Source organism: Crotalus tigris, unplaced genomic scaffold (genome assembly GCF_016545835.1).
Source record: "Crotalus tigris isolate CLP2741 ecotype Arizona unplaced genomic scaffold, ASM1654583v1 scf7180000024303.721469, whole genome shotgun sequence".
NCBI lineage: Eukaryota > Metazoa > Chordata > Lepidosauria > Squamata > Viperidae > Crotalus > Crotalus tigris.
This window is the reverse complement of record NW_024100475.1, coordinates 275916-397452: the sequence shown is the minus strand read 5'-3', so window position 1 is coordinate 397452 and position 121537 is coordinate 275916. Positions and strand designations below refer to the sequence as shown.

Here is a 121537-nt window from a genome sequence, read left to right as displayed (position 1 = left end):
GAAGGCCGAGAGAATGGGTGGGATCTAGTGGTGGGATTCAGCCAGTTCGCACCAGTTTGGCAGAACCGGTAGCTATTTTTTTGTTGCCCAGGTCCAGAATGGACTTCCGGAAGCGGCATCCACACCGAGAACTGGTTGTTCACATATATGAATCCCACCGCTGGTGGGATCTCCTCACAAGAAGCGTCCATGGTGGGTGTGATGGGTCACCATCTACCCATTGGTCCCTAAGTGAGATTGCTTTCTCCTTGTGCCCTCCTGCCACACACACCCCCAAGTTGCTTCCTCTCATTCCAGGCTCATCTTTCTAGTGAAAAGGCTTCCCCCAAAAGCCCGGGCAAGACCCCTCCCCACTGTTTTTATTTTCTGCCAACCTTGATGGAGTCGAAGTGGAACTCAAACGCATTCTTACCATTGAGGCCGTCACTAAACGGTGCTTTGCTGCTGTAATACAGGCCGTCCTCCATTTACAACCATTTGTTTAATGATGGTTGGAAGTTAACAACGGCCCTGGAAAAAGTGACTTACATAACTCGGTAAAAGGTTAAGACTGTTGTACCATCACATGAACAAAACCTGGGGCACTTGGCAACCGGCAGCATCCTGCAGTCACATGATCACAATTTGCAACCTTCCCAACAAGCAAAATCAACGGCAGCAGCCAAATTCACGTAATGACCACAGAGATGAAGATGATGGTTACTCATCCCATTAGAGGCCAGACAGCAAAGTGATGCCTACTCAGCAATCTGCCATCTTGCCTGTGGAGATTCTCAGGCATCCAGGTCATGGTTGCCCCATAGGCGCTTTTTCAAAAGGCAATTGGACATGTTGGTTTTTCCTTGAAGACGTTTCGCTTCTCCTCAAAGTGGCATTGTAACTTTGGTTGCTAAATGAACTGTTGTAAGTCAAGGACCTCCTGCAGGCTCCACACTGCAGCCCCAGAGATTTTACAGCTCCACCTCTCTGCTCCTGATACTTTTGAGTTTGGGGGGCCCATTTCCGCAACTGGAAAGAAAGCAGGGACAATCCTACTATTTCTACTTGATGGTAGGGACGACTCCACCGTGGAAATGCCATCTCAGATCTGTTGATACTTCTAATCCTGTTGTTTTTTTTTCTAACAGGGCTGATTCAGAATAAGAGCAGATCAGTCGCTGGATGGGCTCAGTCTGGCAATTGATCTGTCTCCAGCAATGGCAGGAACAACGATCACTTCAAAGTCTATAACTCAGACAAGTCTCCAGCTGACCTCTCTTGCTAGTCCGTATCCAATAACTGACGTTCAGCCTGGATGGCTGGGTGTCTGTCAAGCTGTCTCCAGCCATTCCACTTGGGTGTCTGTCAAGCTGTCTCCAGCCATTCCACTTGGGTTCTCCTGTTTCTACGGGATGCCATTGTTGATCTTAAGTACTCTGCCTCAGTTTCCCAATCTCTTTTTTTAAAACAAGCCAGTTCCCTGGTAACTAGAATCCGTTTCCCCATTACTCTTGGTTCATTCGCTGTTTCAGACATATTGTCTTATTTATTTATTCCTATAGAAAGAATATATCGCTTCGGTCTGAAGACATCAAGTTGGGGAAATCTGTTTAGAACAGCGGTTCTCAACCTATGGGTGCAACCCCATTTGGGGTCGATCGACCATTTCACGGGGGTCGCCAAGCAAGGCTGTCTGCCATTTTTTTCCCCTTTTCCAGCGGGTGCCTTACCTCCCTTGGGCTGGGCCAGCTGGTGGCCCAGCCGGTGGTCGGCCTGCTCCGTCTCTGCCGCTTGCCAGCTATGCCTCAGCCGGCGCAGGGGGCGGCACCATGCATGTGCAGTGCTCTCGGGCAGGGAAAGTCCTCGACTTATGACCAGTTGGGTTTCCTCGACTTACGACTGGTTTAGTCCTCGACTTACGACCGATTTAATCCTCAACTTACGACCGGTTGGGGTCGCGACATTAAAAAGATTGAGAACCACTGGTTTAGAATAATGGCTCAATTGTTGTTGCTGTTTCAGATCTTCAGGCTACCACACAGTAGTTGACTATTGGCACGCAATCCTGAAATTACAGACACCCATACCTAACAGAATAACCAAGTTGGAAGGGACCTTGGAGGTTTTCTAGTCCAACCCCTTGCTCAAGCAGGAGATGCTGTGCCACATCAGAGTTGTCCAATGGGTTGTCCAATCTCTTCTTAAAAACCTTCAGTGATGGAGCACCCATAACTTCTGGAGGCCAGTTGTCCCACTGGCTAATTATCCTGTCAGGAAATTGCTCCTTAGTTCCAGGTTGCTTTTCTCCTTGATTAGTTCCCATCCGTTGCTTCTTGTCCTGCCTTCAGGGGCTTTGGAGAATAGCTTGACTCCCTCTTCTTTGGGGCAGCCCCCTTAGATATTGGCTGTAATGGTTTACTCAACAGAAGGCTGGTCTCTTCGCCACAATTTGCTTCTATCATTGAAGTTCAAGCAAAGCTACGGGAGTATAGGGGATCAAAGGTAAGAAAGGGCTGGACATTACTCATTTAGGGCTAAGGACACACTTCATGCCCACAATCCAGTACAGAAATGCATTCATTAGTTCTGGTACAGGTAACAGTAACAGCCCTTAGACTTATGCACTGCGTCACAGGGCTTTACAGCCCTCCCTAAGCGGTTTACAGAGTCAGCCTGTTGCCCCCAACAATCTGGGTCCTCATTTTTACCCGCCTCGGGAGGATGGAACTTATGAATATAATTGGGACTAAAAAGTCATTGTTAAATGGCATGATTGTTAAGGGAGGCATCCAATGTCCGCACCAAGTTTTATGATCTTTTTGATCACAGTTTTTAAAAGACTCGCCAATCATTGAGACATCATGGGATTTTGATTTGCAACCTTCCCTGCTGGCTTCCCCAGTGACTTTGCATAGGGGAAGCCAGCTGGGAAGGTTGAAAATGAGGGTCACGTGATCCCAAGACGCTGCAACCGCCATAAACGTGCAACAGTTGCCAAGCACCAGAGAGCACAGTCCTGTGGCTGTGGGGACGGCCGTTGGTGCAAGGCGGATCTTAAGTCGCTTTTTTCAGTGCTGTCCTAACTTCAAACGGTCACTAAACAAACAGTCGTAAATTGAGGACTACCTGTAGTTTCCATGTGCTCAAACCAGATTAACTCCTCAGTGAATTTCATTCATTCAATGTATGAACAACAAAACTGCAGATCGTTTGTAACATTTATGAGGTCATCTGTAATGATAAACAAGTCGTTCATTTCAAGTGTTTGGATGGCTACAGATAAACTATGGATTAGTCCTCAGAAATAATCCGTTGTGAAATAAGGAAAAGAAAATAATGGTGTTTTTTTTCTCTTCTACCCTTAAAAAGTTGTGCTGGTTGTTGGTATGGGGGAAGAGGGAGGGAGGGAGGAACAATAGGGAGGGAAGGAAGGAAGGAAGGAAGGAAGGAAGGAAGGAAGGAAGGAAGGAAGGGAGGGAGGGAGGGAGAATAGGGAAGGGAGGGAGGGAGGAAGAATACGGAAGGAAGGGAGGGAGAGAGAATAGGGAAGGAAAGAAGGGAGGGAGGAAGGAAGGGAGGAAGAATATGGAAGGGAGGGAGAATAGGGGAGGGAGGGAGGAAGAGGGAGGAAGAAAGGAGGGAGGGAGAATAGGGAAGGAAGGAAGGAGAGGGAGGGAGGGAAGGAAGGAAGGAAGGAGAAGGAAGGACGGACGTTTTTCTCTTCTACTCTTAAAAAGTTGTGCTGGTTGTTGATATGGTGAAAGAGGAAGTCAGAAGTTTCTTCTGCAGCAGGAGCTGATTGTCCAATGGAGAGACCACCAACCATCTCTCCTCTTATCTGGCCAGTTCCATAACCATGATTAGACATTTACATGGGTGGTTATTTTTTTCCTTTAAGGGCCATACATGAACATACATTTGGCACCTGAACATTAGAGAAGACAGTTGTCTGACATATGGGGAAAGAACCAAGATGATGACTGAAGCCAAATTGGAGGGGACAGATACAGGTATTCATTCACCTGTTTGTCCGGTACAGGTGAAGAAGCTGAAATTAATCCTGAGAATGAAGGCACCCCGTTTCTTTTGGCCCTCTCGGTCATCATCTAGTGCAGGAGTCTCCAAACCTGGCAACTTTAAGATTTGTGGACTTCAACTCCCAGAATTCCATGCTGGCTGGGGAATTCTGAGAGTTGACGTCCACAAGTCTCAAAGTTGCCAAGTTTGGAGACCCCTGGTCTAGTGAAAGGGCTTAAATCCCCAAATCCCCAGCCATCCCAGTCTCATTTCTGGAAAGGGATTCTTTCACCACCACCCCAAAACAGCTGGCAAGCTGACCGTCAACCGGCCCACATCGCTTTTCTCGGCCTGCTGTGGCCCAGCCCAAACGGTCACTCCGAAATCCCTCAGAGCATGGTGGCAGTTTTGCCTTTCGAAGATAAGGCTTGCTTCAGCCTCCTTTTCAGTTCTTGCATGTTGGGGGATTTGGGCCGGACGAGATGGAGGCCCCTCCGTTTCTCCCCGTTGCAATTCCCAATGATCCGACTCAGCTCCTGGCACAGCTGCTGAAAGGCCTCGTGGACCCCTTCGCAGTTCTCCCGCGCGGAGACCTCCGAGTATGGGCAGCCCAGCTCGTTGGCCAGTTGGTGGCCTTCCTTTGTGGACACCTGCCTGGCTCGGAGCAGGTCGCCTTTGTTGGCCATCAGCAGCAAAGGGATGTTGGCGTTGGGGTGAATCTTCCGGATGTGCTGGTGCAACGGGCGGATGACGCGGTAGCTTTCATAGTCCGTGATGGAGTAGACGAAGACGAAGCCGTCAGCCCAATAAATGGACCGGTTTATCTGCTCCTGGCAACAGATGGTGTCGTTCTCATCCTGTCATCGAAAACCAGGAGCAAAGAGTTAAGTTCTGCTTGGCAAAAGATCAAAACCAGATACACACACTGGGCTAGGCCAGAGGTTGTTAAGGAAACCAATTGCTGGGTTAGTGCAGATAGTCGTCGACGTACAACAGTCCATTTTGTGACCGTTCAAAGTTACCACGGCCCTGAAAAAGGTGACTTATGACCGTTTTTCACCCTTACGATCATTCCAGCATCCCCGGGATCACCCAATCAAAATTCAGATGCTTGGCCAACTGGCTCCTCTTTATGATGGGATCCCAGGATCACGTGGGCCCCTTTTGCGACCTTCTGACAAGTCAAGGGGGAAGTCAGATTCACTTAACAACCGGGTTACTACCTTATCAAATGCAGTGATTCACTTAACAACTGTGAGAAGAAAGATCGCAAAATGGGTCAAAACTCCCTTGACCAATGTCTCACTTAACCAGAGGAAATTTGGACTCAATTGTGTAATCCGCACACCATGGTTGACAACCACACCTCACAGAACAAACTTAAGCCAGAGGAAACAAATCACAGCGTAGAGCAGAGGTCTTCAAACTTGGGCCTTTTATGACTTGTGGACTTCAACTCCCAGAATTCCTCCGCCAGACACTGCTGGCTGAGGAATTCTGGGAGTTGAAGTCCACAAGTCATAAAAGGGCCAAGGTTTCCCACCCCTGACCTAGCTGAAATATCTTTCCTCTGACAGCTGTGAGAATCTATGTGCTGAGAGTTTATGGTGTTCCCACAAAGTTCAGATTCTGCTTTTGACCACATTTGACTTGATTTATTTTTTAAAATTTCTGAGCTTTATATTTTTAACCCTATAGTCAACGGTAGGCCCTAAGACAGTGTTTCTCAACCTTGGCGACCGTTGCAATCCTTTGAAACTCAGATGCTGAATCAATATCTACAACAGGGGTCTTCAAACTTGGCCCTTTTATGACTTCAACTCCCAGAATTCCTCAGCCAGCGTGCCTGAAGACCCCTGGGCTAGACATACCTGGGTCCCTTAACTGTTCATTATACAGTTTAGCCTCCCCCCCCAATCATCTATGTTGCTCTACAAGTGGTCCTCAACTTACGACCACAGCTGAGCCCAAAACTTCTGTTACTAAGTGAGATATTTGTCCATTCTTCCTCTTTGACAATGTTGGTATTCTCCTACCATAATAATAATAATAATAATAATAATAATAATAATAATAATAATAATAATAATAATAATAATAATAATAATAATAAAGTTGGAAGGGACCTTGGAGGTCATCTAGTCAAACTCCCTGCTCAGGCAGGAAACCCTATACCTCAGAAAAATGGCTGTCCAATCTCTTCTTAAAAACTTCCAGTGATGGAGCATTCACAACTTTCTGGAGGCAGGTTGTTCCACTGGTTAATTGTTCTAACTGTCAGGAAGTTTCTCCTTAGTTTTAGGTCGCTTCTCTCCTTGATTAGTTTCCATCCATTGCTTCTTGTCCTGCCTTCAGGAACTTTGGAGAACATCTTGACTCCCTCTTCTTTGGGGCAGCCCCTGAGATATTGGAAGACTGCTATCATGTCCCCCCTCGTCCTTCTCTTCATTAAACTGAACATAACCAATTCCAGCAACCGTTCCTTATATATTTTAGCCTCCAGTCCCCTGATCATCTTTGCTGCTGTTCTCTGTACTCTTTCTAGAGTCTCAGCATCTTTTTTACATCGTGGTGACCAAAACTGGATGCCGTATGCCAAGTGTGGCCTTACCAAGGCATTGTAAAGTGGTATTAACCTTTCAAACGATCTTGATTCTATCGCTCTGTTAATGCAGCCTAGCACTATCTTTGTGTTTTGTTCTTTTTCTTTTATTATTTTAAAAAAATGTTTTAAAAAGTGGTGGGAGAGAGCTGCTTCTAAGCAGGCACTGATCTCTCTATTTCTTCCCAGCAAACTAGGGCTGAAACTGTGTTTCTCTCAGACATGCAACTACCTGCTTGCAAAACCCTTGGCTGGAAATTATTGTTTTCAACAGAGCTGAAAACAGCCTGACAGGTGAGGCTCAGCTTACCTGCCGGGGTCTCCTTTGCAAAAGGACAAGATGCCCATTTGCTTAATCCATAAATCACGGCTCTAAAGCTTCAATATCAAGAAAGATGCACAAGGTAAGAGGCTCACAAGCCCTTCCCACCACGGTCTACCTCTTTTTTCCCCCTCTGAAATCAGCAATTATGCCATTATCCCTGCTACTGAAAATTAATCTTGGGACAGAGCCAGTTATGATGTTGGAATTGGGTGGCCTAGAAATTTGGAATGCAAATCAACAAATAAATAAATCTTTCACTGCATGGGTACAAGCCAAGTTCACATCTAGCATCATGCCCTAACAAGGATCCTCCCTTCTTTCCCTCTCCCCCTCTTTCCTTCCTTCTTTCCTCTTTTGCAATGTTTCCCCAACTGGGATGTATTGTCCAGATTTCAGGGATGTCCATAGGATTATAATAATACAATACAATACAATACAATACAATACAACAGAGCTGGAAGGGACCTTGGAGGTCTTCTAGTCCAGGAGAACCTACACCATCTAAGACAGGTGAATGTCTAGTCTCTTCTTAAAGATCTCCAGAGATGGGGTGCCCACGATTTCTGGGGGTAAGCTGTTCCACTGGTTGATTGTCCTCACTGTCAGGAAGTTTCTCCTTAAATCCAGGTTGCTTCCAACCATTGTTTCTCATCCTTCCCTCTGGTGAACAACCTGCCCCCCTCTGCCTTGTGGCAGTCCCTCAGATACTGGAACACTGCTATCATGTCTCCCCTATTTCTTCTTTTCTCTAGACTAGCCAAACCCAAGTCCCACAGCCGTTCTTCATATGTTTTGGTCTCCAGGCGTTTGATCATCTTAGTTGCTCTTCTCTGATTTTTTTCCAAACTCTCAACCTCTTTTTTGTGATATAGTAATAATAATATAATAATAATAAAGTTGGAAAGGACCTTGGAGGTCATCGAGTCCAACCCCCTGCTCAGGCAGGAAACCCTACACCATTTTGGACAAATAGCTGTCCAGTCTCTTCTTAAAAACTTCCAGTGTTGGAGCATTCACAGCTTCTGGAGGCTGTCAGGAAGTTTCTCCTTAGTTCTAGGTTGCTTCTCTCCTTGATTAATTTCCATCCGTTGCTTCTTGTCCTGCCCTCAGGCGCTTTGGAGAATAGCTTGACTCCTTCTTCTTTGGGGCAGCCCCTGAGATATTGGAACACTGCTATCATGTCCCCCCTCGTCCTTCTCTTCATTAAACTAGACATACCCAATTCCAGCAGCCTTTCCTTATATGCTTTAGCCTCCAGTCGCCTAATCATCTTTGTTGCTCTTCTCTGCACTCTTTCTAGAGTCTCAACATCTTTTTTACATCATGGTGACAAAAACTGGATGCAGTATTCCAAGTGTGGCCTTACCAAGGCATTGTAAAGTAGTATTAATATTTCACGTAATCTTGATTCTATCCCTCTGTTAATGCAGCCCAGCACTGTGTTGGCTTTTTTAGCATCTGCAGCACACTGCTGGCTCATATTTAGGTGATTGTCTACTAGGACTCCAAGGTCCCTCTCACAGTTACTACTATTGAGCATGGTGCCACCTATGCTGTACTTGTGCATTTGGTTTTTCTTGCCTAAATGTAGAACCTTTCTTTTTTCACCATTGAATTTCATTTTGTTAGATAGCGCCCAGTGTTCAAATATCCTAAGCCTGTCTTCTGGAGTGTTGGCTATTCCAGCCAGCTTGGTGTCGTCTGCCAATTCGATGATTTCCCATCTATCCCCTCGTCCAAATCTGTTGATGAAGATGTTGAAGAGCACTGGACCCAGAACAGAGCCCTGGGGCACCCCACTACACACTTCCCTCCATGTAAATGCGGTTCCATTGAGGACCACACGCTGAGTACGGCTGGTCAGCCTGCTACGGATCCATCTGGTGGTGATGCTGTCTAACCCGCATTTTTCCATCTTATCAAGTAGTAGGTTGTGATCTACTTTATCAAATGCCTTACTGAAGTCCCAATAAGTTATATTTGGTCAGAAAAATCAAGATGGTGGTCACGATGCTGGAGACGCAGCTATGCCCATATTCAGGTATGTTATAGAGTTTTCACTGCACCTTTGTGGCCACTACAGGTAAGTCCCCGAATTACGAGCACAACTGAGCTCAGAATTTATGTTGCTAAGTGAGAAATTTGTTAAGTGAGTACTGCCCCTTTTTACTACTTTTCTTGCCACACTTCAATCACTGCAGTTGTTAATTTAGTAACACAGTTGTTAAGTGAATCTGGTTTCCCCATTGATTTTGCTTGTCAGAAGGTTGCAAAAGGGGATTACGTGACTCCGGGACACTGCGACCGTCGTAAAGATGAACCGTCTATCAAGCATCCAAACGTAAATCACATGACCCTGGGGATGCTGAAATAGTCATATGTGCAAAACCCAGTCATAACTCATATTTTTCAGCACTGTTGTAACTTTGGTCACTAAATGAGCTGTCCTTAAGTCGAGGACACCCTGTATTTCGATCACATCCTATGGATACCTTGGCTGCATTTCTTAAAAGATCAAATTTTATTTGGAATAACGCTTTATACCTCCAGAGAAACAAATGGGGTGTCCTGGACTTGCAAGGAAATCTGTTCTCCATCAATGGTGAATTTTCTGGAGTATAAAGCACCTAAAGAAAGAAAGAAAAAAAGAAAAGCAAGAAGATAATTAATAGATCAGAGATAGCGTGTATTTATTTGACTCTCCGCCAGTTTTGCCCCAAAGAGTCCCCTCACTCTTATAAGTAATGATGCATAGTATTTTAAAGGATTTCACTTTGCTTGCTTCTAATGCAAGAACGTTCTGAGTTGGGAAGCCCATAAGTTTAATACATTATTATTCATTATTATTGTATAATTACTAAAGTATTATTATTAATCCATTATTATTAATACAGGTAGGCCTCAACTTATGATCACAATTGAGCCCAAAATTACCGTTGCCTAAGCAAGACAGTTGAGTTTTGCCCCATTTTATGACCTTTCTTGCCAGAGTTGTTGAGCGAATCACTGCAATTGTTAAGGGAATCTCGCGTCCCCATTGACTTTGATTGTCAGAAGAACTCAATGGGGGATCACGTGACCTTGGGACACGGCGACCGTCATAAGAATGAGTCAGTTGCCGAGCGCCCAAATTTTGATCATGTGACCCTGGGGATGCTGCCACGGTCATAAGTCTGGAAAATGGTCATAAGTCACTTTTTTCTGCCCCAGTGTAACTTGGGTCACTAAATGAATGGTTGTAAGTAACGGTTATAGCTACTAGTGGTAGTAATTTTCCCTTTCCTTTCCCTTCCCGATATTTTCTCCTAAATCCAATCTGAATCTCCTTCCAGGGAATTCAGATAAGATAACCTTTATTGTCATTTTTTTTACTGTGGGCACAATGGCACACATCAAAAATGAAATTTAGTTGCCTGCTCTCAAAGTGAAACACATACATGACGCAAACCTAAACATACTATGAACAACATATGTATAGACCCACACCCCTAAGAGGCAAGTAGGGAAGAGAAGAAAGGGAGAAAGAAGGTAGAAAAGGAGTGTGGATACAGTGAAAGGGGAAATGGGCGAGCAACACCAAAAGCCATGTGTATGTATTTATTTCATTTTATTAAAAGTATCTTATATATGAATGTAAAAAGAATGAATGTTAACATCTGATAAATATCACAGTATATGTATGGGGGAGAGTTTGGAAAAATAAAAAATTATTTTAAAAAAAAGGATGCAGCTGATCCGGAACCGTTGACGTCAACGGACCCAAACTTTAGCCCACCGTCTGTCCTCCTGAACCACATCCAATTTCACAGAGTGAATTAAATGACCTGGTCAGGGATTTGGAATTTGGCTCCATATTACAACAGTGGAACCTTGTCATTTAATCTGAGCTTGTTAGAGCTTGTCAGTTTTTCATGCAAAAAGCATGAAAATGTTACATGAAAAACCAATAAATGAATGTAAAGTTATGTTATTGGTATCAACAAAAAGATAAATTTATATAAAAAAAACCCACACCTCTACATATATGTAGCAAATAAATATCAAATACTGTCCATCTTGAATATATAACGGAAGGAGGAAGCTTGAGAGTTCACAAGGTTAATGCTGTATGGAATGAAACTCTGGCTGAATCTGGATGTTCTGCTATGGGTACCACGAAGTCCCCCCCCCCAGAAGGTAACAGGGAATACAGGTCGTGAAGAGGATGTGTCGTGTCCCAGATAATCTTGCGGACCCTGCTCAAGCAACGCTTATGTGCCATGTCCTGGATGGGAGGGAGGGAGCTGCCAATGATCTTTTTGGCCGTCCTCACCACTCTCTGCACCGTAATTCAGTAAGTCCATAATTCAGCTCCTGCCTCGGGGGTGAAGAGCACAACCTAATCCCAGCCACTCTATCTTTTAAACTTCTTTTTAATTTTTTTCCTTTTCACACGGGACCAATTATCATTTTTAACTTACACTTAGTCCTGCCGCACTAATCACAGCCTGACTATCTTTGGTCCAGGAGAGTCAAAGATATTTTTTTCCTAGCAAAATCAACCAACAGTCTGATTTGGGCTGCTTAACTAATTTATCATCACGAAACTTTTTATGGATGACTGTGCAAATGTTTTAACTCCAGTCAGTCTACTGTTGCTAACAATAAAATACTCAAAAGCAGAGGGGGGGGGGAGTATTTGAATAATTACATTTCATAAAATGAAACTAGGTAAAAGGTTTTTAGAGATGCTGTTATGGAATATTAAATAAGCCAGAGTGTAGACTTTTACCCAACTGAGTTAAAAGTCAGTTTCCAGGGATCTTCCTGCAGGAATATGACAAATTGTGCATTATCCTTTGGACTTTGCTCCTTCACCAGTCAACATTGATGACCTTCAGATGTGTGGCTGGCTGGGGAATTCTGGGAGATGAGGCCCAACATGGCTGGCTGGAGAATTCTGGGAGTTGAGATCCACAAATCTGAAAGTCACCAAAGCTGAGAAACATTGATCTAAACTCATCTTTAAAAACTACCTGAAGTCTTTGCAAAACTGGGTTGTGCAAACTGCCTCTATTGTGGTTTGTTGAAAAATCTCTGCTCAACTGGGTGGCCAGGAATGGGAACAAATGCACCGAAATGTTTACAGGGAGCCAACTCTCTGGAGCCGAGTTTCCATTGTGTCACAAGGCCATGCCAAAAATACTCATGATAAAGAGCATCGCACAAGAGCCTCTGTGTGTAGAACGCACCACCCTGCAGCTCAGCTAACTAACTTTGAAAGGTCACATTCAGTGGTTCTGAGATCACACCTGCCAGCTCCTTTTCAACCCTGGGAAGTAATCCATCTGGTCCTGGTGATCTGAACTTATTTAGAATGGATGTGGGAAGTCCTCAGCTTACAGCCATTCATTTAGTGACTGTTCAAAGTTATAAAGGCATCAAAAAAGTGGCTTACGACCGTTGCAGCAAGTCCCACGGTCACGCGATCAAAATTCAGATATTTGGCAACTGGTGCATATTTATGACGGTCGCAGTATCCCGGGGTCATGTGATCCCCTTTTGCCACCTCCTGCAAGCAAAGCCAATGGGGAAGTCGGATTCACTGAACAGCCACGTTGCTCACTTATGAACTGCAGTGACTCACTTAACAACTGTGGCAAGAAAGGTCGTAAAATGGGACAAGACTCACTTAACAACGGTCTTGCTGAGCAGGAGAAATTTAGAAAGGTCGTAAAATGGGACAAGACTCACTTAACAACTGTCTTGCTGAGCAGCAGAAATGTTGGGCTTGTTGTGGTCATAACCTGAGGATTACTGAAGGTCCATTCTATGCTGGCTGGGGAATTCTGGGAGTTGAAGTCCACACCTCTTGAAGTTACCAGGGTTGAGAAACTAGGACAGACCTGGGCACTTTATGGCCCCCAGGCCACATCCAGCCCTTGGGCTGTCCCTGTTCAGCTTGTGTGAGGTCACTCATAAAGATAAGATAAGATAAGATAAGATAAGATAAGATAAGATAAGATAAGATAAGATAAGATAAGATAACCTTTATTGTCATTTTTCTACTGTGGGCACAACGGCACACATCAAAAATGAAACTTAGTTGCCCGCGCTCAAAGTGAAACACATATATGACACACAGCTAAACATACTATGAACAACATATGTATATAGACCCACACCCCTACATATACGTAGCAAATAAATATCAAATACTGTCCATCTTGAATATATAACGGAAGGAGGAAGCTTGAGAGTTCACAAGGTTAATGCTGTATGGAATGAAACTATAGCTCAGTGGTTCTCAACCGGTGGGTTGGGACCCCATTTGGGGTCGAACGACCATTTCACGGGGGTCGCCAAACAAGGCTGTCCGCCATTTTTCCCCCTTTTCTTTGGCCACGCCCCTGGCACCCGGTGATGTATAAGTGGTTGGGGGTCACCACAACATGGGGAACTGTATTATGGGGTCGCGGCATTAGAAAGGTTGAGAACCATTGCTATAGCTGAATCTGGATGTTCTGCTATGGATACCACAAAGTCCCCTCCCCCCAGAAGGTAACAAGGAAAACAGGTCGTGGAGAGGATGTGTCGTGTCCCAGATAATCTTACGGACCTTGCTCAAGCAACGCTTCTGTGCCATGTCCTGGATGGGAGGGAGGGAACGGCCAATGATCTTTCCTGCCGTCCTCACCACTCTGCACCGCCTTCAGAAATCAACGGTAAATACGCGTCCGCCGTGCACACAATACGACTGTATTGTTTTTATTTTGAAAATGACTGCTTTTTTTTTTTTTAATCTACTGCCTGCATTCCTGCCCACTTTCGCCTCTTCGCAGTTATATTGGTTCACCCACCACGACACTCTCAGTTTCTCATCTGGCTCCTTCATTGCCCATCACTGTTTTAGGGTGAGAAAAAATCTTTTTATGACACTGTTGTTGGTTCTATAGCAGCCAGAATCATCTGATGGGAAAGTACAGGTAGTCCTCAATCTACGGCCACGACTGAGCCGAACATTTTTGTTGCTAAGTGAGCCAGGGGTTAAGTGAGTTTTGCCTGATTTTGCAAACTTTCTTGTCACAGTCGTTAAGCGAATCACTGCAGCTGGTAAGTTGGTTGTGAAGTGAATCCGGCCTCCCCCTGGACTTTAGTTGTCAGAAGGTCGCAAAAGGGGATCGGGTGACTCCCGGGGGACAACGGCGACCATCATAAGTAGGAGTCAGTTGTGCCAGCATCTGAATTTTGATCATGTGACTCTGGGGACACTGCAACAGTTGCAAGTCTGAAAAATGGTTGTTAAGTCACATTTTCCAGTACCGTCGTAACTTTGAACGGCCACTAAACAAACTGTTGTAATTCAGGGACCATCTGCAGTCGCTTTTCCCAGCAGTTTTTTTGTAACCAGTGGAACAGCTTGCCACCAGAAATCGTGGGCGCCCCATCACTGGAGATTTTAAAGAAGAGGTAGCCAGACAGTCACTTGTCTGAGATGGTATGGGTTCTCCTGCTCAAGCACGGGGCTGGACTAGAAGACCTCCCAAGGTCCCTTCCAGCTTCTATTCTATTCTATTCTATTCTATTCTATTCTATTCTATTCTATTCTATATAAACATTCTACCCTATCCTATCCTACCCTATCCTATCCTATTCCTTCAGAAATCGTGGGTGCTCCATCACTGGAGATTTTTAAGAAGAGGCTAGGCAGTTACTTGTCTGAGATGGCATAGGTTCTCCTGCTTGATCAGGGGGCTGGACTAGAAGACCTCCAAGATCCCTTCCAGCTCTATTCTATTCTATTCATCCTTTGTTTTACATTATGAACATATTACTTCCTAGGGTAATATTGGCGTAGAGGTAAGTCCTCGATTTACAAACACCATGGGGACCAAAATTTCTGTTGCTAAGCAAAGTGGTTGTTAATAGCGTTGTACCTGATTTGATGACGTCCAAATTTGGATCCTGGGGAAGGCTGCAAGGATCGTTAAGGGTGAAAAATGGCCAGAAGTCAGTTTTTTTCAATGCTGTTGTAACTTCAAACGGCCACTAAGCGAACTGTTGAAGCCAAGGACTACCTGCGTAGAAATGCTGTTCCTAACCTTACGTTAATCAAGTGTAACTCCAAAGCCAAGATCTCTTGGGCTGCACTGGCCTTTGTAAAGCAGAGACCCTCCTATCCTATCAGCTGGAGGCCCCCAGCAATGCCAATTCGTAACAGCATTTATTATTTTGCATTCAGCCAGTCCCTTTTTCTCCTAGTGCAGGGGTCTGCAACCTTGACAACTTTAAGACTTGTGGACTTCAGTTCCCAGAATTCCTCAGCCAGCTATGCTGGCTGAAGAATTCTGGGAGCTGAAGTCCACAAGTCTTAAAGTTGTCAAGGTTGCAGACCCCTGAGCTAGTGTAAACATCTGTCAGCCCTTGGAAACAGATGAAAAGCAGAGCAGGACTTCTGCACCCTTAATAGTTGCTAAGAGTGGAAACTTCAACAGACACAAGGATGTTAGGCAGCCCTAAAATAAATAGGTTCTGGGGCAGCATGGTTAAAAAAACACCCACAGTCTGGTATTCTTCTGCATCAAAGTAATTTAAACGATCACAATTAGCAGCAGAATTTCTGTTGCTAAGCAAGGCTGATCTTAAGGAAGCCGGGCTCAATTTCACAATCTTTTTTTTTTTTCTGCCCAGGATGCTACACAAATCACAGCAGTTGTAAAGGGAATCACACAGTTAAGCAAATGTAGCTTGCCGCATGCATCCTCCCCTTGTTGGAAGCCAGCTGAGAGGGACACAAACAGTGGTCACAGGACCCTAGGAGGCTACTGTAAATACACGCCTGAATTTTGATCCTGTGGCCCCAGGGATGGTTGTGAGGACCAGTTCCAAGTCACACTTTTCTCTGTGCCTCTGTAACATCAAGCGGTCTAAAACAAATGGCTATAAGTGGAGGACTACATACATTTTGATGGGAGTTCCTATGTCAACTTCCTATGTCAGTTTCAACCAGCTGGTTCGCACCACTTCGGCAGAACCAGTAGCTAATTTTTTGTTGCCCAGGCCCAGAATGGACTTCTGGAAGCGGCATCCACACAGAGAACTGATTGTTCACATATCTGAATACTACCACTGGTTTCAATCCATAGGCCCCAGGAATGCTGCGGATCCCCACCTACTGGAAGTGAAACCATGGGATCAGTGGTGGGTTTCAAATAGATGAACAACCGGTTCTCTGTGTGGATGCCGCTTCCGGAAGTCCATTCTGGGCCTGGGCAACAAAAAAGTAGTTACCGGTTCTGCCGAACTGGTGAGAACCGACTGAATCCCACCACTGCATGGGATGAACAGTTAAGGCAGGGGTCTTCAAACTTGGCCCTTTTATGACTTGTGGACTTCAACTTCCAGAATTCCTCAGCCAGTGTGCCACAAGTCCACAAGTCATAAAAGGGCCAAGTTTGAAGACCTCTGAGTTAAGGGAACTAGTTATTTCTAGCCTAAAAAGGGGAAAGGTTAGGAGCGATGTGATATCTGTCTTCCAGTACTTAAGGGGCTGTAATAGAGAAGAGGGGGTCCACCTGAGAGCAGGACGAGAAGTAATGGGTGGAAGACCATTAAAAAGATACCCAACCTAGAAGTAAGGAGAAAGTTCCTAACAGCGAGGACAATTAACCAGTGGAACAGCTTTGCCTTCAGAAATTGTGGGTGCTCCATCACTGGAAATTTTTAAAGAAGAGACTAGATCAGGGGTAGGCAACCTTGGCGCTTTTATGACTTGTGGACTTCAATACCCAGAATTCCTGAATCAACCATGCTGACTCAGGAATTCTGGGAGTTGAAGGTCCACAAGTCATAAAAGAGCCAAGGTTGCCTACCCCTGGACTAGACAGTCTCTTCTCTGAAACGGTAGGTTCTCCTGCTTGAGCAGGGGGCTGGACTAGAAGACCTCCATGGTCCCTTCCAGCTCTATTCTATTCCTGACAGTGAGAACAATTAATCAATGGAATGGTTTGCCTCTGAAAGTTGTGGGTGCTGTTCTATCACTGGAGGTTTTCGAGAAGAGATTGAACAACCACTTGATCGGGATGGTATAAATTCTCCTGCTTTGACGTTGTTGGGCTAGAAGACCTCCTTATGATTCTATGAGATGAGAAGAGACCCTAAAGTTGGTGTTCTGAGGGGGTCTCCCTTCTTCTAAAACAGATGGCACTCAAGGCAAGGGGAAGGTCTCTTGGAGACTCATAAGAACCTTATTGTTCCAAAGGGCCTTGAGGTTTTGAATACAATTGAGCTCCTGAGTGCCAGGAATATTATTTTCATTGCAATGTTGGAACTCTAAGGATATGTTGTTGTTCTTTCATTATCTATTAGGGCCCTTGTTCCTTTTTTGCCTGCTAAGTGGGTTAGGACAGGAGTGGGGAAACCTTGGCTCTTTTAGGACTTGTGGACTTCAGCTGCTGGCTCAGGAATTCTGGGCCACAAGTCATAAAAGAGCCAAGGTTTCCCCACCTGTGGGTTAGGGCTAACTTTAAGGTTAGGGTCATCAGCTGTTGGTTGACCACTACAAATTTATGTTCCCACACCATCATCATTACAAGGGTATCCAACCAAGGCATGACACTGAGAACAGGCAAAAGCTTTTTGGATATGAAATTTCAACACTGGCAGCAGGCAAAAAAACAAAGAAAAAAAGGAACAAGATTGTATTGAAGTTTTATTGATGTTATTGCATGAGCTGCAGCTGTTGCTTCTATAAACGGCTGAGAGTTCCTTTGTCTGCAGCCGTTAATAAATTCATTTAAACCAATAAGCAGTTTCCCCAATTTGCAGACCTATCCATTTCATTGCTTCCTTATTTCCAGAGAGCTGATTTGTCAAATTTGCATTTTAGTAGCCATTTTTCTTACTCCACATAGTCTTCTCAAACCACTGTAAGGCAGTCCCCAATTTACGATCACAACTGGGCCCAAAATGTCTGTTAAGTGAGACATTTGTTGGCATGAAATGTGTGCATGCATTGTGAGGTGCACAGATGAGTCATGTATGTGCTATGTGGACCCGAGTTACAACAGGTAGCCAGTTGGGGAATGCGTGGTGTAGGGTAGTTTCTAAGAGTTTAGTTAAAGTGAGTAGGTTCATACTATTCCCACATTTTTAATGAAATTTCATATTACATTTTTCTGCACAGAAGGGGCCCAGAAAAGTAAAATAAGATGCCATACAGGTAGTCCTCAACTTATGACCACAACTGAGCTCGCTTGTCAGAAGGTTGCAAAAGGGGATCATGTGACCCCGACACACTGTGGCCATCGTAAACATGAGCCAGTTGCCAAACATCTGAATTTTTATCACATGGGGATGCTGCAAAGCTCGTAACTGTGAAAAAGGGCCGTGAGTCACTTCTTCAGTGCCATTGTAACTTTGAACGGTCACAAAAGGAACTTTTATAAATCAAGGACGACCTAATTGGTTTTTTTTTTCCCTCTACATTATTATCATGAAGGAATGCAAAGGCCCTCTGTATTTGGACTGCAAAAATCTTGACAATCATTCAATAAATGTTTCTCAATGCTGGTCACTTTAAGGCGTCTGGACCAAGTCCCAGAATATAAAAGGGCAATTTAAACCACTGCATAACTAACATTCCCCTTTACTGTAGAATAGTGTTTCTCAATCTCAGCAACTTTAAGATGGGTGGACTTCCAACTCCCAGAATTCCCCAGCCAGCTGTGCTGGCTAGGGAATTCTGGGAGTTAAAGTCCACCCATCTTAAAGTTGCTGAGATTGAGAAACATTGCCTGGCTTAACGTAATGGTGAAAGCAGTTACCTTTTTTTTTCCAGGTTTACACTGAAGACAGAAGGCCTCTTCCAGCTGGGTTTGTGTGAGCTGCAAAACACTTCTCCCCAATCCTCTCTGAGTGGTGCATTTTCCTAAAGTATTTTCCAACTGCAAACAGTTTTACAGATCTTCGTTCTTAATGTTGAATTTACAAGCGTTCCCAAGCGTACTTTACTCTTAGGAAAGCTGGAATTTCTATTGCAAAGAGGATCAAGCTGTTGCTTACTGCCCAGCGAGACACACAGATTGGATTTGGGGCAATTCAGGTGACAAAAGCCCCCTCCCTTAAAACTCAGAGCCCACCCCCCTTCTCCCTTTTTCATACCACTAGAAGCAAACAGAAGCCTCTCTTTTGAAGCTGCTCTTTTGAACAGGCTTTCAGTCCCGTTCTTCGTGGAACAGAGATGGCCTCTGTTTGTTCAGTGGCTGCATGGCAGGATCCTTTGATCTTTTGTTTTTCTAATTAAAACTGGGTCTGGGGAAAGTCATCTCTCAGCTCCCTCCCAATGGAGGCAATGCTGCCTTAAAAAAACAGGTCCCTCCTCTATGGAGGGAACAGGCTGAAAATCACAGAGCTTTGATTTACGACTATCGTTGCTCGTGATGATGATGATCGGAAAGCAGAATAATTTGAAAATGGGACATTTCTGAATCCCTAGAAACAGACCCCCCCACCCTCCTCTGGACTGGCTCCGTTCTCTTCCCAGATGCTGGGAGTTGCCACCCACTCGCCCTTCCAATCTCTGGATCCAGACAGACACAGGCACCACTGGTTGCCATCAAAACCCACAAGGCAGCAGCTGGACGTACCCGTGTTGGCTTCGTAGTCTCCGATGAACCTCTTGGTGAGAAACCGCACAACAAGGGCTGCAAAACAAGAGAAAAGACCGGCGTGTTTAATGAGCCCAGAAATGGCCACGCAGGAAAAAAAGAGGGGCCATTAAATGTGCCTGTTCTGTCTCATTATCCCATGAATTTCATTGTGTGTGTGTGTGTGTGTGTGTGTGTGTGTTGGAAACTCCTCTGGCTGGCTGATTCAGTAGATTGTCCCACCGTGTTGCAAATGCAAACATTAAGATGCCTGTTCTTAAACCATCCATGGCATATTTAAAAAGAAAAACTTAATTAGGATTATTTAGGACTCTTATATGGATCAGGAACCAGCCTTGCAGGGAAAGCAAGGCAAAAAAAGTCAAGATGGTGGAATTGAAGCCCCACCCATTATTATGTGTACAGTAGTCCTCGACTTACAGCCACAGTTCAGCCCAAAATTCCTCTTGCTAAGTGAAACAGTTAAGTGAGTTTTGCCCAAGTTTACGACCTTTCTTGCCACAGCTGTTAAGTGAATCCCTGCAGTCATTAAGTTAGCAATACGGTCGCAAGGCTTCCCCCTTGACTTTGCTTGTCAGAAGATCGCAAAAGGTGATCACAGGATCCCGGGACACTGTGACCGTCATAAATATGAGTCAGTTGCCAAGTGTCTGAATTGTCATCATGAGTCCATGGGGATGCTGCAATGGTCGTAAGTGTGAAAAACAGTCCTAAGTCACTTTTTTCAGCGCTGTTGTAACTTCGAACAGACTACCTTGAACAGGCTTAGACTCCACCCTGACAAGACCGAGTGGCTCTGGGTCTTGCCCCCCAAGGGTCATCCTGATGGGCCATCATTAGTCCTGGGGGGGGGGTAAATTTACCTCCCTCAGTGCAGGCACGCAACTTGGGTGTCCTCCTGGACTCACAGCTAAATTTGGAACAACATCTATCGGCTGTGGCCAGGGGGACCTTTGCCCAGGTTCGCCTGGTGCACCAGTTACGGCCTTATTTGGACCGGGAGGCTCTACTCACGGTTACTCATGCCCTTGTCACCTCAAGACTGGATTACTGTAATGCGCTCTACATGGGCCTACCCTTGAAGAGTGTTCGGAGGCTGCAGTTGGTTCAGAATGCAGCCGCGAGAGTGATTGTGGGCGCGCCAAGGTACACCAACGTGTCACCTATCCTCCGCGAGCTGCACTGGCTTCCTGTGGGTCTCCGGATGCAATTCAAGGTGTTGGTTATTACCTTTAAAGCCCTTCATGGCTTAGGACCAGGTTACTTACAGGACCGCATACTGCCGCATAGTTCCCAGAGACCGGTGAGGTCCCACAGATTGGGCCTCCTTCAGGTCCCGTCGGCCAGACAATGTCGGCTGGCGGGTCCTCGGGGAAGGGCCTTTTCTGTGGTGGCTCCGACGTGGTGGAATCAACTTCCCCCCAAGATTCGAACTACTCCCACCTTGCCGGCCTTTAAGAAAGCCATTAAAACTCTCCTGTTCTGGCAGGCCTGGGGTTGATGTCCCCGGGGGGGCGGGATACGATTGGGACATGCTGTATGAATGCACTTATTTTTATTGTTATATTTATTGTTTTAATTTTGTAGGCCGCCCTGAGTCCCTAGGGATTGTTCTAGCTTCAGTCGCAGCACTGTGGTGGCCATCTTGACTTTTTTGACCTATCCTGCAACACCCCTGCAATCAGCCACAGCAGCCAGCACATAGTTAGCAAGATCTCTGCTGTCTATGGCACACAGCTGATGCCAAGGCCTACATTATACCATGCACATTCCTGCAGATCTGAGTTGTAATACAACACACACATTGTATTGAACAGAATAAAAATAGTTTGGGATTGAACTGTGGAGTCCTTGAGCTTGAGAATGAGAGAGAGAATGAGAGAGAACGAGAGAATGTGAGAGAGGGAGGGAGAGAGAGAGAGAGAGAGAGAGAGAGAGAATAAGAAAATGAGAAAGAGAGAAGCAGCTTCTATAGCTAAGGGGAGACTAAAATTTACCCACTTCTGCTTTCTAGCCAGCATCTTTACCACTACACCAACTAAATTCTCCTGCATCTTTTTAAACAGATTCAAAAGTAAAACACTATGGCTAAGAGTAACATGACCATTTTTACAGGCAATCCTCAATGTACATCCAAAATGGAGTCTTCCCATTACAGTCAAATGTTGTAACAATCATAAAATAGTTTGGTCGTGTGACTTAGCTGATTTTACAACTCTTTTTGCAGTGATCATTAAAACCAAGCTGGGTTGCTGAGCGCTTGAAGTTCAGCCATACGGCTGCGAGGGGCCTGGCCATCCAAGTTTCTGAGTCGTAAGTCCCTCTTTTTGGGGGGGGGGTTGTGATTTTGAATGGTCACTACACAATCTGTCATAAGCTGAGGACTTCCTGTACATCATTAAAAGCTAACATAACTGGTAAATATAATAAAATACAGGGAATCCTCAACTTATGACCACAGTTGAGCCCACAATTTCTGTTGCTAAGTGAAACATTCAGTAAGTGAGTTTTGCCTTATTTTACGAACTTCCTTGCCACAGTTGTTAAGTGAATCACTGCAATTGTTAAGTTAGCAACAGCGTTGTTAAGTGAATCTGGCTTCCCCATTGACTTTGCTTGTCAGAAGGTTGCCAAGGGGATCACGTCACCCCAAGACCCTGCGCCCGTCATGAATACGAGTCAGTGGCCAAGCGTCTGAAATTTGATATTGTCATCTTGGGGATGCTGTAATGGTTGTAAGCAGGAAAAAGGATCGTAAGTCACTTTTGTCAGTGATGTCGTAACTTTGAACAGTCGCTAAACGAACTGTTGTAAGTCATGGACTACCTGTAGCTGCAAACCCACATACATCCTAGCCCAGGGGTGGGGAACCTTGGCTCGTTTATGACTTGTGGACTTCAACTCCCAGAATTCCTGAGCCAGCATGGTCAGCATAAGCCAGTGGTGGCGAACCTATGGCACGGGTGCCAGAGGCTGCACTCAGAGCCCGCTCTGTGGGCACGCACGCCGTCGCCCCAGTCCTACGCCTTCAGCTGGGTTTTATAAAACCTTTTCGCTTTAGGCCTCCGCTGCTGTGCAAAAAAAAAAAAAAAGGTTCAGTCAGTCAATTTCAACTTCTCACGGGGGAAAAAAAAAGATCTTGCAAAAGTCGAAATTGATTGATTGAACTTTTTAGTCCCACCCAGTCTGCCGTTACCACCGCAGCCACGCCCACCCAATGGGCCACACCCACCCAATGGGCCACACCCACCCGGCACCCGAGGACGCATAAGTGGGTTTTGGGTTGCAGTTTGGGCACTCGGTCTCTAAAAGGTTCGCCATCACTGGCATAAGCCATTGATGTGGTCACTCAGAGTTGACACTGACTTGGCGGCACAAACACAGTAATCCATCAATCAATTTTAGAAGATCCGTGATTAAATAATTGATTAGCGGGACTTGCAATACGGGTAGTCCTCGGCTTACAACAGTTTTGTTTAGTGACCAAAGATACAACTGCACTGAAAAAAGGGACTTTTTCACACTTATAACCATTGCAGCATTTTGTGGTCACGTGATCAGAATGCAGATACTTTGGACAACTGTGTTACTAACCGAAGAATGTCAGTGATTCACTTAACAACTGTGGCCAGAAAGGTCATAAAATAGGGCAAAATCCACTTAACGACTGTCTCGCTTAGTAACAGAAATGTGGGGCTCTATTGTGGTAATTTGAGGACTCCCTGTACAGAAAGCTTTAAAATGCGACTTTAAATTCCCTCTGTAAAAATGAGCAAATGTAATTATGGTTTTTTCATGACATAAAAGAAGGTAGGGATTATGTGATTGTGATTGCCTATTTTGACTTTTTTTTAACCCCTTCCTCCTTTTCCTTCCCCATCTCTTTCCCCTTCTCCTCCTCCTTTTCCATCCCCTTCTCCTCCTTCTCCTCCTCCTCCTTCTTCCCCTTCCCCATCCCCTCCTTTTCCTTCCCTTCTCCTCCTCTTCCATCCCCTTCTCCTCCTTTTTCTTCTTCTTCCCCATCCCCTTCTCCTCCTCCTTTTCCATCCCCTTCTCCTCCTTCTTCTTCCCCATCCTTCTCCTCCTTTTTCTTCTTCCCCATCCCCTTCTCCTCCTTTTTCTTCTTCTTCCCCATCCCCTTCTCCTCCTCCTTCTTCCCCATCCTTCTCCTCCTCCTTTTCCATCCCCTTCTCCTCCTTCTCCTTCTCCTTCTTCCCCATCCTTCTCCTCCTTTTTCTTCTTCTTCCCCATCCCCTTCTCCTCCTTTTCCATCCCCTTCTCCTCCTCCTTCTTCCCCATCCTTCTCCTCCTCCTTTTCCATCCCCTTCTCCTCCTTCTCCTTCTCCTTCTTCCCCATCCTTCTCCTCCTTTTTCTTCTTCTTCCCCATCCCCTTCTCCTCCTTTTCCATCCCCTTCTCCTCCTTCTCCTCCTCCTTCTTCCCCATCCTTCTCCTCCTTTTTCTTCTTCTTCCCCATCCCCTTCTCCTCCTTTTCCATCCCCTTCTCCTCCTTCTCCTTCTTCCCCATCCTTCTCCTTCCCATGAAGTATTATCTCTTTTCATCAAACTAAAAATCTCCCCAGCATTTCACCTCTGCCTGCAGTTCCTTCCCCACTGAGGGACGCAGCCGGTCCCGTGAACCCCTGGCCAAAGGCGCTCAGGGAAGACGCCTTTACGATGTCAGCTGCCTCTTACGCAGGCAGCCCCAGCGGAGCGTCTGTCCCAGTCGGGGGGGCGCTGGATGTTACTGGAGGTTAGGCCAGGAGACCTTTTTGTTATAAATTTCCTATTGTGTTGTCACCCTTCGAAAAGGCCCCCATTTCATTTATTTATTTTTGCCTGGCTTTCTTGCATTCTTTCACCAGGGAGGCGGGGAAAGGGTGGGGAAAGGGTGACCCTCCGCCACAGTGTCACCCTTGTCACAACTCATTGTACTTCCTTGACTAAATGGAATTTCTTCCAGCAGAGATTTTTTTTTTCCTGCCCAGCTTATTCCTTTGAGGAAATGGGTCACGTGAGAAGAACAACGCAGTTTCTTTCAAGCAAAAGCCGAGCCAGAAACAGACCAGCTCCAGTTTCATACCACTTTTGTGTGGGTGGGTAGATAGACGTGAAATCATCTGGTGGAGGCCGAGTCTACATGGGAAGATCCAAGCATGCATGCAAAGCTTCAGAAACACGATGTTCCCTTCACTTTGCTTATGTGAAAGGTTATGAAGTTCCCTGGGAATAAGAAGGGAGGAAGAAGGGGGCGGTTAACCCTTATGCCCCCCACACCAATTTTCCCATGCAACTGCTCCCAACTGGAAATCTAGCTTGTCTGGATAAAGCCTTTCTCAACCCTGGCATCTTTAAGGTGAGTGGACTTCAAGTCCCAGAATTCCCCAGCCAGCATGCTGGCTAAGGAATTCAGGGAACTGAAGTCCATTTTAAAGATGCTACAGTAGAGACACACTGGTTTAGATCTTCTGCCAGACTCTGAGATCAGAACAAAACTCCAGAAATAAACTGGCTGGGAAAGCAGACTCTTAAAAGGGATTGTAGCAGTTAAAAATCAGCGGGCATGGAAGGATCTGTGACCTTTACAAGGTCTCTTCTCTTTGTCACATTCCCACATCAACTACACATCCCTTGGCAAGTGGGAATGCAGGAGCTACCTCTAGTGAGGTTTATCACTGTGACATCTTGGTTAATGAGTTTTGTTTTCCTCAGATTACATTCCCAAAGTATCCAAGAAGCCCTGCCAAGATGGCCAGTCATGAAGACCAAACTGGCCACCTCAGATGTGGTTTGGAGAATGTTCGTAGTTCACACCAAGATGAAGGTAAATCCTGCTGTCTATGGAGGTTCTCCACCATCCAGTCTTGGTTGTTCCAAAAGGTGCTTTTTCAAAAGGCAACTGGACTCTATTAACCTTTTCTTTGAAAACATTTCACTTTTCTCCAAGAAACATCTTCAGTTTGAACTCGGTTAGAAATTCAGTTAGACCTGAAGAAGCTTCCTGAATGAGAAGCTAAATGTTTTCAAAGAAAAACAAACCAAAAAAGTCCACTTGCCTTTTGGAAAAGCATTTTTGGGGTAAAATCCTGTTGGTTGCTGAGGGAACCTGATGTCCTGTTTTAAGGACGGCTTTGAAAGTCTGTCCAGTCCAGATCCAGGCTCCAAAAGAAGACCAAGAAGAAAGAGCAGAACAAGGCAAGGCATTGTCTTCTCTACAGATAGCAGTGCCTGGGGATTAGATGGGGAAATTTCATAACCCACTTGGTCACTCTCTTCCCCACTCTGGTAGTAAATCCAGCATGCCTTTCAAAAGGACAGTAAAATATGTGTTTGTATTTGTTCTTCTGAAAGATCCCAACACATCTGTCTTCTTGGTCAGATATATTTAAGGGCCGTCCTTCCTAAGATCTCAGGACACAAGGCAGAATTCTTCACCATGAGCAACCGCACAGGTGAAAACTCTCCACTTCAGGAAACACTCGGTGGATGTTGAGACAGATTTTTTCACCATTGCTACTATGTGCCCACCACCTGCCCAAAGGAGTGGTTTGAGGAATCTGGCCCAAACAGACCTTCTCCCTTTGGTGCCTGCTGGATTTTGCTACCTTTCACCAGTCACTGGTTTTCCCAGTTGCAATGTAGGGCTGTGAAAGTTGGACCATAAGAAAGGCTGAGCGCCAAAGAATGGAGGCCTTTGAATTACGGTTGCTGGAGAAGACCCCTGCGAGTCCCCTGGACTGCAAGGCGATCAAACCGGTCAATCCTAGAGGAGATCAACCCAGACTGCTCTTTAGAAGGCCAGATCCTGAAATTGAAACTCAAGTACTTTGGCCACCTAATGAGAAAGAAGGACTCACTGGAGAAGAGCCTGATGCTGGGAAAGAGGGAAGGCAAGAGAAGAAGGGGACAACAGAGAATGAGGTGGCTGGATGGAGTCACTGAAGCAGGAGGCGTGAGCTTAAAGGGACTCCAGAAGATGGTAGAGGACAGGAAGGCCTGGAGGAACGTTGTCCATGGGGCAGCAATGGGTCGGACACGACTTCACAACTAACAACAACAACAACAAGCTTAAATATGATATAGCCATCTTAAGTTTGATGATGTAACCTGAAATACTTGAATGTAAAACTGGAAAACCAATAAAATAATAATAATAATAATGTTTTAAATAATAAAATGGGGGCAAAACTCACTTAACAACTGTTTCACTTAGCAACAGAAATTTTGGGCTCAGTTGTGACAATAAGTCGAGGACTACTAGAATGAGTAAGGAGGAACAAGAGGCAAAGTAAGCACACTTTGAAGTTTGTTTCTGTGAATTCCTTTTGCTGCTTTCAACCTTAATGTGTAGTTTGTCCTGAGTTACTCTGGTGGCTAAGGGGGCCTACAAGCTGGCTCAGAAAGAAACAAAATGCAAAATCACAATGCTTGCCCACTACCCAATTACAGGAATTGGGTATGTCTAGTCCAGGGGTAGGCAACCTTGGCTCTTTTATGACTCGTGGACTTCAACTCCCAGAATTCCTGAGCCAGCCAAGCCTAATGAATCTAGTCTAATGAAAAGAAGGACTGGGGTGGCATGAGAGCAGTCTTTCAATATTCAAGAGGCTCCTACAAGGACAAGGGCTTAGTGACTGTTCGGAGTTACAACGGCACAGAAAAAAGTCGCTTATGGCCATTTTTCACACTTATGACCATTGCAGCCTCCCTATGATCCTGTGGTTTACATTGGAATGCTTGACAACTGGTTCATATTTTTTTTTTTTTTTTTTTTTTTCTCCTTATTTTTTTTTTTTTATTAAAAGTTTTATAAATTTTACAAAAAAAAACAAGAACAATACAGAACAAAAAACAACATATACAAAAGAAAAAAAAAATTAAACAATACATATAAAAAAAACCCCCCACCCCACACCCCTCCCAAAAACCCTCCCTTCCCCCCCCCTGAGCTTCCCAGAGCAGAATATAGGCTTAAGAAATAATAATAAAAAAAAAAAAATAAAAATAAAAATTAAATTAAAAACTTTATATTTATATATATAAAAAAGATATCTATAATATATATAAAAATAAAACTTATGAAAAAGCTATATAATATTTTTGTATACCCAATCTAAATTGTATAAATTTTATCCATTTGTCCCAGATAGCAAAAAACTTCTCTTGCGTTTGTTGCTTTAAGAAAGCCGAAATCTTTGCCATTTCTGCCAGATAAGCTACTTTAAAAAACCATTCCTGCAATGTAGGCAAAGATTCCTTCTTCCAATATTGTCCAATTAACAGCCTCGCGGCTGTGATCAAGTTTAACATCAATACAACCTCCTTTGTATCACAATCTGTAACAATACCTAACAAAAATAATTGCGGAGTAAATTTTACCCTCCTTCTAAAAATTCTCTGGATATTCCACCATATTTTGATCCAAAATGCTTTTATCTCTCTACATGACCACCAAATATGATAATAGGAAGCCTCCTTATAACCACATCTCCAACATTTAGGTTGCACGTCAGGGTACATGTAAGACATTTTTTGTGGATCAAGGTGCCATCTATAAAACATTTTATAAAAATTCTCCCTTAGATTCTGTGCTTGAGTAAATTTGACATTTCTCACCCAAATAGTTTCCCAGGTGTCCAATGAAACTGGCTCACCAAAGTTCTGCGCCCATCTAATCATACAATCTTTAATTAGTTCCGTTTCTGAGTCCAATTCAACTAAAACCCCATAAATTCTCTTAATGTGGGTTTGTCTTTGATCCTTCAGTTGCTTAATAAGATTTTCATCTTCTCTAAGAAAACCCACCTTACAATCCATCTTCCATCTATCTAGTAGTTGCCTATATTGGAACCAAGAATAAGTAAAATTTTCTTGTGCTAATTCTTCCCGTGATTTTAATTGCCAGTTTTGTCCATCCCATTTAAGTAACTGTCTATAAGACACCATATCCATTTTAACCCCTCTTTTTATTCCTTCTATCGCATGCCAAGGTATAGCCCATAATGGTACTTTAAAATCACTTTTATAATATTTTCTCCAAATCCTAAGTAAAGAAATTCTTAAAATATGAGATTTAAAAGCCCAATCTATTTTTTTATTAAATATTAAATAGGCATGCCACCCATAAAGTAAATCCCATCCCTCTAGATAAAGTATCTCAGAATTTGTCAAATTTACCCAGTCACTAATTAATGTTAAAACCACCGCATCATAATATAATTTCAAATTTGGTACCTTGAGTCCGCCCCTCTCACGGAAGTCTTGCATAATTTTGAACTTAACCCTTGGTTTTTTCCCTGCCCAAATAAATTTATTGAGACCCTTCTGCCACTCATTTAAATTAATCTCATTTTTCAAAATTGGTAACATTTGAAACAAAAAAAGAAACTTGGGTAGAATATTCATTTTTATCACTGCAATTCTTCCCATGAGGGATAATTGCAGCTTTTCCCAATTCTTCAAGTCTTTCTGTACCCCGACCCACAACCTTTCATAATTATTTTTAAATAGTTTTGCATTAGAAACAGACAGCATCACCCCCAAATATTTTACCTTATTAACAATCTCAAAACCCGTCGAGTTAACCAAAATCTGCTTCTCCTGACTCGACAAATTTTTAGGTAAAATTTTAGTCTTATTTACATTAATCTTAAAACCCGAGACCAAACCATAATGGTGAATCAACTGTAATAAGTTTACTACAGAATAATCAGGTTGCGACAAAGTAACAACCAAGTCATCCGCAAAAGCTCTCAACTTATATTCTTTTTTATTAACATATATTCCTTTAATTTCCTGAGACTCTCGAATTTTAATCAATAATATTTCCAATGTTAAAACAAACAACAATGGCGATAAAGGACACCCCTGTCTAGTACCTTTCTCTATTGTGAAAACCTCCGACAAACCTCCATTAACAATAAGTTGTGCTGTTTGTTTTTGATATATTACCTTAAGGGCTTGTAATATGTTTTCACCAAAATTCATTTCTTCCATTACTCTTAGCATAAAATGCCAATTCAGTTGGTCAAATGCTTTTTCAGCATCTAAAAATATGAGCCCTGCAGGAACTTGGTTGTTCTTATCTAAGTATTCTAATAAGTTAATAATTTGTCTAACATTGTTTTTCATATACCTTCCTGTTATAAACCCTGATTGATCTTTATGCACAAGATGATGCACCACCCTCATAAGCCTATTTACCAAAATTTTTACAAATATCTTATAATCCACGTTTAAAAGAGATATAGGCCTATAGTTTTTTGGTAAAGTAAGATCTTGATCCTCCTTTGGAATCAATGATATAAAAGCACTACGCCATGAAGGAGGAATCTCTAAACCCTGTAAGATACCATTAAAAAGATCATTTAATGGTTGAATCATCTCCTCCATTAAAGCTTTATAATAAACAGCTGTTAACCCATCCGTACCCGGTGCTTTCCCTAATTTCAATTGTTGAATTGCTGAGGCGATTTCCTCCTTAGTAATTAAACCATTAATTTCATATTTCTGATCCTCAGTCAGTTTAGGAAAACTTGCCTCAGCTAAATATTTATTTATATCTAACAGTTGTACATTAGTAGATTTGTATAGGTTTTGATAATAATCCAAAAAAGATTTTTTAATTAATTCCTTCTGAGAAACTAGTTTACCCTTATAATTTATTTTCTCTATTATTCTCAGTCTCTGTTTCTTTCTTAATTGATAAGCCAACCATCTCCCCGGCTTATTAGCATTACAAAATGTATTTTGTTTCATAAATAATAAATTGGTTGCAGCTTGATCTGCTATCAACATATTAAATTGTGACCTTAATAACTTTACAGATTCTTTAGTACTTTCATCAGAAGGATTTAGAATCAAAGCCCTTTCTTTTAGTTTAATTTCATCTTCAAGTTCTCTACGTTTCTGAGTCTGATTTCGCTTATAAAAATTATTCATTTTTATCAAAACACCGCGCATAAATGCTTTACCTGCATCCCATACCATTGACATTGAAGTCCCCTTATACATATTCAAAGCAAAATAATCCTTTAAACACTCCTTTAGTTTTTGAACATTCTTCTCTTGTCTAAACAAATTTTCATTAACTCTCCAGGATCTTCTTTCCTCTTTCTCTTGAATCAACTCCATCCAAACTGGACTATGATCCGTCAGTGATCTAGGAAAAATCTTTACATTCTTTACTTTATTATACAAATCCGTGGTAATCAAGAAAAAGTCAATTCTTGAAAAAGATTGGTGTCTATCAGAAAAAAAAGTAAAGTCTCTCTCCTCTTGATTACGTTCCCGCCAATAGTCCCTTAATTCCCAGTCTTCTTTCATATCAAAAAAGGCTTTAGGTAGCCTTGCTTGTTTAAGAAAAGGAGAGGAACCTTTCTTATCCCTTTGTGTATCTAAGACACCATTCCAATCACCCATTAATACCACCGATCTATAATCAAGCAAAGTTATTTTTTGGTGTAACTGTTTATAAAATTGTTCCTGTTGTTGATTTGGAGCATAAAGTCCAACTATAAGTACTTTCTTACCATAAATACCAAGTTCAATCATCACATATCTCCCCTGGGGATCTGATTCTACCAGACAAGCTGGCAGGTTTTGTTTGACATATATAACAACTCCCCCTTTCTTCCCAGGTGCAGGAGATATAAAATGAGATCCCAAACGAGCATTAACTAAATATTTCTGATCTTTAAGTAGAATATGAGTTTCCTGTAAACAAATAACATCATTGGTATGTTGTTTCAAATAATAAAAGATTTTTTTCCGTTTCTGAGGAGAATTCAATCCATTAACATTCCAGGTCAAAAACTTTGCCATCTCCCTTGGCACGCAGCCTGGAGAAGACACCATCAAACTCTGACAGAGCTGCGTGTGTTGCATAACTCTTGGGTCTTGCTCCTCCCACCGGCGGTGATGCACTTCCAGGAGAATTCTCTTTGGGCTCTTTTTTACGTTGCTCTTTCTCTTTACGCTTATAAGCTGCACGAGTCATCCTCTGCTCTTTAGCCTCCGTTTGGCGTTGCTTTGCCACTTCTATCATCCCTGCGGAAACCAAATCTAGTGCCTCAGATTGCTGCTCAGGTTCCTTAGCACTCAAAGATTTCCGACCAGATGAAGTTGAGCCTGCACTCAGGACCGAAGTATAGAAATCTCTAGCTTTGTCAACTGTGTTCAATCTGTAACGTGTCCCAGCATGGCTCAAAACGATACCCATCGGAATTTCCCATCTGAATGGCATCGATCTAGCTTTAAGCTCATTGGTTAAAAAAGCAAAGTCTTTCCTACTTCTTAAAATTTTAGATGGGATTTCCTTTAGAATGATGACATCTTGGGCGGCAATCTGAAATCTTTTGTTGTAAAAAGCTTGTATAATCTCATTCCGCAGGGACTTCTTTGTAAAGTAAATCACCACATCTCTGGGCAAATTCTTCTGCTTAGCAATCCAGGAGTTGAGTCTATAAATTTTTTCTACTTCTCTCTGTAATTCTCCTTTATCCATATCCAAAGCCAGCGCCAGATCACTAAGAACCACCTCCATCAAATCTTGATTCATATCTTCCTTGAGGCCTCTAATCCTCAGAGCATACTCCATTTGTCTGTATTGAAACATCAAAATATCTTCTTGTGAGGAGTCCACCTTCCTTTCCACGTCTTGAATTTTGTCATCTAAAGAGTCAGCTTTGTCTTCCACTTCCTCAAGCCTTGCATCGAGCTTAACCACCACAGTAGCCAAACCTGAAACAGCTGCCAGTATATCTTGTCGTAATTCATTATTATTTTCTTGCAATTTAGACTTTATCCCCGTTATCTCTTCTTTGAGATCAGATTTAATTTCTGATTTAATCTGTGAAACAAATTGAGTCATTTCCTCTCTCATTTGAACTACAATCTCTCCCATTATGCCTCTAACCTCTTGCACTGAAAGTCCAGGTAGAGGAGGGGAGGGTGGTGGCTGAGCCGGTGGTGCATGTTTAGATTGTTGTTGTAGATGTGCAGTGGAAGTTATAGGAGAAGAAATAACCTTGGGTACTGAGGAAGGCTGCTGCCTCTTTGAAGCCATTTTAAAAAGCACAATTGTCACTTCCCTTTCCCCTCCAGCCAAAAAGGGAGGAGGAAAAAAAGAAAAAAAGAATTTTTAAAAAGAGACAAACTATAATCATTAAAAGTCCAGAATAAATCCCAAGAATAAGTAATAAAAGAGCAAACAATTCAAAAAAAAAAAATTCTAAGCCAAAAGCAAAAGCAAAAGCAAAAAACAATCCTTAAAAAGGGAAAGTAAAACAAAAGAGAAAGGAAAAAAAAACTCCGACACTTTCAAAACGCCATCTTAAGTCCTTTCACTAGTATAACAAAGAAAAGGAGGAAAAATAGTAAAAATCAAAAGATAAAAAAATAAACACCTAAAATATAAGAAAAAGTCCTTTAAACTGCTCCGTCCGTTTAAAAATTACTCACCAAAATGCTGTAAACACGGAGATAGAAGCGGCGGTTTCTTTTGCTTCCAAGGAAGCAAAAACAGCTGGCAACCGGTTCATATTTATGACGCTGAGTGTCCCAAGGTCACGGGATCATCTTTTGAGACCTTCTGACAAGGAAAATTGATGGGGAAGCCAGTTCCACTTAACTAATTTAAAAACGACAGTGATTCATTGAACAAAAGTAGCAAGAAACGGGACAAAACTCACTTAACCAATGTCTCACTTAGCAACATAAATTCTGGGCTCAATTGTGGTCATAAGTCGAGGACTTCTTACATTTTTCCAAAGCACCAAAAGGAAAGATGAGAAGCAACGGATGGAAACTAATCAAGGAGAGAAGGAACCTAAAACTAAAGAGAAATTTCCTAACGGTGAGGACAATTAATTAGTAGAAGGGCTTGCCTCCAGAAGTTGTGGGTCTTCCATCACTGGAGGCTTTTAAGAAGAGACGGGACAACCATTGGTCTGAAATGGTCTAGGGTCTCCTGCTCATGCAGGGCGTTGGACTAGACGACCTCCAACCCCCAAGGTCCCTTCCAACTCTATTATTCTGTGTTCTATGAGAACATAAAAGACGCTTGCTCCTGGGGAGGAAAGCTATGGCAAATCTAGACAGTATACTAAAAAGCAAAGACATCACCCTGCCAACAAAAGTACGTATAGTCAAGGCCATGGTTTTCCCAGTTGCAATGTATGGATGTGAACGTTGGACCATAAGAAAGGCTGAGTGCCAAAGAATGGAGGCCTTTGAACTCTGGTGCTGGAGAAGACTCCTGCGAGTCCCCTGGACTGCAAGGCGATCAAACTGGTCAGTCCTAGAGGAGATCAACCCCAACTGCTCTTTAGAAGGCCAGATCCTGAAGTTGAAACTCAAGTATTTTGGCCACCGAATGAGAAGGAAGGACTCACTGGAGAAGGGCCTAATGCTGGGAAAGATGGAGGGCAGTAGGAGAAGGGGACAACAGAGAAGGAGGGGGCTGGATGGTGTCACTGAAGCAGGAGGCGTGAGCTTCAATGGACTCCAGAAGATGGTAGAGGACAGGAAGGCCTGGAGGAACGTTGTCAAGATGGGTTGGACAGGACTTCGCAACTAACAACTAACAACAATGAGAAGGATCACTCAGATCTCACCACCAGCTGACCAACCATCAGCCCTCCTTTGCAGCTTCAGCCTGAGGTCAATCAAGACACAGGATGGCTCTATCTCATTCACCACTGATTGTCCACCCTGGGGACTTCTCATTGACCAATCCAGGACAATGAGCTTCTGGAGAAACCTCTTCAAAACGCCCAGGGCTGGCCTGCTTGCCCTGACCTTTCTCCTGCTTGCCCTGCTCCAGACCTGGCTTCTTTCACTGGAAATGCAAAACATCTCCTGAACCTGGAAGAGCTGAGGTGGCGCAGCAGTTAGAGTGCAGTCCTGCAGGCCACTTTAGCTGACTGTGTTCAGCAGGTCAGCGGTTCAAATCTCACCGGCTCAAGGTTGACTCCGCCTTCCATCTTTCCGGGGTAGGTAAAATGAGGACCCAGATTGTTGGGGGCAATGTAAATATATATATACATCGCTTACTGGCGTACACCGCTTAGAGCAGTGGTTCTCCACCTGTGGGTCGGGACCCCATTTGGGGTCGAACGACCATTTCACGGGGGTCGCCAAACAAGGCTGTCTGCCATTTTTCCCCCCTTTTCTTTGGCCAAGCCCCTGGCACCCGGTGATATATAAGTGGTTGGGGGTCACCACAACATGGGGAACTGTATTATGGGGTCGCGGCATTAGAAAGGTTGAGAACCGCTGGCTTAGAGAGTGCTTGCACTTAAAGCGGTATATAAGTCTCATAAATAAACAAACAAACAAACAAACAAACTTCGGTGTCCCTCAAAATAAGGCCAGCTCCGGAATCAATCCTTCTATCAAACATTAACCGAGACGCGGCTGAAAGCGCAGCGGGTCAAAAGAAGGGAGAGGCGGAGGAGCGGGGAGGGGAGGGGAGCACACCCCTTCTTGGGGGGTGGGGGGAGACCTCCCCAGGCACTTACCGGTCTTTCCCACGCCGCTTCCCCCCAGGACCACCAGCTTGATGATTTTGTTGGGCGCGCACTCCAGGAGCGGGTATTCCGGGATGGGAAGCAGGAGGAAATTCATGGAGTACTGGGACATAGTAATCCAACCGGGCATGCCAGGGGAAGAGAGGCGAGGAAAGCCCCAGAGGCGCTTGGAGGAGTCTTGGAAAGGGGGGCAGCCTCCAGGGGAGAGGTGGGGGCTTCGGCCTTCCCTGCTGCCCTGCCCGGCATGGTCAGGCAAGCGGCATCGCTAGAGGAAGGAACCCGGCCGGGCAGCCCCTTCCCCAAAGGCTCCGCTCCGGCGAGCAGGCGAAAGTTTGCATCGTTGCAAACGCCAGTGAAAGCTGACTCCGGCGCTCCTCAGCCAATCAAACGGGCCGGGACGGCATTCCAGCAAAGGCGGGGGGGGGGAGAGGCAGACGGACCGGGCCTCCTGCTCGCCCACCCTCCCCTGCCTCCGGCTCGGCTCGGCTCCGTAGCTCCCGGCTTTGCGGACGGCGTCTTGCAGAGGACGCGGAGGGGGCTGCATCCGTGGACCTGGGGAGTGGGGGGGGATGGGACGGGCGGGGGGGGGCATGGCTTCTTTGGGGAGGGGGGCTGCTGCAGATGAAAAGCCCCCCGCTGGCACCTCTGCAGGGGAAGAGGTTCAGTAAGCCCCCCCCCCTCCCCGTAAGTCCAGGTCCTGGTTGCAAACGCCCATTCCTTTTTCCCTGCGGTGGACGGGCTGAAGGAGGGGTCGTAGAATAGAAGGTCACACACACACACACACACACACACACACACACACACACACACACACACACACACACACACACACACACACACACACACACACACACACACACACAGAGAGACAGAGAGAGCGCCTTGCCCCTCCAGAGCAGTGTTCCTCACCCTGAGCAAATTAAAGAGGGCTGGACTTCAACTCCCAGAATTCCCCAGCCAGCATGGGTGACTCATGAATTCTGGGAGTTGAAGTCTAGATATCTTCATTAAGGATGAGGAACAACGCAGTCCGCCATTTTTTCCCCTTTTACTTGGCTGTGCTACTCCCTTTTATTCTATTGGCTTTTGAAAGCCAATAGAATAGACTCTCTTGAATAGAGTCTAATTCTATTGGCTTTCAAAAGCCAATAGGAATTGTCCAGGCTGTCTCTGCCCTGCTGAGCCCACCAAAAGCCGCAGTCTGCAAACGGGGCTGCACCAGTTGAGTAGTCCTCGACTTATGACCGGTTGAGCAGTCCTCGACTTACAACCGGTTGGGGGTCGCGGCATTAAAAAGGTTGAGAATCACTGATCCAGAAGAAGCCTCTGGGATGAGAAGCAAAGAAAATCAAGAAAGCCCAGTTGCCCTCTGGAAAAGCACCTTTGGGAGGGCAGTAGGGAGTAACCCGGCTTCAGAGGGGGGGGTGCGGATCTGGGAACAGGAGGAAAGAAAAAAAGAATAAAAGGGGGTTTGATTAGGCTCTGCCACTATTGAAGGAAACTTGTAAGGAAATCTCTCCATGACTCAACCGATTTGTCTGGTCTACAGGTAGTCCTTGACTTACATCAGTTCATTTAGTGATCAAAGTTACAACAGCACTGACGAAAGGGACTTAGGACCGTTTTTCACATCCCCAGAGTCACATGATCAAAAGTCAGACGCTTGGTAACTGACTCGTATTTATGACGGTCGCACCGTCCCAGGGTCACGGGATCCCCTTTTGCAACTTTCTGTCAAGCAACGTCAGTGAGGAAGCTAGATTCACTTAACAGCTGCAGTGATTCACTTAACAACTGTGCCAAGAAAGGGAATAAAATGGGGCAAAACTCACTGAATAATTGTCTTGCTTAGCAACAGAAAGTTTGAGCTCAATTGTCCTAAGTCGAGGGATATCTGTATTATATCGTTTTAAAAGACTGAAAGTTGCTATGAAGCTCCAAGCGCACACAGTAATATTTATTTATTAAATTTTGATGCTGCCCATCTTGCGATCCGAGGCGACTCTGGGCGGCTTACAGCGTAAGTATCAAAAACCATGGAGAACAGAATATAAAGGAAAGCTCTAACACAGGGGTTCTCAACCTTTTGAATGCCGCGACCCCATAATACAGTCCCCCATGTTGTGGTGACCCCCAACCACTTATACATCACCGGGTGCCAGGGGCGTGGCCAAAGAAAAGGGGGAAAATGGCGGACAGCCTTGTTTGGCGACCCCCGTGAAATGGTCGTTCGACCCCAAACTTTCGAATTAGGGCAGCTGCTAAGAAGCCCAGAGAGCAAGGGACAAAATGTGTATTGTGAGGAGACAACACCAAGTACTGTGAGTTAAGGACTTGTATCTGACATCAGAATGCAAACGTGAAAGGCTAGAGTTTGCAGTGTGATACAATGACACACATTTTGTCTCTTTCACACCATTGTAATTCCTACCATCTGCCTATTCTATTTCTGTGCTCAGCCCTCAAGGCACCCTTCAAAGAAACACCACAACAAAAGTGGGCGCTTTGCAACAGAGCGGGCCGAAATTTCATGTTTGTTGACCGATTTAATCCATTTATATATGCTTGCCCTCCTGCAGTTAACTTCGGTTTAAAAATGATTCCAGACATCAGCTCTGCACGGTTAACTTCAGGTTAAAAATAGATAAACAAGACACAGCAGAAACAAATACATCTGAGGACAAACACAAGTCAATTGTCAATCCTTATACAGCACACTCATATACACCTTTGTCCAAGATAAAATCAGGTTTTAAAACCTTAAAGGAGGATAACAAGATTTTAATTAACTTCCTAGTTAAAATTTAAAGTGTAACGTTTCAAATATTGCTTGGGATAACGAATCTGGAGCGTATGGACAGAGACAGACAGTTTGCTCCAGGGGTTAAACGCCAGGCTAAAAACCAGGAGACGGTGAGTTCCAGTCCTGCCTTAGGCATGAAGCCGGTTGGGGTACTTTGGGTGGGCCAATCACCAGGAGATGGTGAGTTCTAGTCCCACTTTAGGCATGAAAAACAGCTGGGTGACCTTAAGACCTCATTCTCTCTAAGCACACCCCACCTGACAGGGTGGTGGATTTGAGGAAATTAGGAAGGTGTAGTATTAGTTATGTCTGTTACTTTGAGTTATTTATAAAATAATAAAGGTAGGATAAATAAATACTCTACATCTAATAAATCTAGCTCTGAAGACACCGTAGGAGAAAGAGTGGAAGATACTCTATCTGGTGGCACTTTTTCCAATAAGCACAGTCAAGCGCTTCCTAGAAAAGATGGATTTGGGGAAAGATTTGAAGTGGGCACTCTCATGCAGGTGTCTGGAGAGGAATTTCCAAGTGTCAGGGATAGCAAAGAAACAAAAACCAGCTTCAAAGTGAACAGGTGGCCTCAGCAGATTAGACAGACTACACACCAATCTTTCCCCTTCGTAAGAGATTGTTGACACAATCTGAAGAAAGAGTTTGAAGAAGGTCAGAGAGATAAGAAGACTCGCTAGACAGTTCCTTTACAAGAGATTGTTTCTTCCGAGGCAGGAAAGAATTCAGGGACCCTTATCTTGTTTGCTTACATATTACAGGACCATCCGGAGGTGACTTTCTGGATTTATCTCACCTGTCCCTTTGACAGCCAGGTGCTAATCTCTCACAAATATTCCCAGAGAGAAACTGGCAACCTTCCCTAGAAAAGTGGGGGAACTTCTTAATTTAGGTCAGTGTTTCTCAATCTTGGAAACTTTTAAGACGTGTGGACTTCAAGCCCCCAAATTCTCAACAATATCTAAGCTGGCTGTGGAATTCTGGGAGTTGAAGTCCATATAGCTGGAAAACCCCGATCTAGATGGCTACGTATCAGTTTGTTCGACCAACCGTAGTGTCCTGGCTCATACCTAATTCTAAACCGTAAACCAGTGTTTCCCAAACTTGACAATTTTAAGGCATGAGGACTTCAAATCCCAGAATTCCACAGCCGGCAACGCTGGCTGTGGAATTCTGGGAGTTGAAGTCCACATGCCTTAAAATTGTCAAGTTTGGGAAACACTGCGTAAACCATTACACAAGCTTTGACCCTCTTCTGATCTTTTCCAAGTCACAGATTTGATGAAATAGCTTTGAAGTGGATGGGCGGTTTAGAAACATGAAATATAAACAAACTAATTAATAGTGTGGGTGCAGCTCACTTCAAGATGGAGGATTTAAATTGGGAGGGGGTGGAAAGACAGCCGATGGGAAGCTGGATTGTATGTGAGGCTGACACAGGGTGTTTTTTGACTACCAATTTTTAAGATGGGTGAACTTCAGTTCCCAGGATTCTCCAGCCAGCATGCTTGAGAAACACAAGCAAGGGAACTCAGGCTGGCTCCTGAAATGGAGAAGAGAATTACGAAATGGACTGGAAGGAATTCTCCTGAGATTTGGGTTGTGAAATTCATGAGAAAATGGATAATGGTGAGGAGCAGGGGAAAGAAAATATCGCCCCGATTTCTGCTGATCCTTAAGGACATAACAGAATAGAATAACAGTTGGAAGGGTCCCTGGAGGTCTCCTAGTCCAACCCCCTGCTCAGGTACTACTCAGGTATTAACGACACTGCAAACTCTATTTAAACATAGGAAGGAAGAAGTTCATCCAAGTCAGAAGAGTAGACTCAGCAACTAGAACAGGGATGTCCGACCTTGGCAGCCTGAGGAATTCTGGGAGATGACATCCACTAGTTGCCTAGGTTGGACACCCTAAACTAGAGCCTTCAGCTCCAGGGCTGAATATTACTTTGAAGTGCCCGGCGTCTCCTGAGCATCAGTTGTAGCTGGAACGCTTCCCGAGAGGCTTCACAGGCCAGATAAAAATTGCTCCAAGGTTGATCCTTCCTAGGTTCTAGGGCACTGTGGTTCAACCTTGGCAATTTTAATGTTATTGAAATATATGCTCCAGCCTGCTGGCCAGGGAATGCTGGGAGTTGCAATCCACCCATCTTAAAGCATGCTGGCCAGGGAACTCTGGGAGTTGTAGGCCACCCATCTTAAAGCACGCTGGCCAGGGAATGCTGGGAGTTGTAGTCCACCCATCTTAAAGCACGCTGGCCAGGGAATGCTGGGAGTTGTAGTCCACCCATCTTAAAGCACGCTGGCCAGGGAATGCTGGGAGTTGTAGTCCACCCATCTTAAAGCATGCTGGCCAGGGAACTCTGGGAGTTGTAGTCCACCCATCTTAAAGCATGCTGGCCAGGGAACTCTGGGAGTTGTAGTCCACCCATCTTAAAGCATGCTGGCCAGGGAACTCTGGGAGTTGTAGTCCACCCATCTTAAAGCACGCTGGCCAGGGAATGCTGGGAGTTGCAGTCTACCCACCTTAAAGCACGCTGGCCAGAGAATGCTGGGAGTTGCAATCCACCCACCTTAAAGCACACTGGCCAGGGAATTCTGGGAGTTGCAATCCACCCACCTTAAAGCATGCTGGCCAGGGAATTCTGGGAGTTGCAGTCCATCCATCTTAAAGCACGCTGGCCAGGGAATGCTGGGAGTTGCAGTCCATCCACCTTAAAGCACGCTGGCCAGGGAATTCTGGGAGTTGCAGTCCATCCATCTTAAAGCACGCTGGCCAGGGAATGCTGGGAGTTGCAGTCCATCCATCTTAAAGCACGCTGGGCAGGGAATTCTGGGAGTTGCAGTCCATCCACCTTAAAGCACGCTGGGCAGGGAACTCTGGGAGTTGCAGTCCATCCATCTTAAAGCACGCTGGGCAGGGAATTCTGGGAGTTGCAGTCCATCCACCTTAAAGCACGCTGGGCAGGGAATTCTGGGAGTTGTAGTCCACCCATCTTAAAGCACGCTGGCCAGGGAATGCTGGGAGTTGTAGTCCATCCACCTTAAAGCACGCTGGCCAGGGAACTCTGGAAACCAAAGTCTATCCATCCTCAAGTTGCCAAGGTTGAAAAGACCGGATTACCCATTGCAGGCTGTTAAGGACCCATAAGGTTTGCTGGAACCTTCAGAATACAGATAATCCCCAACTTCCTTTGGTGATTTCGAATTTACAACAATGACCCAACGGATCACAAGTTGTCTCCTATACAGGTAGTCCTCAACTTACAACAGTTCACGCCATGACCGCTCAAAGTTACAGTGGCACTGAGAAAAGTGGATTATGACCATTTTTCACACTTACAACTGTTGCAGCATCCCCATGGTAAGGTGACCAACTTTTTTACCATGAAAAGGAGGACACAAATAAATTGAAGAAAAAATATCGTTAAGTAAAAGAAACATTTTATTCATTGCAACAATGATACAGACAACTTGCATGTGCAAAGTTTGCCGGCCGGGTGTTTTGGTGCGCTTAGCAGCAATTCCTATTGGCTTTCGGAAGCCAATAACGGGAGTAGCACAGCTCATGCAAAAGTTGAAAAAAAAAAACCATTAAAAAAAAAAGCCCTGCAGATTAGTCTTCAAATATCGAAAAGGAGGACATGAAGGAGGACACTTTTTGAGGGAGGACCGAACTCACAAAAGGAGGACTGCCGTCCCTAAAGGAGGACGGTTGGTCACCTTACCCATGGTCACTTGCTGAAGATTTAGACACTTGGCAACTGACTCATATTTATGACGGTTGCAGCGCCCCCGAGGGTCACGCGACCTCCTTTTGCAACCTTCCATTAACCAGAGTCAATGGGGAGGCCAGAATCACTTTACAATCCTCTTACTAACTTAACGGCTGCAGTGATTCACTTAACAACCATGTCAAGAAAGGTTGTCAAACGGGACAACATTTACTTGACTATTTTTCACACTTCCGATCATTGCAGCCTCCCCAGGGTCACCTGATCAAACTGATCAAAATTCGGCCGCTTGGCAACTGGCTCATACGTATGACAGTCGCAGGGTCCCGGGATCACGTGATCCCCTTTTGCGACCTTCTGACAAGCAAAGTCCACGGGGGAGCCAGATTCCCTTAACAGACGTGTTACTCACTTACCAACTGTGTCAAGAAAGGTTGTAAAATGGGGCAAAATTTACTTAAACACTTATCTGTCTCACTTAGTGACGGAAATTCTGGACTCAATTGTGCTCGGACGAGTAGTCCGTCTACGCATGAGACAGAGCGACTGTCCGAAAAATGTGGCGGGGGTCGAGAAAAGCCTCCCAAAGGTTCCTCCGCCCGGACGTTTTGCAGCCCCCTCCCCGTTGCAGGAACCGCCGCGCCCCCACCCCGCTTTGCACCAGTCGCGCCTCGCGAAAGGGCGAGCCCGGAAAAGGGGCGGAGCCTCGCGGCGTCCGAACGGGGCGGCGCCGGCGGCGGAACGGAGGATGGGCGGAACTTTCCTTCCGAGGCTGCGCGGGCAGGCCGGAGCCGAGGGCGAGTGACGCGCGCCCCGCCGCCGCCGCCGCCTCCTGCTCCAGCCGGAGCGCTGTCTCGGTGGCGCCACCTGCGGCGGCCGCGGCTCCGGCGGCGGCGCTCCTTCGGGCGGCGGGCGGGCGGCCAACATGGCGGCGAGGGCGGGCTGCGGGGGGCCGCGCGGATGGCAACGCTGATGACCGTCCGGAGACTCGCCTCCATCTGTACCATGGTGAGTGGGGGGGGGGACGCCCCGCGGCATCACCGCCCCCCCCAACGCCCACGCCGCGGGGCTTCCCTTTTTGGGGGGAGGGGAGAGGGAAATGAGGAGGGGTCTTTGCCTGTGCGAGGAGGGGGCAGGCGCGGGGGTGGGGCCCGGCGGGAAACCGCTCCCCTGGGCCGGTTCTGGGAGCAGCTCTCTGAGCACGTGCAGAGTGCTTTCTCCCGCAGGAGAGAGGGGGAGGGGGAAGGCTTGAGAGGGCGAGGAAAAGCCGCCCCTTTGGCAAGGAACCCCTCCCCAAAGAAGCCTTTAAGGAACGGGGGGAGGACGGAGCTGCCTTTTGGGGGGGGGTCTTTTTTCTCCTCTATTTTTATTTATGGATTAAATGCACATCGCCCACCCGCCGACGGGGCTTGTGACCCTGAGGGGTGCCTGGAATTCAAAAGACAAAGCCCATCATCCACACCCTCTGTCCATGCGGGAGTGGCTCAGGAGAAGCCTCCCCCCCCCCCAGGCTGCTTCCCTCCATCCAGACCTTCCTGGATCCCAAATTTCTCTTTCCTGCTCCTTTTTTCCAGATAAGGATTCAAAAACACCCTTCCAGTTTGGGGCCACCTCTGGACCATGCCCCTCCCCCCTGTTAACTAAGATGGGTGTATTTGTTCACCCCTTTTTATGGTGGTATATTTATGATATATATTCTTTAGACTGCATACGCCTTTGTTTTTCTGTTTTCTGTAGCCAGAGATGTATGCAACAGTTCTATTTTAGTGCATCAGGCCTTATTGGTGATTGGATTCTAACATTGTTAACATGCAATTAAACAGCTAAAAAAAGCTGTCATGAAAAAAAAATAAGGGGAGAGTGCGTTCTAAGTATACACACACACATGAAGCAAAAAAGGGTTCTCCCTCCATTCCTTAATAAGGTTTTAGTTGATTTTTATTCCGCTTTTTTAGTTTATAAGTAATGCAAGGCAGTGATCATACCTAATACACTTCCTCCTGTTTTTCCCACAACAACCTTGGGTTGGGCTGAGAGAGAGAGAGAGACCTGTCTTTTTCCTCTACTTCTTCCTCTTTGGTCATTTCTGCTTCAGCTGCTTTAGTTATTTTTCTCCTTAGTATGTTTGTCACAGAAAGCGTATCTTCGGGTGGAAATGGCATGAAATGCATGCATGCATTGTGAGGTGCACAGATGAGTCATGTATGTGCTGTGTGGACCTGAGTAGCCTGTTGGGGAATGCGTGGCAAAGGGCACCTTCCCAGAGTTCAATTAATTAAAGTGAATAGGATATTATTCCCACATTTTTAATGTAATTTCATGTCATATTTTCCTGCATAGAAGTGGCCTGGATAGGTGAAATAAGAAACAATACAGGGAGTCCTCAGCTTATGAGCACAATTGAGCCAACATTTCTGTTGTTAAGTAAGACATTTGTTAAGTGAGTTTTGCCCCATTTTACCTTTCTTGCCACAGCTGTTAAGTGAATCACTGCAGTTGATAGGTTAGTAACACGGTCGTTAAATGAAACTGGCTTCCCCATTGACTTTGCCTGTCAGCAGGTTGAAATTGGTGATCACATGACTTTGGGACACAGCAACAGTCATAAGTATGAACCAGTTGCCAAGCATCTCAGTTTTGATCACACGATCATGGAGATGCTACAAAGGTCACAAGTGTGAAAAACGGTCATGTAACTTTTTTCAGTGCCGTAACTTTGAATGGTCACTAAATGAACTGTTGTAAGTTGAGGACTACCTGTATTTAACAATATGGAGAGATTAAAACATCTAGAAATAGTAATAATATATTAAATGTATATGCCACCCGGCTCTCAGTAACTGTTGTTATATGTTGAAGCCTTGAGAAGATTGTTTTGGCCCCCTTTGACTCCAATTCATTTTTATTGAGTCAGGAAGTTGCTGTTAGATCAGGGGTGTCAAACTCACAACGTCATGTGACCTGTCGAGATGTATCATGACTTTTTTTCCCCCAATGCTGGCAATGAGGTGGGCATGGTTTTTCTATGCTGCGGGCTGGCAGTTTGATATACCTGCGTTAGATGCTCTTATAAAGTGGTGTATCCATAAAGTAACACAATGGTGTGTGTGTTGCAGTGCAGGTCATTTCCAGCCAGCAAACATTAGATGTCTCCCTCTCAGTTCAATAATCAATTGTCAAGGGCAGAAAGGAAGGCAGGCTTCTGCAAATGAGGTCCTTGCCCCCTGCAGCTCTTGCAAGCAATTCTTTCTCCCCTGAAGTAATTTGTGCTGCAGGATTTATGCTTGTACAGCTTTTCAATTCCAGCAAAGACTATCTAGAATTCTCATTGCTTTCAATTGGGGAAAATTTCTTGACATTTTGTATATTTCATCTTTTAGCTTCCTTCCATCATGAAACTCAAGTGTCATGGGATAGTTTGGGCTTGAAGGAGGGAAGGCAGTTGAAACTTCATCCAGAGGAGAACTGTGCGTTGTGGTTGAGAATAATGGGTTAATCTGATTGGAAAATACACAACTGAGTGATTTGCATTCTCCCTGAATGCCTCTGTTGTTGATTTATGACTCCCAGCACTACAGCTGCTGGAAATTGTGTTCAAAAATACCTGGAGGGAATGTGTTGTACAACCATGCCCTTAAGACTAAGGGATGGTGTTGAGATGTCAGCAATGTGGCATTTTGTTAAACCGCAATTGTGTCAGTGGTTGGGCGTATCATTTAACAGTGTTGGCTTGTTTACCAACTGTGATCGAAAGGAAACTGATTTTGCCCCCACTAAACAGCATCTGTTTACATGCTTTATTGGGGCTGATGTTGCTGATGGCTTGGAAACTACATCTGTAGCCCAAACCCTTGCAGGAGCTAGATGTTTGAATTATGAAACGTCTTCTCAGACATGTTACGATGTTGGCTCCTTATTTATTTCCAGTTTGTGAAGTGCTGGTAATTGTGCTGAAGGCATTAAATGGTGCCATGTGACTGCAGGTTTGCCTTCATAATCCAAGCCTGCTTATGGTCAAAGACCAGTTTCTGAGTGGCTAGAGATTTCCAGCCATCCAGACCATGGTTCAAAAGAGAAGGCTCTGTCTCTGGTGGGCCAGACCGTAGAACACTACAAGCTTCTTGGATGAGAAGCGAAACGTCTTCAAGGAAAAACAAAGAAAGCCCAGTTGCCTTTTGAAAATGCACCTTTGGGATCAGTTTCTAAGGTTCTACTGTTTGGCCCACCAGAGGCAGAGCCTTCTCACCGGTGTCCCCAAATCCTTTGAATCGTCTCCCCCATAACAAAGTTTCCAATTTTTCTTTGCTAACTCCTTTCTTCTAGCTCTTAGTTAGCTAGTTACACTATATCAGTGATTGTCAATCTTAACCGTTTTAAGATGTATGGACTTCAACTCCCAGAATATTTCAGCCAGCAGTGTTGTGACTGGGGTATTTGGGGGGTTGAAGTCCACATAATTTTAAATGGCTACAGTCGAGAAACATTGCTGTATTAAACTTTTAAATAGGCTGTTTGACGCAATTGTCTTTCTTGTTCTGCTGATCACTTAGGTGTCTAATTTTGTGGTTTGATTTTCATATTTTAAAAAAATGATCTGTTTTTGAGGGCTTTTGCTCTGAAAAATGGGCTGAAAATAACAACATGGAAATAACAATAATATACAGGTGTTTCCCACCTTATCTTCTCCCTGGATGCTTGAGCTCATGTATTTTGAATCCATGTTTTCTCCTAGGCAAATTCTCAAGAGAAAAACTACATTTCTCTTTAAAACCCTTTCTGAGATTAATGAAGTCTAATCAGTTTATCTTCTTTCTGTCTTCCTATACCTCAAGGGGTTTAACCTCCTCCCTCACTCTGCAGAGATATGTGGTGTTTATGGCCATTTACCCATTAAAAGAGATGTGTACAGTGTTTGTCAATCTTCGCAATTTTAAGGTAGGTGGACTTGGCTGTCTGGGGGAATTCTGGAAGCTCACCTATCTTAAAATTACCGAAGTTGAGAAACACCAATCTTTGGATGAAAACATTCTCAGTGGAGAAAAAGGAACCACTTGACCTCTCCAGGGCAGCCTCTTCCTCTATCAGTAGCTTTCGGCGTCTGTTGCATTTATTCATCTCATTATGTTAGTTTCTAATGCATTAACGTGCCCTTGGATTGTTCTGGGGTTGCAATTCTTAAAATTCCCATTTAGCTTAGATGTGGCAGATTTTTATTTACATCTAGATGTGAGTCTGCTTGGGTAAGATAATTACAGGGCTGCTTACAGTGGATATGCAAGAACAGTAAAGGACTGAGACCAAAATTATATATTCCAGCGTGCAAATGGACCCCTTCTCAATTACAAAAAAGTCTCAAATAAATGCACTTACTAATGCAAAGCGGGACAGCTTCCGAGCTTTTCCAAAATCAGACACTGAATCTCCTTTTCCAAAAAGAGCTTTACTCTCATGTAAAATCTACAAGCAGATGGTACAAGGGCAGGCAGTCCTCGACTTAATGACAATTTAGCCCCAAAGTTCTGTTGCTAAGTGAAGCATTTGTGAAATGAGTTTTGCCCTGTTTTATCATTTTTCTTCATTTCTTAATTCAAAATTATGGAACGCCTCAAATGGTTTTTTAAAAAGGAGGAAGAGGAGGAGAAGCAGCAAGGAAATGCAAAAATTAAGATTAGGATATTCAAGCCCTGAAGTCTGTGGTTCAAAGACAGAGCTGGGGGACCTTAAGTTTAGAAAACAAAAACTAACAGACAGACTAGCACATACCCAGGATATGATCAGAAGGGTTACCTACAGAACTTGACAATTGACGATGTATTGCTTACTTTATGACAGATGCAAACAATATTCTTCCATGACACTACCAAGCTTGAATAATGATGGATTAACACCAGTTTCACTGAAGTGAGTATTACAGTCCCAAATGCTTAGCTGAACACCACTGCAGAAATTACAAAGCAGTCTTCTACTATATCATCAGAGACTCTTGTGCAGTGTTTCTCAACCATGGCAGCTTTAAGATATATGGACCAACTGGGAATTCTGAGAGTTGAAGTCTATATCTCTTAAATTTGCCAAGGTTGAGACGCTGCTTGAGTGTAAAACTAATGGAACAACCACAATATCCAAACTGTGTTCTTTAACTGAGATAAAAAACACAAACCTGGAAAGTAGAAAAGCTACAGAGGAACAGATTTTTGTTTTTAGCACGACAGATGCAGGTTTATATAGAAGCAAATAAGTTGCGGCAGTGCTGCATTTGACAGAATTTCCATCAAATCCTGTATAAACCAGAGAGAGGATTAAAATGATAAACTTCAGCTTGGGTTCATATTTGAATTTTATTTAATTTTATTATTTTTTCTACTCCTGTCAATTTTGAAGTAATTTATCAGCCATGGCATTTACATCCTCTTTTTTGTGCACCAATATCTCAAACACAGAATTACTCCCTTCAGATAAAAATAACAATTCTAAGAAATGTTCAGCTGCAATTGGATGTGTGTTTAGTTTGGCAATGAGTCTGAAAAAGGTCAAAGTTTTGGAATAAGTCATCGAATGGCTTGAAAAAAAAAAAGAATGAGTGACTATTTAATAATCACTTTAATCTAACCACAACACTGGCATTCTGACAAGCCAAACCAAGGAAATCACAAATTAAAGCAGGCTGCATAGGCACCTTGCTACTGCAATCTTTCCCCGAACCCTGTAATTTGAAAAACATATGGAAATATACAATAATAAATTGTAAAATAATTATGGATGAAATTTTACTCTAGATCTACATTTCATTTAAATATTTTGTCCCATCTTTATTGTTTTTGCAAATAACGCAAGATGGTGAACATATCCAGCATAACTTTCTCGTGCATCCTATGAACTTCAATTCCCAGAATACCAGCCAGCAACGCTAGCAGTGCTGACTGGGGTATTCTGAGAGTTGGAAATCCATACATCTTAAAGTGGCTAAGGCTGGCAATTATTTTTCTAGATGCCTGTAAAACCAAAGCAGCCATGCAGACCGGAGGTGTTCTGTTGTGTCTCTGGATGTGTCATGAACTTGCTACTTGCCAGAATAGGCTATTCTTCAGCTACTCCTTAGAAAGACATCTCCTGCATCCTGGCAATCAAAGATCAATGAACAGCTCAGAAACATGGCTGAATTCCAACACTACCTAGTCAACCCCTCCCTGCCCATGCTATCCAAAGGGCTTAATCTAAGGTTAATTGTCCCTCTTGATGTAGGTCATGGAGACAAAGTCATAGAGAAGCCAACAAATGAGTCACCCTAGGCTGGGATGTCAAACTACCGGCCCACTGGCCGCTTGCATCATGCGGAGGCTGCGCCCACCCCAGCTCCAGCAATGCAAAAAAAGTTGTTACACGTCGCCACACGTCACGTGATGCAGCGAGTTCGACACCTGTGCCCTAGGCCAGTGGTGGCAAACCTATGGCACGCGTGACAGAGGTGGCACGCAGAGCCTTCTCTGTGGGCGTGTGTGCCATCACCCCAGCCCCGCCTCCCCCCACGCTCCCCTCCTCCCCAGCAGCCCCCCGGAGGAGAGTCGCCCCCAGGCGCGGCCTGCCCGGAACAGCGCAGCCAAGGACATGGCAGCCGGGCAGTGGGGACAAGACTCTGCTCTCGCACTCCGTTGCACACAGATGATGCTGCGGGTCGTGGGTGGAAGGCGTGGCCACCATGATGCTGCAGGGCCGCCTGGGTGATCTGCGGTGGGCCATGGAGGTGGTGGGTGGCCCTGCGGGCGCGGGAGCAGCGGTTTTTGGGCACTCTGTGTAAAAGATTTGCCATTGGCCTAGGCCCTGCTGAGGGGAAAGGGAGAGGTTCTATTCTTCTAGCTCTTTCTCCAGCTCTGCAAGGGGACGTCTTAGAGCTGGTATTTCTTTCTCTGCAGATCCAGTTCATGATGCTAAATCACCCAGTTATTTATTTTTTTGAAATCCTTCTCTCCTTTGGCTTGCGTCCACGAAATGTGGGTTTTTGTTGCAGCATGTCGAGAACAAGTATCTGTAGAACACAGAAGCAGATTATAAAGGGACTTGTGAACGTTAAATAGGGATATATATGTCAAAGGCTTTAGAATCTAGAGTGCCAAACCATGGTATACATCAGGGGTCCTCAACCTTGGCAACTTTAAGACTTGTGGACTTCAATTCCCAGAATTCCTCAGGAATTCCTCAGGAATTCTGGGCTTTGAAGTCCACAAGTCTTAAAGTTGCCAAGGTTGAAGACCCCTGGTATACATGATAGGCATGGTAGCCTGAAATGAGGCTAAGGAACAATGCAGGCAGCAAAGAAACATACTTAAAATGATATTTTTGCTTGGCAGTAAACATCAGGGTGATGCATTAGTCCATCTTTTGTCAAATTTGCTGATGTGAGAAGATGGGGAGATCTTAAACAGTTAAAGCACTCACCTGGACAAAGGGGTTGGGGCTTTTACCTGGGTAACTGGCAGTCTGGGAAGACCACATAATCTTCCCATCTCATAACTTTTCTTACATGCTGTAGTAAGGGTACTACTTAGTGCTTGTTGCAGAAAAAACTTGGCAGGAGTTCTGTAGCAAGCAAATGAATGGATTTGGGTGACAATCCTTTAATAGGGATTTATCAAAGGTAAGGTGTTCCTTGACGAAACGATGCTTCAGCGTCCCTTCACGGGTACCATCTTGTATGTAATATTTTTCATGATTTCATATTTTTCTAAGTTCGACGTTTGTTGCTTTAATATAGATAGTCTTTGACTTACAACAGTTACAATAGCCCTGAAAAAAGTGACCTATGGCCATTTTTCACATACGACTGTTGTTGCAGCATCCCCATGGTCACGTGATCAGAATTCAGAGGCTTGGCAACTGACTCCTATTTACGACGGTTGCAGAATCCCCAAGTCATCTGATCACCTTTTGTGACCTTCCTGTGAGCAAAGTCAGTGAGGAAACCAGATTTACTTAACTATGTTACTAACTGAACAATTGGAATGGTTCACTTAACAATTGTATCAAGAAAGGTCATAGAATGGGACAAAACTCACTTAGCTGTCACAGTTGGGGTCAATTGTGGCCGTCAATAGCACAATAGAATAGAGCTGGAAGGGACCTTGAAGGTCTTCTAGTCCAGCCTCCCTGCTTGAGCAGGAGAACCTATACCAGGGGTAGGCAACCTTGGCTCTTTTATGACTCGTGGACTTCAACTCCCAGAATTCCTGAGAAGCATGGCTGGCTCAGGAATTCTGGGAGTTGAAGTCCACGAATCATAAAAGAGCCAAGGTTGCCTACCCTTGCCCTATACCAGTCAACCTATACTGGTCTACTTATACCAGTTGAAGACTACCTGAGTTAAGACAGATACATATTTGTCATGCATGCATTCTGATAACCAAATTGTTAATTGAACCGATTGAAAGCTAAGTTTGTAGAAATTCTTATTTTTCCGACTTAGTTGAAACTGGCTTGGGTGGGTTGCTAAGAGGCGGCTTCTGGGCTGCTGCCCAGTGAGGGCCTGCTTGCCTGTTTGAGTTCACCCCTATGCCAGAAGTAGATGGGGACGTTGGCATTTTCTCTGGGCAGCTTCCAGTTGTAAGTGATTATGATCAGGCCAGGGTCAGAAGCAATGCTTTTACAAGAGAAGCTTTTTGCTTTGTTAGTCAAACTCATCCTGCCTTTCCCAAGCATGACAAACAATACTGCAGTGGGTGAGCTTGGCCAAGGTATTAGTCAGCGTCTCGTCTCCTTGCAAATACGCTTAGATGTAGCCTGTTAAGTAGGTGAGCAAAGGTGGATCCACACCAGATGCAGGCAAAGCGCTTCGAGTGTTAATGCTTCATATAAAAGAGAGAGACCCAACCTTTTTGGCACCAGGGACCAGTTCCGTGGAAGACCATTTTTACACAGACCGTGGTGGTGGTGGTGGTTTCGGTTTCACTTGCCTGCCACTCACCTCCAGATGTGCTACTCAGTTCCTAAGAGGCCGCAGACTGGCATCAGTCCATGGCCTGGGGGTTGGGGACCTCCGATATAAAGCGTGGGTGTCCAGCCTTTTGGCTTACCTGGGCCTCATTCAATGAAGAGGAATTGTCTCCAGGTGCATATGATCTATATAATATAGTTATTGTATAGATAAATATCACTAAAAATGGCATAATTTACATTCTTGTAGGGCTGCAGTACTAGCTGTCCAGGGTCGCATGACATCTGTGAGTCACGGGTTGGACACACGTGATGTAAAGTATTCAATTCTGCACTGTGGTTTGCTCATTTGGTGGCCTTGTTCACTGCTCTGTTTGCCCTCAGCATAGCCACAGCACTTAGACTTATATACTGCTTCACAGTGCTTTACAGCCTTCTCTAAGTGGTTTACAGAATCAGTTTATTGCCCCCAACAATTTGGGTCGTCCTCATTTTACTAACCTCAGAAGGATCGAAGGCTGAGTCAACCTTGAACCCGTCAGGATCAAACTGCTGGCAGTGGGCGGTGAGTTTGCCTGCAATTCTGCATTCTGACCACTGCGCCATCACTTACTTTCTGTGATCTTTGTCTCAAACGTGAAAGTGCTTAGGGGCGGTCTGACTTTAGGCAGGCTTTGATTTTATAGGCAGTCTTCAATTTAGGATTGCAATTGGGACCAGACTTCCATCGCTAATCGGGGTGATTGTTAAGCGCGGCATGCTTGTTTTTACAACCTTTTTTTTTTGCCCACAGTTGTGCAGTGAATCACTGCAGTTGTTAAGTGGATCATGCAATTAAGCAAAATTGGCTTCCCCCACTGACGTTGCATTTTGGAAGCCAGCTGGCTGTCGTGTGGCCCTGGGATGCTGCAGTTGTTGCACATAGATACCCGTTGCCAAGCGCCCGCATTTGGATCACGTGGCCATGGTGACGCTGCAGCACTCAAAAGGGTGAGGACCCCTCGCAAGTCACTTTTTCCATTGCCTCTGAAGCTTGGAATGATTGCTTTGACACACGTTAGTCAGTGACTGCTTGTAGTTACTTCAACTCAGCTGCCCACTTCAGCAATCCTCAGATTATCGCTTCTACCTTTGGATTTTTTTCTAAGACATTCCCTTTGACTCCACATCCTTCCCTTCCTGTTTTTATCCCAGCTAAATTGAATGCATTCACAGCGACCCTTTTGCCTCACTTCCTTACCTATTCTTCCTTGGCTTTCCCAGACTCCCACTTCTGTCTTTTAAGCGCAGTTAAGATGGTCATTTTGCTGTTTTCATCCATTTTCTTCACATGCTACCTTGATCCTGTTAGTATGGGGTTCCTGGTTTCTATCTTCTCTGGAAATTCTATCATATCATTAACATAACAGGGCACTTTTTATTTGGATCATAGACCAGCATAGGGTGACAGAAAATGACAGAGATACAAAGATTATAGTCATTTCAGCGGTAAAAGTTGGTGTATCGCTAACACATTACAGCTCTATGAATAGAGTTGCAATACTACTACAAAGTTACCTGAAAGATAAAATACAGACTGTAAAATCCAACATATTATTAACATTTCTCCTCCTCTAGCTGCTTTTATATTGTATTCTGATACAAACTACAGATATTGCTTCATTTGCCCCTAAGATCTTTAATCTCTTTATCTCTGCCTTTTGAAGAGTTTTTCCTTTCCAACTATGCTGTTGGTCCCTTGTCCTGTGTCCTTTACCAAAAACATCCTTTCTGAAATAGTATGTATTTTTGTTGCGGTGGCTGAAGTCTCTGCTTTGTCTTCAAATTCCTTGGCGACTTTAATGGCTTTGATCAAAGTTAAAGGTCTCCATCACGTAGATAATAGCTAGTTTTTGTCCTGTCCCTCACATTGTGTGTTCAAATGCTCTTTAACCTGTGTTTTGATGTCCCTCGGGGTTTTTTTTTCTTGTTTTCCCCCTATTTATGCTTCACCATGCGTTGCAATTTATATATTAGTGAGGCAGTCTTTATGTACCGTAGTTTTCCTTTCCTCTGTCTGTCTTTTCCTAACCTGTGGTCTTCTGATATGTTAAGATAAAGGAGTTAGGTGGCCGAACTAATGGGAGCTATTATTCAGTATATTAGATCGGAGGAAGCCAATATAATCCTGTGTCTGTCTCTAGTAGATCCAGTCTTCCATTCATTAATCTCCATGTCTGCTAGTTACATCACCATTTGCAATGTATATGTAATTCCACCTTAACCGTTGAGTTCCATTTTTTTCCTTTTTGTTCATTTGTCTTCTTTGTCAAGTTCAGATTCATGCAGTGATTATCTTCCATCTCATCTTTGGTCTTTATCAGTCTTCATTCTTTGCTTTATCTAGAAGTCTATCATTAAAATACTTCTCCTTCCTGATGGTTAGCCTCTGACATTATTTCTCAAATTGTTTAAAGGGCATCCTGGCTTTGAAGCCTTCCAAAAGCCGAGTTCCTTGTTATTTCTGGTTGCCATTTATATATAGCCTATTCTCCAAAGCACCTGAAGGCCAGACAAGGAATCATGGATGGAAACTGGTCAAGGAGAGATTCAACCTAGAAATAAAAAGAAATTTTCTGACAGTGAGAACAATCAACTAATGGAACAGAAGTTGCCTTCAGACGTTGTGGGAGCTTCATCACTGGAAGCGTTCAATAAGAGACTGGACTGCCATCTGTCAGAAATGGTGTAGGATCTCCTGCTTGGGCCAGGGGGGGGTTGGACTAGATGACCTACAAGGTCCCTTCCAACTCTGTTATTCTTATATTCCACCTTTAAATTCCATCCTCAGTAGTCTAAAGGTCTTCTACTCTCTGCTATTCTCTCTCCCCCGTGCTGTTCCCACCATTTCTTTCCAGATATCGTCTTCTGTATCTTTTCCGTGTGGCCCAGGGTTTAATTCCTTTCACCTCATCTTCCTGTTCAAGATTACAGATATGTAGCATAATTTGCTTAAAAGTATTTGCCCCTCCCTGATCCCATGTTTCTTTTTCAGCTTGTAATAAAGAGCTTTGCATGCTGAATGATGTGGTAAGAGTAATCATTGTTCTTGCAGCTGCTTTGGCATGGACATAATTGTTAGTTGTGGGACTGGAGAGTGTCAGGATTATATCAGAGTAAACAGACTTCTTATCTCTTCATTTGAAAAAGCTTCACAGAAATGCAGTCAGTTTATCAGACTTGCGAAGCATATTCTACTTCTAATTTTTTTTTATATACAGGTGGGTTATCTGGCATTAATCCCCGATGCAAAAGATTTTCGAAGAAAGAAGTTTGAGCAGTTTGGAGTGGAGAGGGTGTGATTTCTAGCCTTCGATTTACAGTTTTAATAATGTTTGCAGATAAATGGGTAACTGAGCCTTTAAAAATAATAATAATAATAATACATGTATTTCATTCTGGTATAATACCCATGAGGCCAGTTTTATAATTAAAACAATATAAAACAATTTACACTGTAAGTCTTCAAACCAACCCCCAAAATAAATAGAATTAGCGGCAACCCAACCGCAGAATTTGCAGGATCGCTGAAAGAGCAATAATGTTCTTAAGCATATCCATGAGAGTGTAGCTGTGGGTTGCATGTTGACCTGCATTCAGGAAGAACACTTATACAGGTCTATTCAAAGCTGCCCAAAACCCTCTGCACCACGACTTTCTGGACCAGCTGCAACTTCTGAATGCTCTTCAAGGGCAGCCCCACATAGAATACATCATAGCAATCCAAATGACTAAGACGTGAGTCGCTGTCAGCAAGCCTCCTGGTCACAGTTGTTTGCACAAGACAAATGATACAAAGGTCTTCCTAGCCACGACTGCCACAGGAGGACCCCCATGTTGCATGCCAACCTCGATTAGGGAAGAGCTAAAGATGGAAAATTTCTGGATCTGTGAGGGCTTTAAGATTGCACAGCCATCTTGTCATGCCAGGGTTGAACCACAGCTCCCCCCTCCAAACCCCACAGCGTCTAGGTCAGTGATGGCGAACCTGTGGCACGCCTGCCAGAGGTGGCACTCAGAGCCCTCTCTGTGGGCACACGTGCCATGCCCCGGAGATGGCGAGGGACTGGCCCCCGTTGCCCTGGCCCCACCCACCCAGCCTGCCATGACCACCGCAGCCACGCCCACCCGGCACTGGTGATAAATAAGTGGGTTTTGGGTTGCAGTTTGGGCACTGGTCTCTAAAAGATTCGCCATCACTGGTCTAGGTGGTAGGAAGGAACCTTGCTAACATCCCCTGATTGTTCCAGGACAGAGATGGATAAATAGGTCTCATTGTCATATTGATAATACTTGATCTCATACCAACAGATCCCCTAAGACAGCGGTTCTCAACCTGTGGGTCTGGACCCCATTTGGGGTCGAACGACCATTTCACGGGGGTCGCCAAACAACGCAGTCCGCCATTTTTCCCCCTTTTCCTTAGCTATGCTACTCCCTTTTATTCTATTGGCTTTTGAAAGCCAATAGAATAGACTCTCTTGAAAAGAGTCTAATTCTATTGGCTTTCAAAAGCCAATAGGAATTGTCCAGGCTGTCTCTGCCCTGCTGAGCCCGCCAAAAGTCCCATTCTGCAAACGGTGCTGCAAGTTGTCTGCAGCGAAGGCGAGCTGTCTGGAAGTTTCCACCCCTCCCTGCTGAGCAACTACTAAAAATGTAAGTAAAAGAGAGCCAGGGGTGGGAGGTGGGAGGCCGGCGGGCGCAGGGAGGGTTGCTGGCACGCGCGGGTGCCTTACCTCCCTTGGGCTGGGCCAGCTGTTGGCCCAGCCGTTGGTCGGCCTGCGCCGTCTCTGCCGCTTAGTGCCACCCCCTGCGCCGGCTGAGGCGTAGCTGGCAAGCGGCAGAGACGGCGCAGCGACCACTGGCTGGGCCACCAGCTGGCCCAGCCCAAGAGAGGTAAGACACCCGCCGGGCCCCACGCGCCAGCAACCCTCCCTGCGCCCACCGACCTCCCACCCCTGGCCCTCTTTTACTTACAATTTTAGTAGTTGCTCAGCAGGGAGGGGTGGAAACTTCCAGACAGCTCACCTTCACTGCAGACAACTTGCAGCACCTTTTGCAGAATGGGACTTTTGGCGGGCTCAGCAGGGCAGAGACAGCCTGGACAATTCCTATTGGCTTTTGAAAGCCAATAGAATTAGACTCTATTCAAGAGAGTCTATTCTATTGGCTTTCAAAAGCCGATAGAATAAAAGGGAGTAGCACAGCTAAGGAAAAGGGGGAAAAATGGCGGACTGCATTGTTTGGCGACCCCCGTGAAATGGTCGTTCGACCCCAAATGGGGTCCCGACCCACAGGTTGAGAACCGCTGCTCTAGAGATTATTTTGCTAAAATTACCCAGTAAGTTGGTGAGACCTATTTAGGTTATAAATATGTTCGCCTACTGTATCCTTCCGTTTATTCTTTTCTGGTCTTCTTAATCTTTCTCTAGAGCTACTTTTAAAAAACATTTCAGGTGTTAAAATGGAAGTTTGGCGCATCACAACTATTACTATATAGTAGGCTTTATGTGCATCACCTAAAACAGGGCTTTTCAACCAGTGGTACGGGTACCACCTGTGGTACATTGGCACCTGGCAGGTGGTATGCGACCATCCTAAAAAAAGTGATGGGGAGGGAAATGAGCTGAACCGGTGGCAGCACAACACAAGCCTGAGCGAGAGATGGCTGGAGCTGCAGGGCTGTCAGGGCTCAGTGGAAGCGCCAGGATCAGCGCCAGGCTCCAGCTTCTGAGCCCTTAAGAATAACCAATCAGCTGGAAAGCAGCACTGATCCTGGCGCTTCTGCTGAGCCCAGAAGAAGCACCAATCAGCTGGAAAGCAGCATTGATCCTGGCGCTTCTGCTGAGCCAGAAGAAGCGCCGATTAGCTGGAATGTTGCAGCATCTCCAGGGTCTTGTGATTTACATTCAGATGCTTGGCAACTGACTCATATTTATGACGGTCACAGTGTCCCAGGGTCATGTGAAGGGACCAAAACCTGCTGCAACCACCCAGCAGGTGGGGGTGGGGAATAAAAACCAAACACCCCCTCCACCCCATCCCCGCTGCTAGGTGACTGGTGGTACTCGGATAGTGCCGTATCCTAAAAGTGGTACAATGGGTGAAAAAGTTGAAAAGCCCCTGACCTAGAATGGTATTTTAGGGGAAGAAGATTAAAAACCAAACCTTATACAATCCAAAACTGACGTGCAAATAGATGATGTGCCTTAAGCATCTTTACTGAGAAACTTTGTATGTGTGGTAGGTAATAAATCTGTTCTTATTTTGTCCATGAATGGATTTCATTGCCCAATAAAAGAATTGTTGCAACAAACAGGCTATAAAAGATGGAGGAATACAATACGTCTTCCACAAATCAAATAGAAAAACAGGCTTTAAGTAGCGAGTTGTACTTTTATTACAATATTGTAATAAAATAATGGAGTAAGAAAGAGGGGAGAGAATATATCTGGCTGATTTAATTGAGTTGTTTACCCATAAAAAGACTCTTCTGGGAGGGCAAAGAAGGTTTCAAGGCAGCCTTTTCTGATTGTCTGTGTGGAGTGTCCATCTTAAATCCTCTCCTTGGACCATCAATACACTTGTCAAATAAACTGGTATCACAGGTTCTTCCACGGTTAGAGGTTTAGCATTGCTGTTTATTTTCTTAACAGGCTTGTAGTCATGTTTTCTAGGGACCCTAGTTGAGGTTCTTCTAAAACAGTGGTTCTCAACCTTTTTAATGCCGCAACCCCCAACCGGTCGTAAGTCGAGGACTACTCAACCGGTCGTAAGTCGAGGACTACTCAACTGGTGCAGCACCGTTTGCAGAATGGGACTTTTGGCGGGCTCAGCAGGGCAGAGACAGCCTGGACAATTCCTATTGGCTTTTGAAAGCCAATAGAATTAGACTCTATTCAAGAGAGTCTATTCTATTGGCTTTCAAAAGCCAATAGAATAAAAGGGAGTAGCACAGCTAAGGAAAAGGGGGAAAGAAAATGGCGGACTGCGTTGTTTGGCGACCCCCGTGAAATGGTCGTTTGACCCCAAATGGGGTCCCGACCCACAGGTTGAGAACCACTGATCTAAAAGGCATGAGGGATGGCCATCAGGAAGCAAGGGAAAGTTTTCTTCAAGGTTAGGGAGGATGTGATGTGATGCTCAGAAATAAGCTCAGTTGGAAGAAAGAATGGGGTTGCCACGAAGACAAGTGTGTCAGAATCCAATTATATTTCATCTCTAGTTATCGACTATGGAAAACCCCATTTCTGCCCTCTCTGGATTCTGTCATAGGATGAAGGGGAAGGGGGGTGAACAAAGGGGTTTTATGGCCCTCACTTCCTTTGGTACAACTTCAAAAGGGACTGAATGTGGATACCACCAAAAGGACTAAATCATAACCATGGGGCCATCAGCTTTCATCTACTCCCCTCTGAAGTCTCCCGCCAGCAGTGAGGAAAAGGGGGGTGGAAATGTAATACCTGGGATTGTCGCTGGAAAGATGGTGGGGTGGGGCTTCTGGGGACCCCTTAAAACCTTGAACCATAGGGCTTGGGCCCCAAGTCCTGTCTAGAATGCTGCAACCATTTTCTCTTAATAAAGGATGCCTGTTGGAAGAAATATTCCAAGAGTTCTGTCTGCTTAAGATGCAAAGTGGGGTGGGTCTTACATTAAGTGTTCACTAACTCCCAACATATTGAGACTGCTCACTCTGGCAGAGGAGACTGACAACACTGGCAGATCTAAGACAAAATAAGAGAGTTAAATTACTGTGGTAAAACAGCTCGTCTTTCTTTCAGGTAAATGTTTATTTGCATCCCAGTCATTATGTTTTTCGTGTTACTATCAACAATTTTTTGCCACGGTAGAAGGGCATCAAAAGTTCAGGGGACACTTCTGCTAAACAGACTTGATGCTGACATAGCATAGAGAGCCGTGGTGGTGCAGTGGTGAGAATGCAGTATTGCAAGCCAACTCACCGCACACTGCCAGCAGTTCGATCCTGACTGGCTCAAGGTTGACTCAGCCTTCCATCCTTCCAAGGTCAATAAAATGAGGACTCAGATTGTTCGGGGTTGGGCAATACGCTCTGAAAACTGCTTAGAGAGTAAAGTAAAGCCCTATCAAGCGGTATATAAATCTAGTGCAGGGGTAGGCAACCTTGGCTCTTTTATGACTCGTGGACTTCAACTCCCAGAATTCCTGAGCCAGCATGGTTAAGCATGGAAACCTCTCCCTTTGCCCTCAGGCATGGCTGGCTCAGAATTCTGGGAGTTGAAGTCCACGAGTCATAAAAGAGCCAAGGTTGCCTACCCCTGGTTTAGTGCTATTGCTACCTTGCTTTTCCCATTTCCTCCCTCTTCCTACCAAGCTGTTGTGGTACAGTGTGTAGACTGCAGTATTAAAGACTAACTCTGTCCACTGCCAGGAGTTTGATCTTAACTGGCTCAAGGTGGGCTCAGCTTTCCATCCTTCCGAGGTCGGTAAAATGAGGACCCAGATTGTTAGGGGCCACATGCTGACTCCGCAAACTACTTAGAGAGGGCTGTAAAGCATTGTGAAGCGGTATATAAGTCTAAGTGCTGTTGCAATTGCCATTGACAGGTAATTCCTGGGCAGCTTTTTCATAGAATATAGATATCTCTTTTTCTTTTCAGCAGCCCCTTTCTTCTGAATTGCTGTGTAAAACACCCAGAAGAAAACTTGTTTCCTTCAAGGAAGCATAAATAAAGGAAGTGACACAACCGAAGTTCATGTACCTCCGTTTTTGTATCTATTTTATTTATTTATCTGTTTTACTCATTGATAAGCCTGCCTGTCTAACAAGTTAGCTACTGTACACCTTGGGTCCCAATTGCCTTCAAGTGACAGCGCAAAGTGTCCTATTGACTTGAAATTAGAAAAGGGGGGGGGTGTCGCACTCCTCTATACACAATCTTTTCTGTATTAAAAAAAAATGCTTCCCCTTCCAACTTCTCAAGATGAGAGGACTGTTTTCTGAGACTGAGAAGCTCGATCGTGGAAAACTCAGATGTTCTGAAGTGTCACCAGCCAAGTCCATCACTTCAAGCCCAGGAACTCAGAAAGTTCCTTGCTAAGCTTCTGCTTCCTGTGTTGTGTTTTGGCATCAGTTTAATCGTTGGGGCATTGTCTGAACCAGGGAGCTAAACCCTGCTTTTTCACTCCTGGGAGCTTGTGCTGATGTTGGGAGTCAGCCCTCCTTTGCAGAGGTTGAGATGTTATTGATGGCATCTTGAAAGCAGTTTCTTTCTTTCTTTCTTTCTTTCTTTCTTTCTTTCTTTCTTTCTTTCTTTCTTTCTTTCTTTCTTTCTTTCTTTCTTTCTTTTTCTTTTTCAAGGGATGGATGCACTTAAATGGAAATAGGAGAAACCTTCCCCATCACTGGTCAGTTGGCTGAGATTCTAAATATTCTCGGAGGGCTTGTTGAAAACCACCCGGTTTATACACTTGGACTTGAAAAGACATCTCTCTGAAAAGACAGCTGCTTGAAAGCTCCTCTATTGTGCAGATCTGGAAAAGAAGCCAGTTTTTTTATTATTATTATTCCGTTCAAAGCGGGGAGACTGATTTTTCAAAGTTCCGAGTTGTGTAAGAGGTGAAATGGGGTTTCTAGATAGGGAAACGCATCGGCAGTCCTTGCAAAACCCAGTTGCAAAATGTTCTCCAGGATGTTTCAAATCTAACAGGTTTTGCTTGTTTGTTGTCTAGCTGAAATGGTTACCTCTTCTGATTTATTCATAGTTTTGAAAGGGAGCCTTCAGATCTGAAAGTTTAATTACAAGAAATGGATTCTGCTTTATTAAAGGCCAGTTTCGAAGTCTTTCCTATGAAATTAGGAATTGCAAATGCTCTATAGTTACAGCTATTTTATTTTACTCTTTAATTTACTCTCTCTCTCTCTCTCTCTCCCTCTCTCTCTCTCTCTCTCTCTCTCTCTCTCTCTCTCTCTCTCTCTCTCTCTCTCTCTCATCTCCCTTTGCAGTTTGGCTCATGGTCAACTCAACTTCAAAAAAATAGAAGCAATATTAGGAAACTTAAAGGGAGATGTGGCATTAGCAGTGGGAAATCTGCTTCAGTGGAGGATCGTGTTGTTGAATTTCTAAGGACTTTTCATTTTGTGTTGCCCATGATGTTTCGTGCTTTGTTTATATACTAATATTAGCAGCATTTTGTGTTTTATTTTCCTTCTATTAACTTGTGATCAAAACAATGTACCAGATAGTACAGATGACTGTATTCCCCAGGGTTTATATGATTTACAGAAACTGCCTCAATGATATTCAGCAAAGAGACCGAATTCTTCAACATTCATTGATGTGTAGGCAACTTAGAGGCCGAGTTTGGAGTGGAAATGAAAGTTGTGTCTGAATGAAAGGCTAAGCTCTGTCTTTCCTCTATTGTAAAGTTTTAGATCAGGGGTCTTCAAACTTGGCCCTTTTATGACTTGTGGACTTCAACTAGCTGGCTGAGGAATTCTGGGAGTTGAAGTCCACAAGTCATAAAAGGGCCAAGTTTGAAGACCCCTGTTTTAGATCCTCCGTTCCTCAGGCACTTACACCTCATTTATTCTTCTGGGAGATGCTTCATGTGAATGGCATTAAATCTAGACCTCTGACAGTGGACCTCCACTAATGGGAGATGTCCAGTCGCAAAAAGGCCAAGGCCACCTTCAGCTACAGGAGTTCACTGAACCTTTTTGAACCGGCCCCTCTTCCTCGATTTAGCCATCTTACCAAATATTGTGAAGAAAGATGTAAAGGGAGAGTGATATCATATGAAGTATTAATACCGCTTTATAAAACCTTTAGTAAGGCCACACCTGGAATCCCGCATCCAGTTTTGGTCACCACGCTACAAAAAAAGAGGTTGAGACTTTGGAAAAAGTACAGAGAAGAGGAACTAAGATGATTAAAGGCCCGGAAACTAAAACACGAAGAACGATTGCAGGAATTGGGTATGGCTAGTCTAGAGAAAAGAAGGACTAGGGGTGACCTAATAGCAGTATTTCAGTATTTGAGGGGGGCTGCCACAAAGAAGAGGGGGTCAACCTGTTTTCCAAGGCACCAAGAGGCAGGACAAAAAACAACGGATGGAAACTAATCAAGGAGAGAAACAGCCTAAAATTAAGGAGAAACTTCCCAACAGTGAGAACAATCAACCAGTGCAACAGTTTGCCTTCAGAAGCTGTGGGTGCCCCATTCCCTGGAGGCTTTTATGGACAGCTATTTGTCTGAAAAGGTATAAGGTCTCCTGCTTGAGCAGGGGGTTGGACTAGAAGACCTCCAAGGTCCCTTCCATCTCCGTTATTCTATTATTCAGGAGAAGATGTAGCTTTGTGCACTTACCTGCCACTTATGCGGCCTGGTTCCCAATGGACCATGACTGGTGACCAGGGATTGGCTCCTCCAGAGTCCATTCCAGTTATGTGATTCTATGACTGACTGACTTGTGGTGAAATAACTTAATGCTGACTTTAAATTTGATGCTGGGCATTACAAAGGTGTGAAGCTTAGAGGATAACTGGCAAGGCCAGGTAGAGTTGAGGGAGACTCCTCCCTTCCTTCCCAAAATGGCTAAGCCAATGAGGTCTTTTAGTTGCGTGATGGAAAACATATGCTGTGTTACTGTGTTGACTTCACTTTTGCTGCTGCTGCTGAATAGACCAGTATAGTCATTAAAATATAGATTGCATCTGCTCTTTATAATAAATATAGCCTAGGCCAGGGGTAGGCAACCATGGTTCTTTTATGACTCGTGGACTTCAACTCCCAGAATTCCTGAGCCAGCATGGCTCAACTTGGAAACCTCTCCCTTTCCCCTCAAGCATGGCTGGCTCAGGGATTCTGGGAGTTGAAGTCCACGAGTCATAAAGAGCCAAGGTTGCCTACCCCTGGCCTAGGGAGTAGCGGGAGTCTCTCAACATTTTGATAAGTTGCAAATGGGCCGTTTATTAAATGGAAAACTGAAGTGCTGTAGAATAGCAGATTATTAGAGTCCTGTCTAGTATCTTATATGCAGATGGAATTCTCCCTTCACAGGTTGTAGTGCAGGAGTCCTCAACCTTGGCAACTTTAATACTTGTGGACTTCAATTCCTTAGGCAGCTTTGTTGGCTGAGGAATTCTGGGCATTGAAGTCGACAAGTCTTAAAGTTGCCAAGGTTGAGGACCCCTGCTGTAGTGTTTTCTTTCCCCCAAATTCACAAGGGAGCTTTGGAGACCCACCAGGGCAAATTTGAGCAGTGCCCTGTGTTGAGGTGGGAGGGAGGGAGGGAGGGGTTGAAAGCTGCTGTTGTTGGAGCAGGTGATTTCTGTAATGTGGAGTTTACCTGTGGCAAAAGGGAATTCTTCTTGCTCAGAGATGGATCTGTAGTCCTCGGCTTATGACTTACAATCCCAATGGACCCCCAAAATTTCTGTTGCTAAGTGAGACACTTGTTAAGTGAGTTTTGCCCCGTTTGACAACTTTTCTTTCCATGTTTGTTAAGTGAATCACTGCAGTTGTTAAGTAATAACCCGGTTTTATTTATTTATTTATGAGACTTATATACCGCTTTTAAGTGCAAGCACTCTCTAAGCGGGGTACACCAGTAAGCAATGTATATATATATATTTACATTGCCCCCAACAATCTGGGTCCTCATTTTACCTACCCCGGAAGGATGGAAGGCTGAGTCAACCTTGAGCCGGTGAGATTTGAACCGCTGACCTGCTGAACACAGTCAGCTAAAGTGGCCTGCGGTACTGCACTCTGCACTTGTTAAGTGAATCTGGCTTCCCCATTGACTTTGCTGGTCAGAAGGTCTCAAAAGGGGATCGTGTGATCCTGGGACACTGCGACCGTCCTAAGTATGAGTCAGTTTGCCAAGCATCTGAGTTTTGATCCTGTGGCCATGGGGATGCTGGTGTAAAAAACAGCCATAAGTCACTCTTTTCAGTGGCGTTGTAACTTTGAACGGCCACTAAATGAACTGTTGAAAGTTGAGGACTAACTGTACCCGCTGTTTTGTCTTCCAGGGCGCCAATGCCTCTGCTCTGGAGAAAGAGATTGGTCCGGATCAGTTTCCTATGAATGAACATTACTTCGGCTTGGTTAATGTGAGTGGCTCTTTCGTTCTTCTCGGGGAGTTGCCTGTTAAATTGTGTCTTCTTTTGTCATCCCTGGATTTGGAAGTGAACACCTCTGAACACCCCTTGTGTTTTCCTGGAGCCAGTTTGTATCCTGAGCCCCAGAAACTCCGCTTAAGAAGTCGACCTTTACAAAGTTAAGTAAAGCAAGAGTTCAAACATTTGCCATTTGTTTGCTTGAGGATGTTTCTGAATTGGGTCAGTTTGTAAGGAAGAAGCAGCAGAAGCATGTTGTCCGAATGAGATACAAAACTCCTGAGACAGGTGGGCCACAGAGAAGGGGACTGGCTCAGAAATAGTTACCTTCCTGCCCTGCAATCCCCCCCCCTTTTTTTTAAAGAATCACAAACATTTGGGCCAGAGCTTGCAAGTATTTGCTCATTGTCAGAGCTTAAATCTGCCCCTGGTTCTGTGGACGTAAATGTAAGGCTTGACCCGGGTCAAGCATGAGTTCATATTTGAAAACTGAATGGAACTTCCAGATGTGTTGATGGGGGCATTCCAAAAGAGTAGAATTCCATTGGACAGAGCCAGGAGGGAGGCTAAGAAACAGCACGGAGGGAACTGTAATAGGCCCAGAGGTCATGGGGTGCTGAAGCCCATTGGTCATGTCAAACTCCGTGGCCCTTCTCAATGGGAGCGATCTTCTCCCTAAATGGAAGTGAAATTGCAGAAGGGCCGGTAACGACCCCGCTAAAGCTACAATATAAACATTTCATTTTGATTCAGCTTGCTGCCTTGGGACAAAAGAATCTGCTTCGGGAGCGATTTGATTGAAGATTAATTGAATCCGAGGACCCTATCAAAGCGTTCCACCGCCCAGGGTTGAAGAATACAGTTTCCATACAGCTCCCCAAACGTCATTTGGAATGTACAGAAATTAATTTTGTTTATACTAACAGTTACCACTGTCCTGGCAAGGATGAAGGGAGCTGTTGGAAATGTGGTGGTGCTGATGATGACGATGGTGAGGATATATTCCGAATGTCAAATGATTTCTCCCAGAAGTGATCATCCCATCAGACTCTTTTTTCTTTCTCTGAAATGAAGCAACCTTCAAATGCGACAGATGCAAACATCTGCTTTCAGCTGTGTAAACAGGAAGATGTAGACACTGTCTAACCCATCCCCAGGGCACTTTTCTCCTCAGAGTGCTGGTCACTTCTCTAAATATTCTTGATCTGAGCTGACTCTGAAAAGAAGCTCATTTAACTCTCCTTGGCATCCCGTCAGAGTTCTGTCTGCTGCTGGGCTCCCCACGTAAATCGCTCTGTCAGAAACAGCACCCTTGCCCTGAGCACCACCCAATGTTGACAGTCTTAGCAACATAGCAACAGATTCCTCTGGAGTGACCTCCAACAGGACGTGGTTCCCCTCCCCAATTAACCAGCATTGCTGGCTTGTGAAACAAGTGTGGGAGGATAGGCCAGATGGCATTGCAAGGCTTTTTAAAAGTCGGGGTCTGCTTCCTTCACTGAGAGTCAGTGAAGGAAATACTTCAGGCATATTGTGGCAACGGACGGTTCACGGTTGAGGAAGTACTGGCAAAGCCCCCCTGATCTGGCCTACAGGGCTTGCAACTTCAAGACAGAGTCAAGGTGGAGATTGCAGAGGGAATACATTCGGCGCAAGTGCGGCAGTTTCGGATTAAACATCGCATTCCTGGACAAAAATCTCTCACGCTCCCTGCAGCCCTGAACCCTCAGAAAGATTGTCCTTCCCTCAAATGCCTTTTTTGTGAGAATATTGTATGCAACACCTTCAATTTTTAGGCTATTTTGCCAGCTTCCTCCCACCCTCTTCCTTGCTAGCTAACTTAGAAGATAGAAGGATCTTGGAGATCTTCTGTTGCAATTCCCTGCTTGAGCGGGAAATTCTCTACCACAGGGGTCCCCAACCTGTGGGCCGCAACCTGGTAGCGGGTGGTGGCCTACTGGCCACCCGGCCGCGGGATAGGCTGGCCAGTGCGCGCACACACCCCTACTTGCAGTAGCGCCACAGCTGTGGGGCACAAAAATGGGCCGCCACTGTGCCTCAGGGCGAGAAAGGGGGCCACCACTGTGCCATGGGGTGTGAAGGGGGGCCGCCGCCATGCCTTGGGGCATGAAAACGGGCCATCACCACACCACAGGGCGTGAAAATGGGCCACTGCCACCACACCACGGGCCGTGAAAACGGACGGTGCTGTGCCGCACAAGAATGGGGCAGGGCTAGCGAGTATCATGCAACCACTAGCCCCGCCCCGTTTGTGTCACATGCGTGGTTAGAGTTAGGGCAGTTAACCCCATGCATGCGCGCGTGTGTGTAAAATGCTTCCCCCTCCCTTTCCCTCTGGTCCGCCAACTGAGAAAAGTTGGTGACCTCTGCTCCACTAGAACTCTGGCTGGGAAATTCTGGAAGTTGAAGTCCACAAATCTTAAAGTCGTCTACAAGTTGTCCACCAGTCTTAAAGTTGCCAAGATTGGACCCTCCTGCCCTATATTCTTGGTTTTCTTAGTTCTCTTTTACTTGCAGTTGAATAGCCATTTTTTCAAGACACACACACATACACGTATCCCAAAGGTGCTTTTTCAAAAGGCAATTGGACTTTCTTGTTTTTCTTTGAAGACATTTCGCTTCTCATCCAAGAAGCTTCTTCAGCTTTGGCTGGATGGTGGAGAACAGAAGGGTTTATACTCCTTGCAGAGAGCTGGTCATTTGCCTTCTTTTAGAGAATCCATGAGGCCACTTGGAGGTTTTTCTGTGTCCTCAAGGACACAGGTGACCTGAGTGGTACAAATGGGTGTTGAGCTTTCTTGGAATTTCTGAAAGGACTGTGTTGCACCTCTCAGATGACCTTGAGGTCAGAGATAAACCTCCAAGTGGCCTCAATGCCTCTCTAAAAGAATGCAAATGACCAGCTTCGTGCAAGGAGTATAAATCCTTCCATTCTCCACCATCCAGTCAGGGCTGAAGAAGCTTCTGGGATGAGAAGCGAAACGTCTTCAAGGAAAAACAAAGTCCAGTTGCCTCCTGAAAAAGCAGCTTTGGGACAGCCGTGACTGGATGACTGAGAACCTCCACAGACACACCCTTACTTACTCTTTTTTTTTTCCTGTTCCCTCAGTTTGGAAATACCTGCTACTGTAACTCGGTCCTCCAGGCCCTTTACTTCTGCCGCCCATTTCGGGAAAAGGTGTTGGCCTACAAAGTCCAGGCCCGCAAAAAGGAGACCCTTCTGACCTGTTTGTCGGACCTCTTCAACAGCATTGCCACCCAGAAGAAGAAAGTGGGGGTCATCCCCCCCAAGAGGTTCATTTCCCGGCTGAGGAAAGAAAACGGTAAGGAAGCTTCTTGGCTGTCTTAGGACAGGATGCTTAAGATTTCGTCAGAGGCCGGTTGGTGTGGATTGCGAACAGCTGTGGTTGGAGGCCCTTGGCCCACTCAGAAGGGTGGGTTTGTGGGAGCAGAGGAAGCTCCCTCAGACAGGTAGACCTCGACGTTGATTTGGTGACCGCTCGAAGTTACAACGGCACTGAAAAAAGTGACTTACCACTGTTTTTCATACTTGCGACGGCTGCAGCCACCCTCACAGTCACACAATCAAACTTCAGACCCTTCAGGCGACTGATATTTGTGACGATCACGGTGTCGCGGGGTAACGTGATCCCCTTTTGTGGCCATCTGACAAGCGAAGTCAATGGGGAAGCCAAGTTCACTTTACAACCGGGTTACTAACTGAACAATGATTCACTTAACAACTCTGGCAAGAAAGGTCATAAAATGGGGCAAAACCGCTTAACAGCTGTCTCGCTCAGTAACAGAAATTTTGGACTCAATTGTGGTTGTAAATGGAGGACTACCAGTACTGGACACATATTTCCATTAAGCTCCCTGTCCAGCTTAACCTTTTAAAAAATCCTGCTAATTTAAGAATCGAGCTCCTTGCAAATAGAGAACCACCATATTGACCCATAGCAACCCCCCCCCACCCACAGAGATGGTAGTTCAGCGTCTGATTAAAGAATGTCTTTTAACTGACTATGCTAACCTTGAGAACTAATTAGTAAGTAAACCAGACTCATATGGTAATCATTTTGTAACTCCCCATCATTTGTTGTCCTTTGCCCCTAACTGCAGGTAGTTCTCAATTTAACAACTATTCATTTAATGACCGTTCAAAGTTACAACGGCACTGAAAAAAATGGATGACCGTTGTAGTATCCCCATGATCATGTGATCAGAATTAGTGTGATTGGCAACTAGCATGTACTATGACAATTGCACTGTCCCAGAATGATGTGATCATTTGACTCACAGTGGCACTGTGTTCATGCTGCGAATACGTTCACACTTCCTTTTTAAAAACCTATTTTTACTAAGTGCTTTTGCTTAATTTTTAATAAAAGCATATACTTGCTTTCTACCCTTCCTGGTGTCCAAAATTCTGTAATGACTTTAGCCATATTAGGTCTTAATTCCTCTGCTCTTCTTCTTCTTTGTTGTGCACCTTGTTATCAGAGCTGTTTGACAACTACATGCAGCAGGATGCACACGAATTCCTGAACTATCTATTGAACACAATTGCGGACTTGCTACAAGAAGAAAAAAAGCAGGAGAAACAGAATGGCAAACTCCAGAACGGAAGCATTGAGAGTGATGAAGGGGAGAAGGCCGAACTCACGTGGGTCCATGAAATCTTCCAGGGAGCACTGACAAACGAAACTCGCTGTTTAAACTGTGAAGCTGTAGGTAGCTCTTTACTTTCTCTGAAATTCCTACTTAGTGTGGTTCTTTCCCAAGAGGGTTGACTGTGTTTTTTTTCCCTTCCATCTTCCTGCTGTCAGTATATAAACAGATGAATGCTTACCTCTTTCAAGTTGCTAAACTTGCATTTAGCTAGAACAGGGGTCACCAAACGTGGCACCTTTAAGACTTGTGGACTTCTACTCTCAGAATGTTGGGAGTTGAAAGTCAGTAGGTCTTAAAAGATGGCAAATTTGGAGACCCCCTGAGCTAGAAGAATATTTCTCAGTTTTGGCAACAAAGATATGTGGACTTCAACACCCACAATGTTTCCTGCCATAACTGGTTTGGTCTGCTTTCAAGAAGCTTGTGTAGGGCATGAAGTTCATAACTCTATCCCAGTGATGGCGAACCTTTTTAGTGACCGAGTGCCCAAACTGCAACCCAAAACCCATTTGAGTGCTGGGTGGGTGTGGCCCATTGAGTGGGCGTGGCCCATTGGGTGGGCGTGGCTGTGGTAATGGCAGACTGGGTGGGACTAAAAAGTTCAATCAATCAATTCCAACTTTGCAAGATCTTTTTTTCCCCGCGAGAAGTTGAAATTGACTGATTGATTGAACCTCTATTTTTTTGCACACGGCGGCGGAGGCCTAAAGCGAAAAGGTTTTATAAAACCCAGCTGAAGGCCTAGGACTGGGGCGACGGCGTGCATGCCCACAGAGAGGGCTCTGAGTGCCGCCTCTGGCACCCGTGCCATAGGTTCGCCACTGCTCTATCCTATTCTTATCTCAATTCTTGTTCTGGCATCTTTGAAGCTCTCTGAGCTTGGTTGCTCGCTTGCTGATGTTTCATTGCCCAAGTAGGTAGCATCATCAGTGCGAGAGAGTTTGGGTTTTCTCCCGCTTTATATGCCGTAGCTTGCCCTGCCAATGATGGCAGGTGGTTTTCTCTTGGGTTGTTCCTTGATTAGGGTAGCTCTTGTCTCCTCGAAGTAGTTGCCCTGTTACATTCTTCAGTCTGAAGGTCTTGATTTGAGCACATCAGTACTTTGGACCTAAGTCTGAAGCTTTGGAGTCGACACAAGACTGGTTTGCCTCTCCCGAAGGAAACCGTCTTTCTTGCTCACATTGTGCCAATCCCTCCCTGAGGTGCTTTTTCATCTTTGGGTTTGAAGGATTGCACATCTCTATACGGAGTCCATTCACGTGTCCTGCTAAACCGGGCATTTGGCTTCAGGTGTAGCACAGCTATGATCTCCAGAACCCCCCAACGTGGAAGCTAGCTAGTTGAGGGCTATGTGCTAATTCTGCCCTCAGCTAGCCAGAGAACATAATATTTATCATGATTGTCTTCTTGGGAGTGAGTGAGTGTCACATTCAAAATACACTCATTATGGGATTCAGTTTCTCAATTCATAACTTTTATGTTTCTTTTTAGAACATATCTACACAGCCAAAATGCTGGGGTGGATGGGGTGGGGCCCTGTTTCTCAATTTCAACAACGTTAAGGTGCATGGCCTTTAGCTTTCAGAATAGTATGCTGGGGAATTCTGGGAGTTGAAGTCCACACATGGCTGATGGAGGAATTCTGGGAGTTGAAGTCCACACATTTTAATGTTGCTGAGATTAAGAAACACTTAGGTCTGGTGACCTATGACCTTTGCCTCCATTTAATAATAGTTGTCACCGATTTTTTTGGAACTGTACAGATAGTTCCCAGTTTACAGCAGCTTGTTTGGTGACCTCACAAAACTACAGTTGAAAAAGTGACTTATGGCCGTTTTTCACACGACAGTTGCAGCATCCTCATGTTCACATGATCAAAATTCAGATGCTTGGCAACTGGTTCCTATTTATGACGGTTACTGTCTCCCGGGGTCATGTGATCCGTTTTGCGACCTGACAAGCCAAGTCAATGGGGAGTCACTTAACAACCGTGTCACTAACTTAACAACTGCAGAGTGCAGTACCGCAGGCCACTTTAGCTGACTGTGTTCAGCAGGTCAGCGGTTCCAATCTCATCGGCTCAAGGTTGACTTCCATCCTTCCGGGGTAGGTAAAATGAGGACCCAGATTGTTGGGGGCAATGTAAAATATATATATATATATATACATTGCTTACTGGTGTACACCGCTTAGAGAGTGCTTGCACTTAAAAGCGGTATATAAGTCTCATAAATAAATAAATAAACTTTGGCAAGAAAGGCTGTAAAATGGGGCAAGAGTCACATAATAACTTAGCAACAGAAATTATGGTCATAAGCCGAGGACAAGCCTAAAACCCACTTTCCTACAAGTAAATGTAGGGATTGTGACTGGCTCGGGATCCTTCACTGGGATGAAAGGTTTGACGGAGAACCCTGCTAGGAATTCGATGCTGTACAGTTGTACATTCTTCATTCTACTTCTTAAACATTTTAAAATCTGCATTTTTTTTTTTTTTCCTCTTCAAGGTGAGCAGCAAAGACGAAGATTTTCTGGACCTGTCGGTTGACGTGGAACAAAATACATCAATCACACACTGCTTGAGGTACACGTTTCAACAAAAACAGAAAACGCAGCCAGATAAAACAGAAGGATATTTTATTTAATCCCAGGACATTGAAGCCCGAAGCCAACACTAACACATTAAATAGCTTCCTAGAGTGTGATTTATTTTTATTTAACTGTGTGTATTCTGCCTTTTATAAGACTTCTAGGCTGAAAGAGGGCTTCAGGGAGAGTTGTCTGCTTGCTTTGGCCATCATGCAGCTGCAAATCCCTGACTTACTCTGCCGTTGTCGATCCAGTTGTTTGATGTGATAATGATGCTATCAAGCGATCTCACAGGCACAAACCCACACACAATCAATTAGCAGCAGCAATTACTTGATTGGAATGTTATGTTAGCCACAAAAGGGCCCCAATCAATTAAAGTCATCAGAAGTGGCCTTTTCTTACTGTTTCTTCTCTGAATCATTTAGGGATGGGGCCTAAAGGAGACAGGGAAAAAACAGAAGAGAGATTAGTGTCAACCATTAAATTGCCTGTTTTGTGGTGCTGGGTGACATTTGCATTTTCCCACTGCAGACAGAGACATCTTTGACCTCTGGGGGGGGGGTCCCTGTACAGATGTCCCTGAGAAAAACTGTTCAGTGCTGGAAAACCTGATAATTATAACTTCTGCTCCAATCTTCCATTTTGCAGAGGGTTCAGTAACACCGAGACGCTGTGCAGCGAGTACAAGTACTACTGCGAGCAGTGCCGGAGTAAACAGGAAGCACAAAAGAGGTAGGGCTAAGATGAATTTTTATTACGTACCTGGGCCCCACCAAGGACTTCGGTTCTTGATCGCCTTAACGGACCCGGCAGGTGGACTTTGCTGAGAAAGAAGTGATGGGCTCTTAATCAACTCTTCACTTTGTAGTTGAAAAGGATCTTCCTGCTGTTGACGAATGAGACATTTCTAAGGAATTTTTGATGATTAGCCAAGATAGATTATAGAAAGAGGAGAAAAATGATGGAACGTTAGAGAGAGAGGTTGAAATACATTGTATTTATAACTGTTGTGAAGACCTTCAGAAGCCACTTCGGTATACAGGTGGTCCTCAACTTACAACAGTTCATTTAGTGACCGTTCAAAGTTACAACGGCACTGAAAAAAGGGACTTATGACCATTTTTCACACTTAGGACCACTGCAGCATCCTCAGGGTCATGTGATCAAAATTCAGATGCTGGCACAACTGGCTCATATTTATGACGGTCGCCGCATCCCGGGGTCACGTGATCCCCTTTTGTGACCTTTTGACCAGCAAAGTCAATGGGGGAAGACAGATTCAGTTAACAACCGGGTTACTAACTTAACAGCTGCAGTGATTCATTTTACAACTGTTGCAAAAAATTTCATAAAATGGGGCAAAGCTCACTTAACAAATGTCTCACTTAGCAACAGAAACTTTGGGCTCAATTGTGATTGTAATTCGAGGATTACCTGTATCTTTTTTCCTTTCTATTTTAGTTTTAGTTTTCCTCGATGTTTTTCTTACCTTGCAGTTTATGGGGTTTTTTTTCTTCTTTTCTTTTTAAAATAAATTCACATAGCCACCCAATTCACACATAGGTGACTTCTTCCTCACTGTATTAGTTTGTGTTGGTTTTTACCATCTTGTTGTATCTTTTTGTAATAAAAAATATAGAGAGAAACGAATGAGATATTCATTACAGCTTATTGAGGTGCATTCAAAAGCCTCTGGCCTAATCTCAGAGATGTGAGGAATGGCCAAATGAGAAGGAAAAGGGGGCTGAATAACTCTTTCTCTGCTCCTGATCCTCATAATTCTGTTCATTTTTTTTTTATTTTGCACGATTAACTCTGCAGACCAGTAATTCAGTCATTACAGAAGGCCCTGGAGCTTTTCAGAGCACTGACATCCGGTGGTTCTTGGAGCAATAAACTTGTGAATTTCAAGTGTCAAAACGGTGAAATTCATCACACCAAATAAAGAGACAAGCTGAATAATAGTGTAATGAATTCTGTACAGGACCAGATGGTATTTCTTGTAGAATTTGACACTTGTGGGCTTCAAACTTTGAGTTTTCTTGATGTAGTATGGGCGTGCATGTGTATGTGTATGGGCGGGGGAGGGCAGAGGTTCCTAGTTTAGTAGTTAGGCCCCAGACTAGAAATCAGGAGACTCTGAGTTCTAATTCTGCCTTAAGACATGACAGTTGGCTGGGTGACTCCAGGCCAATCTTTCTAATCCTGCCTTAAGCATAAAAGCCGGCTGAGTGATTTTAGCCAGTACCTCTCTCTTAGCTCACCCCACCCCACAAGGTTATTGTTGTGGGGGAAAATAGGAGGAAGGAGCATTAGGAATGTTTGACACCCCGAATTACTTATAAAAATAATAAAGTCTGGATTTTAAAAATTTAGTTAATAAATAAAGGCATTTTTTCTAGTTTCTTTGTCAATATTAACCAATTTATAGGCTGTGGTTTGGGCCCAAATAAATAGCTGCCTTGCATTCAATTGTTGCTTAGTGCTCAAATCAACCCACTGCCAGAAGCTGCAAATCTTTCCTGGTTTTTTTGGGGGGGGGAGATTGGCAAACAAAATATCAAGCACTGTTTTCTTCACCAAAGTTTTGTTTTGTTTTTTTATCTTAATAAGTTGTATTGAGCCTGATTTTGTAAGGCCTGCTTTTGTTTTTGTTTTCTTTCTCCTTCGATCTTAACCTTGCTCATCAAAGGATGCGAGTGAAAAAGCTGCCCATGATTCTCGCTCTGCACTTGAAAAGGTTTAAATACATGGACCAGTTGCACCGGTACACCAAACTTTCCTACCGCGTGGTCTTTCCCCTGGAGCTTCGACTCTTCAACACCTCAGGGGATGCTACAAACCCAGATCGAATGTATGATCTCGTGGCTGTGGTGGTACATTGCGGCAGGTAAAATTGTTGTTGTTGTTGTTGTTAGTTGCAAAGTCGTGTCCGACCCATCGCGACCCCATGGACAACGTTCCTCCAGGCCTTCCTTTCCTCTACCATCTTCTGGAGTCCATTTAAGTTCACACCTCCTGCTTCAGTGACTCCATCCAGCCACCTCCTTCTCTGTCGTCCCCTTCTTCTCTTGCCCTCCATCTTTCCCAGCATCAGGCTCTTCTCCAGTGAGTCCTTCCTTCTCATTAGGGGGCCAAAGTATTTGAGTTTCCACTTCAGGATCTGGCCTTCTAAAGAGCAGTTGGGGTTGATCTCCTCCAGGACTGACCAGTTTGAACGCCTTGCAGTCCAGGGGACTCGCAGGAGTCTTCTCCAGCACCGGCAGGTAAAATGCCTCCCCCAAAATCCTAGGGGATAATTATCGGAGAGAAAATTGGTTACTCAGAGCTGGGGGATCCTCTCTGAGCTTGGCAGCTTTCTTGCAGAGGTTTCATGGCCCAGCTAGGTAACATCTTCAGTGCTAGAAAAGAGTGGGCTTTGCAGAGCAGAGGGGAAGGAGAAGAACTGTGGGGTCCTTGGCGCGCTCTGAGCTTGCTTGTTTTCTTGCAGACATTTCATTGACCAAACTAGGTAACATCATCAGTGCTAGAAGGGAGTGGGGTTTGCAGAGTGGAGCAGGAAACCTGTAGGGTCCTTGATGCTCTCTGAGTTTCGTTGGTTACTTGCAGGCATTTCATTACCCAAACTAGACAATATCATCAGTGCTAGAGGGATTGGGGTTTGTAGAGTAGAGGAGGAGGAGGAGGAGGAGGAGGAGGAGGACGACGACAAAGAGGAGGAGACCTCTGGGTCCTTGATGCTGTCTGAGCTTGGTTTCATTATCCAACGAGATAACCTGGTCAATGCTAGGATTAACACTGATAATGTTAGCCTAGTTGGCAGTTGAAACACCAGCAAAAAAACTACCAAGCTCAGAGAGCACCAAATCATAGGTAAGTTACAGGCCCCTGGTGTTTCTTGAGTTGCAGTGAACTTCAGGGAGAACACACCCCCCCCCCCCAGCTTGAACCAATGCTAGTTTGGGGCTAGCATTCCAATTTTGGGAAGGGATAGATCAGCTATCAAGATACAAAGGTAACTGCATGCAATTCCAGACAGGGCTATCTATGGTTTGTCTCTCATCTCTTCCCCCACCCCTCATTAAGTTCCCCCTTCTGCCTGAGAACCACCTAAGCTAAAATTGTTCTCAATCAGCTATTGCTCGTTGTTCACAGATCGCTTCCATCCCTGAATCTCACTGCCTCTTACAGGATCTTTTACCGTAACCCCCCATTGCAAACCGAAAAGGGAAAGTCCTCTGCCGTTCTGCACCACTTTTTTTCCTCCATTTCATTTATTGTCTGGCCTTTGTATAGGCCAGGGGTAGGCCACCTTGACTCTTTTATGACTCGTGCACTTCAACTCCCAGAATTCCTGAGCCAGCCATGCTGAGGGGAAAGGGAGAGGTTTCCAAGCTGAGCCATGCTGGCTCAGGAATTCTGGGAGTTGAAGTCCACGAGTCATGAAGGGGACCATTGTTCCCCCATGCTGGCTCAGGAATTCTGGGAGTTGAAGTCCACGTCATAAAAGAGCCACGATTGCCTACCTCTGGTACAGGTAATCCTTGACTCATGACCACAACTGAGTCCAACATTTCTGTTGTTAAACAAGATAGTTGTTAATTGAGTTTTGCCCCATTTTGTGACTTTTCTTGCCACAATTATTAAGTGAATCACCACAGTTGTTTAGTTAATAACACGGTTGTTAAGTGAATCTGGCTTCCCCATTGACCTTGCTTGTCAGAAGGTCGCAAAAAATGATCCCAGGACACGGCAACCGTCATAAATACAGGCCGGTCGCCAAGCGTCTGGATTTTGATCAGCTGACTATGGGGATGCTGTAACAGTCGTAAGTGTGAAAAGTGGTCAGAAATCACTTTTTCAGTGTGGTTGTAACCTTGAATGATCAGTAAATGAACTGTTGTAAGTCAAGGAATACCTGTATACCTTGCTCTACCAGCTTGTCTGAAATGGTAAAGGGTTTCCTGCTTGAGCAGGGGGTTAGACTAGAACAGGGCTTTTCAACCTTTTCACCCATTGTACCACTTTTAGGATATGGCAACATCTGAGTACCACCAGTCGCCTAGCAAGGGGTCAAAAACTTGATGACCAAAAAGAAAAAAAAAGGAAAAGAAAAAAGTGATAAAGTACAAGTAGTCCTCGACTTATAACAGTTTGCTTAGTGACTGTTCGAAATTACAATGGCACTGACAAAAGTGCCCCCCAAGCCACAGCTGAGCAAGACACCTGCCCACCTGCCAGGCGGTGCTCTTCCTCCTGTCCGAGGTTTTCATTGTTATGAGCATTTCTGTTGAGGATTGGCAGCGGGGGTGGGGTGAGGAGGTGTTTGGTTTTTTATTCCCCCCCACCTGCTGGTGGTTGCAGCAGGTTTTGGTCGCTTCGTTTTGGACCTTGGGACACTGACCGTCATAAATATGAATCAGTTGCCAAGCATCTGAATGTAAATCAAAAGACCCTGGAGATGCTGCAACATCAGCGCTTCTTCTGGGCTCAGCAGAAGTGCCAGGATCAGTGCTGCTTTCCAGCTGATCGGCGCTTCTTCTGGGCTCAGCAGAAGCACCAGGATCAGCGCCGAGCTCCAGCTGGAGCCTGGCGCTGATCCTGGTGCTTCCACTGAGCCCTGACAGCCCTGCAGCTCCAGCCGTCTTTCGCTCAGGCTTGTGCGGTGCTGCCAGTGGTTCAGCTCATTCCCCTCCCCATTGCTTTTCTAGGATGGTCACGTACCACCTGCCAGGTGCCAAGGTACCACAGATGGTACCCGTACCACTGGATGAAAAGCCGTGGACTAGCAAACCTTTAAGGTCCCTTCCGACTCTGTTATTCTGCATCCCTGAGATAGCTTTAGTAGAGAAGGATGATAGGAGTGTGTTGAGGAGGCCGAAGGTCGCTTATCTGTTGTATGCACACAGGAACCTTTTGCATTTTTTTTCTCCTTAGAAGTATAACTGGTACATGGGCGTTTTTAAATGTGTATATCAGTTAAATAGATTGATGGAAAATGTTGCTTTATTTATGGGACCCAGATGCAAGATACATCATCTATTGCAAAGGAAAATTGAAAGCAGCTATTCTTGGAACAAAGAAGCTCTTAAAGCAGGTTGGCCAAATGATTTAAGGGTTTTCTATAGTAGCACCACTGGGTACCTAAGTTTATTGAATCCATTAATTTTGGCTTTGTGATCAGTGCCTGAGTTGTAAGCCTTCCTAATTAGTTTTTGCAGAAGAGGTATGTAGTATACAGTCATTCTTTCTTTCTCAGCCATAGATTGAACTCCCACATCACACAGCGCATGATTTGTATAATCACAGTTTGCTCACCGAACCGTGATTGGTGCTGTTCTATCAGTCATGAAAGCTTGGATTTGCACACGACAGCCTAGCACAGGGGTAGGCCATCTTGGCTCTTTTATGATTCATGGACTTCAATTCCCAGAATTCCTGAGCCAGCATGGCTCAGCTTGGAAACCACTCCCTTTCCCCTCAGCATGGCTGGCTCAGGAATTCTGGGAGTTGAAGTCCACGAGCCGTAAAAGAGCCGAGGTTGCCTACCCCTGTCCTAGGAAAACCATAGCTGGAGTCCACGTGTCCACATCCGGCATTAACCTTCCCTCTCTCCTTGTTGCAGTGGTCCAAATCGTGGGCATTACATCACCATCGTGAAGAGCCATGGATTTTGGTTGCTCTTTGATGATGACATCGTAGAGGTAGGTTTGGGTCTCGCTCCAGGGCTTTTTATAATAACTTTGGGTCAAAGCTATTTTCACTTTGTGCTTTTGTGTCTAAATATAAATACGAACTCTTCATCATCAATCACGCAACCACAGTTCCAACCCCAGCCCCAATAAATCAATACTAACAAGCCTTCAAATGACATCAGCAAGGCACAGTGCAACAACAATCCAGTACAGCAGAAGACTCGCGAAGTCTGTTCTCCCTACTGAGGTTGGATGAGGAGCTGTAAAATAGAATAGAATAGAGCTGGAAGGGACCTTGGACGTCTTCTAGTCCAGCCCCCTGCTCAACCAGGAGAACCTTTACTGCCTCAGACAGGTGAATGTCCAGTCTTTTTTTAAAAATCTCCAGTGATGGAGCGCCCACGATTTCTGGAGGCAAGCTGTTCCACTGGTTAATTGTCCTCACTGTTAGGAAATTTCTTCTTGGTTCTAGATTGCTTCTCTCCTTGATTAGTTTCCATTTGTTGCTTCTTTTTCTGCCTTCTGGTGCTTTGGAAAATAAGTTGACCCTCCCCTCTTCTTTGTGGCAGCCCCTCAAATACTAGAAGACTGTTATCATGTCATCCCCTAGTTCTTCTTTTCTCCAGACTGGCCATACCCAGTTCTTGCAACTGTTCTTCATGTTTTTGTCGCAGGGCCCTTAATCATCGTTGTAAAGACTTACTTTTTTTACGATACGCTTTTCGGTTTGCAGCATTCTTGCTTGTGGACATGGGTAGCGAAATAAAATGCGTTAGCTAAATCACCCTCTTGCTCGGTGCTCTGCCCACCTGGTGGGTCCTTACAGCTTTTCCAGACTCCATAAATTTTAAATGCTTCTCTGTTGGAAGCAGCTATATTAGATTGGCCCCCGCCTTGAAAGTCGCAAGCACATAAGCATCCTAAGTTGTTTTGCAGCCTGATTAATTTCTCTTAATTGCTATGATTAGTGAGGTCACTTTAGCTGACTGTGTTCAGCAAGTCAGCGGTTCAAATCTCACCGGCTCAAGGTTGACTCAGCCTTCCATCCTTCCGGGGTAGGTAAAATGAGGACCCAGATTGTTGGGGGCAATGTAAATAAATATATATATACATATATATATATATATATATATATATATATATATATTATATATATATATTATATATATATATATATATATATATATTATATATACTGAGTTTTCTGAGGTTTTCGCGGTGTTTGTATGTAGGTCTTTGGTTGTTCGGGTTTCTCCCGCGTAAAATTGGAAGTGTCTTGGCGACGTTTCGACGAAGTCCCATTCGTCATCTTCAGGCTGGTGCACATTGCTGCTCGAAGCACGAAGCTGAAAACACCAGCCTGAAGATGACGAATGGGACTTCGTCGAACATCGCCAAGACACTTCCAATTTTACGCGGGGAAAACCGAACAACCAAAGACCTACATATATAATATATATATATATATATATATAATATATATATATATATATATATATATATATATATCTATATATATATATATATATATACACACATATACATATACATATACACACACACACACACACATACACATTGCTTACTGGTGTACACCCGCTTAGAGAGTGCTTGTACTTAAACCGGTATATGTCTCATAAATAAATAAATAAAGGAAAACAAGGAACACTCTTACTTTTCAGGACTGAGAGCCAAGGGACAGTATTTAATATTTATTTGTTATGTATATGTAGGGGTGTGGGTCTATACCAGTGATGGCGAACCTTTTAGAGACCAAATGCCCAAACTGCAACCCAAAACCCACTTATGCATCGTTGAGTGCCAGGAGGGTGTGGCCCATTGGCTGGGCGTGGCCCATTGGCTGGGCGTGGCTGCGGTGGTAACAGCAGACTGGGTGGGACTAAAAAGTTCAATCAATCAATTCCAACTTTGCAAGATCTTTTTTTTCCCACAAGAAGTTGAAATTGACTGATTGATTGAACCTTTTTTTTTTTTTTTTTGCACATAGCAGCGGAGGCCTAAAGCGAAAAGGTTTTATAAAACCCAGCTGAAGGCCCAGGACTGGGGCGACGGCGCGCGTGCCCACAGAGAGGGCTCTGAGTGCCGCCTCTGGCACCCGTGCCATAGGTTCACCACCACTGGTCTATACATATGTTGTACATAGTATGTTTAGGTGTTATGTCATGTATGTGTTTCACTTGAGAGCGGGCAATTAAATTTCATTTTTGATGTGTGCCATTGTGCCCACTGTAAAAATGACAATAAAGGTTATCTTATCTTCTCAGGTCTGGAGAAAAAAGTGTGAGTGATTCAGTGTTTCTCTCGGATGAAAGCTAGTAATTTTGAGAGCAGTTTTCAGCGTTTTGAAGCATTAAGCCGGGGCCCCTGCAGATTTTCAAATTGTTATATGAAATGTACATAAAAACCTGACAATAGCTTTGATTGGACCGTGGCGGCTGTCATCTAGATTTTTCTGAACCAAACTCTGTGAATATCCCTGCTATAAATACTGGCAATTTTTGACTTAACAACAACTGGAACTAGAATTCCCGTACTAAGCGAGATAAGCTATTAATTGAGCCAGGCCTGACTTTGCAACTTTTTTTGCTACGCAGTTGTTAACTGAATCACACAGTCATTAAGTGAATCCAACTTCCCCCGTTGACTTTGCTTGTCGGACTTGGCTGTCTGGGAAGGTCCCAATTGGCGATCCTGTGACACACTCACACCCCAAGATGTAAATGCATATCGGTTTCTAAGGGCCCAGATTTTGATCACGGGACTCTGGAGACGCTGCAACTACTGTAAGGATGAGGACCAGTTGTAAGTCACTTGGAGTTGTTTTTTTGTGATGTTGTAACTTTGTTAAGCAAATGGTTGTAAGTTGAGGACTATCTGCAAAAATCTCCTATGGAGAATATGGTTTGAATAGCCAAAGACTGGCGAAAAATGTTGAGCGTGAACTACAAGCGTAAGTCTGTAGTCTTATGTATAAATGCTCGACTTACAACAGCTCATTTAGTGACGGTTCAAAGTTACGGTGGCACTGAAAAATGTGACTTATGACCGTTTTTCACACGTACGACCCTTGCAGCATCCCCAGGGTCACGTGATCAAAATCCAGACGCTTGGAAACCGACTCATATTTATGACGGTTTGCAGTGTCCCGAGATCAAGTGATCCCCTTTGGCGACCTTCTGAGACGCAAAGTCAAGGGGGGAATTCACTTAACCGGATTCACTTCACCATCCTGCTAGTAACTTAACAACTGCGGTGATTCGCTTAACTACTATGGCAAAAAAAGTCATAAAATGAGGCAAAACTCCCTTAACAAATGTCTCGCTTAGCAACATAAATTTTGGGATCAGTTGTGGTCATAAGTCAAGGGCTACCTGTACAGGCCACAACTGGATTTCCACCTTTTTCTTTTTTCCCTTTTTTTTGGTATAGATTTTATTAGTTTTTATGGGGTTATGATTAAGGTTGGGGTTGGGTTTTTTTCAAATAACATTCTCAATATTTAGCAAACAGCATAATGTCTGGGTTCATGTATTTAACAAACAATAATAGATAATAATTATCATAAACAATATGTTAATTAATCACTCAATAGCCTTCTTGCTAATATATATTCAAAATTACACATCACATTCCTTTCTCTCTAATTCGTCTTTCTAGCCACTGATAGAAATTATCCCATGTTCTAAAGTACACTGAGTCTCCTTTCTCTTTTATCTTTAAAGTCAATCTATCCATTTCTGCACACTCTAGAATTTTCTTAATTAGTACTTCTTCCGCTGGTAAGTTTTCATTTTTCCAAGATTGGGCAAATACAATTCTTGCTGCCGTGAGTACATGTACTATTAAATATCTGCAATCTTTCTCATCCACCTCTTCTTTTTCGGTGGAATCATATAAATGCATTCAGCCCCGTGGACTGCAAGGCCATGTGGCTAAATGTGCAGAGAAATCGTTAATAGCAGCAAAGAGCAAGTGGGTTGTTTTAATTCATTGATTTGTTGCATATTTAATGTATTTTAAATGTATTATATTTAAAGCAGGAGCCTTTTCTTTTTTCCTATTATGTCCACTTGTTTGTCCAGAGATGAGGAATCCTCCCTCTCTCTCTCTCTCTCTCTCTCTCTCTCTCTCTCTCTCTCTCTCTCTCTCTCTCTCTCTCTCTCTCTCTCTCTCTCTCTCTCTCTCTCTGCCTTTCTGGTTGAGAAGAGGTCACATGTGCTGAAACGGTCGTGCACCGTCCCTCACCTTGTGCTGACTGTCTCAGTGGCCACTGACTTGATTGTTGGCTGAATTTTAATGAAATGTATAACAGACTAACAGAGTTGGAAGGGACCTTGGAGGTCTTCTAGTCCAACCCCCTACTCAAGCAGGAAACCCTATACCATTCCAAACAAATAGCTGTCCAGTCTTTTCTTAAAAACCTCCAGTAATGGAGCACCCACACCTTCTGAAGGCAAAGCTGTTCCACTGTTCTCGTTGTTAGGAAGTTTCTCCTTAGTTTTAGGTTGCTTCTCGCCTTGATTATTTCCATCCATTGTTTCTTGTCTTGCCTCCTGATACTTTGGAAAATTGGTTGACCCTCTCTCCTTTGTGGCAGCCCCTCAAGTATTGGAACAATGCTAACATGTCCCCCCTAATCCATAGGCAGGAGGACCCCACAGTGGGAAAAAATGCTTACGTGAGGGGTCCTTGGTGCTTTTTGACTTTGGTTGTTTTCTTGCAGTGCTAGTTCTGATGATGTTACCTAGTTGGGTCATGAAACGTCTGCAAGAAAAAAACCAGTCAAAAAGCACCAAGGACCCCACAGTCCGTCCGTCCTTCCTTCCTTCCTTCCTTCCTTCCTTCCTTCCTTCCTTCCTTCCTTCCTTCGTTCCTTCCTTCCTTCCTTCCTTCCTTCCTTTCTCCTCCTCCTCCCCCCTTCTAGCACTGATGATGTTGGGTCATGAAACGTCTGCAAGAAAAAAACCAGTCAAAAGCACCAAGGACCCCACAGTCCTTCCTTCCTTCCTTCCTTCCTTCCTTCCTTCCTTCCTTCCTTCCTTCCTTCCTTCCTTCCTTCCTTCCTTCCTTCCTTCCTCCTCCTCCCCCCTTCTAGCACTGATGATGTTACCTAGTTGGGTCATGAAATGTCTGCAGGAAAACAGCCAAGCTGAGAGAGCACCAAGGACCCCACATTTCAACCCTGAGCTACAAATCTCCTTTATCTGCTTAAAATCAGGGCATAAAAATGCTAGACCAGAGGAAATAGACAGTGATTCTGATTCTCTCCCTCCATTAACCTCTCCGTTGTCTTAAATTGTAGAAAATCGACGCTCAAGCCATTGAAGAATTCTATGGATTGACCTCAGACATTTCCAAAAATTCGGAATCTGGATATATCCTTTTCTATCAATCAAGAGACTGACATGGCATATTTTTGGAACATCTTGTGCAGATCAGAAGGGATCAAGGCTGTGCCCAGAAAGGACAACAGAGTGATGGCAGAACCGATTCCTCCTGGCTATTCTGGGCAATTTTCAAGAAATCAAGGAGTGCGTTTTCTCGAGGAGAACAGTCCTGAGCAAGAATGCATTTCACTTTGATTTTCTTTCTAGGCTATTTTATACTTGCTAATTTCCAAATTTTTTTACCTCTACTTGAAACCTGGCTGCTTAACTCTTCAAGAACCAAGAAAGTGATTTTTAAAGTAACATTGTAAAAATCTGTTCACTCTTTGGTCCTGGCTTAAGAGACTTTTTTGGTTTCCGTTATTGCCATTTTTCTGTATTCTAACAGAACGATTTCCCCTCCGGTATTTGCTGAATTCCTCCCCTCTTTTGGGACTCAAGCAGAGGAAAGTTGATGTAAGTTGCAGTTTTGGTAATTCAAAGACTGCGGCCAGCTTAAGTCATCCCGGAAGCTTCGTGGTTTAATTTTTACTTTTTTCTTCTATGGGAAAAGGACATTAGGCATTTCTACAGGATTGAAGATTTTGTTAAAGATGTCCCTTTTATTTCTGATAACACTATTTATTCTACATTTGTTCTGCTTTGTCTCTTTCTTAAAATTTTCCTCGGAAAGTAATTTTTATATGCTTTATAAATCTGTTAATCCTTTGTAAAAAGAGATTTTGACTCAGAACCACAATACTGTAGAAGTCAGAAAAGAAATAGGTGTAAGCGTTGGAGGTCACGTCTAGCATATAAACTAAAAAACAGTTTCTTGGAACTATTCTCTAAGCCAAAAGTGCCCTCTGCTGAAACAGGATCTGTTAAGGGTTCAGTTTTGCATGTAAGAAGCAATTCTCGGCGTGGATTGACATGCTGTAAATGGACATCACAGCTCTAAACTCTTAAGGTTTAAATAATAATCATGATTCTGGCCTTGGAAAAACAATTCAGGGGAGGGTTAAGGACTTAAACTAAGATCCATCAATGCCTTGAAAAGAGTTCCTCTTAACTTCATCTCCCCCTGCTCCCCACCCATCATTTTCCAGCCCACATTTATGCTGCTGCTGTTGCTGCTTCAACAGAGAAAAAAATAAGGCAGTGTTAGGAAGACTAAACCACAGTTAGCGTCTGTTTTCCAATGCTACGTATTATAACTCTAAGCCTTTTTAAGAGGGGAACAACGTGCAATGGAGAAGACTCTGCCAGAATTATTCCGGCTCGTAAGAACCTTAAATTGGGCTGTGACCTAAAACACAGTTTGGGCTGTGGGAACCATTGGTGCCTCTCTCTCTTGACAACGGCTTCCCAGAATTCCACTTGAGGAGGCGTGGTGCCCAAGCCACTCTCACCATGAACGGGAGCTGATCCCAGCAGCCCTTGATGCGCCTCGATGAATGCATAGAGTTTTTTGTTGGTCCGCACGGATGGTAACTATGGGCTTCCAGTTTGGGAGAACTTTGAAAGGATCTCTGCTTGTCCCAAAGCTTTCCTCAATCACGTTCTGCCGGGAACTCCCCAGAAGAGAGTCGACTCAGAAAATTGCAAAAGCTGAACTCCCATCTGGGATTTGAAGGTCAGGCAAAGCACTACTTCCAAAAGGTTTGCCTGGCTTGTGCCGGCAACAAAAAGCTGTGTTTCCCTTGCTTCCTTGGGTCCCTATCTGTTGGTTGAACTTTTCCACTGGAACGCTTTCCCTTGCATTGCAAGGATGGGCAAGGGTGTCCATCTCTGCAGCAGCAGCCAAGCTTTACAGACAACGTCCAAGAAGAAGACGGAAGACTCGCCGACATCTGCCTTAGCCCACTTCAGAGCATCAGAGGTTCTATCTACAGGTTTCCATGGAGCCTGGGAGAAGCTGGAACTCTCTTCCCAAGAGCAGAAGACCCCCAGTGAGGACACCAAGCTAAGCACCCTGGGACCCCCAGAGAGTTTCTAAGATTGCAGCCATTGTCTTACAGTAGCTGCTTTCTTTGGGTTAGCAGTGACATTCCATTAGTGCAGTGTTTCCCAAACTTGACAATTTTAAGGCATGTGGACTTCAACTCCCAGAATTCCACAGCCAGCAATGCTGGCTGTGGAATTCTGGGAGTTGAAGTCCACATGCCTTAAAATTGTCAAGTTTGGGAAACACTGCATTAGTGGCACATAACATCACGTGTGTGTCTTTGAATCATTCAGATTTCAAGAATCTCACTATTTCAGGCAGGCAACTGGTGTGGATACGTTCAGTCCAATATGCCAGAGTCCTCTTTTCTTCAGAGGTTGTCATCTCTCAACACAAATAGCTGTTGACAACTAGTTGGCAGTTAAGCGCTATTTATGCATTAGGTATGAATTTTTGGGTAGAAATCTTCTCCAAGCAAAACCACAGAAGGATCTTAATCCACTTCACCCTGAAGCCCCATCTTTGGTGGGTGGAGCTGACAGGTCCATAGGCAAAGCCCCCCCCCCCGCCCCCCAAATTGGAAGGCAAGTGCCACCGCCCAGCATAGGGGAATGCTAAGCTTGTATTTTGTATATTTGGTGACAATGTTTTTACGAATAATACCCGACTTGAAAGAGGGAGAGAATATTGAAAAGAAATATATGTTATAGATTAAAAGTGCACTTTTGCTCTAGATTTTTAAGGGGATTAAATTGGAAGAGAATGGTGTGATGTGACTTCTGTATAATAAACGACCCTCTGATAACTCCAATAAAGGTTGCGTATGGTGAAATGTCTCAGTCGTATGTGTGTGTGGTACTTTTTAAATGTCACTGAAATGCCACATAAAGACATCTGGGTACATTTTTTAAATCAGCTTTTCCCCAGCACTCACAAAGGAACAGTTCCAGACGTTGTGTTAGGCTGTGGCTTCTTGAACAAACTACAATTTTATGAGTTCATGTATCCCATGAGGGTGTTCAGCCAAAATGGAGCCCTTGCCACATGAGTTACGTCGTGGTGTAGCGTGATATAAATTTGAATTCTGTCACTTCCCATTTAAAGTCCTTGATTTCTGGCCACAACTGAGCCCACAATTTCTATTGTTAAGTGAAACATTTGCTAAGTGAATTTTGCTCCATTTTGCGACCTTTCTTGTCACAGTGGCAGCAAGTGATTCACTGCAGATGTTAAGTCAGTAACACGGTTGTTAAGTGAATTTGGCTTCCCCTTTTGACTTTGCTTGTCAGAAGGTGGCAAAAGGAGATTACTGCAACTGTCATAAATACAAGTCAGTTGCTAAAGGTCTTTGAATCTGTGATCATGGGGATGCTGCAACAGTTGCTACGTGTGAACGTCTGCTTTGGGTTTGTCCTGGAATCGTGTGAAGTGATGCTGATAACAATTTCTTACTTGCCACTGCATTTTACAGCAGGAAACAAGGAATGGTTTTCCTTCCTTTCCCAAAGATGCTTAAACCTGTATCAAAGCTGCTCACTTCCTACTCTCCATCATGACATTTCTGTCCAAAGAGTGTGGGGGAGGCATTACCCTCTCAAAAAAAAAAATCTGTTTTTTTCTTATGTGTTTGAGTAGGCGATGAAGCAAAAAAAAGAACCATCTTTGGGGTCTGTTTTGAAAATTCTGACAAGTTTATGGAATGTAGAATGTAGTGAGTTAATGATGAAGAGCTAAAAATACCAACCGCCAACTATCTATTTTTATGGATTTTATTCCCCAAAGCTCTGGTAGCTGGCATACACAATTACTCTAAATTAAAACTGGAGAACACAAAAGATTAGGTGATTTTTTTTAAAAAAGCTTTAATAACACGCTCTCCTTAGACTTCTGGGGTCTGTGAAAAGAAAGAGTGCCCACCTTGCTCTAAGACAGGGGTCTTCAAACTTGGCCCTTTTATGACTTGTGGACTTCAACTCCCAGAATTCCTCAGCCAGGCATGCCTGGCTGAGGAATTCTGGGAGTTGAAGTCCGCAAATCATAAAAGGGCCAGGTTTGAAGACCCCTGCTCTAAGACTTAGGTGGTTGGACTTAACTAAGACTTAAAGAACAACCTGCCTCCAGAAGTTGTGAATGCTCCAACACTGGAAATTTTTAAGAAGAGACTGGGCAGATAGAGATGGTAGAGGGAGTTCCAAGCTATTCTCCAAAGCGCCTGAAGGCAGGACAAGAAGCAACGGATGGAAACTGATCAAAGAGAGAAGCAACCTGGAACTAAGGAAAAACTTCCTGACAATTAGAACAATTAACCAGTGGAACAGCCTGCCTCCAGAAGCGGTGAATTCTCCAACATTGGAAGTTTTTAAGAAGACTGGACAGCCATTTGTGTGAAACGGTGTAGGGTCTCCTGCCTGAGCAGCGGGTTGGACTAAATGACCTCCAAGGTCCCTTCCAACTTCATTATTATTATTATTATTAATCATCGCTCAGTCAGCCAGATGTTCAGACTGGATTTGGCTTTTTTGTCTACTTATCAAGTCCTTCTCAAAGACCTGGGATAGGCAGATGTGGATGTTTGATGTTATTACATATCTCGTCACAGGGTGGAAGCAGTTCCTAGTGAGGCCGCCTTTTGCAATTGACTAATGGCAAATTTGTCAATGCGAATGGTGGTGTTCAAGTGGTGCTCCCGTTGTCTTGGGATTGTACCCAAGGCGCCTGTTACTATTGGTACTACCCTTGCTTGCCTTTGCCACAGTCCTTCTATTTCTATTTGTAGGTCTTTGTATTTTGTTATCTTCTCCAGTTCTTTCTCTTCTGTTCTTCTGTCTCCAGGCACTGCCACGTCCACTATCCAAACTTTTTTGTCTTTCTTATCGACAATTGTTAAGTCCGGGGTGTTATGTTGCAGGTGCTTGTCTGTTTGAATTCTGAAGTCCCAGAGCAGTTGTTGTTGTTGTTGTTATTATCTGTGTAGTGTGTGTGTGTGTGTGTGTGTGTGTGTGTGTGTGTGTGTATGAAATCTGTCACTAGAACTTCTGGCAAGCTCATTTCATCTGCTCACCCCCCCACCACTCCTATTTAAAAAAGGCACCATGTAGCCACTGTTGAGTCAGACATAAAAAGAAGAGGAAAAAATAGCAAGAATCGTGAGTGACAGTCATTAAAAGCTCTGAAACTAAATATATTGCTGCAGCAAAAGAAAATAAGTTGCAGGTTTATGAAGTTTTATAAAAGGATGAGTTGTCAAGAAGCAAGGCAGCCTTAGAAGAAAAGAGACGTTAAAGCAGGGGTCTTCAAACTTGGTCCTTTTATGACTTGTGGACTTCAACTCCCAGAATAATAATAATAGTAATTGTTATTGTTATGGATCGTCGCACAGTTAGCCAGATGTTCAGACTGGATTTGGCATTTTTGTCTACCTATCGAGTCCTTCCCAAGGACTGGGATAGGCAGATGTGGATGTTTGATGGTATTACAGATATCGTCGCAGGATGGAAGCAGTTCCTAGTAAGGCCGCCTTTTGCAATTGACTAATGGCAAAGTTGTCAATGCCAATGATGGTGTTCAAGTGATGCTCCAGTTTTCTTGGGATTGCACCCAAGGCGCCTATTACTATTGGTACTACCCTTGCTTGCCTTTGCCACAGTCTTTCTATTTGTAGGTCTTTGTATTTTGTTATCTCCAGTTCTTTCTCTTCTGTTCTGCTGTCTCCAGGCACTGCCACGTCCACTATGCAGACTTTTTTGTCTTTCTTATCGACAATTGTTAAGTCCGGGGTGTTATGTTGCAGGTGCTTGTCTGTTTGAATTCTGAAGTCCCAGAGCAGTTTAATTTTACCATTTTCTATGATTTTCTCTATTTATGATCCCACCAGTTCTTGCTTATAGGCAAATGATATTTCTTGCAGATCTTCCAATGCACCATTGTTGCTACTTTGTCATGCCACTGCTTGTAGTCAATCTGTGTGATCTTCTTGCAGCAGCTTACCAGGTGGTCCACTGTTTCTTCAGCTTCTTTGCATAGGTGGCACTTACTGTCTATTGCTGGCTTCTCAATTTTGACTTTATATGCATTCGTCCTTAAGGCTTGGTCTTTGCAGCCAGAATTATTCCCTCAGTCTCTTTCTTCAAGTTTCCTGCTCTTAGCCATTGCCAGGTCTTGTTATTATCTGCTTTCCCAGCTATTTTTTTTTTATGTACCGGCCATGTAGTGTTTTGTCTTCCCATGCCTCTATTCTGTTCTTCATTTGGTCTTTCTTGTAGGCCAGTTTGGTCTCTCCAGTAGTCAATAAACCTTCTTGATATATTAATTTCAGTGCATCTTCATCACTGTCCTTCAGATATTCTTACAAAGCCATTTTTTCTTCTTCTACCATCTGATGTACTTGCAGCATTCCACGCCCACCTATTTGCCTTGGTATATAAAGTCTGTCAATGTCACTGTGTGGATGAAGGGCATGATTCATTGTCATTATTTTTCTGGTCTTCCTATCCATTGCTTTTAGTTCTGCTTGAGTCCAGTCCACTATTCCAGCTGTATATCTAATGACTGGAATTGCCCAGGTGTTGATTGCCTTTATGGTATTTCCTCCATTGAGTTTGGACTTTAAGATCTTCTTCACTCTCTTGATGTTTTCACCTCTAATCTTTTTCTTGACTTCAGTGTGCTTGATGTTGTCAGCTTGAAGGATATCCACGTATTTGTAGTACTCTTCCTCATCCAGACTCTTAATGTTATTTTGGTGGGGCATCTTGATTCCTTCAGTTTTCACTATTTTCCTTGTTTGATAGTAAGTGTGACACACTATCAAACAAGGAAAAATAGTGAAAATTATTATTATTATTATTATTATTATTATTATTATTATTATTAGTAGTAGTAGTAGTAGTAGTAGTAGTAGTAGTAGAGATGAAAGAGATAGAGATAGAAATAGAGATAAATAGAATTGTTAGTCAATAGTCTGCCTATTGAGGAGTGTCCTGCAATTTTGTTTTTCTTGATTTTTTCCCTTCTTTACTTATTAAATCACTCTGTTTCATGTTTCAGATGTGGAGAACAACATAGCATTATATGGAATGTCAGTTTTGGGGCACTTAGGATAACATTCAAAGCAAAGTTGTGTCATGTTCCTATAAACTTCTAGAGGCTGCGGGATATTTGTATGCTCTCTGAAGACAACAGGAAGGTTAATATACCAGAACAATGTTTCTGTGTGGAATGACAGTGCCCATCTCTGACAAGCTGCCATTCAAAGTTGACCTCTGGGCTTCATCACCAGCTGTGTCTCCCTGCTTTGGCCCTTGAAAATCATCTGCAAGCATCTGCCTCTTTCAACAGCTGCCCCATCCTGACCTTCCTCCTCCTTCTCAATCTGGAACCTTCAGGTTTTGTTCTCCCGCCACTGTCAATCTTGCTTAAGCTAAAGAGAACAGGAATGGTAAACCAACGTATCCAACCATTGGGTAACAATGGGGAACATTTTGGTCACCACGATATAAAAAAGATGTTGAGATCCTAAAGAGTGCAAAGAACAGCAACAAAGATGATTAGGGGGCTGGAGGCTAAAACATACGAAGAATGGTTGCAGGAATTGTTCTGTCCCAGCCTATGGCTGTCCTTGTTAAAAGCACAAGGACAAAACCCTTTTGAGAAAATAGGCTGGAGACTCAAGAAAATATGAGTAACCAATCTGCCAAATAGTCCAGAAACAAAAGCAGCAAACACAATCCAAATGGAGGAAATTGTCTACACGAAACCATACAAAGCAGAGAAGTAGTCACCAGCAACACTAACAGAACATGATCCCATGAAATACTTTGCAACGGTTGCCTTCAGCAATCAGCACCGCCCACACCTTCCCTTTTTATACAGCAGTCCCAAGGTGTTGCCTCTCAGTGCCTTCTCCTCCTCCCCTGGAATTGTTGTATTGACTGCTGCTGATCTGCTCTCGCTAATTGCCGGTGTCTACGAGCATCAATCATCATGTCCATCAGGTGTGAATCCTCCAAGTCTGACTCATTCTCCCCACACAGATGAGCTTCATCAGGAACACGACTGGAGGGCCCAGGCTCTGCATCAAACCGTGAGTCCTGTAATTCATCAGAGCCTCCCTCTGCCCCCGATGGCCCTTCAAATGCCTCCTCCACCTCCTCCTCAGATTCCTCAGACTCAGCTGTTGGGAACACAGGCTGGCACAGAATCACGACAGGAATTGGGTACGTCTCATTTAATGAAAAGAAAGACTAGGGGTGATATGATAGCAGTGTTCCAATATCTAAGATGCTGCCACAAAGAGGAGGAGGGGTCAACCTTTTCTCCAAAGCACCTGAAAGTAGGACAAGAAGCAACAGATGGAAACTGATCAAGGAGAGAAGCAACCTAGAACTAAGGAGAAATTTCCTGACAGCGAGCACAATTAACCAGTGGAACGACTTGCCTCCAGAAGTTGTGGGTGCTCCAACACTGGAAGTTTTTAAGAAGAGATTGGACAGCCATTTGTCTGAAAAGGCGTAAGATCTCCTGCTTCATCAGGGGGTTGGACTAGAAGACCTCTAAGGTCTTTTCCATTATTCTGTTAACAAGCGGGAGAAGAGCCACTACACCCAGCGAATTCTCCATTCAAACTCAACAGCTTGATGATGGTGCAGAGTTCAAAGATGAAGGCATAAGAAATTATTGAAAAGTGCTTCAGAAAATATTAATATGTATTATGTGAAGTTTCTTTGCAAAAGAGACAAAAATGCAGTCAAGGGATTAAAGTGTAGAAAGTTTCACAGATGAGTTCAGGGTAATTTTAGTTTTGGAGTAAGAGCTCTCAAACAAGGACCAAGAAGAGAGAGACTCGCTTTGCAACCCCCTAAAAACATGATCACTGTAGACCAGGGGTATCCAACCTTTGGCAACTTCAAGACTTGTGGACTTCAAATCCCAGAATTCCCCAGTCCCAACCACTTAACTGCTGGAAATCCACCTACTTGTAATGAGACTCTCCAAACTCTTTCACCCATTTATTCTATTTAGCAAACGGTCTTGAAAGCAGGAAAATGGTTCCAAGTATTGGGGACAGCAAAGGAGGTCCAAAAAAGTCAAAAAGGTGGTTGCGATTCTGTGTTTGAAGTTCACTGTTTGTGCAAGACACACATGATAAAGAGGCACGATTTTAATCGTGCAGTTATGGTCACCATATTTATTTTTTGGGATACACAGACATAGCCCTCTTGCAGATGCTCCTGCTTGCAACTAAACAATAGTCCTACAGAGGAGAGAGAGAGAGAGAGAGAGAGAGTTTTTTTTACATTTGATACCTCAAAAAGGCTCAGAAGGAATTTTTACTTGTTCAAGCTGTCCTTAAAAATATCAGTTCTATTTCCCTGTTCCTCTCCTTGTTGTTTGAGGTTCCATTTTTGAGTTTTCCATTTCTGAGTTATCCAGGTTTAATGATCAGAATGTTTGCTAGATGGCAATGATAATTAGAAAGTAAGGGCCAAATTTCCCAAGAGACGTGTGTTTATGAGGCAAGCTGTGGCTGAAGCAATCTCTGCTTATTGATTGATGGAGCAAGTGAAGGAGTCAGATAATTTACAATGCGGCACGGCCATGGGTCTCTTCAAAGAAGAGTCTCATAATCAGCTTTGGGATGTCAGACAACGGCGAGAGAAAGGTCAGGTCCATCTGCAACATCATGGAACTACTCATGACCATTAGAGATGGATTGCTGGTTTCTGTCTTGGAAATTAGAAATCAAGTTGAACCAATGCCAGGAGCAGTTGAGGCCAAGGCCCGTGATGTAGTTCCTGCATTCTTCGCTTATATCAGCCCTGCCTCAGCTTGCACTTTTAAGTAAAAAAAATGATCCTTTGTTGCAAAAGGTACAGTTTTATTAGAGGTCAGGGGAATTGCAGTAAAGCCAAGCCAGAACTAGAAATAAGGAGAAATTTTCTGACCGTGAGAACAATCAACCAATGGAACAATTTGCTTCCAGAAGTTGTGGGTGCTTCATCGCTGCAGGCTTTCAAGAAAAGACTGGACTGCCATCTGTCAGAAATGGTATTGGGTCTCCTGCTTGGGCAGGGGTTGGACTAATTGACCTGCAAGGTCCCTTCCAACTCTGTTATTCTATTCTAACTGAAATTTGTGCATCAATTCCCAAAATGTGAAAACGTTTCCCCTGCTTAGCCCCTTCCCATTGCTGGCCAACCTATCTCCAAGAAAATGATTTTGAAAGGGCCACTCTGATTGTAGGCCAGCTGGCAATTGCATTCTTCTCTTTGTAAGGTGACCTTGAAAGATGATGTCTCGTTGGTCTTTCATGCCAGACAAGTGGTCAAGAATGTATAAAAATATTTCAATTGAACGTTGGAAATGCAAACGTAAAGAAGGGCTCTTTTATCACTTATGGCGGACATGTGATAAAGCAAAGAAATATTGGAGTAGGATTCACATTTTAATACAGAAGATTCTCAAAGTGAATATAAAGCCTAAAACTTTTCTTCTGGGTTTAATGGAAAAAGCCTTGGGGGGAAAAATTGGAACTTTGATGTTTTCTACAGGCAGAATTTTGAAGAGGCAGAGGAATGAGAGATCAAATTGCCAACATACGCTGGATCATGGAGAAAGCTAGGGAGTTCCAGAAAAACATCTGCTTCATTGACTATGCTAAAGCCTTTGATTGTGTGGATCACAATAAATTGTGGCACGTTCTTAAACAGATGGGAATACCAGACCATCTTATTTGTCTCTTGAGAAGCCTATATGCGGGTCAAGAAGCAACAGTGAGAACTAGACACGGAACCACTGATTGGTTCTAAATTGGGAAAGGAGTCTGGCAAGGCTGTATTCTGTCTCCCTGCCTATTTAACTTATATGCAGAGCACATCATGAGAAAGGCAGGGCTAGATGGATCAAAAGTTGGAATTAAGATTGCCGGGAGAAATATCAACAACCTAAGATATGCAGATGATACCACTCTAATGGCAGAAAGTGAAGAGGAACTAAAGAGCCTCTTGATGCGGGTGAAGAAGGAGAGTGCAAAAGTGGGCCTGAAACTCAACATTAAGAAAACCAAAATCATGGCATCCGGCCCTCTCAATTCCTGGCAAATAGATGGGGAAGAAATGGAGGTAGTGACAGATTCTATCTTCCTGGGCTCCAAGATCACCGCAGATGGGGACTGCAGCCAATAAATTAAAAGACACTTGCTCCTGGGGAGGAAAACTATGGCAAATCTAGACAGCATACTAAAAAGCAGAGACATCACCCTGCCAAGGCCATGGTTTTCCCAGTTGCAATGTATGGCTGTGAAAGTTGGACCCTAAGAAAGGCTGAGCACCAAAGAATTGAACTCTGGTGCTGGAGAAGACTCCTGCGAGTCCCCTGGACTGCAAGGCGATCCAACTGGTCAGTCCTGGAGGAGATCAACCCCGACTACTCTTTAGAAGGCTGGATCGTGAAGTTGAAACTCAAGTACTTTGGCCACCTAATGAGAAGGAAGGACTCGCTGGAGAAGAGCCTGATGCTGGGAAAGATGGAGGGCAGTAGAAGAAGGGGACAGCAGAGAATGAGGTGAACTTTGATTTTGGATTTTACCGATTAGATAGGCTTATTGTTATAGAAATGGCTAGTTTATAATATTATACTATTTGAGGGACTAAGTGCAATTATTTCTTTAGCAAGCACATAGATTTATGAAATTGACTAAGCCATCTGTTCTCCAATGAAATTAGCATAATCATAATCACCAAACTACTATCATCATCCACATAATATCGTTGTAAAATACAATTGGATTTATGGTGATAATTTATTCATAATAAATTCCTTTTCCAAGTGCAATAGTGATAGTTAAAATTGTTAGCATTGTTATAAAGTACAATAGCAAAGTTGTAACAATGTTCTATCACCATCAATGGAGAATGCAGTGAGGGCAAGGAACAGCACAAACCACAGGTAAGCAATGAAGCATTGTTCCTGTGCATGTTTACTGTACTGCAGCCAGGGACATCCAAGAGGTGGTGGTCCCCAAAAGTCCAATAGCAGCTGTTACCCCCATCTCAACTGTTTTGACTTCATTCTGCAGACACCTCTTACCCTGAATCTGTAGCCAACAGAGATCCCATTGAACATCTCCAAGAAAAGAAATGAAGACCTGTGACTTGCAGGGATTGATTCAACAGAGTTAGTATGGTTAGTTAATATATTTTATTTTATTTTATTCCTATTTTAACGTAATTGTTATGCTATTCTATGCTGGTCTGTGAGCGAAATAAAATTAATTGATAGTATGGTTTGGTATGGTTTTTCTTCATGTATGTAATAATTTCCCTCCTCAGTTAAATTACAAATTATAATTCGGTGGCAAGTTTTCAACAGGCTGCAGGGATCATACAATTTTCTCTCTTTTTTCCCACTCTTTTTTGCTGTGCATGGCTATATAAAAATAAAGTCACATGTGACCTCAAAAGTTATTCAGGTACAGGGTGAAGACAACAGAAGAAGTCAAAAGGAAATAGAAGAATCAAGGAAAAACCCAATGCCAAAGTCCGTATTCACTTGTACATAAAATCAAGGTCGCTATCAGGAATTCTACACCCAATGCAGTTCCAAACAGGATAATGTCTTAATAATTAAAAAGGGATGCACAAATAAAAAAAATAACAAGAATGACCTGGATAATGTTCCTATACTGTTCTAGGACATTATTTGAAGGGATTAAAGGTCAAGATCATTAAAAGTAAAAGGAAGGAATATAAAGTTGATTTAGTTGATCAAAATTAAAATAGATATGTTGTTATTTCTAGTAACCCTTCATGGATTTTTCCTGACAGCAGGACTAAAATTATGAGGCTGCATGGATTCGTTTATAGATAAGAAATGGGATCTGGGAAGAAGCAAATTGTAATTGAAGAGAAGGTGTTCACTTATTAAAATTGTTTATAGTGGTTATGATGAAGGAGAAAGTCATGTCTTTATATATTTGTTTACTAAATTTTTACTTTTCTATTTATTCTATTTTTCTTGTTATCCTTTTCCTTTTTTTGTTTTTATTTTTGCAATCGTAATTTTCAATCAATTACTATTAAACAAAATAAAGCTCTCCATTCCAAGTATGGATGGGAATAACCATACTCTAGCTATTCTCTGGATACTTCAAATATTCGCTACATTTTTCACTAAACATCACATGGATTTCTGTTTGCCATCTAACTGGAAATCTTGAAAGAAGTTTGCCTGCAATTTTGCCACTTTCTACCTTGAGGTCCATGAGAATTGGTGAAAAGAGCCTTCACATCAGTCGGTGGAATATTATCCCATAACAACCTTCAGAAGTTGTAGGTGCTCCATCATTGGAGGCTTTTAAGAAGAAAGTGGACAGCTGCTTGCCCAGAATACTGTAGTATTGCTTGAGTGGGGGGGGGGGTGGACTAGAAAACCTCCACGGTCCCTTCCAACTTTGTTGTTCTGTTATTCTGTTAACTGTGCCAACATCATTCTTCATTGAGAGTCACACTTTTTAATTTATCTTTCTAGACCATATGCTATATTTTTTCTATCCTGCTCTATGGAGTAGAGAGTTGGTCTCTGACAGAAGGCCCACCTGAAGAGACTAGAAGCATCTGAAATGTGGATTGACAGGCGGCTGTTACGTAGAAGCTGGGCTGACAAGATCAGAAATGAGGAGGGGATAAGCCGCCTGGGAAAGCCAAGGGAAAACATCAAAACAATTAAAAAACGAAAATTAGAATATTTCGGACATGTGATGCGACACCCAGAAAAATACGGCATACTCCATTTAATCCTCCAGGGAAAGATGGAAGGCAAATGAGATCCAGACAGAAGAAGAACATTGTGGCTTCAAAACCTAAGGGACTAGTTTGGACAAAACTCAGCAGCACTTTTTCGTGCGGCTGCTGATAAAAACAGGATCGCCAACATGATCGCCAACGTCTGATAATGGATATGGCACAAGAAGAAGAAGAAACCATATGTGGGTTTTTGTGCTTGTTTTTTGTAACCCACTTGAAAAACATTGCTAAGTCAATATAGAATGTTGACTATCTGCAGATACATTTTTACAGAACTGCATTGCTAAAGGTTTTGCACTTAGGCAGAAAAAACCAGAGGCGCAGGTACAGAATAGGTGGTCCCTGGCCAACAGCAGTAATTGTGAGAGAGATCTAAGAGTCCTAATGGACAACCGCTCAAGCATGAGTTAGCCATGTGCTGCAGCTGCCAAAAGAGCCAATGCAGTCCTAGGCTGCATCCACAGAGGGATAGCATCAAGATCACAAGGAACGATACTATCGCTTTACACCGCACCAATGACGCCACATTTGCTATACTGCATCCAATTCTGGTCACTACAATACAAAAAAGATGCTGTGGCCCTAGAAAATGTGCAGAGAAGAACAAAGTTGTTAAGGGGGCTGGAGGCTAAAATGTATAATGAACGGTTATGAGAACTGGATATGTCTAGTCTAAAGAAAAGAAAGACCAAGGGTGACATGATACCAGTCTTCCAGTACTTGGGGGGTGGTCACAAAGAAGAGAGAGTCAATTTATTCTCCAATCTGAGGGCAGGACAAGAAATTACGGGTGGAAGATCATCAGAGAGAGACCCAACCTAGAAATAAAGAGAAATTTCTCAACAGTGAGAACAATTAATTGATGGAATTAGATTGACTTCCAGAAGTTGTGGGTGCTCCATCACTGGAGGTTTTCAAGAATAGATTGGACAACTATTTGACTGAGATGGTATAATTTTTCCCACCCTGAGTAGAGGGTTGGACTAGAAGACCTCCAAGGTCCTCCCTGCCCTTTGATTCTATGTTCTTTTTATTTTCTTCACTAAGTCTGTTGCCTCTGCTGGAGTCAAGAGATGAAGAGCAAAATCATCCAAGGCCTTTCTGGAGATGTCCAAAGAAAGACCACTTTGGGTTGTGCTGTATGTCATAGTTCATCTTCGCCTCCAACAGAATCGTATCTGATGAGTCAGTGACTGAATAGAGGCAATTATGTTGCTATGGCAATCATCCATTGTGATCTCCTTGGAAATAGAGAGAGAGAGGAATATATATATATATATATATATATTACAGTGCAACGCATCTGGTTTCTCGTGATAAGGGGTAAATGACTCCCAAAAGGGCTTGAGTGTCTGAGAGGGGAAATGTAATGGGATAAAATTAATTCATAGGGATTGTTTCAGCCCAATTCCCTCTTCACTTTGCAATTCCAGTAACAGTGTTAGCCATGAATCAAATGCGGTGTGATTCGGTTTCTCTCTATCTCCATATTTGAACGATGCTGTTGGTTTTGCCTTTGATTTTCTAAGCATCCTATTTAAATTTAGCCCTAATTCAGATTCATTGAGTGACTTGCTTCCCCCCCCCCCTCATTTGTACAAAGACATAGGAAAAAGATTCCATGCAAAATATTAGCAGCCCTGGAACTGTCCATAAGCAGTTTGCAATGAGCACTTTGCCAAAGATTTTATAAAATTTTATTCCTTTAATTGCAAAATTAAAAATAGTATTTCGTCTTTCATATATGTTGGAAAGGAGGGCTGTACCACAGCTGGTCTGGTTTTGAATCTATTCACGGGATATATCCCATCCAGCTTGCACGTCCCAAAGCTGCTTTTTGTCTTGTTTTTCTTTGAAGATGTTTCGCTTCTCATGCAAGAAGCTTCACTCATTACCTGGATGACTGGGAACCTCCACAGACATCCAGCTTGCACAATATTCAAAATATTAAGCGATTTTTTGCAGCTAACATTTTGCATTGTAATTGTAAAGCCAACTTTCAGTTGAGGGGAAAGATCAACTTGCTTTTTTTATATAATAACATAAGTACCCACAGAACTGAAGTAAACCTTCTGATCAGCTGGAACTATTGTCTTCTGCCATGTTCATCAGAGTGCCAATTGTTCTTCCAGGATAGTCTACTCCCTTGTCTCCCCCCTCCCCTCCCTCTTTTGAATATTCGGTCCTTGCTGGGCTACTAATGTTGCCATGGGGGTTTTTTTTGTTAAATTTCTCCAAATCTTAAGGTTTCTCTGATTCTATTAATAACTCCCTTGTGTTTCTTAGTAACCTTGTTGGTTTACAGTAATTCATCAGTTTTATTTGCTTCTAAAGAAAGATCAGCAATAGTTGTGCATTGGGACACCTTCCCTTCCTTTCTTTCTTTCTTCCTTCCTTCCTTCCTTCCTTCCTTCCTTCCTTCCTTCCTTCCTTCCTTCCTTCCTTCCATGTGGTCTGAAAACACTACTCAGGATATACAGTACCACTGAATCTCCAAGAATACTCTTCAAGGCTTCTGGGAGGTTGATTGTCCCACATATCACGAGCTGTCCTCTGGAAGACCTTACCATATTTAACGGTTTCCAGTTTATATAATTCCTTTGATTGTTCTGTTTTTCTTTATTATATTATTTCTAGTGTGGGGCCATTAAATGTGGCGGTATTCCCTCCTGGTGCCTGCACGTTTTAGAAAGTGTGAGCCAGCTTGGATGAGAAGCCAGATATAGTCCTTAAAACACATCCGCACATAACATTAAGTCCACCTACTGCTTTACCCAGATTTCTTTTTCTTTCTTTCTTTCTTTCTTTTTTTTTTTTTGAGGCTGGCAGACACCTTTTATGGTAGCTGTCAGAGATCACATTTAAATGACTATCTTGAATTCAAAAAGTGCCAAATACTAAACTGCCTGTGTGAGCAACAGGAATCTGAGGGCATAACTTTCCATCCAGAAGTAGATAAGATCACCTTATGCCAAACAAGTTATTTGACAATTTCTTCTCTGTCTGTCCCCATCAGGTGCTGTTCCTCAGGACCTCTCTTCAGCTGAAGAGAGATTTTTATTTTATTTGAAAATTCCAAGAATTTTGGTTCCCAATTCCTCACCTTCAAGAAGTGGACAATACTTACCCTCACTGATCATACAGTAGGTCTTCCATAACAAATCATCTCTCTATTTCTGACAGAGATCTTCTTTTCACAAGTCTTCCCTTGTGACTCTTGCCTTCAAACTATCTATCTAAAGCAGTGCTTCTCAACGTTTGTGTGACGGCGACGCCCGTCACACAAACGTTCTGCGTATGCGCGGTGGCGCCCCCATGCGCGGCACGCATGTGCGACACCCCCCATGCGCGGCGCGCGTGCACGGCACCCCCATGCGTGGCGCGCGTGCATGGCGCCGCCCCCATGTGCGGCGCGCGTGCACGGCGCCGCCCCCATGCGCGGCGCGCGTGCACGGCGCCACGAAAAATGGCGGATCGCCACCTTTGGCGACCCCCCAAAAATGGTCGATCGACCCCAAATGGGGTCACGACCCATAGGTTGAGAACCGCTGATCTAAAGTATTAAACTTTAGTTTCATTACTCATGCTACCAGTGTACAGATCATTCCCGACTTACAACAGTTCATTTAGTGACCATTCAAAGATACAACAGCACTGAAAAAAGTGACCTGTGACCATTTTTCCCACTTATGGCTACTGCAGCTTCCCCATGGCCACGTGATTTACATGCAGGTGCTTGACCACAGACTCACATTTATGATGGTTGCCGTGTCCCGGGATCATGTGATCCCCTTTTGCGACCTTCCAACAAGCAAAGTCAATGTGGGGAAACCCGATTCATTTAACAACCATGTTACTAATTTAATAACTACAGTGATTCGCTTAACGAATGATGGAAGAAAAGTCATAAAATGGGGGCAAAACTCACTTAACAACTTAGCAACACAAATTCTGGGCTCAGTTGTAGGCATAAGTTGAGGACTGCCAGTACAGACTGATTTTAGTTCATCGGCTATTGTCGACGATTGTTGCTGTCCAAGGTACCTTCAACCATTCAAAGGCTTGGATTTTTCTTCACTCAGCCCTTCCGGTACTCCAGCTTTCATTGTTGTTGTTGTTAGTTGCGAAGTCATGTCCAACCCATCGCGACTCCATGGACAATGTTCCTCCAGGTCTTCCTGTCCTCTACCATCTTCTGGAGTCCATTGAAGCTTACGCCTCCTGCTTCAGGGACTCCATCCAGCCACCTCATTCTCTGTAGTCCCCTTCTTCTCTTGCCCTCAATCTTTCCCAGCATTAGGCTCTTCTCCAGTGACTCCTTCCTTCTCATTAGGTGGCCAAATATAGCCATGAAATTATAATTTAGGAAATCATAGTCTTGACAATGTATACCATTGTTGTTAGGATGTGATCTCTACACTTCAATATTTTGCTTGTATCTGTCATAGTTTTTCTCCCATTTAGCAGACGTCTTTTTATTTCCTGACTACAGCCACCTTTCCTGTAAATCAGGGGAATCCAACCTTAGGAAACTTTTAAGATTTCTGGACTTCAACTCCCAGAATTCCCCATGCTGGCTGTGGAATTCTGGGAGTTGAAGTCCACAGGTCTTAAAGTTGTCAAGTGTGGACACCCCTGCTGTGCATTTTAGGTGTCATTCTCTGATTGTTTGCATTGGGTTGACATTGCCCACTTATAAAATTTTAGGCCCTTTGATTTGTTTTTGAAGGCAGGGGAGCAGCTTTAATCTTTGTTTGACCTTCAACAAGAGATTCCTTTTCATTGGACCCAACCACCATCTTGGTACCATCAGCATATCTCACATAGTTTGATGCTTCTCCCAAATTTCTGCTCTTCCTAGCCCAGGGATGGAGAACCTTGGCTCTTTTATGACTCGTGGACTTCAACTCCCAGAATTCCTGAGCCATCCATGCTGAGGGGAAACGGAGAGGTTTCCAAGCTGAGCTGTGCTGGCTCAGGAATTCTGGGAGTTGAAGTCCACAAGTCATAAAAGAGCCAAGGTTCCCCACCCCTGTCCTAGCCTAAGCAGTGTAAGTAAAACAGATCCTTTGACACTACACAATCTTGACTTATTCCTTCCCCCTTCTTCAAACTATGTTCCACATTTGTTTCTCAGTATTCTTTTGGTTGCTTCATATTTTTATATTATTATTTCATCCTAAAGATTCATCAAGAAGTATGGAAATCATTGAATAGATTGCGGGTGCAAGAAGATCCAGAAACACCCTGAACAAATGGAGCTATCGGTTGCTTCTGCCTTTTACGATTGCGACAACACATACAGTATGTATACCTGCACTTCGCATCCTAATCAGTGTACAGTTGAGGATCTCATGGCAGAGCGACAAAAATGCAATTAATGCTGCTAGTTTCTGGGCAAGGTTTGTTTAACTTGTACATATTTCAATGTTCTATTTTATATTTTAAATTTTATATCGTACAGTATGCCTTATTTAAATGGCGATGCTGCTGGCACGAATAAACAAACCAACATCAAGAAGCAGAATGAGGGGAACTGATTCCAATCCATTAATCATGTTCCAGATCAACCGTTCTCCCTTTCTTGGTGACTGGACCTGCACAGAGCTTGCCAGGAAGAAATTTAGTGGGCCGTTTTCCTTGCAACTTCCTTTCTCCGTGATCTCCAGCAGAGGACTGTGTATTGTTGCAGCAGCCACAATCTGGGTCAGCATTTTCACGTGCCGGTAGTGTCTCCCTTTCTTGGTCAGCAACTGTAATGTCTGGTTTCTTTGCATTAAAGTGTACAATATACACCACACATATATACACAATATCTTACCACGTATAGGTTGAGAGATGGAATACTTCTCCATCCTCCCCAAAATAATTTCTTAACAAATTCTTTTCCATCCCACAAGTTTATTCAAATTGAGGATGAAGGTTCATTCTCCAAGCTTTTGGGTCGGCTTCTGAACGTTTTGTTACCAGTCTAGGTGACCTTTTCAGCAGGGTTTAGGGCAGCGGTTCTCAACCTGTGGGTCGGGACCCCATTTGGGGTCGAACGACCATTTCACGGGGGTTGCCAAACAACGCAGTCCGCCATTTTTTCCCCCTTTTCCTTAGCTGTGCTCCTCCCTTTTATTCTATTGGCTTTTGAAAGCCAATAGGATAGACTCTCTTGAATAGAGTCTAATTCTATTGGCTTTCAAAAGCCAATAGGAATTGTCCAGGCTGTCTCCGTCCTGCTGAGCCCGCCAAAAGTCCCATTCTGCAAACGGTGCTGCACCAGTTGAGTAGTCCTCGACTTACGATTGGTTGAGTCGTCCTCGACTTACGACCGGTTGGGGGTCGCGGCATTAAAAAGGTTGAGAACCACTGGTTTAGGGGATGTCAGCATCACTGTTGTTTTTGTTGTTGTTAGTTGTGAAGTCGTGTCCGACCCATCGCGACCCCATGGACAACGTTCCTCCAGGCCTTCCTGTCCTCTACCATCTTCTGGAGTCCATTGAAGCTCACACCTGCTGCTTCAGTGACCCCATCCAGCCCCCTCCTTCTCTGTCGTCCCCTCCTTCTCTTGCCCTCGATCTTTGTTCTGTTTATAATGTTCTGTTTATAAGGGCTCAAATTGTTAAATTCATACTATTTGTCTGGAGGAGAGGAAATGGTTCCACGAAGAATACAGTTTTACTACATCTCTACCTTTGGGATCCCACAGACGTGCTGCAAGGAGAGATGGTTGCCTTGCCTCCAAATGACTGTTTCTTGCCTGGGAATGTTGTAGCTTGACGCACCTGCACTTCCCACGGGGCTTCCTTGGATTCAGCCAAACAAGAGGCAAAATACCCTCCATTCACTCCCCTTTACTCAGTGAAGGCTGGCAGCAGCTTCCTCCCTTTGCAACAACCCCCGTCCTCCTCGGGTTCCGCCCCAAGAGAGCCGCCCAAAGTTGGTTGTAAGATACACCGTTGCCTAAACACACCAACCAACAAGGCTTCTCATTGCAGGTTGGCCGGTTTTGGCAAAGTCTTCTCTCCGCCCTGCCCAGAAAGCTAGCCTGAAATAGCTGACCTTGGAGAAGGAGGGAGGGAGGGAGGGGCGCGTCCCAGCCAGTTTATGAATGAAATTCCAGAGGGCCGGGCGGGGCTTCTTACGCCGGAGCATCTGGGTGTACACCTAAGAGGAGCTTGGGGGGGAAGGAGAGCGCGCAAGACGCCCTGGTTGTTATTCTGATCACGGGCGCCTCTGATTCACAGCCTGGGAGCCGGTCATGAATAGAAGCGGAGACTTTTGACGTCAGAGGGGAGATTTATCAGCAGACCCAAAGGGCGAAGGATAGTCAGAGCTGCGGGCTGCCCGCCATCCGCCAGCCTCGGTAGTCAGCATGCTCGCCCGGGAAGGACGCGCGGGTTGCGCCCCAGACTGAACCAGCGGGGCGCGGAGAAGCAAGCCGGACCCGAGGTTGTCCGACGACTCGCAGCCCCAGGTAAAAAAAAAAAAAAAAAGAGGCTGTCGCAAGCGGGGCCCCCCCTGCCCCTCCAGACCCGAAGGGGCACCAGTCGCCCCGGAGCCACTAGTTTGGCATCCCTGCAAAAGCGCAACCGGGTGGAGAGGCATTCCCCCTGCGCGCCCTTGCCCGGTCCGGTCCTTTGGCTAGTGGGTCGAGGGGGAGAGTGCGGGGCAGAGGGGAAGGCTGGCGTTGTATCTGCCCCACCAGCAGCAGCAGCAGCCCAGCCCAAGTCTCACCCCCCACCCCACCCCACCCCAGAGGTTTTCTCCGCCCGTCTGTGGGGTCTCGCGCGAGCCTCCTAGTCCCGGGCCGTCCCACTCTCAGGAAAGAAGGGGGAAAACCAGCAGGAGACTTCTGGGCTATTTCGGATTGCGTGGAAGGGGGGGGAGGGGAGGGGAGGGGGCGGTAAAGACCCTGAAACAGGGGGACGCGGGTCCTTATCGGCCCGGACGGAGAAACAGCAGCGCGTCTCCTTCCCAGCGGCGCGGAGGGCGGGTGGCTTGTCAGGGCAGGCAACCTGGTTTGATCTGGGTTTGTTGCAGCAGCCGAGATTCTGGCGGCTTAGGAGACGGCCGCCGCAGTTGTGGAGCAGACGCGGCGCTTCCCCTGCCCTGGATAGGAAGGGAGGAGAGCCGGTGCTTCGTTTATAGCGACCTCCAACCGCCGCTGGGCCGCTATAACCGTCGTGAGGACAGGCTTTGAGGCTCCCTCCGGCCCCCGGGAAGCCCCAGCTTTAGAGCCAAGAAACGGAACCCGGGATTCAAAGCTCCGAACTCGTGAGAAAGCGAGCCACGAGAGCCGGGCCATTGCGGGATGCTTGGTCTCCCCTTTGGCTGCAGCTAAAAAACGGAGGGGCTGATGATGTCACCGCCTCCGCATCCTGCGGGGGAGGGGAAATGCCTGCCCCCCCACTCTCCACAAGTGTTGCACTCGACTAGATAGCCCATCCTCCTCGGCGGCGGACCTGTAGCGATCCAACACTTCTGGGGAGCGGGAAGGGGGGGAAGCCTAGGGAGAAAGGAAGAGGGAAAGGAGGTGAAGTTGTCCACAGGGCAACATTTACCTTCTGCTGAAAGAAAAGGGAGCGGATCAAATTGTAAAAAAAAAAAAAAAAAAAGTGGGGGCTCGTTAAGGACCCCCAACCCAACCCACCCCGCCCCACACCCCAGGACCTGGAAGGCAAAAGATCCAAAGGAAGAGAAGGGGCTGAAGGGCAGGGGGGTTGGACAAAATAACAGAATTGGAAGGGATCTTGGAGGTCATCTAGTCCAACCCCCCGCCCGCTCAAGCAAGAGCCGGCTTCGGCCAGCCATCGCGGGCGATTTCGGAGGGGAACCGTCGCGAGGACGAGGTGCAGAGAGCCGGGAGATGGCCGGGGCGTTTAGGCTCCTTCCTTCCTTCCTTCCTTCCTTCCTTCCTTCCTTCCTTCCTTCCTTCCTTCCTTCCTTCCTTCCTTCCTTCCTTCCTTCCCTCCCTCCCCCCTCCCTCCCTCCCTCCCTTCCTTCCTTCCTTCCTTTCTTCCTCCCTCCCTTCCTCCCTCCCTTCCTTCCTTCCTCCCTTCCTTCCTCCCTCGCTGACTCTCCCGGCCTTCTTCCTCCCGCAGCCGCAGCGATGTTCCCCATCCCGGCCGCCGCCATGGAGGAGCAGTTCCGCCAGCAGCAGCAGCAGCAACAGCAGCAGCAGCGGCTCCTGGTGCTCTTCAACGCCTCTTCGTGGCCCCTGGCCAGCCTCTGGCCGCCCACCCACCTCGCCGCCGCCGCCGCCGCGGGCAGCCCCGCCGTCGCCCTGGCTCCGGGCGCCACGGCCAGCGCGGGCGGGGCGGGGTCCGGGCCGGCCGGCGGAGAGGCGGCGGGCTCGGTCAGCCCCTGGGACATCGCGCTGTGCGCCGCCGGGACGCTGATGGCCGGCGAGAACGCGCTGGTGCTGGCCGTGCTCGTCTACGGGCCGGGCCTGCGGGCGCCGCCCTTCCTGCTCATCGGCAGCCTGGCGCTGGCGGACCTGCTGGCCGGGCTGGGGCTGGTGGTCAACTTCGGCGTGCAGTACCTGCTGCAGCCGCCCAGCGAGGCGGCCCGGCTGAGCGCGGCCGGGCTGCTGCTGGCCGCCTTCTCGGCCTCGGTCTGCAGCCTGCTGGCCATCACCGTGGACCGCTACCTGTCGCTCTCCAACGCGCTCACCTACCACTCGGAGCGCGCGCGGACCTTCACCGCCGCCGCGCTGCTCCTGCTCTGGCTGGCCTGCCTGGCCGTCGGGCTCCTGCCGCTGCTGGGCTGGAACTGCCTGCGCCGGCCGGGCGCCTGCAGCGTCCTGCGGCCGGTCACCCGGGACAACGCCGCCGTGCTGGCCGTGGCCTTCCTGCTCCTCTTCGCCCTGATGCTGCAGCTCTACGGGCAGATCTGCCGCATCGCCTGCCGGCACGCCCAGCAGATCGCCGTCCAGCACCAGTTCGTGGCCAGCGCGCAGGCCACCTCCACGCGCAAGGGGCTCTCCACGCTCTCGCTCGTCCTGGGCACCTTCGCCCTCTGCTGGGTGCCCTTTGCCGTCTACTCCCTGGTGGCCGACGCCTCCTACCCGCAGGTCTACACCTACTCCTTGGCCCTGCCGGCCGCCTGCCACTCGCTCCTCAACCCCGTGGTTTACGCCTTCCGCAACCCCGAGATCCAGAAGTCTCTGTGGCTGGTTTGCTGCGCCTGCATCCCGGCCGGCTTCTCCTCCCGACCCAGGACGTCCAGCGACGTGTAGAGGCGGGCGGGGCCGGAGGCAGCTGGACACCAACGCCCCCCCCCCCCACCCCGCCACCGTCGCCACCCCGGTTTACGTCTGGATTCTCGGCTTCCCCATCCCCCCCCCCCCGCGCAGGAGAAAGGAACGGAAACCCGGCGCAGAAACGCGCCACAGCCAACTTTCTGGGGAACGAAACCCGAGGTGGAGGGAAAGTCAGTTCCAGAGGGTTATTTTCTTATATCCGACTTTGGCTTGGGGCTCCCTGCAAAGGGAGGGGGCGGCAATTTGGCCAAAGCGCCGTCCCGACGGATTCGGTGGAGGGTAATTGCAAAATGTGGGGTCTTTGACCTTAAGACCTTTTCTGGATTCATTCTACAGTCCCTTCGCGTTTAGTGTAAAGCCTGGATCTCAGGAAGGGGTGGGGAGGGGGAGGAGGGTCCCGAATGGATTTCGATTTTGTTTTTTAAATGATATTTTATTGGCGGGGGCGGGTCTTTAACAGGTCCTGTGAGAGGAGCCTTCGGGATGGGGAATCGAGGGGGAGGAAGGCAATAGAGGAGGTGGGAGCGGGATGGGCGGTGGGGTTTTGCCCCTCTTTCAAATAAGCACGGTTTTAGGGGCTGGGCTATGTGTGGTTTGTGGGCGGAAATGAGGTTCAAGCAGCCGATCATCTGCATTTTGACGAGCTCGAATGTGAGAGTTTAAATGCAAACGCCACCGCGGACTCCTTTGCACGGACTATCACCGTGGGAAAAGCGTAGGCCGTTTGTCAGGGACGTCCCATTTATATATATATATATATAAATATATATATTATTCCAATCAGATTTTTTTCTCTGCTATGCAATATCCAAACAACCGTTGAAAAAACACAACACACACACACACACACACACACACACACACACACACATACGAACACACACACGAACACACACATACGCACGCAGCCCACACGCAAGACACGCGGTGACGACCGACCAAGCGAGTCGTGATGGGTTGACTCGAGCCAGCCAAAATGGCTTCTCGCCACCCCAGTTCAGCACCTCCAGCGTCGGACAGCTCCCCGGACGCAGCCGGCCTTCCAAGGCGCCCCGGAGACCCCCCCAGCCGAGGAGGTTTTCGTGGGGGGGGGGACGAGATGGAGGTGTCTTGCGCATGTCAGGTAGAACGCGTGACAGACAGACAGGAAACCTTCCCGTCCTTCAGTATTGCCTGTTTAATCTCCACCCCTCAAGAAGGTTGTGTGATTCGTGGGCTGGGGAAAGGTGTGTTGAGGGAGTCTTCCCCCCCCCCCCATTTCCAGCAGTGCAACCCAGTGAGCGGATCTACAGGCCTAAAAGCACTTTAAAGTCTGACTGTGTGTGACTAAGGCAACCCCCTTTGTACTTGAAGGTGATTCTTGAAGTAAGGAGCGGGGGGCGGGCAAAGTAGGCTGACTTACAATGAAAGCAAAAGGGAGAATGCGGGAACCACAGGTAGCAGATGTGATTTTTCGACTATTCTGCCCATCCTTCCCCTTTTGCTGTTCTGATTCAAGGGAAATCAACTCCCCTTTTAAACGGTCCATTTTATTAAGTCCCAGCTTTATTAAGCAGACCACCCTGCAGGGACCTTCAACTTAGCCAGCATGTTCTGTCAATATAAATGTTATGTGCGTAAGACATCTGAAGAGCATCTTTTGCTCAAGTCTACTTTCTCTGGGATATGAAACTAGCAAATTGCCCCTTGTCTTTGGTTTTATTTTGATTAAGGAAAAGGATGCACTGCGGCTGCTGGGCGGCTGAGGGAGAAAGGTTAATGGCTCAAGGAAAAAGCTGACCTTTCACGCTTTCAAAACCTAAGCTTAAAGTGAACTGAGCATGCTCAGTAGCGGTGGAGTGCTTCTATGTGGGTTGTGGAAAGGAGGGGTGGGGGCCCTGCTAAAAAAGAACATGTGGATGGGATGTCCTACGGAAGCATCCTTGCTGAAGGGGGCCATCTTTTCTTCGCTACCACCAAACTGTCTTGGATTTGTTGAATTCATCTGTTGGATTTATATCTCAACTTTTGCGGCCTTGTAGGGGGCAGCCAGGGAGGCTGAGCGGAGGTAGGACGCCTGTAACATGAGGCACAATAGCCCATGTGCAACACCACAGACACAGCGGCTCATTCTCCCCCCTCCCTCCTAGGAAACACTACCCTAGCTCAAAGTCAAGCACTTTTCCTTCACCTCTTGCTCTCCAAAAGCGTTGGACCACAATTCCCATCAGGTCTAGCCAGCGCTGAGGTTAGAAGAGTTGTAGCCCAACACCTGTAGAAGGCGCCCAGTTTGAAAAGCTAAGGGTTATCCCCCCTCCTCCCAAAAGTAAAGAAACAGCAAGCGGAAGTTGAATTCTATCGTAGAGGCAGACCTTTATTGCTTTATCTTGTGTGTGTGTGTGTGTGTGTGTGTGTGGTTGTGTGTGTGTGTATTTTTTGAAAGGAGGTCTATTTTGCATATGTCAGTGATCCACCCACCCATACAGTGGGGTTCAAAAGCCGACCAGCTTCCCTTCCCTTTCTCTTCCTTGTCACTCTCCTCTCCCAGTTTGCCAGGCATCTCTTGAGCATTTTGAGAGGTGACTATCCCAAATATCTGGAGAGGAAGAGAAAGCTGTCACATCATTTGCATACAAGCATACCACCTTACGGGAAGTTGGAGAGGAGAGGGACACGACCTTAACGAATCCCTCAAGAGGTCCAGACTTCTGAAAAGTCTGGGTGGAAGAATGTTACTACCCATTGTATCCTGGAGAGGCCAAGCTGCAGGCAAGCTAATGCACCCTCTCCCCCCCTCCCCCGCTTCAGTGCTCCTTGTTGAAGGGAGACATGCACCTGGATTTGCCAAAGGGAATCAGAAATGACCCACTTGCTAGCTACCATTCCATGCGGGTTCACCCGAGCCCTTGCAATGCACTTTATGGACTATTGGGGTGGGGTGGGGCGAGGGGAGAGTGAGAGGAAAGACACAAGAAATCAATGCTCTTCATTGCACTGCAATTCTATGGTGTATATTATTATACCTTCGTTTGTTGAGAGTAAATTATTTTTATTACTGCACATACAATGTTTGTGACTTGTCCAGGAATACTTAAAAGTTATTTTGACAAATAAAATTGAAAAAGAGAGATTAAAGTCTGGGGCATTGTCCCCAAAACGTGCCAAAAGGATGTTTGCTTGTTGTCTCTTTTCGATATGCACTCTCGCTGGTGGCAAAAGTCGTGGTTGTGTTCAGATGTAAAGACCTTGGTGCTCTCTGAGCTTGGTTGTTTTCTCACAGATGTTTCATTGCCCAACTAGGTAACCTCATCAGGAGAACTGGTGAGGTTACCTAGTTGGGTAATGAAATGGCTGCTTGAAAACCACCCAGCTCAGAGAGCACCAAGGACCCCACAGTTCAACCTTGAGCTACAAGTATTCTCTTCTTTTCTGTTTGGACAACATGCTGCTCAACCAACTAGCCAACCACATTTTTAGTTTGGCATGCTATGGTGACCGAGGAAATGGAATTATTAGCTGCATCGTGTAAAGTTGGCCTTGGGTATTGAGATGTTGCTATTTGACCACTATTTCAGACTTGCTTCCTGTTCTAAAAGCTGGCACAGGATCTGATCTATGCACCAGGGGTCCTCAACCCCTGAGCCACAGACCAGTACCGGTCCGTGGCCTGTTAGGAACTGGGCCACACAGCTGGAGGTGAGCTAACCATCCAAGAAAGCAGAATTTTTGAGACAATACCTGTTTCAAGAGATCTGCTTCCTTGGGTGGTTAGCTGAGGTGGGTCCTTACAGAAACCGTGCATATATGGGATCTAGGTTGTGTTCTCCATCTCTCCCCCCCTCCTGGTCCTTGGAAAAATGGTCTTCCACAAAGCTGGTCCCTGGTGCAAAAAAAGGCTGGGAACCTCTGCTATACACAATCAGTCTAACCTCCCCAGAGATGTGCAACAGTCCAGCTTATACAATGTATGCCAAAAAAAAGTCCAGGGATTCAGTCAGCGGTGGGATTCAGCTGGTTCTCTCCACTTTGGCAGAATCGGTAGCTAATTTTTTTGTTGCCCAGGTCCAGAATGGACTTCTGGAAGCGGCATCCACACAGAGAACCGGTTGTTCTCATATTTGAATCCCACCACTGGATTCAGTCATGTGGTCACAACTCATCTCTTGACCTTCTTTGCCACCCCCCCACTGATGCCTTGAACCTCAGAATGTTCCAAGATCAAAAGAGCCATTCTTGGCATTGAATAAAACAGACATTTCCATCTGTTTCACTCCAAGTACTAGTTCAGACTCATTAGTTTTGTCCGAACCTCTGAACAAAATGGGCCAGTCTTGAGCAGTTTATCCCATACAATCTTTTTTTCCCCTTCATAAGATGTTCTAGATATTGCTTGGTAAGCTGGGATCGAGTTCTTTGCCAAAATAGATTTGCTTCCATTCCTGGCGCTTCTAGCTGAAACTGGAAAAAAAGGATGAGGAGCTTAAGGGGAAGTGTTGCCATAGCAGATGGTGGAGAACCTCTTTGGGATCTGTTGCACTGGAGACATGATTATGACTCACCAACAGCTGTTGGACCATGCCTGCTGGAGATCGTTGCTCCAAGTGTCAACCGTCCTCCTCCGTCATCTAAGAAAGGCTTCCGGCCCTTTGCTTTTGCCAAGGGTATACTTTACTGAAGGGTAGGTGGTTATAGAAGTAGCATAAGCTGGATCTGAGGTTTTCCCATGCAAACAATATAAAGAAAAAAATCCCTTCCCCCCACCAACCATCCCCCAGTTATCTGCAAATGTCCACTCAGGTGCTTGTACAGGTGAAACTCAAAAAATTAGAATATCGTGCAAAAGTTCATTTATTTCAGTAATGCAACTTAAAAGAAGAAACTAATATATGAGATAGACTCATTACATGCAAAGCAAGATGGTTCAAGCCGTGATTTGTCATAATTGTGATGATTATGGCTTACAGCTCATGAAAACCCCAAATCCACAATCTCAGAAAATTAGAATATTACATGCAATCAATAAAACAAGGATTGTACATAGAACAATATCGGACCTCTGAAAAGTATAAGCATGCTCAGTATTTGGTATGGGCCCCTTTTGCAGCAATTACTGCCTCAATGCGGCGTGGCATGGAAGCTATCAGCCTGTGGCACTGCTGAGGTGTTATGGAAGACCAGGATGCTTCAATAGCGGCCTTCAGCTCTTCTGCATTGTTCGGTCTCATGTCTCTCATCTTTCTCTTGGCAATGCCCCGTAGATTCTCTATGGGGTTCAGGTCAGGCGAGTTTGCTGGCCAATCAAGCACAGGAACCCTTTGCAGGTGTTATGGCTTAATTAGCTGATTAGAGTGGGACACTTTGAGCCTAGAATATTGAACCTTTATACAATATTCTAATTTTCTGAGATTGTGGATTTGGGGTTTTCATGAGCTGTAAGCCATAATCATCACAATTATGACAAATCACGGCTTGAACTATCTTGCTTTGCATGTAATGAGTCTATCTCATATATTAGTTTCACCTTTTAAGTTACATTGCTGAAATAAATGAACTTTTTGCACCATATTCTAATTTTTCGAGTTTCACCTGTATATTGTTTAGGAAACAGGTTCTCTGTTCCCAGTTCTGCATATTGATAGTTGACCTTGGTTGGCTGAAGCTTCTCATTAGGCTCAGCTGGGCTTCCATTCCTCTCCCTTTTCTTCCTTACAATCCAATCTTTCCCTCTTCCTCTTCTCTCTCCCCCCCCCCCCCCGCACCCATGTTTGCTACTGTCAGGCTGTCAGCTCAAGGACAGGTGAAGTGCAGCCATGATGATACCAACTTTCCTCCCTGGGCTGCTGTTCCATTTCCTGTAAGATTCTTACCCAGAATAATGCAAGGACTTTCTCTGCATTGTAGCCAGCATCCTCAGGATTATTTGGGTAGAGATTGAGCCCCAGGGGCAGATATGATGAGATGATCCTAGGATAATGGATAAGATAATCCAGAGGTCCAGCCGTTGTTGCAATGCAGGCTATGAAGCCTGTTGTCATTACTGTTATTGGGCCATTGCAATGTTTGGATGACTCTACAAGAGTTTAAGTCACTAGAGAAGAACTCTTGATCACACACTAAGCCTAAGTCGTCCATGCTAAGCCTTACTAGTCTATACTCAACAGAATCTGGGGAGAAGCTCAATTTTCAGAAGCTTTTCCTCTTCCGCTGTTCCTGCTGTATCTCCCTTTCAATTGGTGGGTGATGTTCCTCAACCTCTCATAAGGCATTGTCACCACTTCCTCCCCATCTTGACTTTTCATGTCCTGTCCAGACCCCTACCAAGTTTCAGTAAACCGGCAAAATCAGAAAGCCAACTCATTTTTCCTTCTACTCCTCCTGCTTCTCCTCTTCCTCCTTCTACTGCTCCTCTTCTCTCTGTCTCTCACACCCAGAGCCTGATTTTCATTGCAAAAAAACAAAAAACAAAAAAACAACCACAGGGAAAAAAAATACTCTTAAAATTTTAATGTCCTTTATTGTTATTGTTACCAACATGCATAAAGTGTCAACAGTTTGGATTTATTTTGCACAACATTTCCTGGGGAGAAAACAACAAAAAGAAACATAATTGTTTAACTAGCAGCTTTCGGCTGTTGGAACAGGGTTTTGGCTGTTTTTTTTCTACAGGCAGGAAAAGAAAAAGAAAAAAAGAGTCCATCTGAAACCATACAGTTTGGTCCTGTTTGGTCAGTGTTGGGGCAAGCAAACCCACGAGGCCGGGAACACTCGCCTTACGAATAGCGAAACTCTGTACAGTAGAGAGATACAAGTGGCAAACATCTACTGATCTACTGACTATATGCACGTAGTTAGAACAGCACTCCAGTAAACGGCAGACAGCACTTTCTGCTACTGCAATTTGTCAGCTTTAGAATAGTGTGAAATCAAATACTTAGAAGCAATGTGCAAACCTCCACATGGCCAGTTATACCCGTTTCCCACCAGTCAGTCCCTCTGAAGAGAAATCAAATATAAAATAACTTTTTTAAAAAAGTACTATAATCCATGACACAAGCAGAAGAAATATAGACTCGGCTCACTTGGGTGTCCCGATCATCCACGCTGAAAGTAAGATTTCAGTAGTGATTTAAATATTTTAAAAATAAATAGAGACTCCATATTTCAGGTCAGCAAACTATTAGATAACAGATACATTAGATCTTGATGTCCTACCCCAGGGGTCCCCAACTCCAGATCCATGGACCAGGACCGGGTCACGGCATGCCAGTAACTAGTCTGCACAAACAAGGAAAGCCCCATCCATGGGATGCAGGCAACACACAAAACCATGCACCCTCCGGTCCGTGGAAAAACCTCTCTCCATGGAACCGGTCCCTGGTACCCAAAAGGTTGGGGACCTCTGTCCTACCCCATGTAGGAGATACCTGGTTGATCATCGCTGGAAATCAATAAAGTCAAAATGGGAGAACTTGGAGGCCTCTGATGTTGTTGGACTTCACATCTTCCTTCAGACTCAGTGTTTCTCAACCTAGGAAAGTTTAGGCAGTGGGGAATTCAACTCCCGGAATTCTGGGAGTTGAAGTCCACCCATCTTACACTTGTCAAAATTGGGAAACACTGCTCTGATGGAAAAAACAGATCTATAGCTTGGATACGCTGGACCTTATCAGAGTCTTTAGAAGTTCAGGAAGTTAGAATAAGCGGAAGTGCCTTTGTATCACTTTTGGTTGCGCATCAGTTTTATTTCTCAAAACAAGAGTGGAAATGTCAGTGGGGATTCTCTGGGAGCTCAGCTCTTCCTTCCTTCAAAGAAACCCAGCCACCCAATAGCCCCAAATGGCCACTAATATCTTGCCAATGAAATTTGGTTATTTTGCCAACAAAGGTTGGCACTGGTATTTCAAGCCATTGAGGGTTTTGGAAGATTGGAAATACCTCCCTTCAGAGTGGCTTTTAAAGGCTCTCCACTCACCTGTCCCTTCCAAATGTATACCTGGCTCCTGATCCTTCCTGTGACACCATTATCATTCTGGCAATATCAGCTAAGACTTTCAGCTAGTTCTAGGACCTGACTGTATACCCCTATCCTAAGACTCTGTGCACCCTGAGTACTATCATACTAAAGAACAAGGAAGATACCTTGATCATTAATAGTTTAGTTGATCCATTTTACCCAAAATGTTAGAACGTGGACATGTAACCACTATATCCTGTTATTAGATGAGCATGTAGCAAACAACAACTTCTGATGTTCCCCGAAGGCTGGTTGACCGATCACCACATCAAACATCTCCATGGCTTTTCCACTGTGTCCCAAGGTTGGGACATTTTGCAGCTTGTGGCTGCTTCACTTTGTGCAATCCTTTTGCTTCCCAAAAGTGCCCTTGTGACTTTATCAAGAAGTTCCCACAGGTGCTCACGAGCTGCGTTGAAGTACCTGCTGAGCAGCCCAAGACTTTGGGCCAGCGAGGTTCAACCCACATGTCAGGGAAAACAGTTAAGATCCAGATGTAGAAAGGATGAATCCATCCACCCATCCATCTCTGCAGAAAGAGGAAGGAAAGCAGTGTTTCCTCTTCAGGTTGCTCTGCCTAAGGAAGAGTTTTAAAACTACGTGCATTATAAGCAGCAGCATGAAATTGGGCTCCTAACATCAGCTGATTTTCAAAATCTAGGACAACACCAGGCATCGCTATCCAGATGTGATCCTCCTGTCATTCTCTCCTCCAAACAATAATCCCAGCAGTTCAGGAAATAGGCACGTGCTGGTGGTTTTCTGGTTGGCATCCTGAAGCCCTCTGAGTTCCTCCTCCCAAGAGCCAAAGGGTGGTGGGACCTATCAGAAAATCAAACTGGGAGAGCTTGGATGCAGGATCCAGCAGTGCTCCCATCAAGGGCTGGTTGGTTGCATCGCTACTTCTCAACCAACCATCGAAGCTCAGCTTGTGTTAGAGGAGAAATGCCTAAGACCACCGCAGGCCTTTCCTGAAATTGCTGATCATTTTTAATGTGGCAGACAGAGAAGAAATCTGATCACGTTACTTCACTTCAGTCCAAGTATATTTAAATCGAACGTTAAAAAAAATCTCATCCAATCTATCTGACTCTGCCCTGGTCCTTCCCCTTTCTTCTTCTCCTCCCAGATCCTAAGTTGTGTATCGCTAAAGACAATAAGGAACTTAAGGCAGTCGTGGGGAAGGGAAAGAGAGGGAGTGATGCCACACGTGTGATGACATCCTTGTGCAAATGACATCACAATCGCACGGCATTAGTGTGGTTTGTACTAGACATCTAGGCTAAGAATCAGGGTAACACAGACACTTCTATTTTTGATAGAACATCTGTTTCTTTGGCACCAACTGCTCAGGAGGTCAAAGAACCTGCATTTCTTTTGAACTTAATCTCACCACTGCCTCACTCTGAGGAGCTGCAGTGAAACAATTCTCTTTACTGGAGCTTTATCCCTCCTCCCAGCTGCACCCACTCTTTGCCAGGGAGGGCCCCAAGCGTAGCAATTCTTCCTTTCCCTTTCACACAGTTCTTCTCATTTATCATCTCTGCTCTAAATTTAGCCCAGGGCTGCCAACATTTACTTTGTTCCAGCCAGGGAAAATAAATGATGCAGAGGAAAAAAAATGACAATAAAACAACATATAATCAGAGAACTAAATCGGCAAAAAGACAGGGTCAATAATCTTTGTTTTCAATTGTGCAGTTTTATCTCTGAGGACGAAGCCTCCTGCTCTTCCCTGGTAGAGCTGAAGTCCCTTGCAGAAGTTGCAACCCACGGACGATACTGGATTTGGAATAACTGCAAAAAGACTATTGCAAACATTGAAGCTAGCCTCCAATAACTGTCTTCCCATTTTGAGGCAGGCTGACCATTCGTTCAGCAAGCACTTCGAGTTACGACGGCACGGGGGAAAAATATTTACGACCAGTCCTCACCCTTATGACCATCGTAGCATCCCCACAGTTACGTGATGAAAATGTGGACGCATGTGTCTATGACGGTTGCAGCATCTCAAGGTCACGTGATCACCATTTCTGACCTTCCCAAACCAGCTTCTGACAAGCCACTTGGGGAAACCAGATTCTCTTAACAATTACAGTGAACCCCTTAACAAAAAGAGCATAAAATTGGGCAGATGCTGAAGGAGAAGCTCAAATATTTTGGCCACCTAACGAGAAGAGAGGAATCATTAGCAGAGACCCCGATGGTGGGAAAGATGGAAGGCAAAAGGAGAAGGGGACGGCAAGAGGAGGAGATGGTTAGGTAAGGTCACAGATGCAATGAACATGAATTTGGGCAACCTCTGGGAGACAGTGGAGGATGGGCAGCCTGGCGTGCTATGGTCCATAGGGACGTGAAGAGTCAGACATGACTTAGCAACTGAACAAATGAACCTCAGAGTTCTCTTGCTCCTGTCTCTTCCTGTCTGTTGCCCTGATGTGTTGAAGAGCACCCCCAAAATCCTTTGTCTCTTCCACGATGCCTAGGAATTAGCTCCTTATTTTTCCCAAGTCAGCCTTAACAAGGAGGGTTCACCTCCCTGCCATTTGCTCAGCTCTCCTTCATCCACCCTGAGGTTTTGTTGGTTAAAATAATTTTGACCTAGTGGGCCTACTAGACGGCACGTCAATTTAAAAGCCAGTCAAAAATTAGGACACCCATAAAAAGCAACGATGTATTCATGCCAGCTGCCTAAATTAGTAGCTGAATTGATTTGTTTTCTGAGTGTGCACAGTTTGTTGAGCTATAAACGGATGGAATGGCCTGGGCTCGTTCCAACGCTTATGCGCATCTCCGCGTAAAACCCTAATCAACCTGTAAGCCTCACCTAGTGAAGTCTCTTGTACAAAACCAGCTAGTAGAATAAGAGGATTGATACAAAATCAGCCAACACAGCAGAACTAAAGAAAACTGCTTTAGCCAATTAGTTAAAACTCAAGTGTCAAAAAAAGGGTGTTATTTTCCCAGTTTTTGTGCTAATGCAAAGAAGTCCCTTAGTTATAGCACAATAGCAATAGCACTTAGATTTATACACTATAGTGCTTTACAGCCCTCCCTAAGCGGTTTACAGAGTCAGCCTGTTGCCCCCCAACAATCTAGGCCCTCATTTTACTGAGAAGGATGGAAGACTGAGTCAACCTTGAGTTGGTCAGGACTCAATCAGTCAAAGTAGAGTTGGAAGAGATCTTGGAGGTCTTCTAGTCCAACCCCCTGTTTAAGCAGGAGACTCTATACCAGGGGTCTTCAAACTTGGCCCTTTTATGACTTGTGGACTTCAACTCCCAGAATTCCTCAACCAGGCATGCCTGGGGCATGCTTGGCTGAAGAATTCTGGGAGTTGAAGTCCACAAGTCATAAAAGGGCCAAGTTTGAAGACCCCTGCCCTATACCATTTCAATCTCACTAGTTAAGTTGGAAGAGTTAGGTTTTTTAAAGGGTCAGATGTAATTATTTGTTCCTAAGTGCACTCAGTTTGATTTTTATTGTTTTGGGCATACTCATTATATCACTTCCCATGAAGACAGTCCTGGAAGTGACAGTTTGATAGAGGCTGCTATCAAATCATGAAGACTGGAAAAAGGTGACATCTGGTGTCATCAGGAAATGGTGACAACTCTAACTGAAAGTGATAATCCGTTTGTGGAGGCTTAAATGGGATTAAGGACTAGAACAGTGGTTCTCAACCTGTGGGTCGGGACCCCATTTGGGGTTGAACGACCATTTCACGGGGGTCGCCAAACAAGGCTGTCCGCCATTTTTTCCCCCTTTTCTTTGGCCACGCCCCTGGCACCCGGTGATGTATAAGTGGTTGGGGGTCACCACAACATGGGGGACTGTATTATGGGGTCGCGGCATTAGAAAGGTTGAGAACCACTGGACTAGAATATAAGCCACGTTTGAAGGCTTAGGCGGTCTTCAGCTATTGTGGCTGTGAAGCCATGAGTGTGTTGCTTCCTGGTCTGAAGGGGTAAATCCAGAAATCCCATCCATTTGATTGGAAATATTTGACTCAAATATTTGATCGGGAAGTAATTCAATGGAACTGCATCTCCAAACTAAATCACTGAAGCAAACCAGCAGATGACTTCAAAATTTGAAGATTCAATGGCTATTTTGAGCACGAGGAAACAAGCCTTTTCTCCATTGGCTTGAAAATCCAATTCAAATGATTCAATTCAATTCAATTCAATGGATTTGCTAACCTGAGTTAAAGGTGAAATTGAGCACAGTGAAAAAATTAATCAGTGGAATGGTTTCCCTCCAAAAGTTGTGGGTGCTTCATCACTGGAGGTTTTAAAGAAGAGACTGGATGGCCATTTGTCTGAAATGGTATAGGGTCTCCTGCTTGGACTAGAACAGGGGTCTGCAACCTTGACAACTTTAAGACTTGTGGACTTCAGCTCCCAGAATTCCTCAGCCAGCAAAGCTGGCTGAGGAATTCTGGAAACTGAAGTCCACAAGTCTTAAAGTTGTCAAGGTTGCAGACCTTTGGACTAGAAGACCTCCAGAGTCATTTCCAACTCTGTTATTCTGTTAAGTCTGATTAATATCCCCAATTTAAATTTGATTAAGGGTTCCAAATCTCCATTCCTTTATTTGCTTCTATTTGGGGTTTTTCAGAGGGGGAAAAAAAGAAGAAGGAATAGCCAAATTCACAGGCAGAAAACTACCAGATGAAAAACAAGAGACGTGCTGCTGGCTTCAACAACAGTGTAGAAAAGGAGACAGCCCTGCGGTTACGTAATGGATTCATTTTTCATCCAATCACCAGAGGGAGAGAACGTAAGGCTACTATGAATGAGAGGGAGAAGAAAAATTAAAGTTCCATATTGGAAATTGGACTTCAGAAGGATACTGTCTCCAAAAAGTAATCTTGTTAAATCCAGCAAGCAGATGCCATTCAGCCAAGCTGTAATTCCAGCTGAGCTAAATTCATCAGCTATAACTGGAAAGAGTGTTTTAATGAAGAGAAAGAGAGGGGGGGGGAGGGAGAGATCATTTAAGTAATCACTTTGGTCATGCCACTTATTATTTCCTCTAGGGCTTTAACTACTGAAAGTTTGTGTAACATTGGCTAGCATCCTTTCGGCAGTGAAAATAAGGGACTGGAACTGAATAATTAGCAGGAATCTTTTAAGGACTCCCATGTTTTATAGAATAGAATAGAGCTGGAAGGGACCTTGGAGGTCTTCTAGTCCAGCCCCCTGCTCAAGCAGGAGAACCTATACCATCTCAGACAGATGATTGTCCAGTCTCTTCTTAAAAATATCCAGTGATGTTAAGCTGGTAAGCTGTTCCACTGGTTGATTGTCCTCACTGTCAGGAACTTTCTCCTGAATTCCAGGTTTGTTTGTTTGTTTATGAGACTTATATACCGCTTTAAGTGCAAGCACTCTCTAAGCGGTGTACACCAGTAAGCAATGTATATATATATTTACATTGCCCCCAACAATCTG

General features: G+C 44.8%; 3 protein-coding genes across 6 annotated transcripts; 2 read left to right on the top strand and 1 right to left on the bottom strand.

The window, feature by feature from the left end:
- Window positions 1-3612: 3612 nt before the first annotated feature.
- On the bottom strand, window positions 3613-35525 carry LOC120299626 (ras-like protein family member 11A-like). The gene is made up of 4 exons (XM_039324610.1): window positions 35091-35525; window positions 19550-19606; window positions 9468-9550; window positions 3613-4853 (listed from the first exon to the last, which is right to left on the bottom strand). The coding sequence occupies exons 1-4, from the start codon at window positions 35227-35229 to the stop codon at window positions 4386-4388; spliced, it is 747 nt and encodes a 248-aa protein (XP_039180544.1). The 5' UTR covers window positions 35230-35525; the 3' UTR covers window positions 3613-4385.
- Window positions 35526-42457: 6932 nt separating this feature from the next.
- LOC120299618 (ubiquitin carboxyl-terminal hydrolase 12-like) lies at window positions 42458-85537 on the top strand. 4 transcript variants are annotated; one of them, XM_039324599.1, is made up of 11 exons: window positions 42527-42658; window positions 47483-47551; window positions 54835-54962; window positions 64632-64712; window positions 67849-68062; window positions 69243-69469; window positions 71921-71997; window positions 72654-72737; window positions 74698-74895; window positions 78631-78709; window positions 84024-85537. In XM_039324599.1, the coding sequence occupies exons 3-11, from the start codon at window positions 54945-54947 to the stop codon at window positions 84123-84125; spliced, it is 1080 nt and encodes a 359-aa protein (XP_039180533.1). In that variant the 5' UTR covers window positions 42527-42658; window positions 47483-47551; window positions 54835-54944; the 3' UTR covers window positions 84126-85537. The 4 variants fall into 4 exon arrangements, with proteins under 4 accessions (XP_039180532.1, XP_039180533.1, XP_039180535.1 ...); XM_039324601.1 differs by lacking the exon at window positions 54835-54962 and having other exon boundaries at window positions 42530-42658; XM_039324600.1 differs by lacking the exons at window positions 47483-47551; window positions 54835-54962 and adding an exon at window positions 65472-65709 and having other exon boundaries at window positions 42613-42658.
- A 19430-nt stretch (window positions 85538-104967) lies between these two features.
- On the top strand, window positions 104968-108064 carry LOC120299624 (G-protein coupled receptor 12-like). Its single transcript, XM_039324607.1, has 2 exons — window positions 104968-105301; window positions 106929-108064. Exon 2 carries the CDS (start codon window positions 106937-106939, stop codon window positions 108062-108064), a length of 1128 nt encoding a protein of 375 aa, XP_039180541.1. The 5' UTR covers window positions 104968-105301; window positions 106929-106936.
- Window positions 108065-121537: the final 13473 nt, after the last annotated feature.

What these genes read in the sequence shown, in the direction of transcription:
- LOC120299624 (XM_039324607.1), top strand. Translation starts at nt 106,937, where the DNA reads ATGTTCCCCATCCCGGCCGCCGCCATGGAGGAGCAGTTCCGCCAGCAG.
- LOC120299618 (XM_039324598.1), top strand. Translation starts at nt 42,611, where the DNA reads ATGGCAACGCTGATGACCGTCCGGAGACTCGCCTCCATCTGTACCATG. An exon ending in TCGCCTCCATCTGTACCATG is followed by an intron (nt 42,659 to 64,631) that starts GTGAGTGGGGGG and finishes TTTGTCTTCCAG; the next exon opens with GGCGCCAATGCCTCTGCTCT. An exon ending in GCTGTTTAAACTGTGAAGCT is followed by an intron (nt 69,470 to 71,920) that starts GTAGGTAGCTCT and finishes TTCCTCTTCAAG; the next exon opens with GTGAGCAGCAAAGACGAAGA.
- LOC120299626 (XM_039324610.1), bottom strand. Translation starts at nt 35,229, where the DNA reads ATGCCCGGTTGGATTACTATGTCCCAGTACTCCATGAATTTCCTCCTG. An exon ending in AAGCGGCGTGGGAAAGACCG is followed by an intron (nt 19,607 to 35,090) that starts GTAAGTGCCTGG and finishes CTTGTTTTGCAG; the next exon opens with CCCTTGTTGTGCGGTTTCTC. An exon ending in AGACTACGAAGCCAACACGG is followed by an intron (nt 9,551 to 19,549) that starts GTACGTCCAGCT and finishes TTCTTTCTTTAG; the next exon opens with GTGCTTTATACTCCAGAAAA.